This window comes from Eumetopias jubatus, unplaced genomic scaffold (assembly GCF_037043125.1).
Source record: "Eumetopias jubatus isolate StellerSeaLion01/CBP00866 unplaced genomic scaffold, mEumJub1_p1.0 scaffold_17, whole genome shotgun sequence".
Taxonomy (NCBI): Eukaryota; Metazoa; Chordata; class Mammalia; order Carnivora; family Otariidae; genus Eumetopias; species Eumetopias jubatus.
In genome coordinates this window covers 79,981,285-80,097,220 of record NW_028274823.1, presented here as the reverse complement: position 1 = coordinate 80,097,220, position 115,936 = coordinate 79,981,285, and the positions used below count along the sequence as shown (strand labels likewise).

The 115,936-nt window shown below is 38.8% G+C and overlaps 3 protein-coding genes and 2 pseudogenes across 6 annotated transcripts; 3 read left to right on the top strand and 2 right to left on the bottom strand.

Moving 5' to 3' along the window:
- Positions 1 to 11,392: 11,392 nt before the first annotated feature.
- On the bottom strand, positions 11,393 to 28,338 carry ZNF25 (zinc finger protein 25). Of its 4 annotated transcripts, none has more exons than XM_088019912.1 (6): positions 28,225 to 28,338; positions 26,130 to 26,462; positions 17,456 to 17,582; positions 17,087 to 17,182; positions 15,107 to 15,170; positions 11,393 to 14,657 (listed from the first exon to the last, which is right to left on the bottom strand). In XM_088019912.1, the coding sequence occupies exons 2-6, from the start codon at positions 26,142 to 26,144 to the stop codon at positions 13,607 to 13,609; spliced, it is 1,353 nt and encodes a 450-aa protein (XP_087876038.1). In that variant the 5' UTR covers positions 26,145 to 26,462; positions 28,225 to 28,338; the 3' UTR covers positions 11,393 to 13,606. The 4 variants fall into 4 exon arrangements, with proteins under 4 accessions (XP_087876038.1, XP_087876040.1, XP_087876039.1 ...); XM_088019914.1 differs by having other exon boundaries at positions 26,130 to 26,238; XM_088019913.1 differs by lacking the exon at positions 28,225 to 28,338 and having other exon boundaries at positions 26,130 to 26,238; positions 26,343 to 27,958.
- Positions 28,339 to 31,437: 3,099 nt separating this feature from the next.
- LOC114210283 (uncharacterized) lies at positions 31,438 to 60,845 on the top strand. Its single transcript, XM_028104539.2, has 7 exons — positions 31,438 to 31,571; positions 35,221 to 35,351; positions 39,416 to 39,475; positions 49,562 to 49,621; positions 51,855 to 51,981; positions 52,253 to 52,348; positions 55,779 to 60,845. Exons 3-7 carry the CDS (start codon positions 39,461 to 39,463, stop codon positions 58,007 to 58,009), a joined length of 2,529 nt encoding a protein of 842 aa, XP_027960340.1. The 5' UTR covers positions 31,438 to 31,571; positions 35,221 to 35,351; positions 39,416 to 39,460; the 3' UTR covers positions 58,010 to 60,845.
- Positions 60,846 to 70,990: 10,145 nt separating this feature from the next.
- LOC114210258 (uncharacterized) lies at positions 70,991 to 115,633 on the top strand. Its single transcript, XM_028104496.2, has 6 exons — positions 70,991 to 71,075; positions 71,999 to 72,170; positions 72,255 to 72,311; positions 84,816 to 84,951; positions 85,221 to 85,316; positions 113,456 to 115,633. Exons 3-6 carry the CDS (start codon positions 72,297 to 72,299, stop codon positions 115,534 to 115,536), a joined length of 2,328 nt encoding a protein of 775 aa, XP_027960297.2. The 5' UTR covers positions 70,991 to 71,075; positions 71,999 to 72,170; positions 72,255 to 72,296; the 3' UTR covers positions 115,537 to 115,633.
- LOC114210234 (PRELI domain containing protein 3B pseudogene) lies at positions 77,324 to 77,916 on the bottom strand (annotated as a pseudogene).
- On the top strand, positions 96,299 to 96,859 carry LOC148162228 (leukocyte surface antigen CD47 pseudogene; annotated as a pseudogene).
- Positions 115,634 to 115,936: the final 303 nt, after the last annotated feature.

Here is a 115,936-nt window from a genome sequence, read left to right as displayed (position 1 = left end):
GTCTGCTTCTCCCTCTTCCTCTGCCCCCCCTGCTTTGTGCTTCATCGCTCTCTCGCTCTCTCTCTCTCTCTCTCTCAAATAAATAAAATCTTTAAAAAATTCTGATGGGGCACCTGGGTGGCTCAGTTGGTTAAGCGTCTGCCTTCGGTTCAGGTCATGATTCCAGGGTCCTGGGATCAAGCCCCAGATCGGGCTCCCTGCTCAATGGGGAGTCTGCTTCTCTGTCTCCCTTTGCCTCTCCACCTGCTTCTTATGTGTTCTCTCTCTCCCCCAGCCCCCATCTCAAATAAATAAATAAAATCTTTAAAAAAAATTCTGATAGGTATGTAGTGATAGCTTGCTGTCATTTTATTTTTAATTTATTTTTCTTTTAAGATTTTATTTATTTGTCAGAGAGAGGGCACAAGCAGGAGGAGTGGCAGGCAGAGGGAGAAGCAGGCTCCCCGTTGAGCAAGGAGCCCAATGCGGGACTCGGTATCAGGACCCTGGGATCATGACCTCAGCTGAAGGCAGATGTTTAACCAACTGAGCCGCTCAGGTGTCCCCCTTGCTGTAATTTTAATTTGCATTTCCCTAATGGTGTTTAAAATGTTTTCAAATATATATTTGCTGTCTTTTGCTCTTTGTTGAAGTGGTTCTTTTTGTCTTTTGCCCATTTTCTAACTGGGTTGTGGTTTTGCTGATGAGTTTTGAGAGTACTTTCTATATTCTGGATTATAGTTCTTTGTCAGATACAGGCAAACCTCAGAGATACTGCAGGTTCAGTTCCAGATCATGACAATAAAGCAAATGTTACAATAAAGCGAGTCAGATGAATTTTTTGGTTTCTCAGTGTTTATGAAAGTTATGTTTACACCTTACTGTAGTCTGTTATGTGTGCACTAGCACTGTATCTAAAGAAAAAAAGAGTAAATACCTTAATTTAAAAATACCTTATTGCTAAAATATGCTAATCATTGTCTGAGCTTTCAGGGAGCTGTAATCTTTTTGCTGGTGGAAGGTCCTGCCTCAGTGTTGTTGGCCGTGAACTGATCAGGGTGGTGGTTGCTGAAGGTTGGGCGGCCGGAGCAATCTCTTGTGGCAACAATGCAAAGTTTGCCACATCGGTCAATGCTTCCTTTCACGAACAATTTCTCTGTAGCATGGGCTGCTCTTTGACAGCCTTTTACTCACAGAACTTCCTTCAAAATTGGAGTCAGTCCTATCAAACCCTGCTGTTGCTTAATCAGCAAGTTTATGTGACAGTCTGGGTCCTTTCTTGTCCTTTCAACAATCTTCACAGCATCTTGAGAAGCAGATTCCATTTCAAGAAACCACTTTCTTTGTTCATCCATAAGAAGCAACTTCTCATCTGTTCAGGTTTTATCATGAGATTATAGCAGTTCAGTCCAATCCTCAGGCTCCACTTCCAGTTCTAGTTCTCATGCTCTTCCCACCACATCTGCAGTGACTTCCTCCCCTGAAGTCTTGAACCCCTCAAAGTCCTCCATGAGGGCTGCAGTCAACTTCCTCCAGACCCCTGTTATGTTGATATTTTGACCTCTTCCCATGAACTACATGGGAATCTGGAATAGGGCATCCTTTTCAGAAGGTTTTCAATTACTTTGCCCAGGTCTATCAGGGAAATTACTATCTATGGCAGGTATAGCCTTCGAAAATGTATTTATTTTTTCCTCTTTTTTGAGAGAGAGGGAGGGAGTGCAAGTGGGGGGAGGGGCATTGGGAGGGGGATAGAGAGAATCTTAAGCAGGCTCCATGCCCAGCGTGGAGCCCGACACAAGGCTTGATCTCATGACCCACAAGATCATGACCTAAGTTGAAATCAAGAGTCAGATGCTTAACTGACTGAGCCAACCAGACACCTCTAAAGTATATTTCTTAAATAGTAAGACTTGAAAATCAAAATTATTCCTTGCTCCTTGGGCTACAGAATGGATATTTTGTTGGCAGACATGAAAACAAGATTAATGTCATTGTCCATCTTCATCAGAGCTCTTGGGTGACCAGGTGTGTTCCTGGTGAATGAGCAGGAATCTTAATCTGGGTGGTACGTGTCAGTAATTGACTTAAATACTATGATGTAAACAGATGTGCTGTTACGCAGGCTTCATTGTTCCATTTATAGAATACAGGCAGAGTAGATTCAGCATAATTATTAGGACCCCAAGATTTTTGGAATGGTACATGAACATTGGCTTCAATTTAAAGTCACCAGCTGCATTAGCCCTTACTGAGAGTCAGCCTGTCTTTAGAAGCTTTGAAGCCAGGCATTGACTTCTCTTTAGTTATGAAAGTCCTAGATGGCATCTTCTGATAGCAGGCTGCTTTGTCTACATTGAAAATCTGTTGTTCAGTGTTGCCACCTTCCTGCATTATCTCAGCTCCATCTTCTGGAGAACTTGCTGCATCTTCTCCATCAGCACCTGCTGCCTCACCTGGCACTTTGATGTTATGGAGACAGCTTCTTTTCTTAAATGTCATGAACCAACGTCTCTGAGGTTCCAGCTTTTCTTTCACAGTTTCCTCGCCTTTCTCCACCTTCACAGAATTGAAGAGAGTTAGGACCTTGCTCTGGAATAGTCTTTGGCTTAAGGGAATGTGGCTGGTTTGACCTATCCAGACCACACAGACGTTCTCCATATCAGCAATAGGGCTGTTTCGCCTTCTTACCATCTGTGTGTCCACTGGAGTAGCACTTTCAGTTTCTTTCCAAAACTTTTCTTTTGCATTCATAACTTGCCTGACACAAGAGGCCTAACTTTTGGCCTGTGTTGGCTTCTGGCGTGCCCTTTTCACTCAGCTGAGTCATTTCTAGCTTTCGATTTAATTTAAGAGACATGACTTTTCACTTAACACTTGACACTGTGGGTATAAACTGGCCCAATTTCAACATTGTCGTGTCTCAAGGAATAAGGAGGCCCGTGGAGAGGAAGAGAGATGGGGGAATGACTGGTCAGTGGAACGGTCAGCACACACACATTTATGACTAAGGTTGTTGTCTTGGATGGGCACAGTTCTCGTGCCCCCAAATAATTAAAATGCTAACATCAAAGATGACCGATTACATCGCCATAACAAAAATAATAACAATGAAAAAGTTTGAAGTATTGTGAGACTACCAAAACGTGATGAAGAGACGCGAAGTGAACAAACGCTTTTGGAAAAATGGTGCCAATAGAGTTGCTGGACCCAGGATCACCACAAAACTTTAATTTGTAACAAATGCAGTATCTCTGAAGTGCAGTAAAGCAAAGCACAATAAAACAAGGTATGCCTGTATTTGAAAGTCTCTCAAATTTGGCAGAAAACAAATATACAGATTGAAGAAGGAAAGTTAACCACAAGAGGATAAATTAATACAAGTCCATGCTGAGACATGTTTTAATCAACCTAAAAACTAGTAACAGAAAAAATCATGAAAGAAGTTCAAGAAAAACTGTGTATTAACTTTTAGGGAACCCAGTACAAATGGTAAGAGATTTCTCACCTGAAACCTTGGCGGCCAAAAGTATATGGCATAAAATTGTTCAAGCCATTAAATAATTGTCTACTATGAAGTCTGTATTAAAAATAGCCTTTGGGAATAAAAGGGAAATATTTTCTCAGATAAAGGAAAACAGTGTGTTGCATGGTGACCTACCTTCAGACAGTGGCTAAAAGAAGTTTTTCAAGAAAATGATAACAGAGAAGGAGTCTTGGAAATTCAGAAAAGAAAGAAGGAATTGGGTAAAAATATGGGGAACTATAAAACTATTTTCGTAAGCTTCTTATAAATTATTTCATATCGGAAGCAAAAAAAAAATACCACCACCTGATGTGGTACTCAATATATATATAGATGAAAATACTAAAGACAATTATATTTCAAAATAGGACCTGTAAAGAACATAGGTAGTAATATTCCATATGTCATTCAGTGATAAAACATCACTACCAGTGGACTATGAGCAAACAGTAAGAAAATGGTACAAAAAAAAAAAAATACCTGAATGTTAATTTTGCCCCAGTCATCCCTCAACAGGGTCTATTCTGAGGCACATCCTTTAGAGTGATTCAGAGTCCATGGTGGTGGTAGACACTGTTCTCTCCAGTGGCACTTTATTAACTTTCCCTCCTTAACTGTCCAACTCTCTCCTTTCCCTCTCTGTTTTCTCGAGGTGACCTCCAAAATAAACTGTGCCTAATTCCATGTCTTATCTTGCTTTTGTGCAAACCCACCGTAGTCCTGTTGGTGCCAGAAGTGGTCCTTGAAATGAGAACTTGAGTTTTCGAATCTAAAACTCGATGACTTATTGGTCACATTTCACTGAAGTCCGCGTTGCTGATAGTATGAGGATAACCCTTGTCATCCTGAAATAGAAGGATTCTCCTGTGTGGTAGATGAGGGTGAGGACGGGTAGATTTGTCCTGTGCAGTAGCTGTAGCACTTTGAACGGATGGGGCAATGATAAGTTTATGAAGTTGTGAGAAATGAGTTGTGGAGTTAGTGACTTTTCTGCCTTAGAAGCCTCGAACATACAGGTTCAAGTTAGCTGTCAACACAGGGCATAGTGAAGGATAGTAGACCTCCATAAGAGCATTCAAAAGATTTTTGTGTCCTGAGGAGTGAGGCTGTGTCCTGTTAGGTCATGCCCAAGGTTTAACTTCAGGATGGCAGGAGATTGCAACGGTGCAGGTGTTAATAGACTTCTTGTGCGAAACAGGAGTGGAAAATTGAGATCTAGAATGCGAAATTTGCAGCTGTTCACCCAAGACTTGAGCGCAGAGATTCTTTTAAACTCTTCAGGCTGGCAGAAGCAGCCATTTCTCTTTAATAGAGAGAATACCCTACCCCTTCCTGGAGACTGCAGATGCCTTTCACAGTCATACTTGGCCTTCTCAAAAACTACCATCCCTCTCCTCATTTCCTCCCTTAATACTTAATGTAGCTATTGATGGATTTAGTTCTATACTTTCACTATTTGTTTGGTCCCTCTTTTTTTGTTTCTGATTTCTTGCCCTTTTTCTGTTGAATTTGAATATTTTTAGAATTCGACTTTAATTGATCTGTTGGCTTTTTAGCAATATCTCTTTGCATTATATGTATGGCAGTTGCTAGAGCAACTACCTCAGTATACATCTTCAACTTTTCACCTTCTAGTTGGAGTTAATAAGGTACCATTTCACATAAAATGTTGAGACGTTGCAACCGTAAAAGTCCATTTCCCTCCTGCCTGGCACTGTTCTTTTTGTTATGGTGGTTATATGTGCATTATAAATCCAAGACGAGGTCAGTTTTGGTTTCTAGTAGCTATGGACTGAATGTTTGTGTCCCGCCAGAATTCATGTGTTAAAACCCAGCCTCCCAATAGGATGGTAGTAGGAGTTGGGGTCCTTGGGAATGAATTAGGATTAGATGTGGTCATGGAGTGGGGCCCTCTACTTGCTTCTACTTTTGACTGTTAGTGTTGCCACCTGGCTTCTGCGGGGCCACAATTCCATCATCTCCTTTGGCCTTTGTGAGAGCAGTTCCATAGCGGCATCTCCTACCGTTAGTCTTGGCCTGCAGCGCACAGTCCTCATCAAGCTCGCTTGTTGTACATGTGCTCCTGTCACTGGTGTGCTCCTTCCCACTTGAGTGACCTCCAAAGTTGGCACGGTCTCTTTCGAGAGGACCAGCCCTGTGACCCAGCAGTCCCATTCGTCTTTGTAACTCCTGGAGCTTTGGTTTTAAAATTGTAGGATGACATCTATTAATAGGCTGTTCTTTCAGTGGATTTGGGCAAAATGTGTTCATATACAAGGCTGAAATAGAATATAAAACAGTGCATTATAAATAGTGAGGGTATCTTTCCAGAAATTTTTTTAGGATACACTTCAGTTGTATTTGTGTATACCATAAATATTTTTTTTCCTTGTCTTTAATGTTTTTACTCTAGATAGCGACGTGGCTTGTCTGATTATATCCTTACACTGTTTCCTCAAGTATAGTGTCATTTGAGGACTTCCTTGACCACCCCCGTCCATCAATTCTCTAGCTTGCTTTATTGGTTTTTTTATCCTCAAACTTACCACAGTCTGCCATAAGAAGTATCTTACTTTTTGACCCCCTACCTATCCTGTCTTCTTCCCCAACTAGAATTAAACCTCTGTGAGCTCTGTGAGCGTATGTTTTCTTTTGTTCACTGCTATAAACCCCATGCCAAGAATAGTGCCTGGTACATAATAAGTGTTTAAACATTGTTGAAGGTATGACCACATTTAAGTTCTTATTGCTTTTGGAGAATACTGCATTGCTTAAAGGGAACTGATGTTAAAAAAAAAAATAGAAAAAAAACTTGTTTAGAGAAACTCCCATAATGTGTCCAAGACTTAGTAAGTGCTCATATCAATAAGTAAAAGGGTAAAATAGAATTGATTAGAAAATAACATCATGGGTAGAAATGATATTGTTTCGTGCAAATGTGTTTCAAGTTGATATGCATACATTCAATAATACATATATAAATATATAATTATATGTACTGCATTTATCATATATTCACATATCACGTATTCCCACATACATCCACAAAGTTCACTTCTTCATTCTTCAGCTATTTGCTGGACTTCTTTTTCTCAGACCTTTTCTGACCCCCTTTTCAGTTGAATTCCCTCTCTGTAATTCGCTATCCTTTTTTCTTTTTTAAAACAACACTGGCCATCTTGTGTACTATATATGTAACTTTTTTATATTTCCTAAACCCTGTTCCTCCCCCAATACCCTGCCCACCACAATACAAGTGTTACTAAGGTAGAGCTGTTTTTATTCACTACCTATTTCCACAGTGCCTAAAATAGTTCCTGATAAATGGTAGGTACTTAATAAAGTTTTGTGAATGAATTAATATGTTTCTGTGGGTGTGTTGGTCATGAAGTATAATAAATTGTTTCTTACAGTGTGGAAGTTTTTTTTTAAATGTTTAAAACACTATAAAGAAATTCTTAACTCAATGGCAAAAGTATGGGCAGTAATTGTATTTATAATAGTGAATTCTCTAATTCTTTCATATAGTGAAATTACATTTCACTAATAATAAAAAATTGGAAACTAAATGTTCAACAACTGAAAAGATTCTTGTAGTTTTATAAAGTATGTAATAGTTTAAATATTCAACTTGAGCTATAAACATAGATCGATATGGATAAATCTCAAAACCATAGAATTGAATAGCAAGTTTCAGAAGAGCTTACATGTTACCACACTGAGAAAACTTGCAAGGCAAATATTAATCTATTATTTCTAGACACAAACTCTAGATATAAAGTAAGAGTATAAGTCAATAAAGAAGATAAACAAATTTAGAAGAGTTCAGAGTGGAAAGTTGTAGTTTGGGCAATGATTTTGCAAAGATACCCATGGCTTTGATTTTTGTAATCTTTTACTTGTTAACAGGGGGATAGGTGTTCATGTTATTCTCCATTCTTTTCTGTTTTATGGGGAAAAAAAAATTTTTTTAAATGACCAGGCTTCCAATACCCTGAAAAGGTTATCTGTAGCACAGAACCTTGCACCTCTCCTGGCCCTAGTGCTTTTCAGGGAATTGGACTGGTGACACCGAGGGCACATGTCATGGAGGTTCCCAGAAATGGCAGTTCTCTAGTTTCATGGTGTGAACATTTTGCCCCTAGAGGAGGCAGGGATGGTCTGAGGTACTGGTATCACCCACCACCTCTGGCTGTTCTCTGTCTCTTCAGGGGGAGATTTTGGTCAATCTTAAGCTCTCCTAAGGAGGATTCTAGGATGAAATAGATTGGCAGGCACTATGTGGAAAGCTGAGGCCAGTCTTGTCACAAACATGTGAGATGGGCTGGTCACAATCTTGCAAGGACTCCCCCCAGGGTGTGATGAGAGTTTGAGGGGAAAGAGAATTTCAAGCCAAGGGAATGATGGGATGAGATGAGATGGTGAGATGTTGCTTATGGTGTTGGAACCTCTGAACGGATGTCTGTAATTACGGAGTCCATATTACGCCAAAAAGCTAGTTAAGAGATATTCTGTACACAAATTTACTCATACCACATAGTTGTGCTAAAATATAGGATTCATTTATGAGGATAAATGGGAAATCATAGATACAATGAGAACAATGAATCTTAACTATTCTGTTTCTTTAGGTAAATTTAGTACTTTGGCAGCTAACAGAAATCGTTCTGGGAAGTCTGCCTTTAAGTAGCCTACCCAGGACATCCAAGAAAATATTAATTTTTATGGATTCTCTGAAAAGAAGTGGGAGTTTAACTGTTAAGTATTACTCACAGGTTGCCTCTTACACAATGTCAATGTTCTTCTCTTAGCAACTCCACATTAATTAGATCTGTAACATTTTCCTCATTAGAGTTTCTCAGTTTCCCTCATTTTGGTCAAAACGGTTTTGACCACGAAGCCCTTAGTGTCTTTAGTGCAGAATCACCATTTATTGTTGGCTGAGCATACTGGCTGTGTAGCAGTGGTTAAGCACCTGGGAACCAGACATATGTAAAGATTCTGTCTTTCTGTTCAATATTCAACATCAATGTTATTTCTTGGTATTACGCCAATGAATGGATTTATTTTAGTCTGTGGGGCCTTTACAACTTAAGCTGTTTTGTCCATTTGTTCCAAAGGCAGAAATAAATGGATCAGATATTCTGGTAATTTTTATCCATGGTTTTATTCTTGTAGCATTTATTATTAAGCATATAAATACAGGAAATGATCCTTTTCAATGTGATTTTAAGACTGACATTAATTGGTGTCTGTTTTAATATATATAATCTCATTACAGAATATGTAGAGGTGTTTCTGGTGACCTTACTTTTGCAAATGCAGTTCTCACCTTTCAGGCATACAGTTTACATGACATTAGATATTTGATAATCTCAATTTATGAGGGAAAATTCAAGCTATTTCTCAGGTCATTTAGTAACAATTTCATGAGAGTTTATAGGGATTTTAAAAGTATAGATCACATTGCCATTTTCATGAGGAATAGTCATAGGACCTTAGGCTAGGGAATATTGAGCTTTTCTGAAAGTATCCTGTATTAATCATGTTTTTTCTGTATTTTATGTTTGGCAACTTTAAAAAGCTTGCTGGACAGGGAGAGTCTTCCTCTTTTAAGAGATGGCAAAGGGCTGATCCTGGAGCTCATCTTTCAAATGTCAACCAACTAGTCCCAGCCCCAACCTCCTCCTCTAACTCTCTCACAGCAACCTAGTACTTGCCCTGCCCTATATCAGCCAGACAACCCGAAACACCTCTTTGGCCCAGAGCTATAATGCTCCGTGAGGGAGGGTCCAAAGCCACATCAGAACTTTATAGATAAAGCAAGATCTGGTCACCTGTTGAATCTCTTAAATAGAATTATTACTGTAGGGGCACCTGGGTGGCTCAGATGGTTGAGCGTCTGCCTTCGGCTCAGGTCATGATCCCAGGGTCCTGGGATCGAGCCCCACATCGGGCTCCTTGCTCAGCAGGGAGCCTGCTTCTCCCTCTGCCTCTCTCCCTGCTCATGCTCTCTCTCTGTCTCTCTCTCTGTATCTCTGTGTCTCAAATGAATAAAAAAAAATGTTTAAAAAAAAAGAATCATTACTGTAAAAAAAATGTCTGGACAATTTCCCCATCATTGGGGTTTAGTCTTTTTAATTTCCAGCATACAGCTGTAATTGGGGTGGCAGCACGAGACACTGTAGTTGAGCTAGGATTGCTTCTCTTTCATGGGGGTAGATTGTTGTATGTGGGCAAAGCCTTTTTTGACATCAGATTAAACAATGGTCATTGTAGTGTTGTTAATGTGGCAAAACTTCTAAGGGCTTCGTATGCTGCACAACTTTTTGAGAAGAGACTAATCAATATCTAAAGCTTGATTTATGGCTCACTTTCTGTTTCAGTTATCTATTACTGTGTAACAAAAACACCCAAAACTTAATGGTTTAAAATGATTATTTCTTGTAGAGTGGGTGGTTTCTCTGATGCACTTGGCATTAGCTGAAGTCTTGTTTGGCTAGCTAAATTCAGCCAGTGATGGGGCTGGGCCAGAAGGTCTAAAGAAACTTGGCTCACATGTCTGGAATTATATGGGGCTTTCTCCTCATAGCTTGAGTTTCTTCACAGCTTGGTAATTTCAGACTAGTTGAACTTTCTGCATGATGATTAGCTTCAAGAAGGAAAGTGGAAACTGCCACACTTCCTAAAGTGTTGGCCTGGAACTTCTGCCATATTCTACTAAAGCCAAAGCAAGTCACAAGGCCCTTGCAGATTGAAGAGCAGAAAACAAGAATAGCTTTTTAGAATGGAATTAAGAGAAGGAACTGATACTGTCTTTGACCATCATACTAACCAAAGAAGGGCTATACTTATAAATCAGTCCAGGAAATTAAGAAGTGATACAAGTTTGGGAAATAGATTCAGGGATTGGTGGGCTTTCAAAAACAGGAATGTTGAGGGACTGCCTGGCTGGCTTTCCGTTGTAAAAGTTTGGTCACTGGAATGAGGCTGTAGCTGACTTTCTGACTTTGCAGAACATGGTCATAGTCAATGCTGTTGCTGATTGGCCTTCAGAAATGTGGAGCTGTCAGGCCGGCTGGCCCTCATAAGCATGTGTGCATCTGATGAGACACCCATCAGTTGAGCTGGTGATCAGTTGTCTCTGATCTTTCGATTCTTGTGGTTACTAATTCATGACTTAAAACTCTGGCCAAGAGGCAGTCAGTCTCCCTCCATCCTTCTTGACTTCGAAGGCCAGGAATATTTTATTCTTTTCAGAGTATCTTTAAAGTGTTTTCATTAGTACAGACATTATTCTTAGTGACAGGTTTAACAGAGTTACTGGATTTTCCTCAAAAAGCAATAATTTTTATTTAATTTTTGATTGAGAAGCCAGGGGAAACTAGGAAACATATTTGCTTCCACAGCAGGTTGAAATAACTCCTATGAAGGCATGGCTGTAATCAAGATGGCATGCTTACGTCAGTGTTGGGGAGAGTATTGGTAACAGTACTTACGGTTTGAGGATTTAGAAGTTATATAGGTAGCAAAGCAATTACTAAATATCACAGTAGGTGTTCATTGGTGGTAAACAGCAGACAAATCAAGGCATGTTTAAGAAGTTGAGCATCACGAAAGTCATCATTTGGAAGGGGCGGGCAAGTGGCAGGATTTAGATCGGAGCAGCATTTGACAATCCTGAAGTTTAGGCAATAAAATAATTCTGCTGGTACTGTAGTAATACTAGTAATGTAGATTACTAGTAATGTAGCTGGTGGAGTTGGGCATTGTACGGTTTTTGTTATTAGATTTTGCTAGTTAAGTATGACAAAGATGGTCATGGGATAGTGAGAAAATTATAAAATGATATAGGGAACACTGGCCATTGACTTGGAAGAAAATAAGGGAATATTTTTAGGTAGGGACTAATTAACAATTTGACTTAATTTAGACAGTGTTTATTTTATACATGTACTGCTATATTCCATCAGAAAATGTTTTGATTTTATGACAGTTCAACAAATAAAACATTTATTTGAAAAAATTCTAATGCTTAGGCTTTTAACATATAAATACAATATACAAAATAAATACACTGCACAAAACCACCCACCCACAAATTGCTGTATGCATCATTTCTGAAACACATACTATATATAAAAGTACATCATATATGTTGATTGTGGTGTTTTCAGCTCTAAGTAACAGAAAAACTTAACTTTGTAAAGTGCCAGATAGTAACTATCGCAGGCTCTGTGAGCCATACGGTCTCTGTCAGAACTACTCAACTCTGTTCTTGTAGTGCTAAAGGCAGCCTCAGGCAAAACAGAGACAAATGGTTTTTATTAGTGTTCTAATAAAACTTTATTTATGGACACTGAAATTTGAATATACTTTTCACATGTTGCAAAATATGCTTTATTTTTTTCCACCCACTCAGAAATGCAAAACCATTCTTGGCTTGTAGGCTACAAACACGGGCCTTGGGTCACATCTGAATATCTGAATCCTGTGTGGGAAAATGCACAACCAAGCCAAACCAAGGCACTACAGCAATAAAGTGAGTGGTGAATGTTGGTAGCCAACTTTTTTTCTAGCATAAATCAAGAAATACAAATTATAATGATAATAGTATCTAACATATGCTTTTCTTGTGTCTCAGACACTATTCTAAGTGCTCTAAAAATATTAACTCATTTCTACATCAAAGCAATCCTATCATTACCACTTCTTGTTTATAGAAAAGGAAACAGAGGCACAGAGAGGTTAAGTGGCATGCCCCATGCTGGAATTTGGGCCATGGCAGTAAGAGTCCAGGGTCCACATCTCTTAACCACTACCATGTTGCTTCTGCTATGAAGAAAAAGGCAGCGAAGAACATTCTTAAGACACTCATACAAAATTCTACGGCAGATAGCTCTGCCCCCTGCTAAAACATCAACAGTAAGATGGATACGACTTCTTTATGTAGTGTTATGGTTTAAGTGTTTTCAGCTGTTTTTAAAAATGATTTCAGTCTTTTTTTATGAATAAATGTGTCCCTAATGTAAAACACGGCTGACCTTTCTGAAGGATTGGTTCAGTAACATCTGTATTCATTTAAAAATGCAAGGAAACAGAAAAAGATGCATTAAATTTTAAAAGAATATTACATTTAAAATACACATTAGAGTAACAACAGGAGTCAATGCTGAGACATAATGTGAAATATCTTCACATACGTGAAAACTACTGAACCAAGGCTACATATTTCCCTATGTACAATTATGGAGGGGATCCATGTGCACATAAACATCCACAACCTGTCTTGTAGCGTGCTGACACACATTAGTTCTACATACTAAAGGATTCTTCGCATGTGTATAAGGATATCACCTGGTTTTTTCAATGTGTTTGTGCTTTTTAAAAAGCTTCAAATATCTAGACATTGGTAGGTTTCTTAAAAAACAAAACAAAACCCAAAAAACAAAGGAAACCCCTCAGAATCCAACTGCTGCAACATGACTTTCGGTGTAACTGTTACCCTCACTCAGTACAGATTCTCTTTGAATTTTTGTCAAGGAACTTTCACATATTTGAAATGTCTGCAAAGGTTCTATCCCAGCATCACGGATCTGAAGTTCACTGAAACATCACTTCCCCATAAAGGCTTCTGTATCTGTTGCAGTCTGTGCAGTTACACCTTTGAGTGCTCCAAGTCCACCTGGTGTCAAAGGTTTCTGAATGCTTGGGAAGGATACTGATGGGAGCTTCTCACTCAGGTAAGCTTTTGGATATCTAGTGATGGCTGCCCTGACAGAAAATTCCCTGACATTCGTTTTTACAGGATTTCTCTCATGTGATTTCTGTGTTGTGCGATCTAGTATGACTTCTAAAAGAACCGTCTCCCTCATGTTTTACAGTTTGTGGGTTGTCTGATACTTCATTAAGTCTGACCTATGGTAAAAAGCTCTCCCGCATAGATTTAAAGAATTTCTGTGTATTTCCTTTTCTGTCAAGAAAGACTCTTGACTGAAATTTTCTGAGATAGATGATATTCCTAAGTTTTTTGTCTTGGGTGAATTATCCAGTTATTCTGAAGGATGAATTCCAAAATAAGTTCCCTGTTCATAGTATTTATCAGCTTTTTCCCTCTGTGTGTGTCTTCTGATGTGCAGTAAGTTTTGATTTCTGAATAAAAGTTTTCCTACACTCCTGACATTCATAGGGTTTCTCCCCTGTGTGTTTTCTCTGATGTATGATAAAATGTGACTTCTGAGAGAAGGATTTCCCACATTCCTTACATTCATAGGGTTTCTCCCCTGTGTGTGTCCTTTGATGTAATCTGAGGACTGAATTCACAGAGAAAGATTTACCACATTCATGACATTCATAGGGCTTCTCCCCTGTGTGTTTTCTCTGATGTTTGGTGAGGTCTGATTTATAGTAAAAGTTTTTTCCACATTTATTACATTCAAAGGGTTTCTCCCCTGTGTGAGTTCGCTGATGTACTGTGAGAGCTGACTTCTGGTAGAAGCATTTCCCACATTCCTTACATTCATAGGGTTTCTCTCCTGTGTGAGTTCTCTGATGAGTTTTGAGGTGTGAATTTCTAGAAAAGAATTTCCCACATTCCTTACATTTATAAGGTTTCTCCCCTGTATGTGTTCTCTGATGTACTGTGAGGTGTGATTTCTGGGAAAAGGATTTCCTACATTCCTTACATTCATACGGTTTCTCTCCTGTGTGTGTTTTCTGATGTACCATGAGGTATGCCTTAACATAGAAGAACTTCCCACATTCATTACACTCAAAGGGTTTCTCTCCTGTGTGTGTTTTCTGATGTTCTACGAGGTGTGGCTTCTGGTAGAAGGATTTCTCACACTGATTACATTCGTACGGTTTCTCCCCTGCATGAGTCCTCAAATGTCTACTAAGAGATGACAGGTGATAGAAAGTTTTCTTACATTCTTTACATTCATAGGTTTTCTCTCTCGTGTGAGTTTTCTGTTGTACTGTGCGGTCTCCGTTTCTAGAGCCAGATTCCCCACATTCCCTGGGTTTGTCCTTTGAATGAATATGCTGATGTATTAGGAGGATAGACTTCTGGCAGAAGGACTTTCCACATTCATTGCATTTATGGGTTTTCTCTCTGGCTTGAGTTTGCTGGTGTTTTGTGAGTTCTCCATTCCTAGAAAGGAAATTTCCAAATTCAGTAATGTCTAAGGTACACTAGCTTAGCTGAGAACTAACTTCTAGAGATTTTCCCATACTGATTAGATTCACAGTTTCTCCACTTACGTTCTCTGACACACACTGTGGTTTAACATTTGGTAGAAGGAACCTTCCCTTGCATTGTATGCGCGGTGTCTCTCAAGTGCCTGAGATCTACAAAGCCTCCCTTACCGGGTAACTCAGAAGAATTAAAAGATGAAACTTCAAAGTTTGAATCTCCTGGTCCTGAATAAGATCTCCATTATGGAAGAATGCGTTCCCATTTGGGTTATATGCTTTGGAATTCACTCCAGTTGTTAGTTTTCTCACATTTAGTATGAACTCGTGTTTTCCTACTTCCAGTACTCCCATCAGTCCTTTCTTATTACAAGGCTTCTAATCTTAAAATCGAAATCTTGGACTTGCCTTGAATTTTCAGCTCGGCTTTCCTGGTATTTCGCTCCTAGGTCATGAATTTTCCAGAGGTCTTCTACAAAGGAATCCAAAATTTAATACTGTATAAATCTTAATGTATTATTATGGTTGTAGGGTTGATTCTTAGGCTTCAGGCAATCTCCCCAAATAAAGGAACTCTCAAATGCAAATCTCATCTATCCCACTGGTTTAGAAAAAACAGAAACATTAAAAACTGCAGTAGCAGACCAGGGAAGAAACGTGGTTATAAATCCAAGTACTTCTGACACTTTACAAATATGGCCTTAAAAACTGGCAGGAAAAAGTTAAGGGGGAAGAAAAAATAAAAGAATAGGGAGCAGAGAACAAAAGATATTCAGAGTGCTGCTGAACAAGACTTAGGGACTCAGAATGCTGTAAGCCCATGACAGACAGGAACAGTAAGTAGAGTGACAAGAAAAATTAGAAGACAGCTGTGTTCACTGAAAATTTCAGGGGAAAGATGAAATTGGATGAAAAGCTAACAGGTCTTTGTCAGCTGAAATCTAATTTCCTGTGTTACTTTAGCAGACTATAAACTTCTGCTTGATTTCCTCTATACCCGCACACGACAATCTGTATGCCAACACTAAAGTGACTTTCTGAGAACATCTGTTTCCCCGTGTGTGGAGGAATAGTTCTACACTTTGGGCTCTCACTGTCCATCTAGCTGGCTTAATTTTCACAGGGGCAGAAGACCCAGGAAAACATATATCCTAAAGGAAAGATAATTAAAAAGAGAGTGCAAGCCATCATAAAATGGATGAATTCCCATTTGCAGTAGCAAAGATTTTCAAGCCTGATGGCCAAATACTGCATCTCCAAAGCACTGTTAGCCACAACTCAATCCCAGGCTTATTCTGCTTTCATAGTTTAGTTCCCACCTCTCTGCTTCAATTTATTACATGATCTATAAAGAGTAATTACTCAACATCATTCTGGAACCTTTACCGACCTTCACAGTTACTCATCTTTAAATGCTTGACAGAAAGTGAAAGATTATGAGCAGAGGCTTGGGGTTGGAATTTCACGGCACTTGTGGAGAAGACGTAAGACGTTACCTGATGGGGACCTGGGCAGGGCTAACTGGGACACACAGGAAACAAGATCGTGTGTGTCTTTGGTCTTAGGAAAGGAGGAGCCCTTGCAGGAGTTACTGTGAAGGGCACAGAGGAGAAGACAGTGCCTGCCTCTTGTTAATTCACATTCAACCTTTCAAGAATATCTAGTGAACAACTACTAAACACCAGGCATTGTTCCTGGTCCTGGCAACATGTAAGTACACAAGTCAGGAATATGAGAAAAGCATTTAAGGAAGCAGAGTGAGATCATCTTAGTAGTTTTTTCTGGCTTGTTTTTAGTTTTTTAAATCTTAGTGTTACAACACTCCAAGTAAGGTGAAGTAGATTTTAGAAGGGATAATGAGTACTTTGTGTGAAAGACAAACCACATCTAAAAGGAAGTATCAACTCTGAAATAATGTAATTGATGAAAGACACAAAGATTTGTAATCTGATTTCAGAGTTTAAAGAGAGAAAAGGAAGTTAATAAAACCGGTGCTGAAAAATAACTGAGGCATCTCATTGTTAGTAAAAGGAGGGAAATGGCATTTGGAGAAAAATTTATCATCAGATTTAAGATTACAGTGTTCTAGAATTTCAGTAACGGGGAATTCTAGAAAGAAGACAAAAATTTAAGCCAAGGTTAGGCAGCAGTTAGATTTTGTATATAGGAAAGAAAAGTAAATCTATTTTTAAAAGTCTGGCAAAGGAGGAATTATGTGGAAAAATGAAAACCGGAGGTGTGATTTATGTTGCTTGCATATGCAGATCAGGTGTCCTTGGTCTTTTCCAAAAGTATAGGGCATTTAAAAAAGAGATTCCTAAAAATATTTCAGAAGGCCAAAGGCACCAACCACCTCACTAGCAACAGGGGCCACAGGTCGTCACTCACCTGGGTAATTCCGATGTGGAAATTCTACTTCCAATATCCACGGTTCTTTTCCTTGTTTCAGCTTGAAGACTGCATTCGGCTTTTTCACACGGTAACCTATTAGTGGAAAAGTATGTAATACAGATTACTTGGAATTTAGGGACTTAAAGAATGAGGAAATGCGGTTTTAGGAGAACAATGAAGGTCCTACTTAGGCTTGGCAGATTTAGATTCTTTCAGTGGGGAGGGAGGGGACACAAATATTTTTTCTCGTACCCAAAATGGATTCATCACCTTTTACCCCTGAAACAAAGCTAATATTATGCAGTCCAGCAACTGGGAAAGGAAATGCAAACTCTCGGTAGTTACATATGGGGAAGTTTTTCTCACCCACTGAGATTAGGAGACCATAGTTCTCTTGCATCACTTCCCTGTATAGGGTCCTCTGAGCAGCGCTCAGTAACTGCCACTCTTCCCGGCTGAATTCCACAATAACATCCTTGAATGTTACTGGTCCCTGTAACAACAGATTTCAGTTCAAACTGAAGTAATCAGAGTAGGGCACCACAAAAAGACACGCGTAAACTAGCTGTTAACCTGGCAACTATAAAGTTTACTCTAGAAAGTTAAGATATTTTGCTCCTCTGTACATAGATGAAATGTTCCATATGTATTTACTGAAAATACCACCCATGCCTGGAACTCTGCTGGAGACACGATGAATGAAAGCAACTATTCCTGTTGTCAAGGAGCTTACACTCTGACAAGGAGGCAAAGATGTAAATACTTGATTGCAGTATTCATAGCAGGTGCTCTGACAGAAACATGTACCAGACATACGATGGTCACAAATGGGGATAGATATTTGCATTGTATATTCTCAAATCAGATTTTACTAGGTAGTCAAGCTACCATAAACTGGGAAGAAAGAAAATGGAGTCGGCAAAGGCCTTGACGCATGAAAAGTGGCAAGTTTAGGAAAGTTACAAATAAGACGGCATGATATGAGAATAGGAAAGATTAGTTAGAAGGTGATACAGTCCAGGGGCGCCTGGGTGGCTCAGTCGGTTAAGCGACTGCCTTCGGCTCAGGTCATGATCCTGGGGTCCCGGGATCGAGTCCCACATCGGGCTCCCTGCTCAGCAGGAAGTCTGCTTCTCCCTCTGACCCTCTTCCCTCTCGTGCTCTCTATCTCTCATTCTCTCTCTCTCTGAAATAAATAAATAAAATCTTTAAAAAAAAAAAAAAAAAAAAAGAAGGTGATACAGTCCAGTCAGGTGACAGAACATGGAAAAATTCTGAGTGTGTCTCTGGGCCATTAAAATATATTTTGCATACCCACTTAATTGGTGCCTGTTTATAAATACAAATTTGTAAGTCTTTATTAAAAATTGATGTTTTGTTTTTCTATTTATAAGAAAGAGAAATATGAATAGATATTCTGCTATTGCACACTATTTTTCCACTTTGTGGGCTGGCCTACACATCTTTGGGATGTTCACCCATTCACTTACAGATAACGGAGCCACTGAAGAGGCAGATGTGAAGTGCTAGAGTTACAGGAGTAGCCTGGTAGTTTAGAAGAAAACACTGAAGTAGAAGAGGCAAATACCACAGCAGAATTATGGAGTGTTAGGAAATTAAGGGCATATGTGAACGATAAACATTTAAAATAGCAGCAGTGGGGGGAAGAAACATACCTTCATTGGAAATGAATAATTACTGAGAGCAGGGAAGGATAACTCCTACAGTATCTATAGCGTTTGATAATAGCTAGAACTGTAATGCTAATTATTTTCATTCTCTCACTTTTATTGGTAGGACTATGTAAGGCTATGAAATTTCCTCCAATCATTGCTTTGCTTATATTCCACAGAATCTGACATGTAATGTGAAAACTTGAAGAACTTCTTTGCTGAATATAAGTTCTTCCTTCTACTTTTCTTGAAAACACTGTTCCGCTATTCTTGTTTTATATATATGCTGCTAATGAGAATTATGTCAATTTTATTTTCTTTCCTTGGCAAGGGACGTAGACTTTTTTCCTTGGGACGTAGAGGACTCTTTTTTTCTCTACCTTTAAGTAAGTCTAGTAGTTTTATTAGACTCTCTCTTGGGGTTTACCACTCTGGGTCAGTTCTCTCTGGCACACACAGCCTTTTCAGTATGTAATTCAGTTTTTCTTTTCTTTATGGAAAGTTTCCCTGGATTAAATATTAGCTCTCTTCCACTATTTAGGTTTTGTTATTCACGGATTCTACCTTATTTCCTATTTGTTATTCTCTCTTCCTCTTCCTTGTCCATTCTTAACGGCACCCCTACCCTCTCCCCGACTCCACAGTCTCTTCCAGTTCCTCTGCCACATGTCAGTCATCCGACTTGCATTTCTCTTCTTCCAGAGCTGCACTGTCATTTAATCTTCTAACCTGACAGGATTTTCTGTTCTACTATTTCTTCCCTGAGTTACTTTGCTTATATTTTATACCTACTTGCTTTTCAGTTTCTGAGTCTTTAGTCTCTGGGTTTTAAAGTTATTTCCTATCTGAAACTCCTTAATACTGGAAAGCTGTACTCTCCTCTACTTTGCGTTTGTTTGAGGGAGGAGTACTGACGTCAACAAAGTGTTAATTCACGCATTCTACTTTTTTCTTTTAGTACTGTCTGCATGTTGAGTAACATTTTTTGTTCATGATCAAATGAACATAAATGGTGGGGAGGGGTGGAAGTGTTACCCTCGTCTTCAGTTCCCCAAAAAACTCTCTCTGTTGCCAGAGTATATTCACATTCTTGAAGGAAACAGCAGTACTGGGGGTGGGGTCTTCAGATTCTGTGCTAATGTACTTTTCTTTAGGACACCTGATTCCAGCTGCTTGTTTTCTGGCTGCCTTCGCTACTAAGGACACAGGGATTCCACCTCTTTTCCTCTGTGCTGCTGACCGCTTGAAGCTGCCGTCGGTGTTCCCGCACACATTCTAAAGCCCCTCCTTTCTCCTCCCCGTGCCAGTCCTCGGCTCCCACGGTCTCACTCTCCAGCATCTCCCCAGTCAGGGTGAGCGTCTCTGTGCCCATTTGATCTTATGCTGCTCTACAACTATGACCTCGACATCTTTCCTCTTCCATCAGTGCCCTCCTGACTTCCTGCTCTGGGGTGAGCTCCAAACTGCTTTTGCTCGTAATAGTGATCTCCCAACTTATACAGAGACAGAAGTTTCCTGTCTCCTAGCTATACAGTAGGAATAGGTTGGGGCGTGTGGAGACATTTGTATTTTGCCAACTAACATTATTCTGTAGCAACCAGGAAATCCATAAAAGAAACTGGAAAACAAGAAAAAGAATCCGTTGGGCAAGAGGAGACAGAGTTGAATTTTGTTCACGCTGTGAAGTGACTGTGGAACATATAGCTGGAACTGTCTATTCTGATGGATATCCATGTAAGTAAATTTCCACAAAGAATATTGTCATATTTAAAAAACGGGGTTCCAGAAGAGTCAAAAAAGAAGTCTGAAAGCAACAACATTCAAGATAATGGTAGGAGAAACTAGGCCAAGACCAGAGTCTGACAGAACTCTAAGTATATGGGCAGGTCAGGAGGAGAGTGCTTAGGAAGCCAAGGAAAGAGATTCACAGCTAATGGGCAGTTCTAGTTCAAAATCCAAATATAAAAGTCCAAGGTAGTGTAACTTGGTAAGTGCACTCCAAAAGAAGATATATGGGTAGCAAATAAGCACATTAAAACATTTTCAATATATTAGTCATTGGATAAATGCAAATTAAAACCATAATGAGATACCACTACACACCTACCAGCAGGATTTGAAAAAAAATCACAACTGACAATACCAAATCCTGACAAGAATGCGAAACAGGTAGAACTCTGTACATCGTGGTAGGAACACAAAATAGTACAGCTACTCTGGTAAACAGTTTGGCAGTTTCTTATAAAGTTAATCACAATACTAAATTTGAGGCAGGTAAGCACATGCCTAGGTATTTACCCAAGATAAATGAAAATCTCTGTACACACAGAAATCTATATGCAATTGTTTGTAACACCTCCTTTTATAATTGCCACGAAACAGAAACCCAAATGGTTTTCAGCTGGTGAATGCGTTAATAAATTGGGTACATACATACAGCTCAGTACTATTTAGCAATAAAAAAGAATGAACTGTGGGTACAATCAACATGATTACATCTCCAATGCATTATGCTAAATGAACGTTGGTAGCCTCACAAAACTACATACTGTTTGACTTAACTTATATGGTATTCAGGAAAAGGCAAAATTACAGGGATAAAGAATAAATTGGTGATTGCTAGGAATTAGTGGTGGGGGGAACCAAAAGAATTTTGAGGCAAGGAAACTGCTCTAATTCCTCACTGTGGTGATGACTGTGTGCCTTTATGCATGTGTCCAAACTCACTGAAATGTATATCCAAAAAGAGTGAATTCTGCTGTAAGTTAAAGAATAAAGTTAAAGAATAAAGAAGATAAAACAGAGCACAAAACAAAAATGACTTCACACCCATTAGGATGACGACTCTCAACAACAACAACATAAAAACCCAGGAAAATATCAAGTATTGGCAAGGATACAGAGAAACTGGAAACCTTGTGGATTGCTGGTGGAAATGTAAAATGGTGCATCTCCTACAGAGACTCTAGTACGTTGGTTCCTCAAAAACTTAAAGTATTACCATATGATTCAACAATTCCACTCCTACTTATATATCCAAAACAACTCAAAGCAGGGACTCAAGCACGTATTTGTATACCAGTGTTCACAGCAGCATTATTCAGAATAGCCACAAGGTGCAAAAAACCCAAGTGTCCATCAAGAGATGAATGCATCAAGGAGAGGTTGGGAAGATGGTGGAGGAGGAGGAGGACCTAGCACAATCCTCCCATGAATATAACTAGGTAACACGTCAGCATAAATAACCCATGAAAGCAACCCCAAGACTGGCCGAACAAACTCCACAACTAAAAGTAGAGAAGAGGCTGCATCAAAGAAGGTAGGTGTGAGTATTAAGAGAAGTTGAACTAGATGCAAAAGGAAAGATGGAACACAGTAAAAAGTATAAAATCTTGATTTTTAATAAAACATGCCAAAAAAAAAAGAATGCATAAACAAAATGTGGTATATAGAAACAATGGAGTATCATTTAGCCTTTAATAGGAAGGAGGAAATCCTGTCACAATGCTACATTGATGAATATTAAGGACATTATACTGAGTGAAATATGCCAGTTAAAAGCGGCAAATGCTGTGTGATTCTACTTATATGAGAGACCTGGTATAGTCAGGTTATAGATAGAAAGTAGACTGGTGGTTCCCAGGGGAAGGGGGAATAAGGAGTTACTGTTTAATGGCTAGATTTTTTAGTTGTGCGAGATGAAAAAAGTTCTGGAGTTGGATGGTCGTGATGATTGTACCATGATGTGAATGTACTTAAAGCCACTGAACTGTACAGTGAAAAATGGTTAAAATGGTAAGTTTTCTGTATATTTTGCCCCAATTAAAAAATAAAAGTAAGAACCAAACCCCAGAAAACACTAAGAATGGCAGTACGAAAGCATCAAATATTACCATATGCACCAAAATTGTGGGGGGATCAAGAGCCTAGAAAAAAAGAAATTGAGTCCTATACCTTGAATTTGAATTTTGGGGGCATTTTCAAATTTCAGGGCAGAGCAGAAAGTAGCTTAGAGCTAGCATCCTGACCATAAGGATAAAAAGCTAGTTCTGAATAGAATGTAGAAAGGCAAAAGAGAAGTGGATCTCACCCTAACAATAAGAACAAGCCCCTAACATAGAAAATTACAAGTTTTCCAAAAACCTATCAGAGAACTGAGAATCAGAGAACTGAGATGAACAAAGGAAAAATTCACAAGAGATGAATGCTCCAGAAAAGAAAACCACAATGACTTTCACTTTTAGGGGCAAGTAGGGGAGAGGGAACCAATCCAGCTCAACAAAATTTTAATGTTTGCTTATGGATTTCTGCGATGTCTTAGAACTCCAGTCAAAGCATGTGAACACCAATCTGCCATTTGATACTAGCTGGTGACTGGAGGAGGTTTCACATCCAAAAGGTCCCTAAATGGAAGCCTAGGATCTGCAGGACTTTTTTTTTTTTTTACTTCCCATCAAATGTCTCAGAGTGATCGTTTTATTGTAAGTTGGGGAAACAATTTCTGGAACCAAATAGGAAGCTCCATAACCAATATGAATGGTCTGAAGTACAGACAGCCGAGTACATGGCAAGAGCCCTCCACAGGCTGGGAGCAGAGCACCAGGGCAGGAAGAGACGTCTCCCAAAGGAAGTACAACGAGTCTCATTAGGATAAAGAAAAATCCACACATACACACAGTAGAGTTCAGGTATCTTAAAAGTAGCTAGCCCGGAATGCAAATTTACTTTAGAGGTCTGACAAAAGGTGAATTTTCAGTAGTATCAGTAGAAGACAATGAATGCTTTTCAATGTTTTAAACTGTAAGAACTGTCAGCCAAGAGTTCTATACACAGTGAAAAAGCCTTTTATATTTCAGATAAACCAAACTCAGAATTTTCCACCAGCAGATCCTCACTAAAACAAGCAAGCGAACAGAATAAAAACAACGTAAAGGATGTTTTCAAACAGAAGAAATTTATGCCAATACAACCTGAAAGATTCAAGAAGAAATAAAAAAAGATCACATCATTGGGCCAAAATGGCAATGAACAAACCAAAAATTACAGTATCTGCATAAAATAAACTTCTCCAAGAGTTGGTAGTGATGACTGCACTCAAAATTACTTCAAAAAACTAAAAGGCTCACTAGTCAGTTGTGCTGGCCAAACTGGCCAGTCAGAGATTAGTTACAGAGCACAAAGTGGGGAACATGTGGCACCCCTGAATGAATTCTGGATAAGGAGAATATCCTGTAAAAGATACATGTTCAAGACTAAAGCAGAACTGTTGAATAGGCTAATTTTTTTGGAGCTTCCTCCTATATTATTTCTCCCTCTTTCCATAGTCTCTTTCTCCCTACCATCATGCCCAAAGACTGTGATTTTTAGTTAATAACATAATGTCCACACTGAAAGTTTATGATATGGTAGTGAACGATTTCAGAAGCTGGGCTATAAGAATTTTTCTTTCTTTCTTTCTTTCTTTTTTTTTTAAAGATTTACCTTTTTATTTGACAGAGAGCACAAGTAGGCAGAGCGGCAGGCAGAGGGAGAGGGAGAAGCAGGCCTCCCGCTGAGCAGGGAGCCCGATGCGGGGCTCGATCCCAGGACCCTGGGATCATGACCCGAGCCGAAGGCAGACGCTCAATGACTGAGCCACCCAGGCGCCCCTGGGCTATAAGAATTTCAAACACTATGTCAAGTGCTTATAAAAGGGCTGGGAAATTCAGTGCCAAATACACTCTTTTGTTTTTAAACATTAAATTTATAAAATCAAAGAAATGGTTACCACAAAAGTCAGGATTCATTTTTCTCTGGGTCATGAATGGTGAGGAGGGGCACACGGGGCTTCAAAGATAGTAGTAATTTTCATTTCTTAAGCCAGATAGGGGATACACCTGTGTTTCATCAATATTCCCTTAATTTTACATATACATTAAATACATTCCTTTGATTGCATAAGTATGATTTTTAAATAAAACTTAAATTCAATGTTTTCTTCAGCCTACAAGGTCCTACATATTGCAGCCCCTTCTACGTCTTTGATCTTCCCTCTTAGCTCATTCTCCCCTATGTCCGCTCTGTAGCTTCAATGTCTTGAATACTGTTTCTGGAACATGCCTCAGGGTGTTTGTATTTGCTTTTCTTCATACCTAGAATGCTTTTCCCCCAGAATCCTACTTGGTTCCCTCTCTCATTTAACCAGGACTCTCCTCAAATACTACCTTTTTAGAGTGGCATTCCCTAACCACGTTATTCTGTTCCTCACTTCTCTGTGTCACGCTGTCCTCCTAAACTGCCTCTGAGCACATATATCAAAAGTATTACTCAAGGGGCGCCTGGGTGGTTCAGTCGCTTAAGCATCTGCCTTCCACTCAGGTCATGATCTCAAGAGTCCTGGGATCAATCCCCATGTCAGGCTCCCTGCTCAGTGGGGAGTCTGCTTCTCCCTCTTCCTCTGCTTGTGCACGGACGTGTGCTCTCTCTCTCAAATGAATAAATAATCTTTAAAAGAGAGAAATATTACTCAAATGCAGACACATATAAAAAATATATTACATTTGTTAGTATCTTCACCAATCTCCTCAGAAAAGTCTTTTTTAACTATTAGAACGTGTCAGCTTCACAGTGGAGGATACAAGTTTTCCAAAAATCTGTTTCACTGGAAAGCTCAACTTTTAACACTAGCAACAAATACTGAGAGTTCTTTTTCTTGAAGTGGCAGGCTCACTTCTGCCATTTTTGAGAAAATGTTTGGTAAATACCCGTCCAAATAACCACAGTTTGTCTGCCAGTTGCTCTTTCAAGTAAAAATAGTATTCCATGAAAAGGTGGCTAGGTGAGCTCACGAATCAGTCGCACAAGTGCCTTTTCTCTAGACAACCATCATTCCTCAGTATGTAGCAAAAGTACTGTAAGTCAACTTCCCATTTCCTCAGACTCAGTATTACAAAGATACGTATTCAAGGGTCAAGATTTAATAAATTAATTTTTACTGTTTCATCAAAGATACCCTTAAGTAAAGGTGGCAGTTTTTTATTGTGAGTACACTGCAGAGAAAGTCATTGGTATCACTGTCTTGATTCAGGCCAAACAGGCAGCAACCTAGTCACCATTGCTCTTACACCATCAGTGTGCAAGGCAGTTCGCATCTCAGTATTACGTTCTGACCTCACAGGCCCCTTATTAAGGTCTTGGGGATCCCAGGAATCTGCAGAGTACACTCTGGAACTGCTGTGCTATTCAAACAGCATTTTCCCTTAAGGTGATTTTTAAGTATTTCCACTTTTCATGTTTAATGTATGGGCTTTCATAAAACTCACTGAAAATAGACACACACACACACACACACACACACACACACACAGAAGGCCAAGGAAATGACTCACCTGATACTTGTTCATTTTTTGCTGCTCTTGGGAAAGGACAGAAACTATGAAGCCAGATAGGTGGAAAACAGAAGTCTTAAAAGACCTTATCTTGCAGCTCAGGAATCACCTGTGAGAAATTTCCATATATTTTAGTAAAACATAAACCCCTAGCAAAATACCCCTTTGAGCCATGAAGAGGAATAGGAGGACCATGATAAAGGAGTTACCCACCTGTCCATTGGTGACTCTGATATAATCATGATGAATCTGGGAAAATTTTGAGTGAATCTAAACATTTCTTTCCTACTGGCCATTCAGTCCATTTAGTCAATGGACAAAAGAATTGAAAACCTTAAACATCCAAAGATAGGTTAGGCAAGGTATATAATATATATCCAAGGTGTTTAATATATATCCAAAGTATGGCCCCCGGTGCTGGCATTACAAATGATGTTAAAAAGAAATACTCATATGGAAGTGTTTAAGTTACATAACAGTTTTTCCTATTAATATTATAAACCCCACAAAGTTAGAAAGTCTTCAAAGCCCTCAAAAATGAACGTTTCCTCTCCCTAAATTGCAGTTTCTCCAGAATCACTTCTCCAAGAAACTTGTTTTGACTTAAACATGGTACTGTGGACGACCTGGAGACTTGTTCTATGCTAGTCTCTGCTATTAACAAACTTAGTGACTTAGTTTCAATGCTATTATTTAACATGAGAAGGAATTAGATCATTTTGAACATCCTTTCCTGTACCATTTTGATTCTGTAAGTCTTCACTCATTGCCACAAATCCAGACAGTACCCTGGAATTCACTGTCCCCTCCAATCTTGGGCTGGGCCTTAAGGTAAAAATTAATTAGGCCTTGAAGAATTTTGACATGGCCATCTCATCTTCTGACAGCCACACAAATCTAAACCTTAAAATAACAATTTGACACCATAAATCCCAAAACACTTTATCTAGGTAGCAAAAGGTAACTAAATGCCTCTTCCAGCTGGCATGATGCTTACAAAACTTAAGTCCAGACACACCTGCCGAACAGAGACATAACACTTTCTAAGAAACATGGAGCCCCGATGAAATGCCAGTTTTCGTCTGTTAACAAAGTCTGTCCCATTTCCCCTCTCTAGAAACTAGAGGGTTCCCAGCTTCTCCAATAAGACTTAAAATTCAGGGCTCAACTTAACGGTTTCAGTTTACATGTTAGCAGCCCTCTGAGAATAGGAACAGGCCGGAGAATGCAAGAAGGGCCTTAATTAACCTTTTGACACAAGAGTTCTGAGAAAGCCTCAAGAATTTTTGGAAATAGAACTCTACGTGGTAAGGTTAGGTCTACCACACTCACAGTTTTGCTCAGGGACAATTACGGTACTAAATACAACCGAAGACTGGATTTTATCGTGGGAAACAGCATGAACCGGAGTAAAACAATGAGAATTTACCCACCTTCCTCCGCTAGTCCTGAGTACACCCATTTATCGCTAAACCTCTAGTACTCGTATTAAAATGGAGCTGATTAATAACGATTCAAAGGATGGTTATGATGATAGGATTAAATGAGCCAATAACGAAAAGAACAGCATACCTTGTAATAATAAAAGAAGCTCACCTTTATTGAGTCCTTATCATACTTTATATATACAGTCCTATTTAATACAGCAAACAACCCCAGTGGAATTATTTTTGGAATTATTACTGGAATTATTTTACAGATGAGTGCCCGGGTCGTACCGAGGTCGCCCTGCTCGGTTCCTGGCGGGAGCGGGACGCACGCAGGTCCCCCGGGCTTGACAGCGCTGCGACGCCAGCAGCCACGCCAGCGCGGACGTGGCGGGCCCGGGGTCCACGTCACAGAAGCCGTCCCCCCCGCGTCCCTCCCCGCTCCCCCCGCGCCCCCGGCCAACTCGGGCCGCCCGGCTCCGCAGGTCGAGAGCCAGGAAGGTGGACAACGGGCAATCCCCCGCAAAGCCCCCTGCCTGACCCCCCTCCCCAGTCCTCCTCGGAGGCCAGCTGGGCGCTCGGAGGGGGGCGGCGGCGGCGGCTTCCAGGTTCTCCGACGCGGCGCAGCCGCAGAGACCCGGCTTCCCCCAGCCCTCCCGGCCACACACCTGCAGGGCAAGGCCACCGCTCCCGGCCCGCGCAGGTTCCAGGCCCCGCCCTCTGTCGCACCGCGCAGACCTGGAGACTCCAAAGTGCTCTCCCGCCCCGGGGCGTGAGACAAGATGGCGACTATCAAAAGGAGGTGGGGTTGCGCATGCGCAAAAGGCCCCCGCGCCTCACTCTGAAAATACACTTCCCAGGAGCCTCCGCAGCATCTTCGCTTTGGACAACGTATGATATTCGACCTCTTCCAGCCGCCTGAGTACTGCTGGGATTTTCTGGAGGCTATCACTCAGAGAGAGCGCTAATTTGACCTGGCAGCCCGCAATGTGGGGGCTTGAAAACAAAACCAGCACTGGATAAAGAAAGTACTTGCTCCCGGCCGCTCCCCCGCTTGTGTGCGCTCTCTGACAAATAATCTTTAAAAAAAGAAAGTACTTGTAACTAAGTACAATAGTACGTTCAAAGAATAATATCCTGTAACGTCTGAATTAAAGCTTTCAAAATTATGCAAATGATACATGAAACTTGTAATAAAGAGAAAATATGTATAGGCTAAAACAGAAGACTAGTGACACACATACCACTGTCCAAAAAAAAAAGAGTTTAATGTGAGTGCACAGTCTGAGATTTTTACTCATTTTATGTTAATGGTATAAAATATTTTAATTCCTTTCACTAGGGAATATATATTAAATATGTAGTGATTTCCTGGTCAGTAACGTCGTGACAGTAATTTACTCTTTCTTGTGCCAACAGAAACGAGTTTCCATTCAAGGTAATGACAAAAATATTAATTTTTTTTGGTAAGATTAATTTTAAAACATAAAATCCATATAGAGAAAATATACGTACATACCCACGTAGCTGGCGTTCAGGGATGCAGGAACACCTGCCTGTGGGAGTCCCAAATAGAGCAAGTCTGGCCACTCAGCGCTGACAAAAATGCAAAGGCAGAGAAAGGAACCATGGTGAAACAGGAAAGGAATTTATTTCGGTGAGGCCAATACAAGGAAGACGGTGGACTAGCATCTCAAAGACTGTCTCCAAAGTGCTAAAAAATATTTCCAGGTTTATGTAAGAAAGAAAAATGTGGGGCAAAAGACAGTAGGTACTACAGGTCAGCAGTGAGGGTCCAATGGAATCCTTGTCTCGGAGTCAAACATGGGTGCGGGCCTGAGGGCTCAGGCTAGTCCTTATTCCCTAAGTGGGTAGCGTCTGTTAGGGGTGGGATTCTTTACTCTCTTGGTCTTCCACCTGAGCCAAGAGAAGCTGGAAAGAAGAAACCAACCAGAAAGTTTGAGGTCAAAATGGAGGCAACTGAAGTCCTCTTTTATATACACATACCAATTTTCTAGATGGACGGTTGGAGAAATAATTAAAAATAAAAGGTCTTCTTAGAATTCTGCCCCAACAAGTGATTTCAGATTTTGGCCTGGGGAACCATGGATGTAGTTACTATTTATTGATGAAGGATAGTTCACACATAGATATACAAGTATTTTTAGATAATAAATGTATCATTTTTATTTACTGTTATATTTGTTTAGTACCTGCCTTATTCTCAAGAGAGTTTGTGGTGGTGACTCCCACAACTGATGGACACACAAAAATATACAAATCATACAGCAATAACCTCTTTCACAAAAATGCATACACACAGACTCACTGACACAATAAATACATTTACGTAACCTGACGGGAAATAATGTCTATTTGAGCGCTTACCTTGTGACAGACACTGTCATATCTTCATGAATACATACGTTTTATAGATAGCTCTGCTTTGTTACTGGCATATTTTTTTAAATTTCAGAATATATTTTGAATATCCCTTGTATCATTTAATATATTTCTATCACATTTTTTTTTTTTAAGATTTTAGTTATTTATTCATGAGAGACAGAGGAGGAGAGAGAGAGAGAAGCAGAGGGAGAAGCAGGCTCCCAAGGAGCAGGGAGCCCGATGCGGGACTTGATCCCAGGACCCTGGGATCATGACCTGAGCCGAAGGCAGACGCTTAACCATCTGAGCCACCCAGGCGCCCTATTTCTATCACATTTAAAGGCTGCTGCTTGGGGCGCCTGGGTGGCTCAGTTGTTAAGCGTCTGCCTTCGGTTCAGGTCATGGTCCCAGGGTCTTGGGATCGAGCCCCGCATCGGGCTCCCTGCTCCACGGGGAGGCTGCTTCTCCCTCTCCCACTGCCTCCGCTTGTGTTCTCTCTCTGGCTGTCTCTCTCTGTCAGATAAATAAATAAAATCTTAAAAAAATAAAAAAGGCTGCTGCTTGTTATTGTACTTTGTGGATGAGCATATTTTACCCATAAATCTTTGAATATTCTTACTGACTCAACTAAACTGTGAAGGGAATTCTTTATATAATCTTTTAATTACAGCATATAACCCAATAAGTGGAATTACTTGAGTGAAGTACTTATTTAAAATCTTTTAAGTATGCATATATTTTCTGGTTTAGTTAAAAAAATATTGCTTACTTAATTTTGAAAAATTCCTTTTCTTCAATTTTGAGACAAACTCTGCTTGGTAGAGAGATGTTATCTTCTTAATGTATTACTGTATTCCATTTTTTTAACATTTTAATTAAATTCCCTATTCACAAGAACTGATAACTGACAAACATCTTCCTTTTTATTAGTTTTGTGTCTAAAAGATACACCCAGTTCTTTTTACTTTTTTCTTCTTTTACTGAAGTTTCTATTTTCAATCTTAGAATAATAAAGAAAAATGATCACCCATTTACCATTTTCTATACTGGACAAATTTCACATTTTGCCATATTTATCTTGTGTTTGCGAAAACATTTTAAAATAAATTAGATATATTTCACTCTTTAATACTTCAGTATGTATTTCCAAAACTACATTCTTTAATAGCGTACCTATAATCAAACTCCCATGATGTCCGCAAAAGTCTTTCAAAGAGTTGTTTTTTGTTTTGCCAAACCAGGATGCTCTAAAGGACCACAAATTATGTTTAGTAGTTCTTACACGTGAGGCCTAACCTCCGGGAGTGGAGTAGGGGGCGGCCTCTGAAAACGCCAGAGAGAGCTACAGACCTTCCACAGCAACCACCGCCCTACTCTTTGAATAAGACAGGTTTATTTACATAGTTATTTAAACAAGTGGACGCGAAGGATTATGGTAGACGTAGTCTTGAGACTAGTTTGCTTACCCAGCCGAACTTGCGCCCCGCTGCGGACAGTGCTGCGCACGCGCAGCTTCGCCATCTTCCTGGTCCCCCTCCTGCGCCAACAGGTTTAGCGAAGCCCGAAATCCCGTTTCCAGATTTCCCAGTAACTTTCAAGGTCCTGGTTGCCCACCTTCCCAAGAGCAGAGGTTAGAGCGTGGGCCGGGAGGGAAACGGCGGTGATCCTCGGTGGGGAGGAGCCCCGGGACCCCGCAGCGGGAACCCCCACGGCGGGTGGGGGGGCTTCTGGGTGCGGACCAGCGGCTTGAGTTCCAGTGGGTCCCCACTTCTGAGCGAGTGGTCCTGTTCGTGCGCCCCGCGCGTGCGCATGCGTGAGGGTGCGCTCTGGCTGCGTGGGGTGCCCCGTGACTTGGAGGCCGACTTGGCTTTCAGCTGGGTAACAAGTGCCCTGGATGTGGTGTCCTTTGTCTTTGTCCTCACTGGCACTAGTTTCTAGGGGATAGTAAGATTTGAGGTGCTGGGTGAGGGTTCCAATATGAATTTGCCCTCTAATCTTTTTTTTTAAGATTTTATTTATTAGAGGGGCACCTGGGTGGCTCAGTTGGTTAAGCATCTGCCTTTGGCTCAGGTCATGATCCCAGAGTCAGGGTATCGAGCCCCGCGTTGGGCTCCCTGCTTCGTGGGGAGCCTCCTTCTCTCTCTGCCTGCTGCTCCCCTTGTTTGTACTCTCTCTGTGTCAAATAAAATCTTTTAAAAAAATAAGATTTTATTTATTAGAGATAGGAGGAGCTGGGAGAGGGGCAGAGGGAGAAGCTGACGCCCCACAGTGGGGAGCCTGACTAGGGGCTGGATCCCAGGATCCTGAGATCATGACCTGAGCTGAAGTCAGACGCTTAACCAGCTGAGCCACCCGGGCGCCCCTGTCCTCTAATCTTATATCCTAATTTCCAAGGAACCTATGGCCTCCTGTGAGATTATAAAGAGCTGCAATTTCAGAAACAGAAATCTCATCCTGAAGAGAACCCTAGGGACTTTTGATCCCTCTCCAGAGTTTCAGAATGGAGATAGTCCCAGAAAGGGATAGATCCTAGAACTGCAGAGCATAGGATGGCAATTCTTTGTTTTCCTGTTGAGGTGCCACTGTAACCGAACTAACCTGAGTTAGCTCCTTGGCGAGTCACAGACACAAACTATACCAGATCCAGTCGTCATGCAAAGGAAAATTTGCAGCAGATAAGGAAATCATGAGGAATAACTTACAAAGCCGTGAGTCCCTGAGATGGTGGATGTGTTCCTTTTATTTAGGGAGGGGATGAATATTTAGAAAGGGGATCTTGGTCATTTGTGTGTAGAGGAGGCATAAGGTTGTTTCTTAAGGAAACCTGCCGGTACATACATACATTCTATGTTATGTTAGTGGTGCTTGTGTGCTCTTTGAGCGGAGATTTTAGTATTGTAATGAGGTAAAAGTTGTAGTCATTCTAGAGGTCACTTCATGGTCGTACCTGCGCAGGTGAGAGTCGGGTTAAGCGCAAACTGGTCTGGGTGGTCTGGCCCTTGTCCAGGCAGTCGCTGTTGCTTGAGGGGTGATTTTGGTTTCCATTTGCTTGAGTTAAGAGAGAAGCTGGAAAGAAGAGGTTAAGGAAAAATGTCGGACAGAGGTCAGTGAGTACAAGCAGGTGGGCAGTAAAAGGTCCAGTCTTGGGGTCCAGCAGGTGACAAATCCCTCTTCTAGTTTTATTCTGCTGCTCATTCTTGAGGGGCACAGGGCAAAGGTCCTCCTTCTGTAGTTCCTGCCAGACACGGATGTAGTCATTGAGATTGTTAGCAGAGCAGAATTTTTCCTCACCCAGTTTTAGATATGTCTGTGGGTCACTAGGTTTAACTCTAAGCTGCTCCTATCTTTATGTTACTACCATCTGTAATTTTTGGCCTCTAGGCATTTGTATAGAATTGTATTAGTCAGTTAATGATGCAAAGTCTAAACAAGCAATCTAAGAGCAGTAGGAATATTAGTGGCCTCAGGATGGGGAAAAATCATGTAGTATTGGTTAACGCTGTTTTAAGAGCCTGCAGACCTCATCAGGGGATCTTCCTTTTTGGTTGAAAGTATCTAGCCAGGCTGCGTGGTTGAAGATTTTTTAAATATCTATTTCCACTTCACTTGAAGTATTAATACAGGTACAGGATGAGCTGTTTGTTACTGCACATGCTCCTCCTCCTTCTGGTAATAAGTAGTCTAGGGCTAATCATCGTCTAGCACTACGTTGGCTAAAGAGTTTAGGGAAATTTCTAAGTTTTTGAGGGCATTTCCTGTGTTTTTAGCTAAGGTTTCTATGACATCAGTTAGTTTCCTTGCAGTGACTTTATAACCTATAAAACCTCCCCAAGAGGCATCTACTCCGACAGCCAATCCAACACCAACCAGAATTAGTTTTGAGGCTCTTTTTACCCAGTGGGAAGACTCAATATGGGTTTTTGGTGGAGCTAGCTCCATATTACCATTTTTCTCTCTTGAGGGAGGCTTCACTGTCCTCTTGAAATAATAAAGCCCAGGGCACCTGGGTGGCTCAATCACTTAAGCGGTGGACTCTTGACTTCAGCTCAGGTCATGATCTCATGGTCATGGGAGCAAGCCTCCTGTCGTGCTCGTGCTCAGCGAGGAGTCCACTTGAGATTCTCTCCCTTTCCCTCTGCCCCTCCTCCTGCTCACTCGCACGTTCTCTCTCCCTCTAAAATTAAATGGATAAAATCTTCCCACTCAAAAGCAAATAGTACTTGGAATTTAGGATCTAGTGGGATGCAGGAAAAGGTATCCTTTCAGTCTTACACCATGTAATATTTACTGTTACTCGGTAGTTGGTCATAGAGTATAGGGATTGGGTATTACAGGTCGTATGTCTCAAGCAGCTTCATTAACAGCTCCCGGGCCTTGAACAAATCTGTATTCCTCACTTCCCAGCTTTTTAATAGGTAAAATTGGGGTGTTACATGGGGATCTACATGACCTAATCAACCTGTTAATCACATTTAAGAGCTTGTTAATTACTGGGTGGATCCCTTGTATAGCATCTGGGGCCGGCAATCTATCTGTTTCAATTTTACTTTTACAAATGTGTTGTTAATGGCATGCCCCCACCTGCCCTCACACCCAGACTTTTGGGTTGACTTGCCTTAAGATTTTTTTGGGGGAATTTCCTGTTTTAAATACTAGGATATGTTGTAATAATGACATAAATTCAGTTCCTTGGAATTTAGGGACTTGAATTGCTAATTTGTTGTGTTCTGAACTTACTGTGGGCCTCAATTTGTCTAAAATATCTCATCTTAAAAGAATATGGGACATTCTGGCATATACCAAAAAGAGTGTTTTAATATGTTTGATCCTATTTCACAAGTCAGAGGATCCGGAAACCTTTTGATGTCTCCTTTTCCTGAGAGTCCTTTCATATTACAATTTTTGTTAGAAAGACTACCTTTCTGGGTGTTGAGTACAGAGAAATTAACTCCAGTATCAAGTAAAATTTCTGGCTTCGCTCCTACTGCTGAGAGGTTACTCAGGGCTTCTTTTGGGAGATGAGGATCTAATGGTCCAAGACCAATTGGGGAGCCCTGTGGCCCTATCATATCTCATTTTCAGTTAGGGACAACAGCTGAAATGAGTCCGCTTTGCCCTTCTTCCTTCTGTTCCGGGAGTGGTTCAGGCAGTTCTGTTTCCAGTGCCTTTCCTGCTTACAACGTGCACATTGATTGGACCCCAGCTTTGTTGCTGGTCTTTTGGTCCCACGGAGGGGGCTCAGGGCACTCACCCATAGATGTCTTCTTTTCCTCTTCCAGGTTACTTCATGTAGGCTGGAGAGCTACCACCAAAAGAGCAGCTTGCCTTCTCATCTTCTGGTCTTCTCTTAGGTCCTCCATCACATCCGGTTATGGAACACCTTGAAAGCTAGTTCTGGAAGCTGAGCAGGGTTAGTATTGGGACTTATAGCCCATTCTGGAGTTTCCTTTGGATGTCTGGAGCAGTTTGAGATATGAAATAGATTATTAAGGGCCATTCAACTACCCTGAGCCTCAGGGTCCCAGTTTATATTTCGTCTTAGGGAGTTTTGTAGCCTTTCCGAAAAGGCTGATGGATTTTCATCTGTCCTTTGTTCAATCTCCCTTAATTTGGACCAGGAGATCTGCGTATCTCCTTCATAGCTTTTAAAAGAAGCCGTCAGTAATGCCCTAAACTTGTTATTTCATTGTGGGAGTTGGGATCCCCCTCAGAGTCAGCTCTTAGCGCTGCCTCCTCGTTTAGTCACCAAAAACTTGATCTGGCTGATACTCTTTATCAGCTTCCTGTCTGGCTCCTGCTAACACAGCAAACTTTTCTTCTACCGTTAAGAGAGTGGTTAGCAAAGCTTGCATATCTGCTCAGACGGGTTGTGGGTAGAAAAGATATCCTGCATTAAACGTATAAATTAATCAGGTCAGCCCATAGTCCTTTAGTGTGTGCCTTCCAGTTATACAGGTCCGAGGTCAAAAATGGGACGTGCACATTAATGAGACACCCATCTCCATCAGGTACTCGTCTCAATGGCAACATTTCCATCCCTGGCTTAAAATACGTCCCTAATCTGGTAGTGCTATCTGACAAGGGAGGCTAAAGGGATACAAGAGACACTGGGGAAGGCTTTGGGGGTGTTCGTAAAGGATTAGAGATTGGTGCTCATGAAGGTGGGGGAGCTGAGGCCTGAGTACCAGAGGAATAAGGCAGAGGCTTATTAACAATTTAATGACTTGGAGGAGGAGTTGGAGATGGGGACAAAGATTCCCTGACTCACCAGAGGGTACAGGATGCATTTTTAGGGTTTTCAATTCTACCTTTTTACAAATCTTAGACTTCCTTTGCAGCGCCTCGTTTTGATATAATGCCATAAAGCACTGACCATATGGAATCTCTTCCCATTTTCTCTCTTTTACAAAATAAGCTCAATTGTAGTGTTGTATTAAAATTTAAGGTCCCATTTTCTGGCCACTTCTCTTCATCCTCTAGAGTCTATTATTGTGGCCAGGCTGTGTTACAGAAGAAAGTCGTCTGTTTTTGGGTTAAAGGAAGGTAGTCTAGCGTTTTCCATTTCTGGAGGCTACAGCCCAACGGAGGCTCTCCTTCAGGGTGGAATTGTCGCTCCCATGATCTGGGATTCTTTCTTAGGCTCTCTTACCCTTCCTCAAGGTAACTTACAGTGTTCATGGATACACACAACCTTACCCACAACATGTATGAGACTCGGTTGACTTAAAACCAAGCCCACAAGGAGAGTGGGTTAATGCTAAGGTGTCCAAGTGGGTCTGGGTAGTTGTGCCTTGAGGAGCAGTGGCCTGGTGCATGGGCTGCCTCTTCTGGCCCCTCAACGTCCAGGCAGTCCCAAAGGATTTACTTGGGGAATGGCTCAGGGAGAACCTGGTTTAGATTCAGTAACTCAAGGCACACTTCCCTTTTTAAGAGGAAAAACAAACCTGGAACAGTGTCAGATGTCCCCAACAAACATTAACAGGTCAAACATAAGATGGAGATATCCTTCACCCTTGCTGATTCTATACTAGTCTCATTTGGCCACTTCCCAACCGCCACGCTAAAGCATTCAGCCTCTGAATGGCCAGGTGTTATCCTTTGCCACCCAGGGATGTCTGACTTGACTATAATGAGCGTTCAGTCCCCCTGTGTTGAGTGGAGAGGCCCTGTTCTTAAGTGACTGCCAACCTGCCAGGCTTTGTGAGACAACTCAAAGAAAATACTCTTACAGTCGTGCCATAGGCTTGGCACCACTTACCCTTGTGGAGAGATTCTCAGCAAGAGGCTTGGAGTGGCCACAGTGTCTTTAAGGGGGCAGCAATACCAGTCCAGCAGCACAGACCCCAAGAAAGGAGAGCCCCTTCCAGGGATTCCACCCCCAGTCCTGGTTAATTGAATGGGTTAGCCCAGAAGGGCTGCCGCTGCTCCCTGCTCCATCCTTTGGAAACCAGGTAACCAGAGGGCAGAACCTCAGAGGGACAACAGTCATATCTGGGTTGCCAAATTTGTGACCAAACTAACATGAGATTGCTCCGTGGTGTGTCCTAGAACTACATCAGGTGGGATTGTTGCATGAAGCAAAATTTATTTGCAACAAGTAAGGAGATCATGGGGAACCACTTCCAAAGCCCTGACTCTCTGAGCAAGGGTGGATGGTTCCTTTGTTTAGGGTTAGGGAAGCCTTGTCATTGTATGTAGAGGCGAGCATAAGGTCAGGCATATGTCTTAAGGAAACGTGCTTATACATACGTTGTATGTTAGTAAATGAGACTTGTGCTCATTTTTGGGTGGAGATTTTAGTTTTACAATGAGGTAGAAGTAGTTGTTGGTCATTCCAGAGATTGCTCCGTGGTGCACCTGTTGAGGTGCGAGTCTGGAGGTTAAGCTCCAGCTGGTCTGGGTGGTCCGGGCTGGCTGGAGGTTTTGTCAGGGCACTTGCCTGAGGGGTGGTTTCAGTTTCCATTTGTCTGATTTAAGAGATAAGCTGGAAAGAAGAGCTAAAGGACAAATGGGGGACAGAGGTGGGTACAACCAGGTAGGCTGTAAAAGTCAGGTTTTGTGGTCTAGCTGGGTCCCCACCACATCAGACACCTTACTGCTATGTTTAACCCTTTCACATTTGATGTTACTGTTGACTTGGTTAGATTTATGTCCACCATTTTGCTATGCTTTCCTTATATATCTCATGTCTTTTTTGTTCTTTTGTTTCTCCTTTACTGCCGCCGTTTGTATTAAGTGGATATTCTTTACGTTTTCCTTTGATGAATTTTTAAGTAAATTATTTTAGACTTAAAGAATTATGGTCAATATAATGCAGAGATTCTGTCAAAAACAATTATCCAGGTTCTGTCCTGGTGGCCATCAACAAGGAAGTCACAGGCAGCGGTGGGGAAAGTCAGAGGCCTGAGCTGGCATCACTCTAAAACAGAGTCACAAGAAAGCTGGATCCAACCAGATAGGCCCACGAAGGTGGGTGCCACGACAGGAAACTCCAAATAAGGAAGGAAAAAAACCCTTGCTTCCAAGAAATCCCCACCCCACATAATGAATATTCTACCACCTAGTTAACAACTGTACATAAAAGAGAAACACAGACTCCCAACACCCACGGTTCTTGAGCACGCTTGCTTGCTCTCTCTCGTTCTCAAATCTTGAGAGTGTAGTTTCACTTTACTAATAAACTTCCCCACTGTGTTGTGTCTGTCCTTGAATTCTTCCTCGTGATGAGACCAGGAACCTTTGGGGACATTTTTGGGATGGGCCTGGTTGAGGATCCAGGGCCCAGGGTCTCCCCAGTTCATCCAGTGACAACTCTGTAGACCCTACATTAATTTTCTCTATTTTTAACATCTTATATTAGTATGGTATGTTTGTCCCAATTAATGGACCAGTAAAGTGCATATGTTTTCATATTTCCGCAGTTTTTCTGTAATGTTCTTTTTTCTCTTCTGAGTTCCTTTCTAGGATCCTGCACTACATTTAGTAGCTGTCTGCTTAAGCTCCTCATGGCTGCGATCATATTCAAAACTCATGACTTCTAAGTAATTTCCTTCTTTTCACTCATTTCTGTGTTCTTGAGACTATCAGTATGGTAAAAATCCTATATAATGGTATGTTATTGCACATTTCTTCCCAGCTCTGTTCAGTGACATCAGTTGGTAGTCTGTAATTGGCCATGGCAGGGGTATTTATGCGTCTGAAATGGGCAACTAAAAGGGTTTTTTTTTTTTTTTTTTTTGCGGGGGGGTTGTTTGGGTTTGTTTGGGTTTGTTTGAGAGGCTGTTATTAAGTATTTGAGTCTATTGGCACTACTTCTATGTGGCCATTCCCTCTCTTTTTAGGAACCAACAGGACGTTGGCCCATAGAAAGGCATTTTACCCACCAGTATGCAGCGTATTTGTAGGCAGGTAAATCAAGGAGCTGGAAGGGAGGGAAGATCATTTATGACTCCTCTCTCTTCTATTATTTCTCAGTTGTATCTTCACACGTCTCCATGCCTTTTTAAAGAACAGCAGAAAATGAACAAACGCCAGGTGAGTTGTTTTTTTTTTTAATTCCTATTTTGTTTTACATTAGTTCTTATGCATGAGGTATAACCTTTAAAATGTAAATGTAGAAATAGATAAATGTCAACTTTGGGGGAAATACGGAGTAGCAGATTAGTAGCAGGGCTAAGGGGCTATGATGATGACCTTAAGGTACTTAATGTTGAAGTTGACCTTCAAGTACTTAATGCTGAAGTTGTCAGTGCTGAGCTATACCTCTGTTGCTGATAGCAATAGCAAACATTATTATAGGAAGTGCAGTGAAAAGGAGAATAACCCATCGTGATTCTTAATGGTACACAAAGACTTCCCTAAAATTGTGGGGTGGCATGTTCTACAAATGCATCATTTAGGTTTAGTTCACGGATGGTGTTGTTTAGGACTTCTGTATTCTTTCCAGTTATCTTTTTCTATTAATTCCTGAGAGAAATATTGAAGTGTCCAACTATATTACTTTTTGTCTGTTTTTCAAACTTTCAGTCCTATCATTTTTTATCTCCTATATTTTGAAGCTCCTTTGTTAGGTACATGTACATTTAGTTTTGTCTTGGAAAATTGACCATTTATCATTAATGTAATGTGCCTATTTATCTTCAATAATATCTCCTATTATATATTCTGTTTTGTCTGATATTAACATAGCTACTTCAGCTTTCTTTGGATTATTGTTTGTGTTGTATTTCTTTATCTTTTTACTTTTAAGTTATGTATTTTTGTAATTAAGGTCAGTCTCTTGTAGTTAGTGTATAATTGGTCCTGTTTTTTAACCCAATCTGATATTAGAACATTTATATTTAAAAATTGGTTGTCAGTGTAGTGGATTAAAATCTTCCATTTTGCTAGCTACTTATCTGTTTGTTCTGTTCTTTATTTCTTTTTATCTTTTTCTTCTTTTGAATTTGTTTTCTATTATTCCATTTTATCATTGCTGCTGTGTTATATTTTTAAGATTTTATTTATTTGACAATGCCTGCGCACAAGCAGGGGGAGCGGCAGGCAGAGGGAGAGGTCGAAGCAGGCTCCTTGATGAGCTGAGCTCAACGTGGGGCTTGATCCCAGGACCCTGAGATCATGACCTGAGTCAAAGGCAGACGCTTAACCACCTGAGCCACCTAGGCACTCCTTGACTTACTACTTATCTCTTTTTTTTTTACTTTTAAAATAGTTAGCCATTTTTAATTGATCAAAGCCTCCCTTCAAATATTAAACCACATGATGTTATAGTATAATGATCTTACAGCAGTATATTCCCAATTATTCTTTCCTATTCTCTGTGCTATTACACCATACATTTTACTCTAACATATGTTATGTAAACATGATACAATACTACTATTTATGCTTTGGGCAGTCAGTTGTCCTTTAGAATAAGGATTGGCAGCCTGCAGCCCATGGGTGAAATTCAGCTCCCTATCTGCTTTCACAAATTAAGTTTCCTGGGAAGACACCCTCATGCTTTCTTCTATGTATTGTTTGGGGCTACCTTCACAATACAGTGTTTATTATCTAGTTCATTGCAGAAAAAAATTTCCAACCTTTGCTTTAGAACACTTAAAAATTGGGGAGGGAGGAATTAACTTAAATTTTCCTTTTTTATTCCATTTCTATCTTCATTTTTATGTGTAGATTCAAGTTTCACTGGTGCCATATTCCTTTACTATTTCTTTCTTTTTTTTTTAAGATTTTATTTATTTATTTGGCAGAGAGAATGAGAGAGAGAGAGGCAGGCAGAGGGAGAAGCAGGCTCCCCACTGAGCAAGGAGCCTGATACGGGACTTGAGGCGAAGGCAGATGACGCTTAACTGACTGAGCCACCCAGGCATCCCTCCTTTAATATTTCTTGCAGAGTAGTTTGGCTGGTAAAGAATTCCTTAAATTTTTGTTTTTCTGGGAAAGTATTATTTCTTCATTTAAAAAAAAAATTTATGGATTTGAGGGAGTGAGAGCACAAGCAGGGGGAAGGGCAAAGGGAGGGGGAGAAGCAGGCTCCCCACTGAGCAGGGAGCCAGACATGGAGCTTGATCCAGGAACCCAAGATCATGACCTGAGCCAAAAGCAGATGCTTAACTGACTGAGGCACCAAGGCGCCCCTATTCCTTCATTTTTGAAGATGTTTTCAATAAGTAATTCTTGGTTGAAGTTCTCTTGTGTGTCGGGGGGGGTTGTTTTATTGTTTTTGTTTTTTAGTTTTGAAGTTTTTTTTAACTTAATTAAAGTATTGTTGACAAAATATTAAATTAGTTTTAGATGTAAAAGATAGTGACTTAACTATTATATAACATGAAGTGCTTATCACTGTAAGTTACAGTATTTTTGACTATATTTGTTTTTCTTTAAAGATTTTATTTATTCATTTGACAGAGAGAGACACAGCAAGAGAGGGAACACAAGCAGGGGGAGTGGGAGAGGGAGAAGCAGGCTTCCCACAGAGCAGGGAGCCCGATGCGGTGCTTGATCCCAGGACCCTGGGACCATGACCTGAGCCGAAGGCAGACGCTTAATGACTGAGCCACCCAGGCGCCCCTTGACTATATTTCTTAGGCTGTACTTTTTCACCCTTGTGACTTATTTATGTTATAATTGAGAAGTTTGTACGTCTTAATCTCCTTCACTAATCTCTCCCCCTCCCCCCTCCCCTGTACTCTTTGCAACCACCAGTTTGTTGTCTGTGTTTATGGGTCTGTTACTCTCTTTTTTGTTGTTATGAGTCTGTTTCTCTTTTGCTGTTGTTTGTGCATTTGTTTTATTTTTTAGATTCCAAATGTAAGTGGAATACAAATGAAATCATATGGTGTCTTTGGTTTCACTTAACATAATACCCTCTAGGTTCATCCATGTCACAAATGGCAAGCTCTAGTTTTTCATGGCTGAATAATATTCCATTGTGTATGTATACTACATCTTTATCCATTAATCTTTCAGTGGACACTATTGCTGCTTCCATATCTGGGCTGTTGTAAATAAAAACAGGGGTGCATATATCTTTTTGAATTCTTACTTTTGTTTTCTTTGTGTGAATACCCAGTAGAAGAATTACTGGGTCATATAGTTCTATTTTTAATTTTTTGAGGAACCTCCATACTGTTTTTCATAGTGGGGGCAACACTTACTTTCCCACCATTCTGCCCACTTTTTTAATTGGATTATTTGGGGGCTTTTTGATGTTTGTGTGAATGCTTTATATATTTTGGATATTAACCCCTTCTCAAACGGGTCATTTGCAGATAGTTTCTCCTATTCATTAGGTTTCCTTTTCATCTTGTTGATGGTTTCCTTCATTGTGCAAAAGCTTTTCGGTTTGATGTATTCCTGTTTATTTTTGCTTTTGTTTCCCTTGCATGAAGAGACTGATCCAGAAAAGTATTGCAAAGGTTGATATCCAAGAGATTACTACCTGTATTTTCTTTTCAGAATTTTATGGTTTCAAGTTTTACATTTAGGTGTTTAATCTATTTTGAGATTATTTTTGTCTATAGTGTAAGAAAGTGGCCCAGTTTCATTCTTAATGCATATAGCTGTCCAGTTTTCCCAGCACCATTTATTGGAGAGAGTGTCTTTTCTCAATTGTATATTCTTGCCTCCATTGTCATAGATTAATTGGTGTTCTCTCTTCCTCTCTTCATGTGTGCATAAAGACTCACAATTCTGTTCCATTGACCTATATGTGTATTTTTGCAACAGTACCATACTGTTTTGATTATTGTAACTTTGTAGTATTTCTGGAAATTTAGTATTGTGATACCTCAAGCTTTGTTCTTCTTTCTCAGTATTGCTTTGGCTATTTGAGGCTTTTCGTGGTTCCATACAAATTTTAGGATTTTTTTGTTCTAGTTTGTGAAAAACACTATTGGTATTTTGATAGGGATTGCAGATCTATAGGCTGCAATTTATAGATTGCTTTGTGTAGTATGGACATTTTAATTTTAACAATATTGCTTCTTCCAATTTATGAGGATAATATATCTTTCAATTTATTTGTGTTGCCTTCAGTTTCGTTCATTAATATCTTAAGTTTTTAGAATACAGGTCTTTCACCTCTTAAGTTTATTCCTAGGTATTTTATGCTCTGTGATACAGTTGTTAATGGTATTTTAAAAATTTCTTTTTCTGCTATTTTGTTATTAGCGTATAGAAACAGAACAGATTTCTGTACATTAATTTTGTATCCTACAACTTTACTGAGTTCATTTATTAGACCTAATAGTTTTTTGGTGGGGTCTTTAGGTTTTTCTATGTATAGTATGATGTTACTTGCAAACACAGTTTTGCTTGCACCTTATCAATTCAGATGCCTTTTATTTCTTTTTCTTGTCTGATTGCTATGGCTAAGAATGCCCGTACTATGTTGAATAAAAGTGGTTAAGAGTGTCATGTTCCTGATCTTAGGTAACAGGTTTCAGCTTTTCACCATTGAATATGACATTGATTGATTTGTGTATATTGAACCATCCTTCCATTCCTAGAATAAATCCCACTTGATCCCAGTGAGTGATTTTTTTAATGTATTGTTGGATTTGGTTTGCTAATATTTTGTTGAGAATTTTTCTGTCTTCCTGAGGGATATTGGTGTATAATTTTCTTTTATAGTGTCTTTGGCTTTCCTATCAGAGTAATGCTGACTTCATAGAATAAATTAGGAAGCATTCCTTCCTCTTCTGTGTTCTGGAATAGTTTGAGAATGATAGGTATTAACTCTTTAAATCTTTGGTAGAATTCACCTGCGAAGCCGTCTGGTCCTGGACTTTTGTTTGTGGGGAGTTTTTTGATTACCAGTTCAATTTTATTTCTAGTAATTGTCTTTTTTCCCCAGATTGTTCTGTTTCTTCATGATTCAGTCTCAGAAGAGACTATATGTTCTAGAAATTTATCCATTTTTTCTAGATTGTCAATTTTTTTCTAGGTTTTACCAATGTAATTTTTTATAGTAATCTTTTATAGTCCTTTGTACTTCTGTGGTGTCAATTTTAACTAATCCTCTCTCATTATGTTTGAGTCCTCTTGTCGACCTCTGAGAGTCAGGGACCTGGGGCGGCGAAGGAACTGAGAAAAAGAGACGACAGTATAGCGAGGCACAGGGGACCCCGAGCTAACAGTCCGAGGTGCCGAGGTTTATTTTCCATACTCTTATATACCTTCTACAGCAGGGGCATAGTAAGGCACATTCCTCCACGTATACAGGATTAGTTAAGTATGTAAGAATCTTTAAAACAATTTACAGGACAAGGGAACAAAGAGGGGAGTGCACAGTGTGCTGTTTACAGCTGGCTTCCTATCTACAAAACATCTTCTGCTGCGTACTTTAGAACTGACCACACACGTTCCAAGGGCATTTCACTCTGGTCCTTTCGGGTTATTTTTAACCCTGCGATCTCGAGTTTTCTCAGAGATCTCGGAGTCTGAGCGAACATGCACCAGTGGTCGTTGTGGCATTCTGTTTCCTACATCCTCTCACTTTTTTTCTTGATTAGTCTGGCTAATTCGTCTTTTCAGAGGGCCAGCTCTTAGCCTCATTGATCTGTTCTTTTTTCTTTTTTCTCGTCTCTATTTCATTTATTTCTGCTCTGATCTCTATTATTTTCTTCTCTCTCTCTCTTTCTTTTTTTAGATTTATTTATTTTAGAGAGACAGAGACAGCTCAGGGGGAGAGAGCTACAGAGGGACATGGAGAGAGAGAATCTCAAGTATAGACTCCTTGCTGAGTGCAGAGCCCAACACAGGGCACACTACTCTGAGATCATGACCTGAGTGCAATCAAGACTCAGATGTTTAACCACCTGAGCCACCCAGGCACCCCTCTGTTATGTCCTTCTTTGTGCTAACTTTGGGTTTTGTTTTTTCTTTTTCTAGTTCCCTTCATTGTAAGGTTAGATCATTTATTCGAGTTATTTCTTGTTTTTGATGTAGGTCTTGATGACTATAAATTTCCTTTAGTACTGCTTTTGTTGCAGCTCCAAGATTTAAGACTGTTGTGTTTTCATTTTCATTTCTCTCCAGATATTTCTTGATTTTCTCTTTGATTTCTTCATTGACCCATTTGTTGTTGAGTAACATGCTATTTAGGTTTAGATTTATTTATTTATTTATTTATTTATTTATTTATTTATTTATTTAAAATATTTTATTTATTTGACAGAGACACAGCGAGAGAGGGAACACAAGCAGGGGGAATGGGAGAGGGAGAAGCAGGCTTCCCACTGAGCAAGGAGCCCGATGCGGGGCTCGATCCCAGGACCCTGGGACCATGACCTGAGCCGAAGGCAGACGCCCAACGACTGAGCCACCCAGGTGCCCCTAGGTTTAGATTTAGATTCTCATATTTGTATTTCTTCTAGTTTTTTTCTTGTAACCGATTTCTAGTTTTCTCCTGTTGTAGTTGGAAGAGGTGTTTGATATGATTTCAGTCATCTTTAATTCATTGAGACTTGCTTTGTGGTCTAGCATGTGATCTCTCCTGGAGAATGTTCCATACGCCCTTGAATGTGTGTTCTGCACTTTGTGGGTAGAGTGTTCTATAGATATCTGTTATGTCCATCTGAACTAATGGGTCATTCAAAGCCACTGTTTCTGTATTGATTTCTTGTTTGGATGATCCATGCATTGATGTAAGCAAGTTGTTAATGTTTCCTACCATTATTGTATTAGTGTCAATTTCTCTTTTCATATGGTAATAACTGCCTCCTGAATTTGAATTCTGTTTATGTTGGGTGGGTATATATTTTCAATTGTTATATCCTCTTGTTGGATTGATCCTGCTTTTTTGGTTTTTGTTACCATCTTCGTTTTAAAGCCTATTCTGTTTGATTTTGATATCCCCTGATTTGATATCCCCGTGATTTTGATATTTGGGTTTTGTTTCATTCTGTTTTTTTTTTTTTAATGATTATTCCATTTGTTTGGAATATTTTTTTCCATTCCTTTACTTTGAGTCTGTCTGTGTCTTTAGATAGCATATAGATGGATCTTGGTTTTTTTATCCATTACATCACCCTGTGTTTTTTGATTGGAACATTTAGTTCATTTACACTTAAAGTAATTATTGATAGGTATGTACTTACTGCTGTTTTAATAATTGTTTTCTTGTTGTTTTCTGTTCCATTCTTCTTTTACTCTCTTCCATTGTAGTTTGATGGTTTTTTTAGTCTTATGTTTGGATTCCTTTCTCTTTATATTTTGTGCATGTGTTACAGATTTTCAGTTTGTGGTTACCATGGGATTCATATACAATATCCTGTGTGTATGGTAATCTATATAAAGTTGAAGGTTGCTTAAGTTTGAACGCATTATAAAAGCACTAAATTTTTACTCCCTCTTCCACATTTTACGTATATGATGTCACATTCTATATCCTTTTATTTTGTGTAATCCCTTGAGTAATTTTTGTGGATATAATTGATTTTACTACTTTTAACTTCCATACTGGCTCTATAAGTGACTGATCTGCTACCTTTACTATACATTGGCTATTACCAGTGAAATTTTTTTCCTTCTTAATTTTCTTCTCATTGTGGCCTTTTCTTTCCACTTAAAGGAGTCGCTTTAATATTTCTTTTAAAGCTTGTTTGATGAACTCCTTTAATTTTCGTTTGTTTGGGATATTCTATCTGTTCTTCAGTTCTGAATAATGGCCTTTCTGGGTAGAATATTCTTTGTTGTAGGTTTTGTTTTTGTTTTTTTTTTTTTCCTTATAGCTCCTTGACTATATCATACCGTTCTCTTCTGGCCTGTAAAGTTTCTGCTGAAAAATCAGCTGATAGCCTTATGGGGTTTCCCTTGTGTGTAACTGCTTTTAAGATTCTGTCCTTATCTTTAATCTTATTTGTTTTAATTATGTGTGTTGGTTTTGACCTCCTTGAATTCACCTTGTTTGGGGCCCTCTGTGCATTGTGGACCTAGATGTCTGTTTCCTTCTCCAGGTTAGGGAGGTTTTCAATTGTTATTTCTTCAAATAATTTTTCTGCTTCCTTGTGTCTCTTTTCTTTTGATACCCCTATAATCCAAATGATACTTGGCTTGATGAGGTCACAGAGGTCTTTTAACCAATCCTCATTTTTTAGTGTAGCTTTTTCTTTTTGCTGTTTAGCTTGGCTGCTTTCCGCTATGTCTTCAAGCGTGCCGGCCCATTCTTCTGCACCCCGTCGGTGGGAGGAGTATCCTGGTGTATGTTCCATTGCATTGTGTCCTTCAGTTCCCGCCGGTTCTTCTCTGTCTTTCATATCCCTCTGTTGAAGATCCCAGTCACTTAATCCACTTTTCTGTCGAGTTTAGTAAGTATCTTTATGGCCATTACTTTGAACTCTATCTGGCATATTGCTTATGTTTATTTTGATTAGCTCTTTTTTCAGTTTTGTCTTGTTCTTTTCATTTGGAACATGTTCCTCTGTCTCCTCATTTTGTCTACCTCTGTTTCTGTGTATTAAGTAGGTCAGCTATGTATACTGGTCTTGAAAGGACTCACCTTGTGTAGAAGGGACCCTGTTCCCTGTAATGCAGTGCCCCTGGTCACCAGAACCAGGTGCTTCAGGAGTATTGCATTGTTGCTGAGCCACGATTGCTGTGGGCGTGCTGGTAGTTGTATCTCACCCTCAGCTTGGCTACCTGTAATGACCTCCTTTGCCTGCTGCATGCACACTGGTGAGCAAGCCTTGCTCTCAGCCTGGTTGTCTGCACTTAGCCACTGGGACAGCTTGGGCGCACTGATGGGCAGCACTTGCTCCGTGCTGAGCCAGCTGAGAGTCTTGGCGCATTGGTGTGTGGGATTAGCTCCCCTCCTGCTCAGGCCTTGAGTCACATTGGAGAGGCACCTTCCTTGCTGGGGCTGCCCACCAGCTATGGTGGGGTGGAAACCACTTTGGAGGAGCACCAGACCCAGGGTGGGTTAGGTGGGGCAGCACTGGAGTGGGGCACATTGTGCTAGAAAGGTAGATGGAGAGTGTTTGCACTGGCTCTGTAAGCATCTGGCTGGGCTTTGGGAGGGCAAGGAAAATAGTGCCCTCCAGCTCCGTTGTTTCTGGAGAAAGCTTTTGTAGATCCCAGCCCTTCCTGCACACATTTTCAAATTAGTTAGTAAATCTTGAAATATACCCAGGTGCTTTTCAAACTGTTCCTTTTGTGCTGTGATTATAACATGTTTGTTTTAACATTTTACGTATGTCATTTTATTGTGTTCTAGTTTATATGGTTCCTGGTAAAAAGTCTGCTTTAATTGTATCTTTATTCCTTTTTTATAATATTTTCTTGTTCACTGGCTGCTTTTAGGATTCTCATTCTCAGTCTCTCACTCTCTAGCAGTTTTAATATGTTGTGTGTCTTTATGCTTTTGGGAGGCATTAATGCAGCTTGGTATTGTTGAACTTCTTGGATTTTTGGTTTGCTTTCTGTCATTAATTGCAACATTTTTTTTTAAGATTTATCTATTTATCTTTGGGGCGGGGGGGGCTCCGAGGGACAAGAGAGAATATCTCAAACAGACTCTCCATACCTTGGGGACCCCGACGTGGGGCTCAGTCCCACAACCCTGAGATCACGATCTGAGCTGAAATTAAAAGTTGGATGCTTAACGGACTGAGCCACTCAGGCAGCCCAGTTGCAAGTAATTTTAAGACACTATTTCTGAAAGTGTTTCCTCTGTCCCATTCTTCCCCCCGCCCACGTCCAAATTATGTATATGTTGGAACATTTTATTGTATTTCACAGATTTCACAACTTTTTCTTTTTTTTAAGATTTTATTCATTTATTAGAGCACGTGCACAAGAGAGAGCATGAGAGGGGTGAGGGGCAGAGGGAGAATCAGGTTCTCCATTGGGCAAGGAGCCCAATGCAGGGCTCAATCCCAGGACTCCAGGATCATGACCTGAGCTGAAGGCAGCTGCTTAACTGGCTGAGCCACCGTGGCACCCCTATTTCACAGCTTTTTAATGTTCTGTTCTATTTTTCACTTTTTTTCTCCTTAAGTTTCAGTTTGGGTAATTTCTCTTGACCCATCTTCAGGTTCATTGATTCTTTCCTTAACTGTGCTGATTCATGATCAGCCTGTTGAAGATGTTTTTCATCTGTTACTGTGTTCTCATTTCCAGATTTCCATTTGGTTCTCTGCTGAAATTATCCATTTGATTTTGCATGTCATACAAGTGAAGGTAAATAAGCTAAGATATTCTGAGGGAAGGGTCCAGCTCGTGGCTCCCAGCCTTGGCATCTGTGGATGAAGGGCTTTTTGAATGAAGTGCCGCTGGGCATTTTCAGGAAAAAAACCCTGATAAACAGATTGGGAATGGATGTTTACTCCTCCTGATCCTCTTCTGCACAGCGACTTAGTGTCAGTGATATTCCCAACTGTGAATGTATATAGTTTGGGAGGTAAATCCCTTTTGTGTGAGGTGGGGACTGAAGGGGCCCCACGAGGACTCGGGGTCCAGGGTGGGCACCATGAAACAGCTTTGGATTTTCAGTGGAATGAATAAAACAGTCTTACCAAAAAAAAAAAAAAAAAAAAAAATTTTTTTAAGTCTTAACATACCTTAGAGTCTTTAACATAATTAGTTATAATTCAAATTCTGTTGGATAGTTTCGACATCTATGGAATATCTGTTTCTGGTGGTTACTCTGTATCTTGGTAGTATTTTGTTAGTTTCTTTCCTTTTCATATGGTTTGTAACTTTTTGTTGAAATGTATATATCTTGTGTCATATTCTGAACTGGGGTAACTATGTTTTATTGCCGGAAATGGGTAATTTCCTGCTAGGCTTTTAGTCCAGGGGTTTAACTAGTTAGGAGTTTGGTAGAATTTGAGAGTTATTTTTCTGTTATTACTCTCAGTGCGGCATAGACTTTGACCTTCTGTAGAGATACCTTGTGTTTTAGGATACAGGTTCATTTACTAGAGTTATTTCTGTTCATTTCTGAGTTTTAAGGGTTCTCTTTGCTCTGTGTCTCAGAGAGGGTCTCTACATGCTTTTATTTATCTCCTGTCTTTCTGTCAGCCATATTCTATTGGTACTTGTAATTCTAGGCTTGTTAGCTTGGTGGTGAGAAGTTGTGGGCAGAATGTGTTGTCTTACTCCAATATAGCTTCAGTGTTAGGTCTGCCCTTCCCCCCCACCCTTTTTTTTTTAAGATTTTATTTATTTATTTGACAGAGACAGACAGCGAGAGAGGGAACACAAGCAGGGGGCGTGGGAGAGGGAGAAGCAGGCTTCCCACTGAGCAGGGTGCCCGATGCAGGGCTCGATCCCAGGATCCCGGGACCATGACCTGAGCGGAAGGCAGATGCTTAACAACTGAGCCACTTAGGCACCCTGCTCTGTGTCCTTATGTCTGTCCTGTGTCCTTCTTGGTTCTCTTGCCCCCCCCCTCCCTGCACCCAGCTATAGTTGTAGACTCAGTGCTTAATCCTGCCCTCCCTCAAGGAATAGAGTAAATGCCCAGTGGGGTTCACAGAGAAAAAGCCTGTAAAAGGGGCGCCTGGGTGGCACGGTCAGTTGAGCATCCTGCTCTTGGTTTTGGCTCAGGTCATAATCTCAGAGTCATGAGATCAAGCCCTGTGGGGAGCTCTGTGCTCAGTGCAGAATCTGCTTGAGACTCACTCTCCCCCTGCCCCTCCTCTCCTCTCTAAAATAAATAAGTAAATTAAAAAAAAAGGGGGGGAGGGAGGAAAAGAAAAGACGCCTGTGAGAAGGTGCAAGTCTCCTCCATGTCTGTGGTCTGAAGGAGTTTCACACTCACACTTCAGCCCTACAGCTTTAACTCTTCAATTAAGCACAAGTTGTGATACGAAATAGTTAATCTTTCTTTTCTTTTCTGACTCCAGTATACATTTTACATTTTCTTTACTTTTTTCATATTCTTTTTTTTTTTTTAAATCTTATTTATTTATTTGACAGAGACAGCGAGAGAGGGAACACAAGCAGCAGGAGTGGGAGAGGGAGAAGCAAGCTCCCCGCAGAGCAGGGAGCCCAATGCGGGCCTTGATCCCAGGATCCTGAGATTATGACCTGAGCCTAAGGCAGCCGCTTAACGACTGAGCCACTCAGGCGCCCCTACTTTTTACATATTCTAATATGTTCTAGTAATATCTTATTTTCAATTTTGGACTGTGTTGTGTCTGTGTAGTATTTAATTTTCTAGAGAACAAGACAGTGTTTTATTCTCCTTAGTATTCACAACATCCAAGGTGTAGAGCATTAATAAATTAAAATAAGCAGAATGTTCTTTTAGTTTTCTTCTGTAAAACCTAATACAAGACAGTGTACACAGTAGGCATATTGTAACATCAATTCTCAACAGTGAACCTGGGAAGAATTTGTTTCCATATTTCTTTCTGTGTGCCCCAATTGTGACCACTTCAGACTGAGCAGAAATGTGCTGTTCCAGGGGTCACTGTCATTTGGAGATGTGGCTGTGGACTTCTCCCAGGAGGAGTGGCAGCACCTAGACCCTGCTCAGAGGACCCTGTACAAGGATGTGATGCTGGAGAACTACCACAACTTTGTCTCAGTGGGTAAGCAGTTTTCACATCAGATTTTGTATAGCATGCATTTTATTTCTTAGATACCAAAACTTTTGGTCTTTCAGAGTTAATATTGTTAAACTTTGCTTCAGGAGTCTGAGGTTGTTAATCTCTTTTGATCACAAGGAACAATTTTTGTATTCTCACATCCTGTGAAGGTTTAAATGAGCATCATCAAGGTGTAGCTCTGGAAATTCTATCTCCTCTCTCCTTTAGAATTGCTGTAGCCCATGTCCAAACTGTGTCGTTTTTCCTTTTACAGGGTATCTCATTAAAAAGCCATCAGTGATCTTAAAGTTGGAAGAAGGAAAGGAGCCATGGATATTGGAGGAAGAATCTCTATACCAGAACTACCCAGGTGAGTTAGTATCAGAAAGGTTAGTGAGGAGCCCAGGGGGAATTATAATCTAGGTGGTCAGTCTAGGAGTTGGACATTACTTAAAATGTTTTCTAAGAATCTCTTCCTAGTGGGACCTACTTTAGAAGTAGAGGATAGATAAATATGTATGATAAAATTAGGAGAGAAAAGGGTAATGCTTGAGAAGGAATGTAAACTGCTTTTCTGATTGTTCAAATTTAGGGGTCCAGGGTTATCATTTATGCAGACAAGCAAGTAATACTGGCTTTTTTGTGTTTAATAGCACAAAAATAAAACTAAGAAAGGTAATAAAGTCTACTAAAATTTGGTTCTTGAGGAGAAGGGAGGAAACAATGTTTTCAGTGTTAGCGTGTTATATAGTAGTACTTGATACTATTTAAACAAATTACCTATGGATTAATAGGATTACAAGTTCATATTTATCAGATAAATGTAACAAAAGTACAGTCTCCTTAATTTTACAATTATCCTTCTGTTGGTACCTAAAAAAAAATAAATAGGAAAAAGACCTATTTTAGTGCCTAAAAAACATTTGCAAACAAGTGGAAGTGTATTTGATGCTAAAAGGAAACCCTTGGTAAATCCTACGGAGTAGGAAATAAGACATTCCCTAGTTATAGTCTGATAAAACCAGAAATTGGTAACAAAATTATTAAGCACACGTGACAAACTATTTCTTTTTCTTTTGTATTCTTGAGTATTTTTTTCTTTGTAAACTTCTAATATTTTTCATGTTCTTGCTTTACGTCAGTATGAGTAAGAACTATATTCCCTCATGCTCTTATTTTTTCCCCATTCCTAATTGTAGTTGTGAGAATTTTTTTGTTCTTGATGGTGGTAATTTTGTGTTTTTGTTTGCCTAGAATATGTCTTTTTTTCAGTAGCCTGAGAAGATAAATCTGTGCTCCCCCTATTATTTATTTCATGAAATTTAAATTAACTTGCCTTTTATTGGCTACTGCATTCTGCCTTATTTGGCTGGTCTAATTTTATTTTTATGTTGTTTACACTCAGGCTAAACATCATTAGATCCACTTGCATCAAATGTCAGGCATACTGTATGCTTTCCCATGTCACACCTTTCTTGCTTTCCCTGACTAGATACTAAATGAGTTAATAAGTGAAAATTACTCAGAACATTTTTTAGTATGTAGGTAAAACACTGTTTTTACTGTTATTATATTGAACGTCCTTATGGTACAAGTTAAGTGTATCTGTTTCCAAGAAAGAGCCTTTGAATGTTTGAGCCAGTGTAATCTCTTCTTTCTCTCAGTGTTCAGTACGCAGTGCGTCTTTCAGAAGAAACAAAATTAAATGATCTGTTACCTGATAATATCTACCGTTTTTCACACTTGGGGTATGATCTAACAAAGAAAATGGCGATCGTGTTATTCTTTCTTACTTTGGTATATAACCCGAAATAGACATTTGATAAACACATGTTGATTGGAATCAAGGAGAGGAAAAACTTCATATTCTGAAAACATTGTGAAGGATCTCTGTCTGATTACTTAAATGAACCTGTAATTCTTGATTGAGGAATAAAATGGCATAAGGTCTAAACATTTGTGTTTGAAAAAGCTCTCCAGGTAATGCTCATACACCCAGCGTGCTGAAGTCTACTGATTTAAATTACTCAGGTTCACAGAAAATCAGACTTAACAACACCCTGTTATGAGCAGTGGTTATAAAGTGTGGTCTGCAGACCTACCACATGTTTTTGTAAATAAAATGTTTTTGCAACACAACCATACTCCTTTGTTAACATATGGGCTTTGGCCAATTTCATGCTCTAATAGCAGAGTTTAATATTGTGACAGACAGGTATGGCCTGCAAAACCTAGAATGTGTACTATTTTGCCTTTTAAGGAAAAGTTTGCCATCATCTGGATTGAAGAATGAGAATAAAATTGCATTACCACTTTAAATGCAGCATTTAATTAAGAAAATTGTCATTCTCTCAAATCTAAGAAGCCATAGATTGTAACTAAACCATTATGTGATGAACCAGTAAGGAAAAAATATTCTGCTCATTATATTGTGACTTGTTTATCGCAGATCTTTTATCAATTATAAGATGCGTTCTGATTTTAGAATGTTTAATATGTGTATATTACATTAGATGAAGTGCAGTATATATTACAAAGCAGTGCTATTTATGGTTGTGTTAAAACAGCTCATCTACTTTCAGATTTAGAGTGAATATAAGTTTGAAAGTCTTGAAAGTAGGAAGATTTGAAAAGGCATTCTTGAAGATTTGGAATAATGGTGGTGTTATGTCATTTTTCTAGATACTGAATAGCCTACATCCTAGCCTGGGCTCTGAGTGAGAGAATGCACTTTGACTTTGTAGTCAAGAATGGGTAATTTAATGAGACAAAGAAGTGACTAAACTAGTGCAGAGGATATTGACTGGGGAGTTGTAGAATGCCAACTTGAAATCTGATGTGCATTTAGTTGGCGTAAATTTTGTTCGCTGTGGGTTTTTTAGCTTGGGATAGACTTCGTTGCACTGGGTAGCAAATGTGGACAATATTTTTTAAATGGTAAATCAACATAAATGTTACTCATTTCCTGGGATTTGGTTGGAAATATATGATCCTTAAATTTTGATAAAAACAGAAACCTGAAATGTGGAAATGTGAAATGTGAAAGATAAATCAAAATTAAGTATTAGTATTTTGGCACTGGTAATGCTATTTTATGGAAAAGTAAGTGAACACAAATGTGATTATCATGGTAGGTTCACCTGTTTAGTGGCTATAGTAGAGCAATATGAAAGTATCAAAGCCAAAATAGGGTGATACATCAGATCTATGTTGGCACAGGATTACTTATTTTGTCATTATCTTATACTTTATTTAGGGACATTGGCATTCCTGTTGGGAGGGGAATTAGAGTACAGTCTGATGACTCTTTCCTTGAACATAAAGCCATTGGTGCATTCAGAAATTTATCTTTCTATTGTGTAGGAGGGAAATTCAACTGGAAGCATGAAAACTTGTTTGGGTGTTACTAAAACAACATAGATTTGAGAGTATTAGACCTAGTCTGTCTCCTTAATGTCTCTTTTTTCTCCATGAACACCTTTGTCTACTCATTTTTCTTGTGATTCCAATTACTTTTCATTAGCTCAGTTGGACCGATCTTATTTTCTGTGATTTTTCTCACACCTGGATCTGTCACTCCTATAGACTCTTCCATCCTCTCTTCATTGCTTCTTGAATTTATATCTTCATTTTCTTCCTTTTTCCACATATGTTTTCTTGAACTGGGTGGGAAAAAGGCACTTTGATCCTGAGGTACTACTGAAACCAAAAGTCAAATATATAATAGAACATTTGTATGTTAATCCAGTTCCATTGGAACTGTAAAATTCTTACGGTTTGTTCAATGTTTTCATTTCTAGAAGACAGCAAAGCTTACCTAACAGAGAGAATCCAGAAAAACCAAGACAAATATTTGCCACAAGTTTTATTAAACAACAAAACAGTGACTTCAGAGAAAGTTTATGCTTTAAGAAAATCATCTAATATGAGTACAGAGTTTATTCCTTCAAGAAAAATGCCCTGTAAACATGACTTACATGGAATGAATTTGAAAAATATTTTAATATCAATTGGTAGTAAGAGAAATTCTTCAAGAAAAAAGCCTCCCATGTTAAATGTATATGAGAAACTACTTGATGTTAAGCAGGATAAACCTCATACTCAAGAGATTTCTCATGAAAATAATCAATATGAGAAAGCCCTTGGTCATAAGAATGGTGTTACTGAGCACGTAAATAGTCAGTCTTCAGAGAAGACTGTAAAATATGATGGTGGAACGTCCTTAGGAAAAAAGATCACAGTAATTCCACACAGGCATATTGACACAGGAGAGAAAATCTGTGAATATAATGGACGTGGAGAAACCTGTGAGAGGGCATCTCTCTTGAAATGTCATGGGGTCTCCTTTGAAATAAAACAATGCAAAGGCAATCAGATTGAAAATAATTTCAGCAGGATGTCACATTTCACTAAAGTTCAGAAAAAACAGAGACGTGAGTGTCTATTCAAATGTAGTGAATGTGGGAAAACATTCAACTACAAGTCAAACTTCACAGTGCATCAGAGAACACACACAGGAGAAAAACCCCATGAATTTAATTCATGTGGGAAAACAAGTCACAAATCACCCCTCACAGACCATCAGATAACACATACAGGGGAGAAACTTTATAAATATAGTGAATGTGGGAAGTCCTTTTGTAAGAAGTCATCTCTCACTCGACATGAGGGAACATATACAGGGGGGAAACCTCATGAATGTAATGAATGTGGAAAAACTTTCTGCAAGCAGTCAGCCTTCACTCAACATCAGACAACTCATACAATAGAGAAACACTTCCAATGTAATGAACTCAGGAAGACTTTCCGTCGCCAGTCAGACATTAAGGTACATCAGAGAATTCACAAAGGAGAGAAGCGCTTCCAATGTAATGAATGCGGCAAAACTTTCCATTGGCAATCAGACATTAAGCTACATCAGAGAATTCACACAGGAGAGAAACCCTTTCAGTGTAGTAAATGTGATAAAACTTTCTATCGGCGGGCAGATGTTAATGCACATCAGAGAATCCACACAGGAGAGAAACGCTTTCAATGTAATGAATGCGGTAAAACTTTCTATTGGCAGTCAGATGTTCATGCACATCAAAGAACTCACACAGGAGAGAAACCCTTTCAATGTAATGAATGTGGTAAATCTTTCCATCGGCAGTCAGATGTTAATGTGCATCAGAGAACTCACACAGGAGAGAAACGCTTTCAATGTAATGAATGTGGTAAAACTTTCTATCGGCAGTCAGACGTTAATGCACATCAGAGGATTCACACAGGACAGAAACCCTTTCAATGTAATGAATGTGGGAAAACTTTCTATCGGCAGGCAGACGTTAACGTGCATCAGAGAACTCACACAGGAGAGAAACGCTTTCAGTGTAACGAATGTGGTAAAACTTTCTATCGGCAGTCAGAAGTTAATGTTCATCAGAGAACTCACACAGGAGAGAAGCCCTTTCAGTGTAATGAGTGTGGGAAAACTTTCTATCGGCAGTCAGATGTTAATGCACATCAGAGAATTCACACAGGAGAGAAACCTTATAAATGTAATGAATGTGGGAAATCCTTTTATGAGAAGTCATCCCTCACTCGACATGAGAGAACTCACACGGGGGAAAAGCCCTATGAATGTAATGAATGTAGGAGAACCTTCTGCCAGAAGTCAGCCCTCACTCAACATCAGAGAACTCACACAGGAGATAGACCCTTTCAATGTAATGTATGTGGTAAAACTTACCGTCATCTGTCAGCCATTAATGTACATCAGAGAACTCACACAGGAGAGAAACCCTTTCAGTGTCATGAATGTCAGAAAGCTTTTCTTACGAAGTCGACTCTTATTAATCATCAGAGAACTCACACAGGGGAAAAACCCTTTGAATGTAACGAATGTGGGAAGAGTTTTCGTCATAAATCTACCCTCACTACCCATCTGAGAATTCACTCAGGAGAGAAACCTTATAAATGTTGTGAATGTGGAAAAACTTTTGGCCGGAAATCAGCGCTTACTCATCATCAAGGAATTCACATAGGGTAGAAACTCTGTGGCAGAAACTTGCTGTTTTTCCTAATACACATTTCTCTTTGTGCTTACACAACTAGTCAAGATTTTCTAGCTTTCCTTCCATTCACATGAAGCCATATGACCTCTGAAACAAATTCCAAGCCTGTAAAGGACCTCATTTGGAATTTTTCCTACTCCCATTTTTCTTTCCTTATCAAAGGGTAATGGAGATCATCCTCAGGATAACTTGGGAGCTAGTCATTAGAGATTACAGAGTCACAGGTTAGAAGAAACCAGGGTCCTGTGCAGAGTTCTGCCTTCTCTAACATCACTTGTAAGTTTTGTCATGAACCAGAAATTAATTTTGGACTTGTTCAGCCATTACACATTTAGGGCTTTTTGTTGTCATGGTATATCTTAGCGATCCCTCATCTCATATACATCGTGAATCTAATGAAGGCATGAGAAACACTGTATGTCAGAGAATTCAATAGGCAGGGAAACTGCTGTCAGTATTCTGCATTTTAATAAACTTTCATCAACAAGTCAAGCATTTTGTAAATCAGAAATTTGTGAATTGAAACACCCCAAAATGAAATGGAAATAGGGAAATTTTCACAAAGAATCTACATCTGATTGACCATCAGATAATTGAGAGTAGAATAAAAGCTAATAACTTGAAAAACATTCAAGATTTATTTATCAGAGAATACCTAACAAAAGAAAACTGTCAGTTTAGGAAGTGAGGAAAACATCCTCATCTAGAAATAATCTTCTGGAAGTAATATTTTGGATGCAATACTAAATATCTTATTAAATAACCTGACACGGGATATTTATTTGACCGTCATGGTCAACAAGGAGTATGTAGCTTTGAGAAGGCACAAGTGAGTTGAGTCATCAAAGCAACAGTACTAAGTGTATATGTGAATAACATGTAAACTCAAAGCAACAGTACTAAGTGTATATGTGAATAATATATGTAAACTCAAAGTAACAGCACTAAATGTATATGTGAATAAAGTAACAGCACTTTGTAAACATCGAAGTAACAGCACTAAGTGTATATGTGAATAATATATGTAAACTCAACGTAACAGCACTAAGTGTCTGTGTGAATAAAGTAACAGCACTGCTTGTTCACGTGAATAATAATAATAAGCCTCTGAGCTCTGTTAGGCTTATACATAGGAGTGTGCTTTTTAATGGCTACTTTCTATATGCTTGATTTTGTTTTAGCCTCCAAAATAGTTATAGTAGGAACAATGCACCCTTACCTAAATAATTTTTGTAACATACACTACGATTTCTGACATTAAATGCTTTTGTTGTCCCATCATATTCTTACACCACAATGTATATTTTTTTAAAAGAAACGTTGAATGCATGACATACCGTGCATCATGTGTGTTTTCTACTTTTTGGTGGCAGGTGTAAATCAGTACAGACATTGTTAACAAACTGTTCTTTTAGGAAATGACCAAATAACAACTGATAAAATCAAGATTTACTTGAAGTATGCAATGATTCAGTACACAGTTATTTATAATACACATCTGAATCAATTTTCAAACTTGTCCTTGAACATTAGTACTTATTATTTCTGTACAGATTGAAAGCAGGGCCTGTTGAAGAAATTTTCCCCATTTTATATTTGTGTTATATCCAAAGGATATGCTTATATAAGTTTTAAGTGTGAAGTTCAGATTTTATGTGAGCAAAAAATTATCTGCATTTGTATTTAGTGTGGTAGAATGCCACATTTTCCCTCCTACAATTATACATGTTTTTTTCAGACAGGCTGTTCTATGTCTGTCACTTATTATTTGAGTGACCTATGTAGTGATTTAATTTCTGCCTCAATTTCCTCATCTGCAAAATGGAGATAATATTACCTACCTCACAGATACTGAACAGTTTGGGTCAGAGTTTTCTGTTATTAGAGCTAAAGGCCTTTATGTTTAGAACTCGAACATTAGAAATAAAATGGTCTGTCATTCCATGGTATGAAATGTATTTCTGCTTCTGGAGTTGATACAAGAAAATTCTTATTAAAACTTTGTATTTTGTCAGGTTTGTCTTTAAAACATATGAAACAAATGTGTTTAAAGTAAATAGAATCATCTAGTGACCTTTTCCTGTTATTGATTAAATATGGTATAAACTAAAAATCCAACTTTGTTTTTTTCCAAATGAATAGCCAGTTGATCTTTCACCTTTTGATTCATTCACCCCTATTTCGCTGATTTGAAACCACATTTTTGTTGTGTCGAGATTTATCCTTTGGTGGGGCTGTTACATCTCTAGGCCCTGTATCTCTGCCCCCCTTATTCTGGTGGTGCACAATCCAGACGGGCCAACCAAAGGGTACCACCCTACTGCCCCACGCTGATGATTTCACTGCTCTTCACTCTCCGCTTTTTGCTGCTCTGTATAAACTCATTGTGAATTTCAGCGGTTCTGGTAACATTTTGTCACATCCCGCTTTGTGCCTTATCCTGAACACTCTTCCTTTATTCAAACCAGCATGACGGTTTTGAGTTACGTCCATGTTTATATATGTAGCTCTTGTAATTTTCTAGTGTCTTATACTCTGTTCTATTAAAATAACTTAATTCTGTTGAAAGGCATCTTGTTTCTAATTTTTCATGATGATGAACAATACGATTTTGGACATTGTGTATTTTATCCAGAGTAGAGCTGAATCCTCAGCCCACAGTGAGAAAAAGTTTTAGTGACTATAAATACAAACATTTGTTGATGCGATCAGTATTTATTAGTCACTTACTAAAGAGGAGGCATTGTACAACAGTGAATAAAATGTAAGTTCTAGGGGCGCCTGGGTGGCTCAGTCGTTGAGCGTCTGCCTTCAGCTTGGGTCATGGTCCCAGGGTCCTGGGATCGAGCCCCGCGTCGGGCTCCCTGCTCTGCGGCAGGCCTGCTTCTCCCTCTCCCACTCCCCCTGCTTGTGTTCCCTCTCTCGCTGTGTCTCTCTCTGTCAGATAAATAAAATCTTAAAAAAAAAAAAAAAAGTTAAATTCTACTCTTCCTGAGATTAAATTGCAGTGAGACATACCAGCGTTGTCAGAAGACAGAAACCATAGCAGTGATTTGAACAGAAACAATACGACCTAAAGCACTGTTAACTTGGTGTACAGTTGTTAACTGGGGATCTGAAAGGGTAAAAAGGGAACACAGATATCGTGAAGATAGCAGGAATCGAAAAGGGAAAAATGAAACTCAAATGTATCACTAAGATAGCAACTGCAGGCTGCAGCTACCAGCTCTAGGCTGGTCAAATGAAGGGACCGGGGTAGGGGGGCCCTCCCTCAGAGCTGAAATGCAGGCCTCCGAAAAGAACCTGTCCCACCGATGTGGTTATTGGAGCCCAGAGGAGGGGCCTCTCTGGACTGGGGCCCATGCTGGCTGAGGAGAGAGTGCTGGTTGCCTGGCACTGGTTTCTCTGATGGGACATGATGACGCTGGTATGCGAGTGTTAGAAAAACTGCAAACTGAATTTAGCTGCTTCTCTCAGAAGACTCCATGCCTGACTGGGGTGTGAAGCAGCATTGCTAAGGTGCTGACAGCACAGTATGCGGAGGGAAAGCCCACAGGAAACGAACGGGAAGAAGCATGTCCCTTTGCCCTCCTCACCCTTGCAGTCCTGAAGCATATACTGTTGGCCAGGCATGACGGCTGGTAAAACGTAAGTATGGTCATAGTGGAAAAAGTCGGCTGACCCAACCCAGTCAAGCAACAGAAGTTAACATAAATAATACTGACATTTGGTATCATTCAACAGTATTGAATTTGTGTGCCATCTAATAGGATTAATACATCGGGATTAGTTTGCCACGTGATTTTTTTGGAGGGACTAAGTGATATGGGACATAAACATTCCGTCTATAGTGTTATTTCTTCATTTTTATTATTTTTATTTTACAAATAATACTGGAATATATTCTTTTTTCAAATTACAGCTATTCCTTTTTTTTTTTCCCTTCCCTTCCCAGCACAAGGACAGCAGTCCCATTGCAGGTCAGTGAGGTGAAGAGAGGAGCTCACACAGAGAACAGAGTAGTACCACTGTTCCTATCATAGAGACATGGGACATTGGGGAGTTGGTGGCTAAGGAGATTATAGAGGAAATTGTTGGCGTGGTTGGAGATGGATTACATTGAGGGGAAGAGAGTGTATTGTAAATGGGAGCCACGTTTCTCCTTGTTGAGGGTATTTATAAATATAGAAAGGTGGAAGACAGAACCCCGAGGTGTTGAATCAGAATTGGAGGTATTGGTAGGAATTGATCATTTTTTAAATATATATACATTGATAATAGATACATTTATAGGTGTGTGTGTACATACATGGGTAGACGTGCACATGTATATGCAAATACGTGTGTATACAAACAGACATGCGTGTGTTTGTGTGTGTCTGTGTGTGTATGAATGTCCTCCGTACACATACTTCCTAGCTCTTTATGCTAAGATTGCTTAGAAGCAACTCCATCCAAGGAGCAATGAGCACTAGCTTCTAGAGTTTGGTTTCTAGATACTATCTTCCACTTAAAGGAAGCAGAACTCCTTGGTAAATGCCTGATTCCAGACCTGGGCCTGGAAAAGCAGATGAGCCTAAAACATCTTCCTGTGAGAGAAGGCAAGGAATGGCTCAACGAATAATAGGGGCATAGCTTGAAGATGTTCCTATTGGCCAAATCTGGAACAATTTGAGCATAAAAATGAATAGTAACAATGGAGTATAACCTATGGTATAAAACAAAAAGCCATGAATCCATATTGAGGTAGAAATAAGTGGGGAGAAGGGAAATCTCTTCCTTACTAGTAAATGTATGAGGAACAATGGAAATAGAAAACCAGTATTTGGTAACCATCATAGTAGTGATTATTAGTGAGATGATTAATAGATACTAAGATTGGTGAGTGGTTGAGGAACAGAATATTGGCATAACCTCAGAATATATCTCCACAAATACCAATTTCAAAGGGGATAATGGTGATGTTACGGTGGGGAAACCTGGCAGACACCAAAATGACAAGATGATCCAGGCTAATACCACCATCGTCTGCGTTTTGTGGCCCCTGACATATACACTGATCCACCTTTTCTGTGGTTGCTACCAAGAAAGTCTGGTAATGAAGAAACACAGGACAAACCCCAGACTGACTGGATCCAGGACCAGAAAGGAAAGACTTTGTTGGGACAGTTGTTGAGATTGGAATGGGGTTTGTGGATTTGACAGTAGTGTTCTGTCAAGGTTGATTTTCTGACTTGTGTATTTGGTTGGTGGTTCTGTAAGAAAGTGTCCTTGTTTTAGGAGAAGGCCTGGCGGAGTACTTAGGAATTGTGATGTATGACATCCGTAGCTCTGTCTCATATACTCAGGAAAAGAATAATGATAATAGGAGGATAGTTGATCAGAGATATGAAGCAAATGCAGTGAAATGTTAACAGTTGGGGAATCTAGCTGTGGGGGATATGGGAATTCTTTGCACTGTTCTTACAACTTACCTAAAGTTTGAAATTATTTCAAAGTAAATCTTCCAATAATTAGTTTTTTTTTTTTGAACCCACCACTTGTACATTGGTAGTCTTCCTTGCTGTAACCATTGCTATTAGTTCAGGGTTTAACCTATAACATCTTCCTTTCCCATATATTTAAAACTCATATATATGTATATAAAAGACTATATAAAAGGAGTACCATCTCACTTTAAGATTGTTTTTGATATCCAAATTTTAAATGACATCATATAAGCATTCATGAAGTCTGGTATTTATTATTGTAAATGTTGAAATAATACAATTTCTGAATTATTATTGTCTAGAATCAGAAAATGTTAAAACAGACTTCACAAATGAAATACGAATTGTGCCTCTGGTTGCCATGTGGTAATGATATTTTAACTAGGAAGCCTAAATGAATTTTATAATTGTTGGTATCCTGTGAATGGACCCCACTCTTACACAAGTGCCCAGGAGGTCTTATGGGTGATTTGATGATTGGGGCTTCTTTTAAATTACGAATTAAAATTGAAAATATTTCTTAAAATCTTTAAAAGTCATCTAAATGAAGGAAGTAAGAAAACCATCATTAGGCAAACCACACATCAATGATTACTGCAGACACTATCCATTAACAGATGCTAGTATTAAGATATTAATTAATTAAAATGAGAAAAATAGTAACTTTACAGCAGAGGACCCTGCCAGACATAACTTTTAACAGAATGGTTAACGTGTCTCGTAATAAGACATAGAAACATGATGAACTCCCTGATACGATGCTCTGAGAAGCACACATCTCTTCAGTGGTATTTTTGTCCCACACATATATCATCCTAATCATGAAAAAACATCAGACAAACACATAGTGGGGGCCATTCTACAAAATAACCAACCAGTTTTCATCAAAATGTCAAGGTTGTGAAAGATCAGGAAATACTGGGAAGCCGTCCCCTCAATCAAGTGACACTTCCCGCACAGAGTGCTGGTGTCACCCTCATGCAGCTCCACCTTGTCTTCCCTTCTGAACCTGGGATCAGAGTCTTTGATGGCTTCTGAGAATGGCGACATCCTGCAGGTTTTGCCCACTTCTTGGGAGATGAATAACAATCTGATCACAGAAATACAAGGTAAGCTCTTTTGGGGGGTTCTGTCTCTGCAATTTAGCTCTACAGAGAGAGAGAGCTCAGGTAAGAGAGTTTTATCTTCCAGGTGGGATTCCTGTTCATTGTGCTGGGACCTGAGTGCATGAGAAAAATTCACTTGGCATGGAAACTTTATCCAGGGTGCCTTCAAGGTCCATTCATGTTGCAAGTGGACAAGATTTCCTTCTTTCTCATGGCTGAGTAATACTCTGGTGTGTGTGTGTGTGTGTGTGTGTGTGTGTGTGTGTGTGTGTGTGTGTGTGTGTGTGTGTGTGTGTGTGTGTGTGTGTGTGTGTGTGTGTGTGTACACATATATATACCACACCTGCTTTATCCATTCATGTGTTGATGGACACTTAGGTTGTTTCCATATCTTGGGTATTGTGAATAATAATGCAGTAAGCATGGGAGTGCATATATCTCTTCAGTGTCCTGTTTTCATTTTCTTTGGGTATATATCCACTAGTGGAATTGCTGGATCATATGAGAATTGTATTTCTGATTTTATGAAGACCGTCCATACTGTTATCTATAGTAGATGTACTGACATATATTCCTACCACCAGTGTGCAAGAGTTCCCTTTTCTCCACATCCTTGCCAGCACATATTATTTCTTGTGTTTTTGATAATAACCATCCTAACAGGTATGAGGTGATCTCTCATTGTGGATTTGATTTGCATATCACTAATGATGAATGATGCTGAGCATCTTTTCATGTACTTGGCCGTGTAGATACCTACTTTGGAAAAATGCCTATTCCTCTGCCCATTTTTTTTTTTGGAAAGATTTATTTATTTATTAGAGAGAGAGTGGGGTGGAGGGGCAAAAGGAGAGAGAGAATCTCAAGTAGACTCCTTGCTTAGCATGGAGCCTGATGCAGGGCTTGATCTCATGACCCTGAGATCATGACCCTGAAATCATGACCTGAACCAAAATCAAGAATTGGATGCTTAACTGACTGAGCCACCCAGGTACCTCTCCTCTGCCCATTTTTAAATCAGATTTTTGTTGCTTTTGAGTTATAGGAGTTCTTTATATATTTATTTGATATATGGTTTGCAAATATTTTCTCCTATAGGTTGCCTTTCCATTTTTTTTATTGTTTCTTTTGCTGTGTAGCAGCTTTTTAGTTTAATGTAGTCCCACTTGCTGATTTTTTTTCTTTGTTGCTGTACTTTTGGTGTATGTCCAAACAATCATTACCAAGAAAATCATTGTGGAGGAGCTTCTTCCCTATTTTTTCTTCTAAGAGTTTTATGGTATCAGGTCTTAGTGTTTAAGTCTTCAACCTATTTTGAGTTAATTTTGTGAATGGTGTAAGATAGAGGTCCAATTTCATGTTTCTCCATGTGGTTATCTCATTCTCCTAGTACCATTTATTGAAAAGACTGTCTTTCTGCATTGAGGATTTTTTGATCCCTTGTGAAATATTAGTTCCCTGTATATGCATGAGTCTATTTCTGGACTCTTCATTCTGTGCCATTAGTCTACCCAGCTATTTTTATGCCAATACTCTACTGGTTTAATTACTACAGCTCTGTGGTATAGTGTGAAATCAGGAAGTGTGATGCCTCCAGCTTGGTTCTTACTCATGATTGGTTTGACTATTCATGGTCTTTATGGCTCCGTACAAATTTTAATATTGTTTTTTCTATTTTGTGAAAAATGCCATTAAAATTTTGATAGGATTGCATTGAATATATAATAGGCTTTGGGTAGTTTTTCTTTTTTTTTTTTTAAAGATTTTATTTCTTTATTCGACAGAGAGAGAGACACAGAAAGAGAGGGAACACAAGCAGGGGGAGTGGGAGAGGGAGAAGCAGGCTTCCTGCTGAGCGGAGAGCCCGATGTGGGGCTCGATCCCAGGACCCTGGGATCATGACCTGAGGCGAAGGCAGCCGATTAACGACTGAGCCACCCAGGCGCCCCTGGATAGTTTTTCAAATTAAGATATAATTGGCATATAACATTGGGTAAGTATTTGGTTGACAACATGATGATTTGGTGCATATATATATATAGTGAAATGATTGCCATAATAAATATAGTTAATATCCATTATCACAAATTGTTACAGGTTTTTTTCTTGTGATGAGAAATTTAAGATCTACTTTCTTAACACCTTTCAAAATACAGTGCAGTATTGTTAACTATACTTACCATGCCAAACATTATATCCCCCAGCCTTATTTATCTTGTAACTGGCAATTTGTGCCTTTTCACCCCCTCTGCCCATGACACCCACTCCCCCACACCCTGCCTCTGGCAGCCCCCCATCTATATTATGATTTTGGTTGTTTTTGTTTTTTTAAAGATTCCACATATAAGTGAGATCATACAACATTTGTCTTTCACTGTCTGACTTACCTCATTTGGCATAATGCCCTCAAGGTGTATCTGTATTGCAAATGGCAAGATTTCCCTTTTTGTGGCTGAATAATTCCTGTGTGTGTGTGTGTGTGTGTGTGTGCACGTATGTGTGTGTATTTTCTTTACCATTCATCTGTCCTAGATGAGCACTCTCCAGTTTGTTGTGTGTGTGTGTGTGTGTGTGCACGTATGTGTGTGTATTTTCTTTACCATTCATCTGTCCTAGATGAGCACTCTCCAGTTTGTTGTGTGTGTGTGTGTGTGTGTGTGTGTGTGCACGTATGTGTGTGCATTTTCTTTACCATTCATCTGTCCTAGATGAGCACTCTCCAGTTTGTTTTCCCACCCAGGGCAAAAGGCACTGGGCAGGTTTGCTGGCTCTGCTGGTTCTGCAGTTCTTAGCAAGGACTGCGTGCCTGTTAATAGGTACACAGGTAGAGGAGACTCATTCTGGGTCTCTTGGCATATAGTGTTGGGTTCCACAACTCCCACCAACGCATTTTTGTTCATGGATGGATGTCAAATTAGTTTTTTAAAAAGGGAGAGAAAAAGGAGGAACCAATGTCTTATGCTTCCATCATGCTGATGTCACTCTCTGGTACTTTTGTTTTAAGTAATCTTTAAACCCAGTGTGGGGCTCGGACTCATGTCCCTGATATCAAGAGTTGCATGCTCTACTGACCGAGCCAGCCAGGTACCCCTCTCTAGTACATTTTTTTAACATGATCTTGTCTTAAATATTCTTACATAAACCAAATTCTTAATTTCAAAGTATTTTGTAACCAATCCCCTATGTAAGTTAGTATACCTCTACAGTACCAGTTTTTTTCTTTTTTTCGCCCAACATGGGGCTTGAACTCACGACCCTGGAATCAAAACTTGAGCTGAAATCAAGTGTTGGGTACTTAACCAACTGAGCCACCCAGGTGACCCTCTACATTACCGCTTTTAATGGTTACATAGTGTTCCACTATATGGCCTTAATTTATTTTGCTTACACAAACTTCAAGGACATTTTGTTTCTAGTATTTGCTTTTATAAATTAAATTGTGAGGAATCCTGTTAGTTTTAGCTATTGCCTCTTTACGCTAAGCCTAGCATTCTCTACTGTGCATTGCGACATTGGTGCTTGGGACTGTGTAAACCACATTTTACACTTGTCCCCTGCTTTGCCCTAGGAGACCCTACAGGAAGTTTGGAGGACACGGTTATGGGAGGAGCAGCTTCCTTCTTCCTGTTTTCAGAATGCTTTCCTTAACATCACCCTAGCAATGGCCCTTCACCTTGGCCACCAGTGGTACACTACAGCTTCTTTTTTTGAAATATTTAAAAATTGAGATATAATTCACATATCATTAAATTCACTCCCTGAAGAGCAGAAAATTCAGTGGTTTCCGGTATATTCACAAAGTTCTGCAACCATCACTAGGAGCTAATCCCAGCAGGTTCGCTCACTCTCCAGCTTCTTTTAGCTCTCCCACATGTAGCCATATTGATTCCTCTCTGACAGGCCGCACCAGCTGAGCAGGACACCCCTCAGAGGCATTATCCCACCATGCCCTTCTGACAGTCCTGCAGTAACTGGACAGCACCCCTCTGAAGGTCTGAATTCCAGTTCTGCGAGGCTCTTCTCTCAGCACCTATGATATATCAGCATGACCCAGGCACCTCCCCTGGTTCAGGTGTGGAATCCCAGTTTTTCAAGCGTGGAATCCTCTTCTGAGTGGCTACGTTTGAATTTGACTTCTTTCATCATGTTACCCTGGGGTGGTAGCTGCTGTCTGCAGTTGTTATCCCCGTTACCTTGGTGTTCACTTTTGACTTTAAAATACCTGTTTTAACCTGTTCTATTAAATTCCCTCTCATCATATTTGAGAGGTTTCTCTTCCCACCTGGACTCTGACTGATGTAAACGTTCTTGTACGTACGTCAATGAAAATTAATTCTATTATTATAAAGTCATGTGTTGTTGTCTAAGTGGAATTTCCCAGTTAAAATTCCTTTAGAATTTGATAAAAATGAGCCTCCAGAGAGTTTACATGAATTAAACTCCCAATAAAAGTGAGTAGGAATAAGCATTTTCTCAAGCACACACCCTAACTCTGTATTACTCTTTTTAAAAATATGTTTGAGTCTTATACTTCAAAATGGTATTTTACTTATTCATAATTGCCCCAAATTGGAAATTAAAGTTACTTGGAAAGAGATAAGTGAAGTGTGGTAAATTCATACCATGGAGTAGGACTTGGGAAATAAAAGCCAACAAGTGTATTGATACTCGAAACAACACTGATGAATCTTAAGTGTATTGTACTAAGTAAAAGATAACAGATTCATAAGATTCCATATGGTAAGAGTGTATATATGTGACTTTCCAGAAAAGGCAAACTATAGGCATGAAGAAGAGAGAGTAGCTGCCAAAGGATAAGAAAGTTTGACCTCAAAAGGGTAGCATGAAGAATTTTGGGGGCTGTGATGAAACAGTTCTGTATTTTGACTGTGGTGGTGGTTACACAGATCTATGCATTTGTCAAAATCCATAAAACTACAGCAGAGTGAACTTTTGTACAGAAATTAAAAAAAATAAATCTCAATATCTTACATGTTTTTACTTAAACATTGCATTTTTTCAATTCTCATGATGGACTTTTATATATATTTATCATTCATTTTCATTTTATATACCTTTGTCATTCATTATCATATTAGTGCTTAGTTCTGTAGCCCATTTTGTTTTACTTTCTCTTGATTTAAAGATCTCTTTTTTAATTAATATATCTTTTCTTTCAAATAATAAAAATATAATTTTCTTGTTTATTTGCTTTTAACTTCTTAAAAAAATTGAGCTGAGTTGTTTGTTTTTTATAATGTATCAGGTACTGAATTTATGGTTTCTATTTTTGGTGTCACAACTTGTCACCTCTATTTTTATTAACTTAGTGTTTTATTTTAAATCTTGAATCCATGTGAATTGTACAATGTGTGATCTATGTACATAACTTTACTCCAAATTGTTGGGAAGGAATTGCTTTTGGAATATTCTATTCTATCCTCAGTGCTTTGAAATGCTACATTTGTTATACTGCATTCAAAAAATACACTTAGTCATGGCTTTGTTTCCATGAAGCAGATGCCAAACTATTTTTATTCGAGCAATATTGTGCATATTGATACTTCTCAGGAATTTTTCTTTTTGAAATGTTTTTTGTCTGCTAATTTAGATTATTTATTCCAGATGAAGTTGAGAATGCTTTTGTAAAGTACACATTAAGATACACAAAAATCAAAGAGAAAAAAATATATGCAAGACTGAGATTCTTAGTGGAATGTTTTCAAAGAATATCGCTTCTTTCTGGGAAAGGGTAGATCTTCATTTATTCAAGTAATCTTAATGTCTCCACAGGGGAAAGAGTATGTTCGTGTAAATGAATATATATTTTTGGAATGTGTTTTATGATTTATCTACAATTTTCATTTATTGTTTTCATGATTTTTGATGAACTAGTTTCTTGATCCCGCCTTCTCCCCCGGCTTTTCATTTTCTGAGAGAATCGCTGATGGTGTCCGATACTATTTTTTTTTTTTAGGCATTCTTTTATTTTATTGATGGAATCTATTTCCTAGTATTTGAAAAAGTGAACGTGACATGCGGGTTCTCTTTTCCTGACGGCTGTGTCTGAATTGCACACTTGCTGCACATAGAACTCAGCTGTAATCCGTAAACTGTGGGGAGTCCCTGACGGGCTCTGACTGCCTGGGGAACTATCTCAAGCGCCCCAAACTTTCACGTGCTGGGTAAAGACTGCACTCTCAGCCAATCTCGCACCGCCGGTAGTCAGCAGGGAAAGGCAGTTCTGACTTGCAGCGCTGATTGCCCGGACTGCCCGGTTCTGCGCAGGCCTGTTTCTGCGCATGCCTGGTTCCGCCTCCTGCCTCCGTGCACTTCCGTCTTCCCCCGCCCCGCCCCCCCCCACGGTTTTCTTCAGTTCTCGCGTGCGAGGCCGCTTATGCTCTGCGCTTTTGTGGGGCCAGTTCCTCACGACGAGGGGGGGACAGGTAAGCCCGGGACAGTTGGACGAGGGCCGAGGGGTGCGCCGTGCTGCCCGGGGATCGCGGGTCGGGGGTAGGCGGTCGGTGCCCGATAGTGTGGAGGAGTTCGGCGGAACCCCCGAAGGCAGGATGGGGACGTCTGCATCAAGACTAGGGGTCGGGACCCCACGTGATCGGCCCCTGCGCGGCGCGTGCGGTGCCGTCCGTGAGGCCCCGTTCCGGAGGCCGCGGGAGGAGGGCATGTGCGCATGCACGGTGGGTGTCGGAACCGGTGGGAAGGGGACAGCGCTGCGGGGAGGGCATTTGCGCGTGCGCGGCGGGTGGTTGCGTGCGGTGGTCGGGGGAACGGGGCCCACCTGCTGGGGCTGTGCGGTTACCCCCCCGCCTCACGGAGATCCCGTTCCCTCGGTGCTCCCTTTATCCTTCCCGGAGTCTGCGTTGCTCACCGGCCGTGCCCATCACTGCATCCTGATGTGCGCTGTTGCTCCGTCCTGACTTGCCCTGGCATTCGGGAAGGATCCTCAAGAATTGTTTTTGTCTCATTTAATAGAAAAAAAACTTCCCCTCTTGAAGGTTACTGACTTGTTCAGAATTAGTGGCGAAGACTAAAAGTGGTGTCTCCTGACTCATGAGAGAGAACTGCCTGCTTTCCACGCAGGGAAAAGCAAATTACATTAAAAAGATCCTTTGAGAAACGGCAACAAAGACAGAAATTGAAACCTTAGACCTTTCCTTAAAGCACTGCTTTTTATAGCTTTCTGTGGAATCACTAACCAAAGGTTTAGTAACAGTAGGGAAATTGATAAAACAGATTAGTCGGGAGTATTTTTGTCACAGTTTCAGTGAAGAGTTAATGTTACTTCACTGGGTGTATTGTTTAAACCATTTTTTGTATTTAAAGCAATTTTTTTTTTTTTTTTTTTTGTGAGCATCAAGAGAAGTTTAAACTGTTAAATCCTCAGGGAGCAAATATTTACATTTACCCAGCGGAAAATGTTATGCCCAGGAGCTGCTGCGCGATTATGTCGGAGTCAGGTCCGATAGGTGGTGTGTGAACATCTGAAGGTCGGAGGTCCTGACGCTCTTCTTCCTGTCTGTTGGGTATGTGTGGTTCTGTAGGGCGGGTGGATTCAGGAGCCCCGGGCAGCCCACATCTTCAATGACCCCATCCCTCTTGTAACCCAGCACGTCTTCAGAGTTGTCCGCATTTTTCCAAGACAGCAGAAAATGAACAAATCCCAGGTAAGTTATTTATTCATTCCCCACTTTATTTTACAGTGGACTCTGTGAGATTTGTAGGACTCCGTATGTTAAGATGGGGGAAGTTAGTGATAGATAAACATCTAACTTTACAGAAAATATACAGTAATAGATCAGAGGCAGGGCCAAGTTGGCTTGTAGATAGATACTGATCATTATATATTTTAGAGTTTCTAAGTTGATCCACAAATAAGTCTCTGATGTTCCTGATAACCACGGAAAAAGGAAGATACTATTTTGGGTACAGACAGAATTTTCTTTTTTTAAACACAAGGACTTCTTGGAAGATACCTCTTTTGGTCTTAATATAGGGACATGTAGTGGCTAACCTTCCAGTGACAGCCCTGAAATGAGTGTTTAAAACCATCCCCCACTGAGAGTAACAGGGTCCAGGAGATTGTTCAAGTAGTTAATTTTACTTGTCTTGTTATTTTAGTAGTTAACGTTACAAGTCTTGCTTGACCCTGCTGTGAAAGCTGGTATGTTTAGAGGAATGAATGGCCTGCAGGCCTGTTACAAAAACTCTCCGTAGTGACTTTGGCCAGGTTGGGTGTATAAGTTGCACAGCGGATGGTTCAGAGTTACATTCTCCGACAAATGTGTCTGAGCTTCCCATTCAGACTCCTCCCTTGGAATTCTGTCATTCTGTCCTGGTCTTTCCTCTCTGCTTTTTGGGATCGATCCAGGTAAAGGTGGCCAATGATTTAATTGTCATTGCTTTCCTTGAAGAACTGCTGCATTATTCTCCTGGCAACTGATGGTGCACGTCTTCTTTGTCCTCTTCCGGTACCAGTCGTCTGATGGCTCTTTCTTGGAGTCTTCCTCATCGTTCCCTATTGTTCAGTTCCAATTTTTCATCCTTTGTCTTTTTTTTTTTTAACATGAACACTGAAAAAAATAGAGTTGAACAATACTGTTCATTGTTTTGAGTACTTCTAAAAATGTATAAATTATCTTCATGTATACATGATGGACATTTTTCCCCTCAGTTCACCAGTAATTTGAGATCGATCCATATGTAGTTTATCCCTTGTAATGCTCTGTTTTTCCCACTGTATAGGTGCACTGTATTCTAAATACGATATTTTGTTGGTAGGCATTTAGGTAATTTCCACTTTTCATTAATATAAATACTGCTATGAATATCCGTGTTCTCTCTGCATAGATGCAAGTCTGTCTCCACACTCTGGAGCAGTGCTTCTCAAAGTTAGGTTCTTTGGCCAGAAATGGCAGCATCACCTCGAAACTCGTCTGAAATGCAGATTTTTATGTACCCTCCCAAACCTATTGGAACAGAAACTTGGGGGGCAAGGCCCAGCAATCCATATTTTTAACGGGGTGCCCGTATGATGCTGATACACATCAGATTTAAGAATTATTGCCCTAAAGTCCAGTGATTAGTATTTTTGAGTTACAGGATACGAGGATTTCTAATTTTTCTAGGTAAACTTATTCATTAGAAGACAACTTCCTCCCTCCTCTCCAGACATAAAAATTATTCTTATATTAAAGAGTGTAAAACGTCACTGTTTAATTTCTACTTTTCTGATTATTGAGTTTGTGCAACTTTCATAAACCTATGCTTTTTAAGTTGTTTCAGCCTACTGAGTTTAAGAATTCCCTATGTATTTTAAATGCTAATCTTTTGTTATAATTACTAATTATCTTCTCTTCATATGCTTTGTCTTTTAACATAATAGTATCCTTTCTGAAAGTTTTACATTGTGATACAACCCTTTTATGTCTTGTTTTTTTATTCTTGTTTTTCTGACTCCATGGGCCTAATGAAATTCTTCTATATTCTTTTTTCTAATAAGACTTTTCTTTAATATTTAGTACCTTAATCCAGAATTTTTTTAGTATAATGTGATGAAAGGATCTGATTTTGTACTTGTCCATCTTTAAAAAAATAAGCAGCACAATGAAAGAAAGGACTAACACAATACGTGTGAGTGGGAATGCTATGTGTGCTGCTGGTTTTCGACTGAGGTAGATTTTGTCATGTTCACAAAGTATCCTTTGAGTCTTATGTTATTGAAAATTAGAGTTTAATTTTTCCAAATGCTTTCTTAACATTTTATGGGAATGATGATACAGTTTTTCTTTTTAGATCTATTGAATTACATTTCCACATTTCTTAATAACTAATCTTTGTGTTCTAAAACAAGTCCCAGTTGGTCAAAAAGGGTTACTCTTTTGGTGATCACTGTAATTCTGTTTGGCAGTATTTTTTTCCATAAACTTGTCTATAGTATTCTTAATCATTTTAAAAATACTTAATTTTTTTCACGCATGTGGAATTTAAGAAACAAAACAGATGAACGTATTGGGGGGGGAAGAGAGGGAAACAAGCCATAAGAGACTTTTAAAGACAGAACAAACTGGGGCGCCTGGGTGGCTCAGTCGTTGAGCGTCTGCCTTCAGCTCAGGTCATGATCTCGGGGTCCTGGGATTGAGCCCCGCATCGGGCTCCCTGCTCCACGGGAAGCCTGCTTCTCCCTCTCCCCCTCCCCCTGCTGGTGTTCCCTCTCTTGCTGTGTCTCACTCTGTCAAATAAATAAAATCTTTAAAAAAAAATTAAAAAAAAAAGGACAGAACAGACTGAGGGTTGATGGAGGGAGGTGGGTGGGGATGGACTGTATGAGTGATGGTGTTAAAGAGGGCACTTGTGATGAGCACTGGGTCTTGTATGCAGGTGATGAATCACTAAATTCTCTTCCTGAAACAAATATTGCACTGTATGTTAACTAACTGGAATTTAAATAAAAATTTGGGAAAAAAATAAAAATGTTTAATTTGTTCCTTTTTATTCCTAAAGGTTTTTCTGATTTTTTTGGACTAATGTTTATCACAGATAATACTTTATTCTTCATGGAACCAGCTTTTGGTTTTATTGATTTTTCACTGTGTTTTTTAAAAAAGATTTATTTATTTGAGAGAGAGCATGTGCGTGCGTGAGCGCAGGGAGGGGGACAGAGGGAGAGGGAGAGAACGTCTCAAGCAGATTCCACGCTGAGTGTGGAGCCCGATGTGGGGATCGATCTCACAACTCTGAGATCATGACCTGAGCCGAAATCGAGAGTCAGATACTTAACCGACTGTAGCACCCAGGCACCCCTTCACTGTTGTTTTTATTAACTTCTGCTTTTACCTTTATTCCTTCCTTCAGCTATCTTTGGTTATAGGCTGTTTTTTGTAACTTTTTGTTGAAGATGAGTTTATTGTAAAGCTTTTTATTATGCCCATGTAAGAATATAATTTCTCTCTACTACTACTTTAGCTACAAAATCCAAGTATCAATATGTGGAGCTTTTTTTCTACACAGGTTTCAGTTTCCTTTCTGATGCCTTCTTTGATCACTAACCTAAAATGTGTTTTATTTTTTTAATAAATCTTATTTTTATATGTATAGCAGATGTATTAAAAAATCCACACATTTTAAGTCTATAGTTCAATGAATTACTACAAATCTAATGCCCACATAACTAATACATAGGTCAGAACAAACACTGGCAGGACTTCTAAAGCCTCCCTTGTGCTCCTCTCACAAATCCCTCCCTACTACCTGTTACCTACCTATTCATTTGTGTATGATCTGTGGCTTCAGGGGTGGAGTTGAGAGTGAAATGATGGAGACCATCTGGCCCTCAAGACCTAAAATATTTGTTTTCTGGCTCTTTACACGGAAAACTTTGCAGATCCTTGGATTAATTTATTAAATTTGTTAATATTGCTGTCATTTGTGTCCTCTTTAAAATTAATTTTCCTACTCTAAGTCCACATAGATAATCTCCTCTGTTATTTTTAAATGTGTATTGTTTTGGTTTTCACATTTATGTCTACTTTAATGGACTTGCTGTTTACTTTTGTTTGTTTAGAAATCTTTTTACCATTAGGGCATTGCACCTTTTTCAGAACAAGTATAATTTACAGAAATTATAGAATGGAACTTTTTATCAAATATCAATGTTTAACAATGTTTTCTTTAGCTGAAATATTATTTCAATTGTAAAAACCATCTTCCGTTGCAAAAAGTAATCAAAAACCTTATTGGAGGGTGCCTAGGTGGTACAGCCGGTTAGGTGTCTACTCTTGGTTCAGCTCAAGTTATGGACTTGGGGTGGTGAGATCAAGCCTCACATTGGGCTCTGTGCTTAGCACAGTCCGCTTGAGATTTTCTCTCCCTCTCCCTATGCCCCTCCTGCTTGTGCGCTCTATCTCTCTCTCTAAAATAAATAAATCTAAAAAAAAAACAAAACATGGATTTAACTTGATTTTACCAATGTCCTAAGAAGTCTTAAGCTAAACAATATTTTAAGTAGAAAAACACTAATTTTTAAATAGTTTGGTATACTTTTTCTGTGGTTATGTGCCTATATTAACTGGTTTGTTTTACAAGAAACCTTATGAGTTTATCACATTAAGCATTACAGAATCCAGGCATGAGCTAATTACCTTCTAACTAAAATACTCTGTATGTAACAATTGCAAGTATCAAAGCCCAACTGCCTGAGTCACCCAGGCGCCCTAGATTTTACTTGAGAGAAAGCGAGTACGAGCGAGTGTTCACAGAAGCAGGGGGGGAAGGGCAGAGGCAGAGGGAGAAGCAGACTCCTTGCTGAGGAGGGAACCTTACATGGGGTTTGATCCCAGGACCCTGAGGTCATGACCGGAGCCAAAGGCAGACGTCTTCCCAGCTGAGCCACCCAGGTGCCCCTATAATTTCTTCTTTTAAAAAGCATTCCTTAATGCAAGCTCTTGAGGTTTACTGTATCGGGGTAATTATATGTATTTAGGTGGCTCAGCTTTGTTCTGGGATTAGTCCAAAGCCAGGTAGAGTTCTAATGCATGAAAAGCTTTACAGTTTTACCTTAAAGGAGATTTAATATGCCAATATGATTTTCCAAGTACCTTTCAGAAATTGTTTTTGTTTTGTTTTGTTTTTTAAATAACAAGTATATTGCCAGCTTGCAGAGATATGGGGAGTGGGTGCATCATATACCAGCTTTTATCCTCATTTCTCTTACAAACCCTGCTGCCGCCGTCGGTGTCTTTGTGTTCCCTCTCACTGAAGCTGCCAAGTCTTCAATCTCAGCATTTAATTGATGTGTTACCCATTCCATTGTTTCTCGACCTTTGTTGGCATTTGAAGATACCATACTTGCCGTTGGTCCTTCAAGGTAACTGCTGAGACTGACTCCATTCCCAGGGATTATGGCTTCTTGAGTCAAAACAGATTTTTCTAGGTCCAGAGGGTGTGGTTTGTATAAACTATTGAAGCCATATTTGTAAGTGAAATATTAGTGGATTTAAGTTCCATCATTTTCTCTGCAGGATCAACTACAGAATGTTCTTGCACAAATGTTTTAGTTCTTGCTGCAATATGAGATTTCACAATGGAAGGCAGTCCCCACTCTGTGCTGAGAAGTCTTTGGCTCTGCAGCCCTCCAGAGCAATCTGTGTGACTGTCCAGTACATCACCTCCAAACACACTTGGGTCCATAGAGTTTGGGTATTTCTGCATTACAGCTGTTGTAACAGTTTCCAATGGGTGGTCAAAGATGCGCTCTGAAGTCCAGATCTTCATGGTGCTGGCCGCTTGCACAATGTCTCTGGTGTTCACTTTTTTCTTTTTTTAAAGATTTATTTTATTTATCTGAGAGACAGAGAGAGAGAAAACACGAGTAGGAGGGGCAGAAGGAGGGAGAGAATCTCAAGCAGACCCAGCGAGCACAGAGCCCATCATGGACCTAATCCCACCATGCCGAGATCATGATCTGAGCTGAAACCGGAAGTCGGATTTTGTTTTATTTTGTTGCTACTTCTTAGGTATTCATTCATATGTGAGGCCATCTGTGCCTGGAGTTTCCTTCATGGGAAGATTTCTTTCTTTCTCTCTTTCTGTCTCTTTCTCGTTACGGAAGCTCTGCGCCCAACATGGGGCTCGAACTCACAACCTTGAGATTGATACCTGATCTGTAACATGTCTTTGTGCATGTATTAGCTGTAACTTGCTCTTTTGCTTTAAAAAAAAATGTAGATACTTACTGATTTTTTTAAACTCTTTTCTAATATATACTATTAAGGATTTGTTTTTTTCTAAGCGTAACTTCTTAGCTGTGTCTCACAGGTTTTGGCATGTCATATTTTTGATAATTCACTTAAAAAAATTCTCTAATCTAGGGGTATGGGGGTGGCTCAGTCGGTTAAGCGTCCAGCTCTTGCTCTCAGCTCAGGTCATGGTCTCAGTGGGAATGAACTGCGTGTTGGGCTCCATGCTCAGCGGGGAGTCAGCTTGAGATTCTCTGTCTCCCTCTGCCCTTCCCCACCCCCACTCGCAGGCATGTGGGCACACTCTCTCAAATAATAAATAAATTAAAAAAAATCCTCTAATCTCTATATAGAAATATATCTCTTAAATAAATATAACAAGAAATATATCTTTTAATCTGTAAACATTGTGAAATTTTCTAGTTAATCTTTTTCTTACTGATTGTTATGTTAAACACCGCAAAAAGAATGTTCTCCTTATGATATCAAATCTTTGAAGTTGTTGAAATCTGCTTTGTGTCCCAGACTGTGGTCAATTTAAGAACAGAAGGTCTGTGTGAATCTGAAAAATATATATATATTGTAGTTTGGGAGTGCATTTTCTCCTTTGAAGGTAGTGTTTCATTTCTCTCTGGCTGCTTTTAAGGTTTGCCATTTATATTCAGTTTTTCTCTTAATTTTTAGTTCTCTTGTTGAAACTCTCAATCTGGCCATCTTTTTCCCTTTATCATTTTTTTTTTAAATTATAGTTGACACACAATGTTACATTAGTTTCAGGTGTACAACATGGTGTTTCAACAAGTCTTTTTCTGTATCATTTTAACCATAGTTGTTAAATCTGCCAGTTAATTCCAATGTTTGGAGCTCCCTGTGTCTTAAGCTTGAATTTTTGGAAAAAATATACTAGGCCATTCATTTGGCAAATATTTTTTGAACACCTTTCGTTGACTGTTTTAAGTGTTTGGAGTATATACTGTAAACAAAATAATTTTTTCTGAACCTCTTTGGAACCTGGAGTATTCTGGATGGACATGCTGAATTGCTTTCTTTTTCTCTTTCTGAATTTTTTTTTTATCTTTTTAAGATTTTATTTATTTGACAGAGAGAGACAGTGAGAGAGGGAACACAGGCAGGGGGAGCAGGAGAGGGAGAAGCAGGCTCCCCGCTGAGCAGGGAGCCCGATGCAGGGGCACAATCCCAGGACCCTGGGATCATGACCTGAGCCAAAGGCAGACGCTTAACAACTGAGCCACCCAGGCGCCCCCCCCTTTCTGAATTACTCTTAATAGACTGTTGTGAATTGAGTTTGCCAGTGTTTTATTTAGAATATTTGTATCAAAATTAAATAGGAACTATTTTTGAACAATATTTTGTTACTAAGTTTGTAACAGTTCACAAATTATTTTTTATGGTATGGGATGTTTAAATTACATGGGTTGTTGGGGCACCTCAGTGGCTCAATTGGTTAAATGTATGCTTTCAGCTCAGGTCACGATCTCTGGGTCCTGGGATTGAGTCCCACATCAGGCTCCCTTCTCAGTGGGGAGTCTGCTTCTCCCTCTGCCCCTCCCCCCATGTGTGTGGGCTTGCTCACTCTCTCAAATAAATAAAATCTTTTAATAAAAAAATAAATAAATTACATGGGTTGTTACTTAATGTTGGCTAGACTTTTAATCCTGAAAATATCTGAAATGGATTTTTTCCATGGTAGATCTTCAAGATCTTCAATCGATTTTTAAATATTTTTAAATACTATTTCTGGTTATTGGTCTTTGCACTGATTTTCTACCTTTTTCTAAGTCTATTTTGGTAGTTCCTTAATGCTTTGACCCAAAGCATTTGTTTCTTTTGGCATTTCATACAATATTCTCTTTAGGAAAACAAAATACATTTCGTGGAGATGTGAGTGTATCTCCTATGTTTTCATAGGTACACGTGACTGTGTCTTAAAGTATCCTTGTATTTATAGATGTATTTTCTTTAAGTGATTGGCTTTTCTGGTATTTGGTGCCAGAAAAGATAAATGGATTATTTCTCTTCTTGAAGAATCATCTTTGCTCATTTCATTCTTGTAGCTGTCAGTGTTACCTTATCTGCTGTGAGTTAAGCCAAACCACCTTTTATTTTGCTTATATATTTTTTAAAAGATTTTTTATTTATTCATTTGAGAGAGAGAGAGCCTGGGCAGGGGGAGAGGCAGAGGGAGGGAGAGAAGCAGACTCCCCGCTGAGCAGGGAGCCCTCCATGGGGCTGGATTCCAGGACCCTGAGATCATGACCTGAGCCCAAGGTAGACGCTTAAGTGACTGAGCCACCCAGGTGTCCCTATTTTGCACATATATTTTTTACAGTGTATTTGATATTTGCCCATTATTTTGTTTTCAAATTTTCTTGATCTTGCAAATAACCTGTGACAGGTTTTGTTTTCAAATCAGTTATGTCGGTCATTAGTAAGAAATTCAGCATATTCATATGCCATCTTATAGTTTAGGATTTTTGTTTTACAGTTTTGTTTACTGTGTATCCTAGTATAACATCATTAATATTTTGTGTGTTCTACTTTACTATAGTTTTTGTCATACATTTGTTTCTTTACTTTTTGCACTGCTGGTCAAATTTATTTTCTTTTTTATCTAATTTGATAGATTGCTGCTTTCTAGTTTTGATTATGAAGACATTACTGTTATAATAGAGTCTGTATTTCTCTGTTAACATATCTTTGTTGACTAATGTTTTATCATCAGGATCTTTTGATTGTCCATTTCTTTTTCACCCAAGCTAGAAAAGAAGTCAGAATGATCAGAATGATAAACTTCCAAACAAATGCCTTGATTTATGCTCTGGTATTTCAGAATCTTTTGTTTTAGTCTGTTAATTTTATGAACAGCATATCATCAATTTTATGCCAAAAAGTTAGCATGTATTATAAGCTCCAAAAAGTATTTTTTTTGTCAGTTCATTGAGGTAAGCTGCATATAACTTAAGTGTCAAGCTAGATGAATTTTTATTTGTGTGTGTATATCCGTGCACACATGCTCACACACACACAGGCACCCCGCCCCCTTGTAATGACCACCCAGTATCCCAAAAGGTTCTCTGGTACTTCAAGTTCATCTTACTCTGAATCTATTATCATTGATTAGCTTTGCTTGTATGTCTGGCTTCCACTCAGTATAGTATATGTGAGATTCATCTATTTTGCTGAGTGTATCAGTTTTTCTTTTCTTTTTTTTTATTTAAGATTTTATTTATTTATTTGACAGAGAGAGAGACAGCAAGAGACAGAACACAAGCAGGGAGGAGTAGGACAGGGAGAAGCAAGCTCCCCGCTGAGCAGGGAGCCCGATGCGGGGCTCGATCCCAGGACCCCGGGATCATGACCTGAGCCGAAGGCAGACACTTAACGACTGAGCCACCCAGGCGCCCCAGTTTTTCTTTTTATTGCTATTATGTATTCCATTATGTAACTGTACTACAGTTTTATTTTTCCATTCTGTTGATGGGCTTTTGGACTGTCTCCAGGTTTTGGCTAATAAAACTGCTATGAACATTTCCTATAGGGCCTTTGGTTGACAAACACTCGTTCATGTTGGATATATAACTAGGAGAGGAATTAATACATACAGCTTTAGTAGAAATTCCCTATTATTATTATTTCTTTTTTAAGATTTTATTTATTTGAGAGAGAGAGACTGAGCATGAGCAAGAGCAGAGGGGAGAAGACAGAGGGAGAAGCAGACTCCCCACTGAACAGGGAGCCCGATGCAGGACTCAGTCCCAGGACCCTGAGATCATGACCTGAGCTGAAGGCAGACACTTAACCGACTGAGCCACCCAGGTGCCCTAGAAATTCCCTCTTATTTTCCCAAAGTATATATACTTACTTACACTCCCACTGGCAAGGTATGAATGTTCCAGTTGCTTCATATTTTGGCCACTATCTTTATTTGGTATTTTCTGACTTTTTCATTTTAGATATTCCGAGTGTGTATGTCTTTGTGGTTATCATGTGAGTTAGGATGGGGGGGGCGGTGGTAGATACTAGGTAGTGGCATGAAGGAGCTTCTCAATTTCAGGTAATGTTTTATTTCTTGATCTGAATGCTGGTTTTATGGGTGTGTTCACTGTGAAAATACATTGAGCCATTTCTTTGCCAAAGTATACTTGTGTGTTGTTTTTGTATATATTTATACTTCAACAAAAATTACAAAAATCACAGAGTTGACAATGACAAATTGTTTATCTGAAGAAGTCTCAAGGATATCATTAAGCTAAACCCAGGAGTCAAAATAAGATTAATTTTTTTTCATACATGAAGGTCAGAATTCTTCTCCATGTTTCCTTCCTTCATTTTTTTTTTTTTTTTTTTTTTTTAGAGAGAGAGTGCTCATGTGCAAGCAGGGGAGGGGCAGAGGGAAAGGGAGAAAGAGAATTTCCAGCCGACTCCCGTTTCAGTGTGGAGCCTGATGCGGGGCTCGATCCCATGACCCTGAGATCATGACATGAGTCAAAATCAAGAGTCAGACACTTAACCAGCTGAGCCACCCAGGTGCCCCTAAGTCGAACACATTCTGTGTTTCACCAATAAGTGTAATATTTGCCATAGGTATATGTTAAAATCCATTATCACACCGAGGAAATTCCTTTCTAGTTTGCCAAGAGTTTTTTGTTTGTTTGTTTTATCATGCTTTTGTGTATATACTCAGGTGATCGTATCATCATCTCTCAGTTTTTAAAACTATTTATTATTATTTTTATTTCCACCTTCAGGCAATTCCTTCATAGCCTGTTCTTTCTCTGTTATTCAGTTAAAACATGGTATTTCCTCACCTTGCGTTCTTGATTATTTTCAGTCTCTTACTTCTCTGAGAGCCTTCTGATTCATTGTTGGTGACGTCAGACACTACCAAATTATTAATGTTTCTCAAATCCTTATTTTCATTCTAGACCTACAGTATTATGTTTCACGTTTAAGATATATCTTATTAAAATACAGTATCTAATTTATTTTTTCCTTGCTTATTTTGTGATACTTGTGTTTATACAGATGTTTGTACATATACCCTGAGGAAACTTTCTGCCAATAATTGGTGACTGTGTTCTATCACTCTCTTTCCTTTTATCAATTTCCTCTTTGCTTTACAGTTTTTCCTATAGTAGTTTATGTAAATCGTGGTTTTTGTCCATTAGCTTTCCCTTTACTTTTTTGACAGAGTTGCTTCTATAAATAAAAACCTGGTCACATAATTTTAATATACACTCAGATCTCTTTGGCTCCCCTTTCTTTGAAACAGTGAGCCCTAAAGTAGAGGCAAGCACTCTAGATGATATCCCAAATAATCCCTTTGGTGTCTTCTATATGTTCTACAGGCGTTTCAAGTGTAACAGTTCCAAAATCTTCCCTTCTCATTTTCTACACGTTCTAGTTGTCTCTAAATTGAAGACTTAGAACCTAGAATATGTATTCCAGTGAAATAAAATATTAAGCTGTCTCTTTACTTTTTAAAATTGAGGAAAAAAAATTAAAATTTGTCACAAAATATATTGATAGTTTATTTCTATAATTCATAAATATAAACTTCATTAGTACTCAGAAATATTCTTTAAGGTTGAAAGTGATCACATACTTTGGAGATTTGGTCTAAAATTACTCTCTAATCCATGACTTTCTTTCTTCATGGCCCTTTTTGTCATCACAGCTCCAGGCTGTATTCTCAGTGTTTTCTGTACTGTTTGCCCTCTGTTCATTTCCCAGATGGTGTTGGAGGTGCCCTGCTTTTGCTTGTACCATGGCACCGTGTTCATGAAGAGCACAGTATTACTGTTTCTCAATCAGCTGTTCTTCAGTGAAGCTCAAAATAGAAATAATTTTGTTCCTCATTTATTTTAGTCTGTCTGCTGTGTACTTTCACCTTAGCAATTATAACATACTACCTCATATTTTTTTACCAAATTGTGTGCTACTTGACTACAAGAATAATTTTATTAATCTTAGCATTTCTAAGAACTAGAATGGTTCCAGATACATTGTGGGATTTGATAATTTTTTACATGAATAAACCTTAAGGCAATGGCATAATATTTCTTTTTTTTTTTTTTTTAGGATTTTATTTATTTGACAGGGAGAGAGACAGCGAGAGAGAGACCACAAGCAGGGGGAGTGGGAGAGGGAGAAGCAGGCTTCCCGCTGAGCAGGGAGCCCGATGTGGGGCTCGATCCCAGGACCCTGGGATCATGACCTGAGCTGAAGCCAGACGCTTAATGACTGAGCCACCCAGGTGCCCCTGGCATAATATTTCTGTTAGGATTTCTCATCTTCCCTCAAAGTGTAAAACCAAACAAATGTTTTGCAAACTATTTTGGTAATCATGGTAAGGATTGGTTCCCATACAGCTTTTTCCATGTCACCCAATTCTGAACATTGCACATTGAACAGGAATTCCAGGGATCAGTATCATTTAAGGATGTGACTGTGGGCTTCACCCAGGAAGAGTGGCAGCGCCTGGACCCAGCCCAGAGGTCCTTGTATAGAGATGTGATGCTGGAGAACTACAGTAACCTTGTCTCACTGGGTAAGGTCTGTTTTTTTGTAATTCTAAACAGCATGTTTTAATTCTTTTAGTTATGAAGCATGTATACACTGTAGAGTTTAATGATTTTTTATATTGGAACCAGGAATCAGTGTTGATCTCTTTTGGGCACCAGGAAGATATTTGTGTTTACCTCTCCAATGAAATGTTCAATAGCTCTTCATCAAATAGCTCTGGAAGCTTGCTTCTCTTTCAGAGACCCTGCAGGCTAGGCCTTCTGGTTTGAATCCTAAATTGTTTTGCTTTGACAGGGTATTGTGTTACCAAACCAGAGGTGATCTTCAGGCTAGAGCAAGGAGAGGAGCCATGGATATTGGAGGAAGAATTCCCAAGCCAGAGCTTCCCAGGTGAGTTAATGGATACTGCACAGATGAACGTCAGGGGATTTATTATTTTCCCATGATTAATCCAGAGGTTGACAACTTTAAGATGTTTTTTTCAAGAATATCTCTTTAGAAGTCTTAATCCTTGGAAGTGACTGGGAATACTGGTTTTTGAACCAAATCTCCAGATACCACTCTTACAAGAAATGTTCTTTTTGATTCACTTTGTATTTACCATTCTTAATCTGTCAACAGACCAGTCTTTGCCTGCCTCATCTTTACTGTTGTTTTTCTTCATTCCTTTGTTTCTCAAAGCAGTTTTCAGTTGCCTACCTTACCTCCATTGCTCTGCATTCTTGCCATCATCAGGCATTCTTTCATATGCTCATTTTTTTAACTCAAATAATTTTTGAGTAGTTGCTATTATCTAAATGCTATAGTAGTGAAAGAAATAAGTGTCGATGAGTTTATACAAGTAGCAGTAGTGACCAACAGATATATGAAAACATGGTCAACATTACTAAACATCAGGGAAATGCAAATCAAAACCATACATCACACCATTTAGAATGGCTAGCACCAAGAAGGCAAGAGATAACAAGTGTTGGCAAGGATGTGGAGAAAAAGGAGCCCTTGTGCACTGTTGGCAGTGATGTAAATTGGTTCACCTACTATGGAAAACAGTATAGAGATTCCTCAAAAAGTAAAATATAGAATTACCCTATGATCCAGCAGTTCCACTTGGGGAGACACCCAAAGGAAATGAAAACAGGTTATCAAAGAGAGAATATGCACGCTGATGTTTATCACAGCATGATTCACAATAACCAGATATGGAAACAACCTAACTGCCCGTCAGTGGATAAATAATTAAAATAGATATGTGTAAATAATAGACTATTATTCAGCCATGAGAGAGGAGGACATTCTGCCACTTGCGAAATGGATGAACCTTGAGTGCATTATGCTAAGTGAAATAAGTCTGACAGAGAAAGGCAAATACCATGTGGTGTCACTTGTATCTGGAATCTAGAAAAGCCAAACTTGTTATAAACACGAGTAATGTGGTCACCAGGGGGTGGGGGATGTGGGAAAAGAGAGATGTTTAAGGGTAAAAAGTGTAATGAGTAGTACATAAGCCCTAGAGATCTAATATAGCATATAGTGAATATAGACAGTATTGTATTAGAATAATCAAGCTTGCTGAGGCACTAGAACTTGATGATTCCAATCACTAATAAGAAATGGTAACTATGTAACATAATAGCGGTGCTAATTATTGGTACAATGGCAATTACATGGCATATAAATGTATCAAATTAACAGGTTGTACACTGTAAATTTATACGGTTATATGTCAAATATAAATTAAAAAGGTAGCACTAAAATCAGATACTTATGTGTATTAAAGCTCTGTAGTGGTAAAAATTATCCTAGAAATGAGAGCAGAGTTAAATGGTGCTACAAGAAGAATAGTTGGGAAACCTTAAAGAGATCACCATTAGAGCAGAATTTGAATGAAATGATTGTGTGAGCTGTGAGGATCCTGCCTCTTCTCAGCAGGGGTAATAGCAACTGCTAAGCCAATGAGTAGGAATGTGCTTGGTGCTTCTTGGGAAATAGCAAAAAAAAGTCACAGTGGCCAAAGGGGAATGATTGATGGGAAGTGGGGGCAGGAAATGATGTCAGGCAGCTATGGTCCAAAAGATGAATATCATAAATCTTACTAAAGATTTTATTTTAATTCTTAGTAGTGTAATTTGGTAAACAAGCAACGTCTGATTTATGTTTATAAGATCTTTCTCACCTCTATAGAGAAAATACTGGAAAGAACATAAGTACTTAGAGAGTTCGCTAGTAGTTTTCCTGAAGGGCAATTATGGTCATTTAGTCAAAATTGGGGAGACATGGAGGTAATGAGAAGAGGCTGGATTCTCTCTGTATTTGGAATAACTAAAGAACTAACATCTGTATTGGGGCTCCTGGGTGGCTTAGTTGGTTAAGCGTCTGCCTTTGGCTCAAGTCATGATCCCAGGGTCCTGGGATTGAGCCCTGCATTGGGCTTCCTGCTCAATGGGGAGTCTGCTTCTCGCCCTTCCTCTCCCTCTGCCCCTCTCCCCCTGCTCATGTTCTCTCTGTTTCTGTCTCAAATAAATAAATAAAATCTTTAAAAAAAAATAAAACTAATCATCAGTATCATCAGGGTAACAAAAAGGGAAGAGATGATGGCACTTGAAGTATTTAAAGGAATAATGATTGAAAACTTCCCAAATTTGTCAAAAGACATAAGAATACTCATTGAAGAATCTGAGTGAACTCTAAGTGAGATGAATCCAAAGAGATCCATACTAATGGCATATCGTGATTAAATTTCTGAAAACGAGAAAAAATTTTGAAAGTAGAAACAACTCATTTCCTTTGGAAATGATAGTGTATTTGTCATCTGAAACCATGGAGGCTAGAAAGAAATAATACATTTTTTTCCAAGTACTGAAAGAAAAGAACTTTCAAACAAAACTTGTTTAGCTTGTGAAAATATATTCATGAAAGAAGGACAACTGAAGATATCATACAAAGGAAAACAAAGAAAATGTTGTTAGCAAACTTATCTTTTAAAAACGCCTAGAGGAGTTTCTTTAAATAGAAACTAAATAACATAAGAAAGCTTGGAACTTCAAAAAGAAAGAACATTGGAAGTAGCAAAAAATAAGGGTAAATATAATAATGGAGTTTCCTTCTCAGGAGTTTCTGAAATCATATTTGATTATTGAAGCAAAATTTAGAATATCATATGATTTGATGCTCTACATGTGGAGGAAATGATATATTTACAAGCTAGAATATAGGGATTTAATTGAAATTAAAGTGTTACATTTCCATTGAAGTCAGTGGTAAAATGTTGATCTAGGAAGATTGTAATAAATTATATATGTGCATTTTACCTAGAAATGGACTCGAATACCTAGAAGAACCACTAAAAAACTATACAAGGTGGTACACTTAGGAAATACTGTAAGTAAATGAAGGTGGAATCTTTAAAAAGATGTTCAAGTAATCAGTAAGAAAATAAATTAGGAACAGATGAATGAGAAACTGAGAAAACAACAGAAAAATAAAACAGCAGACTTAAACCTTGACATAGTAATATCTACTGTAAATGTAAATGATCTAAACACACCAATTCAGGTATAGACTGGCAGCCTGGATAAAACAAAAAACATGAGGCAGAAATATGTTATCTACAAAGAAATTCACTTCAAATACAACATAGTGAGGTTGATGGGTGACAGAAAAAGATACACTATGCAAACATTAATGAAAACAAAAACAAGACTGACTCCATTAATATCAGATAAAGTAGTCTTGAGAGCAAAGGAAATTATTAGAGAAAAAGCGGTATTCCAACGAAAAAGACTGATCCAAAATGTGACCCCCACCAAACAACAGAAAGAACCTCATAGTACACAAATCAAAACTGATTGAGCTGAAAGGAGAAATAAACAAATTTTCAGTTATATTTGGGGAATTCAGCACCTTACTCTCAGCAATTGGTAGAACTTCTAGATAGCAGATATAAATTAACAGATATAGAAGAAATGAACAGCACCATCAACCAGCAGAATTGAACGAACATTTGTAGAATACTACCTAAAAACAAGGTATGCATTCTTCTCAAGTGCCTATGGAACATTCAGTAAGATACAACATGTCATGGGCCATAAACAAACCTTAGTAAATTTAACAGAACTGAAACCGTGCTATGTTCTCTGAGCACAAGGAAATCAAACTGTGAATCAGTAATAGAAAGTCGGTAGAAAAATATCCAAACCGTTTGGAATTAAGACACATGTAAGTAAAGCGTGAATCAAAGAAGGCTGAAAGGAAATTTCAAAAATACATAGAATTGAATGAAACAGTATACCAATGTATGTGGGAAGCAGCCAAAGCAGTGGTGTTAGGATAAGATGAAAGGTCTCAAATCCATAATTAATTTTCTACCTTTAGAGACTGCAAAAGGGCAAAGTAAATCCACAGCAAATAGGAGGAAGAAAATAAAGCAGGTATCAATGAGTTGAAAATAGGAAAACAATAGAGAAACCTACTGAAACACACAGCCAGTTCTTAGGGAAAAAAATCAGTAAAATTTATTAACCTAGCAATCTTCAATACACACACACACAACAAACCACCAATATCAGGAAAGAAATGGGGGATATCACTTTGGCATTCATTAACAGGAGGATAATTTAAATGTTATGCTCTTAATTTGATGGTTGAGAAGAGATGGATCAACTCTTTAGAAATTCCAAGCTACCAAAACTCAAGATGAGATGGATAATTTGAAGGTTCTGTGGATTTTCATAGATGACATAGATAATTTGAATTAAATTTAATTTAAAATAAAGAGATAAAATCTCTTACGGATGTTTTCACTATAGAAGACTACCAAACGTGTAAACATTTAAGGAGGAATTAATAATGATCTTACACAATGTCCTCCAGAAAAATAGAAAGCATGGAACACTTCCTAACAGGTTTTTTTGTTATCCTGATACCAAAACCATACAATGACAGTACAGGAAACAATAGTAAATCTATAGACCTATATCTCCCATAAATTTACTAGCAAAATTCCTTAACAAAATATTAGCAAATAGAAACCAGCCATGTATAAAAAGAACCATGACCAAGTGGGATACATACCAGGTATGCGAGAGTGGTTCAACATTAAAAAACCAATCAGTGTAATCCACTATAGGCTAACAAAGATTCTATTATACATAGAATTGCTTTATTTTCTTTCAGATTGTTTATTGTAGGTATGTAGAAACACACCTGATTTTGGGGTGGTTGTATTATAGCCTGCAACTTAACTGAATTCATACATTACCTATAGTAGCTTTCTTGTAGATTCCTTAGGATGATTAGTAGTTAGAGGGAACCTTCCTTACTCTTTTTTTAATCTCAAAGGTAGATGGTGACTTTATAAGAAAGAAAAACTACAGACAGATGTTTCTTATGAATATAGATGCAAAAATCCAAATAAAATCCAACCATATATAAAAGGCATTACATACCATGGCCAAGTAGGATTGATTCCAAACATGCAAGGCTCATTTACCACTCAAATCAATTAATATAATCCATCCCATCAGGCTGCAGAAAGAAAAATTATATGATCCTATCAATTGATGCAGAAAAAGCATTTGACAGACTCCAACACCCATTCATGATTAAAACTCAGCAAACTAGGAATAGAGAATTTCCTCAACTTGATAAAAAACAATAACAAAAAATCTGTTAGCCTCGTACATAAGAAAGAAGAACTGGATACTTTCTCCCTAAGGTCAGGCGCAAGAATGTCCAGTTTTGCCACTCTTATTTGACATCTGACTAGAAATCCCACGACATGCAATAAAACAGGAATATAAAAGGTACACAGATGACAAAGGAAGAAATAAAACTTTTTTTTTAAGAGATTTGATTGTCTAAGAATCCTAGAAGAGTGGCACACTCCTACTACAAAGAAGTCATTTATAGCAAGACAAGCTTAATATTCAAAAGTCCTTTGCCTTGTCAATATTGTAGTTATAGTTGTCTTTTTATTGTTGCGTTTTAAGAGTTATTTACATATTCTGTATACCAGTCCTAATTAGGTATATAGTTTGCAAATATTTTCTCCCATTTCTGGGTTGTCATTTTACTATTTTGGTTGTGTGCTCTGCAGCAAGAGTTTTTTGTTACATGAAGTACAGTTCTATTTTTGTCACTTGTGGTTTTGGTATTGTATCTAAAAGGGTTGCGTCTGTCCTAAGGACACAAAGATTCACTCCTGTATTTAGTACATAGCTGTTGCATTTAGGTCTGATACCCATTTTTGTGTATGGTGTGAGAAAAGGGTTTATTTTAAGTGTTTTGCATGTAGTATCCAATTGCCTCAGCATCAGTTGTTGAAAAGGATTTTTTTTTTTACCATTGAATCATCTTTGCATCTTTATTGAAAATGAACATAAATATTCAGATTTATTTCTGTATTCCCAGTTTAATTGCATAGATCTGTAGGATTGTCCTTATGCCAGTACCACATTGCCAGTCTTGAGTACTATAGCTTTGTGGGTTTTTTTTAAGATTTTTATTTATTTATTTGAAAAAGGGAGAACATGAGCAGGGGGGAGAAGCAGAGGGAGAGGGAGAAGCCGACTCCTTGCTGAGCAGAGAGCTTGATGTGGGGCTTGAGCCTGGGACCCGGAAATCATGACCTGAGCTGAAACTGAGTTGGATGCCCACCTGATTGAGCCACCCAGGCACCCATACAATTAATTTTTGTATGTTGATCTTGTACCCTGTAACCTTACTGAATTCATTTGTTAGTTTTAATAGTATTTTACTGGATTCTATGTACAAGATTGTGTGAACTGCAACTACAAGTAGTTTTTGTTTTTTGTTTTTAATTCAGTTAGCGAACATACAGTACATCATTAGTTTCAGATTTAGTGTTCAATACAGCTGGTTTTATTTCTTTTTTTCCAACCTGTATTTTTTTTTTTTTTTTGTCCTGGCTAGAGCTATCTGTATGAGTGGTGAGAGTAGATTCTTGTCTTGTTCTTGATTTTAGAGGGTGGGGCGCCTGGGTGGCTCAGTCGTTGGGCATCTGCCTTCGGCTCAGGTCATGATCCCGGGATCCTGGGATCGAGCCCCGCATCGGGCTCCCCTGCTCTGTGGGGAGCCTGCTTCTCCTTCTCCCTCACTTGTGCTCTCTAGCTCTCTCTCTGAATCACTCCAATAAATAAATAAAATCTTTAAAAAAAAAAAAAAGAAAGAAAAAAAAGCATTCCATTTTGCACCATTTATCATGTTATCTGTGGACTTTTCATAGATGTCTTTTAAAAGATTGAGAGAGTTTACTTTGTTTCTCGTCTGTTGATTTTATTAAGAAAGGGTCTTAGAGGGGCGCCTGGGTGGCTCAGTCGTTAAGCGTCTGCCTTCGGCTCAGGTCATGATCCCAGGGTCCTGGGATCGAGCCCCGCATCGGGCTCCCTGCTCCGCGGGAAGCCTGCTTCTCCCTCTCCCACTCCCCCTGCTTGTGTTCCCTCTCTCGCTGTGTCTCTCTCTGTCAAATAAATAAATAAAATCTTAAAAAAAAGAAAGGGTCTTAGATTTTGACAAACACTTTTTCTGTGTGTATTGAGATGATCAGGCAGTTATTGTCCTGTTTTTTCCTACTTACATAGGCTAATTGATTTTCTTGTTGGGGGGAGGGGGTTGTTGAAACCATCATACACATGCTAAAATATGAGACTCAGATTTGTTAGTTGAGTTCTAGGTTGTTGAGTTCTTTAGAGCAGGGAATTTATCTCCGTCACCTTTATAAACCTCAGAGCCAGTCATATACCAAGTATGCAGCAAACATACTTGAACTAAGTGCAGTTTAAAGCTATTTTGTGTCTGCTTAATTGCTGTGATTCATTAAAACCAAATTCTGTTACTAGACAGCTTCTTGGAGAACGTGTAATTAAAGAGTGTAGTAGAGCTTTCATACGAATAGAATGTGTATCTGACCAGCTGTGGTCTGTACGCTCTCTTACACTGCCATGAGTCTGTACTCTGTATGTAATTTTCGGTGGAGCCCTTCACGCTTTGAGGCGGGAAAAAAGAATATGGAGTTGGCATTGGAGGAGTTGTCTTTATGTGATCTTTGACAATTACATGCGGAATATCCAAGAAGAAAGTTTATAATTGATAAATATTGGGAACATTTTGTGACTCCACCAATTTTAATAGTGTTGCTGGAGTACAAATGGTACCATGCTGTAGAAGTGGCTGTAATTACCATGTGACCTACTAATTTAAACAAAACAAAATGTTCCTTTATAAGTCTTCCTAAAGACTTTTTTTTTAAGTTAGGCATATAGTTTTATTGTATTGTTTTCTTTTCACTGGAGACACTTATTTGTATCTATTTTCTTTTTCTTTTTTTTTTTTTTTTTTAATGGAGGTGTCCTTGACTTTAACTAGTTTCAGGTATGTAACATATTGATTAAATATTTGCATATATTGTAAAATGATCATACCAATAAATCTGGCTAACATCTGTCACCATACATAGTTACAGATTTTTTTGTATGTGATGAGAGCTTTTGAGATCCACTTCTTAGCAACCTTTAAATATGCAGTGTAGTAGTATTAACTGTAGTCACCATGTTGTACATTACATCCCATGATTTATTTTTTTATGACTGGAAGTTTGCACCATTTGACTCCCTTTACCTATTTTGCCCAGCCCCAAACCCACACCTCTGGCAGCCACCAGTGTGTTCCCTGTATCTATCAGATCATTGTGTTGTGTTTGCATTTTTCAGTTTCTATATATAAGTGAGATCATTATTGAGATCATTATGATGTTTTTCTTCCTCGTCTGACTTAATATCACTTTGCATAATGCCTTCAAGGTCCATCTGTTTGTCCCCAAATGGCAAGATTTCATTAATTTTTATGGCTGAGGGGCGCTTGGGTGGTTCAGTCGTTAAGTGTCTGCCTTCAGCTCGGGTCATGATCCCAGGGTCATGGGAATGAGCCCCGCATCGGGCTCCCTGCTCCGCGGGAAGCCTGCTTCTCCCTCTCCCGCTCCCCCTGCTTGTGTTCCTTCTCTCGCTTTCTCTCTGTCAGATAAATATAATGTTTAAAAAAAATTTTTTTATGGCTGAATAATATTCCACACACATACACCATATATATATGTATATATAATATATAATATATATACACATATATGTAAAATACATATAGTATACACATATATAAAATACATATAGTATACATAATATATGTAGGTTAATATATAATATATATTGTAAATATATATGTAAATACTTATGTATTTATATATATTTACATTTATATATTTGCATTTATATATAGTATATACAGTAAGTTATATATACTTAATATATATATATTTTTTCTTTCTTTCCTTATTTATATAATGTTGGCAGTGAACAAAGGTGCTTGTATCTTTTCAGGTTAGTGTTTTCATTTTCTTCAGATAAATACCTAGAAGTGGAATTGCTGGATCATATGATAGTTTTATTTTTAATATTTTGAGGAACTTCCATATTGTGTTCTGTAATGGCTGCACGATTTACATTCCCATGAACAGTGCACAAGGGTTTCCTTTTCTTCACATCTTTGTAAACTTGTTATGTCTTGTCTTTTTGATAATAGTCATAGTAATAGGTGTGAAGTGCTGTCTCATGGTTTTGATTTGCATCTCCCTGGTGATGAGTGATGTAGCGTGCCTTTTCATGTACCTGTTGGCCATCTGTATGTCTTCTTTGGAAAAATGTCTTGTTCATGTCCTCCTCCCATTTTAAATGAGATTTGTATTTTTCCGACTGATAATATTATTTCTGTCTTGGATATTAACGACTTGTCAGACAAATGGTTGCAATATTTTCTCCCATTCAGTGGGTTGTCATTTGGTTTTGTTGCTGGTCTTCCTTGCAGTGCAGAAGTTTTTTTTCGTTTGATGTAGTCCCATGTGTTTATTTTTACCTTTGTTGCCTTTGTTTATGGGGTCAAATCCAAAACATCACTGATGTCAGGGAGCTTACTGCTTATGTGTTTTTCTAGGACTTTTATAGTTTTAGGTTTTGTGTTCAAGTCTTCAATCCATTTTGAATTAGATTTTGTGTATGGTGTAAGATAGTGGTTCAGTTTCATTCTTTGGCACGTGGCCGTCCAATTTTCTTAACACCATTTATTGACGTGGTGACCGTCCTTTCTCCATTGTATATGCTTGGCTCCTTTGTTGTAGATTAGTTGGCATATAAGTGGGTTTATTGCTAGACTGTCTGTTCTGTTCCACTGATCTCTGTGGTTTTATGCCACTATCATACTGTTTTGATTACAATAGCTTGGTAGTATAGTTTGAAATCAGCAAGCATGATACCTTCAGCTTCGTTGTCCTTCTCAAGATTGCTTCGGCTATTCAGGATCTTTTGTGGTGTTCTACACAGATTTTAGTATTATTTCTTTTAGTGTGAAAATTGCTATTGGTATTTTCATAGGAATTGCATTGAATCTGTACATTGCTTTGGGTAGTGAGGACATTTTAATGATGATAATTCTTCCAATCCATGAGTATAGTATACGTTCCCAGTTGTTCCTGTTGTCTTCCATTTCTTTCATCGGTGTTTCATTATTTGGAATACAGATCTTTTATCTTCTTGGTTAAGTTTTTTCCTAGGCATTTTATTCTTTTTGGTGCAATTGTAAATTGTAAGTGTTTTCTTAATTGTTTCTCTATTACTTCCTTGTTATTGTATAGAAATGCAGGGCGCCTGGGTGGCTCAGTCCTTAAGCGTCCCCGCATCGGGCTCCCTGCTCTGCGGGAAGCCTGCTTCTCCCTCTCCCACTTCCTCTGCTTGTGTTCCCTCTCTCTGTCTAATAAATAAATAAAATCTTTAAAAAAAAAAAGAAATGCAACAGGTGTCTGTATATTGGAGCAGAGGTGGGGGCAAGAATGCAGCAGGGTCAATGAGCAGGTTGACCTGGGACCCCGGACGGCAGAGAGATTAGTGGCTCCTGTGGGCTAAGGCGCCCCCATCACAGGCGCGGCGCTGCTGAAGCGTGAATGTGGGAGACGACCGGGGCCCAGGTTGATGTGAGAGGCAGGGGAGAACCTCGGAGGGAGGGAGGTCCCAGGTGAGCGGAAGACTACGTGGTGGGCCTGTGGAACGTGATCCCCAAGTCCAGCGCGTGCCGCTGTGTGGGAGCCGGGTCCAGGCCTCCTTGGAGCGGACTGGGGTGGGGACTTGAGCCCACGAAGCAGGAGGGAAGCGGGAGGGAGGGCCTCGCGTCAACAGCCCTGGGGGCTGGGGCGGGCGGGGGCGAGTACCTTTGCGCACCTGGAGAGGCGGGAGGAGTGGAAGCAGGCGCGGGGTGGCAGGAGCGCGCGAGTGCACGAGTGCGCGGCCAGGCAGCCTGGGCGGCGGACCCTGCCTGTGATGGACCGCAGTGGTGAACCTGCGGCAGCCACGGCCGTGTGGCCTCTGGTGGTGCTGCTGCTGGGGTCGGTGTGCTGCGGTTTGGCTCAGCTAATAGTTGACATTACCAGATCTGTAGAACACACGGCTTGCAATGAAACTGTTGTCATCCTATGTTTGCTAATAATGTGGGTGCATCAAACATTAATGAAATGTATGTAAAGTGGAAATTTAGAGAAAAAAGACATTTTGATGGTGCTGTATAAAGGACCACTCAACGGGGATAAGTTTAAGAGGACCAAAATCTCAGAAGGATTGTTTAATGACTTTGCCTCTTTGAGGATGGTTGAGAAAGAGGCTGTCATAGGAAACTACACTTGTGAGGTAACAGAATTAAGCAGAGAAGGGGAAATCATAGAACTAAAATATTGTATTGTTTCATGGTTTTCTCCAAATGAAAACATCCTCGTTGTTTTCCCAGTTTTGGCTGTCCTTCTGTCTTGGGGACAGTTTGGTATTGTGACACTAAAATATAAATCCAGTCTTAAAAGGAGAAGACTGTTCTTTTATTTGTTGGACTAGTGTTCACCAGAGTTGTCACTTTGTCCCAAGTGTATATTTAACAAGGAATGCTATGGACTTGGTTTAATTGTAATTCCTACAGTGATACTGATCCTTCAGGTAGTGGGCTGTGTGCTCTCTATGGTTGGACTAAGCCTCTGTGTTTCAGAGTGCACCCCAGTGCATGGCCATCTTCCTTCTAATTTCAGCTTTGGGTATTATAGCTCTAGCAGAATTACTTGGATTAATTTATATGAAACTTGTTGCTTGCAATCAGAAGACTATACAATCTCCTGGGAAAGCTGTAGAGGAAACCCTTAATGAGTAACTGACATGAAATGATGGACTCTAATTTGGAAAGTAGTAAGATGTGAAAGGAATACAACTGTGTTTAAGCACCATGGCCTTGATTCAGTGTTCAGGTGAACAAAACAAGAAAAATAACTGGTTCTCATCTGTGGGAGAAAGTAGATCATTGACCCTTAAATGGTTGTTAGTTCTAAGTTTTTATTCAAAGCATCTGTAATTTAATTAATAAAAATTATCTGTGTTGTGTGCCCCCCCAAAAAGATTTCTGTATGTTGATTTTTTTTTTATCCTGCAATTTGACCTAATATATTTATCAGTTCTAACACTTTTTTGGTGGAGTCTTGATGATTTTGTATATATAGTATGTCTTCTCCAACTAGTGACAATTTTACTTCTTTACCAATTTGGATACCTTTTATTTATTTATTTTTTGTTGTTGTCTGATTGCTGTGGCTAGGACTTCCATTACTCTGTTGAATAAAAGTAGTAAGAATGGACATCCTTGTCTCGCTCCTGTTCTTAGAGGAAAAGTTTTTCACTATTGAGTATGATGTTAGCTGTGGGTTTTTCATATATGGCCTTTATTATGTTGAGGTATGTTGCCTTTAACCCTACTTTCTTGAAAGATGACCTTATGATTTTTATCTTTTATTTTCTTAATGTTGTATATCACATTGATTTATTTGTGGATGTTGAACCATCTTTGTGTCCCGTAATAAATCCCACATCATTATGGTGTATGATCCTTTTCATGTATTGTTGAATTCAGTTTGCTAATATTTTGTTTAGGTTTTTTGCATCTATGTTCAGCAGGAATATTGTCCTGTAATTTTTTGTTCTTGTAACATCATTGTCAGCTTTGGTATGAGGATAATGCTGGCCTTATAATATGAGTTTGGAAATGTTCCCTCCTCTTCTATTTTTTTGGTAGAGTTTGAGAATGGTATTCTATTTCAGATGATTTGTAGAGGGGCGCCTGGGTGGCTCAGTTGTTGAAGCATCTGCCTTCAGCTCAGGTTATGATCCAGGGGTCCTAGGATCGAGCCCCGCATCGGGCTCCCTGCTCAGCAGGAAGCCTGCTTCTCCCTCTGCCTCTGACCCTCTGCTTGTGTTCTCTCTCTCTCTCTGTCCAATAAATGAATAAAATCCTTCAAATAAATAAATAAATAAATGATTTGTAGAATTCACCAGTGAAGCTGTTTGGTCCTGGACTTTATTTGCGGGGGGGGGCATTATTTTGGGGGAGGCTTTCGTTTGCTGATTGAGTTTCCTTACTATTTATTGGTCTGTTACAGATTTTTTATTTCATCATGATTCAGTCTTGGTAGGCTCTGTTTTTTTAAGAGATGTATGCACTTGTTCTAGATTGTCAAATTTGTTACAGTTCACAGTGCTCTCATAAAATCCTTTGTATTTCTTTGGTATTAATTTTAACATCTTTTTCATTTCTAATTTAACTTATTTGAGTCCTCTTTTTCTTGGTGAGCCTAATAAAAGTTTAATTAATTCTGTTTATCTTTTCAAAGAACAAGCTCTTAATTTTATTGATCTTTTCTGTTGGCTTTTTAGATAATATTTCATTTATTTCTGCTCTGATCATTATTATTTCCTTCCTTCTACTAATTTGGGCTTTATTTCTTCATCTTTTTCTAGTTCCTTGAGGTGTAAGGTTAGGTTTTTTTTTCTGGTTTCTTAATGTATTTATCACTCTGAACTTCCTTTTTAGAACTGCTTTTTGCTGTATCCTGTAAGTTTTGGTATATTGTATTTCCATTTAAGGTATGTTTTGATTTCTCTGTTGACTCATTGTTTGTTCGGGAGCATGTTTAATCTGCACATATCTGTGAATTTTCTAGTTTTCTTCTGGTAATTAATTTCTAGTTTCATACCATTGTTGTCAGAGAAGATACTTGATTGGGTTTGAATCTACTTAAATTTGGTAGGATTTGTTTTTTGTCCTAATGTATGATCAGTCCTTGAAAATTTTTCATGTGTATTGAGCATTTTTCTTTGTTTCTGGATGAAATGTTCTGTAAGTGTCTGTAAAGTCCATCTGGTCTAATGGGACATTTAAAGCCAATGCCAAATGTAAGTTGACAACATAAGATTGGACACATTCTAAAGCTCTGTGGTTTTACTCTCCCCTCCTTATTTTATGGTTTTGATGTTAAATCTTGTATCTTTTGATCTTATGTATCCCTTAACTAATAATTGTAGTTATGGCAATTTTTTTGTACATAAAAGTTTCATACTACAGGGGCGCCTGGGTGTCTCAGTCGTTAGGTCTCTGCCTTCGGCTCGGGTCATGATCTCAGGGTCCTGGGATCCAGCCGCACATCGGGCTCCCTGCTCCACGGGGAGTCTGCTCCCTCTGCCTCTGCCTCTTTTCCCTGCTTGTGCTCTCTCTCTGTGAAATAAAATCTTAAAAAAAAAAAAGGTTCATACTGTTTTTATAAGTGATCAACCCACTATCTTCACAATATTAGAATATTCTGAATTTTACTATATATTTATTTTTACCACTGTGATTTATACTTTTATATGTTTTCCTGTTACTAATTTGTGTTCTTTTGTTTCAGCTTAAAAATGTCCTTTTAACATTTCTTGTGAAGCTGTTCTAGTGTTGGTGGTTTCTAGCCTTTTTTTTTTTTTGGTCTGGAAAACTTTTTACTTGTCCTTCAATTCTGAATGACAGCTTTGCTGTATAGAGTATTCTTGGTTAGTAATTTTTTTTTTCTTTTCCAGCTCTTTGAATTTTTGAATATACCATGGCACTTGTCTTCTGGCCAGAAACATTTCTTCTGAAGAATTGGAATAACTAGTTGTGGGTTTTTTGGTTTTGTTTTTGTTTTGCTGCTTTTAAGATTCTCTCCTTGTCTTTAATCTTTGGCACTTTAATTATAATGTGTTTTGGTGTGGGTCTTTTGGATTTATTTTATATAGAAATCTCTGGACTTCCTGAATAGGGATTTCATTTTTTCCCCCAATTTGGGGAAGTTTTCAGCCATTATTTCTTTAAATAAGTTTTATGCCCCTTTCTTTTTCTTCTCTTTTTGTGACTTCTATAATGTGAGTGTTGGTCTGCTTTGTATGGTCTGATACATCCCCTTAAGCTATATCCCCCCTGCCCCCGCTCTAATGGAGTAAGTTCCACTGTCCTGTATTGCAGATCACTGATTTCTTATGCCTCATCTATTCTGCTGTTGAATCCCTCTGATGTATTTTTCAGTTCACCTATTGTATTTTCTGTTTGGTATTTTATTATATTATCTCTTTGTTAAAGTTCTCACTGTGTTCATCTATTCTTCTCCGGAGTTTGATGAGTATCTTTATGACCATTATTTTGAACTCCTTATCAGGTAAATCACTTACCTCCATTTCATTAAAGACTTATTCTGAGGTTTTATCCTGTTCTTTCATTTAGAACACATTTCTTTGTTTCTTTATTTTTCTTGATTCTCTGTGTGGGTTTCTGTGCATTAGATCAAACAGCCAACTCTCCTAGTATTGGAGGAATGGCCTCATGTAGGTGAAAACCTTATTGTTCAGCTCTGACTTAGCTCTTGGTTGTCTGTCAAATTTTGTGATTGTCTAACCAGTCTATTTTACTAGTAGTGGCTTTCAGTAGTTGAGGGTGTTTCAAGACCTGTCAGTGTCCCAGTGGGGGGATCTTGGTCAGCATCTAGATTCAGGCTGAAGAGAAGGGAGATCCTCAGGCAGTACCTCTTAAAGTACATAAATGTATACTGTTGTGTGAGACTGAAAGCAGGTCACCCTAGACACCAGAGCCTGGAAATCCAGAAAGTCGAAAAAGTGTGGTAGCAGTTGAGTATACAGACTCCTTTTCAGGAGATACTGGAGAGCGGGAGTGAGGCAGAGGGAGAAGGCAGAGAAGACGCCCTCCAGCTCTAGTAAGTTAGAGGAGGGAGAGTGCACTGTCGGTGCTCACTTGACGTTTTCAGACGGGATTGGGCGCGTTCCGCGTGGTATGGCCGTAGTCACTTACCATTTTCAAATGATAAACTAGCCTTGCATTAGTAGGATAAATCCCACAGGGCCTTTGTGTATAATCCTTTTTATATGTTACTATATAACATTTGCTTGCATTTTGGGGAGTATCTGTGGGTCTGTATTCAAAAGATGTTGATCTTAGTTTTTTATTGTCTTTTCTTATGTCTGATTTTAGTGCCAGTGTGGTATTAGTCTCATATAATGAGTTAGGAGGTCTTTTCTATTTTCTGGAGGAGTATTTGAATAATTAATGTTAATTATTATTTAAATGATTTTTAAAAATTCACTAGTGAAACCATCTGGATCTGGGCTTTTTTTTTTTTTAAGATTTTATTTATTTATTTGGCAGAGAGAGACACAGTGAGAGAGGGAACACAAGCAGGGGGAGTGGGAGAGGGAGAAGCAGGCTTCCTGCTGAGCAGGGAGCCCGATGCCGGGCTCAATCCCAGGACCCTGATCTTATTTTCATGTCAGCCTAAATACAGATTTGTCAGGTTTCTTGATCTTTTCAAAGAATCATTTTTTGCCTTTCTTTGCTGTTTTATTAATTTTTACTCATCTCATTTTCTATCCTTGCTTGCTTTGGATTGGTATTGCTTTTTTTTTCCATTGTTCTCAGGTGTGCAAGGCAGGTTATTGATTTGGAATCATTCTTTCTTTTTAAGATTTTATTTGAGAGAGAGAGAGCATGCATTTATATTTATTTGAGAGAGAAGGAGAGCCCATGCACCCGTGTGAGCTTGGTGGGTAGGGGCAGAGGGAGCGGGAGAGAGAGAATTCCAAGCAGACTCTGCACTGAGTGGGGCTCGACGTCATGACCCTGAGATCATGACCTGAGCCGAAATCAAGAGTCAAATGCTTGACTGACTGAGCCACCTAGGTGCCCTGGGATCCTTTTTTTTAGTATGGTTATTGTGGGTATAAATTATCTTCTTCTTCTTTTTTTTAATATTTTACTTATTTATTTGAGAGAGAGAGACCCACAGGGAGAGAGGGAACACAAGCGGGGGCAGTGGGAGAGGGAGAAGCAGGCTTCCTGCGGAGCAGGGAGCCCGATGTGGGGCTCGATCCCAGGACCCTGGGATCCTGACCTGAGCCAAAGGCAGACGCTTAACGACTGAGCCACCCAGGTGCCCCTATAAATTATCTTCTAAGTACTGTTTTGTGTGTATCTCATAAGTTTTGGTATGTTAAATCTACATTTTTACTTCAAGTATTTTCTAAGTTTCCTTGTTATTTTTTCCCTCTGTTTTATTCAGGAATGTGTTATTTAATCTTATATTTATGAATTCAAAATCCCTTTGTATCACTGATTTATAATTTTCTTCCATTGTGATAGGAGAACCTTTTAAAATCTATCCTGGAAAGGGGCGCCTGGGTGGCTCAGTCATTAAGCATCTGCCTTCGGCTCAGGTCATGGTCCCGGGGTCCTGGGATTGAGCCCCACATTGGACTCCCTGCTCCGCGGGAAGCCTGCTTCTCCCTCTCCCACTCCCCTTGCTTGTGTTCCCTCTCTTGTTGTCTCTCTCTCTGCCAAATAAATAAATAAAATCTTTTAAAAATAAAATCTATCCTAGGGAATGTTCCATCTTTTGAAGAATATGTATTCTGCTCTTTTCAAGTGGATTGTCTTAAATATGTATCTGTTAGGTCTAGCTTACTTTATGGTGTATTTTAACTTCCTTTTATTTATTTATTTATTTATTTGCTTTTTTGTATTCTCCCAGTTGTTTTGTCTATTACTTAAAGTGGGATATTAAAGTCTGTAATTATTGTTGACGTGTGTTTTTCCTTTGAATTCTGTCAGAATTTCCTTCATACACTTGAGACTTTTGTTTTTAGCAGCATATAATTGCTTGGATTAATGTCTCCTTTACTTATTGACCAGTTTCATTGCATGATATCCACTTTATCTCCAATAACACTTTTTTGTGTAAAAATAGATTTTTGCCTGATACTAATATAGCTCCTATAGCCTTTTTATAAATGTTGTGTACTTGATATATTTTTCTCTGTTTTTAAAATTTTCTACCTATTTGTGCTTTGAATCTTGTAGATAGCATGTGCTTGCATATACATGTTTCATACACCCTGACATTTGCTGATTTTTGATTGGATTTCTAGGTCCATTCCCGGTTTTCTGGTGTTGGTATGGTTGGATTTACTCTAGCTGTTTTACTTTTTGGTGTTTATCTGCCTTATGCCTTTTTGATCCTATCATTCTTTTATTACTGCCTTCTTTTTCATTAAGTATGTTTTAGCATAATATTTTAATTTCTTCAATGACGATTTCACTTAAAAATGATTTTCCTGGGGCGCCTGGGTGGCTCAGTTGGTTAAGCAACTGCCTTCGGCTCAGGTCATGATCCTGGAGTCTCTGGATCGAGTCCCCCATCGGGTTCCCTGCTCAGCGAGGAGCCTGCTTCTCCCTCTAACCCTCCCCCCTCTCATGTGCTCTCTCTCTCTCTCTCATTCTTGCTCTCTCAAATAAATAAATCTTAAAAAAAATGATTTTCCTAATGGTTCTAAGATTTTCCTAATAAATTTACATTTTCAGAATCTACTTCAGATATATACTCCCTTATCTACACTGAAATATAGAGATGCCATTCATATATAATTCTATTTATTCTACTCTATTTTTGTGATACTACTTTTGTGCATAGTAGATCTGTATATGTTTAAATTCCAACAATGCATTGTTGGATTTACAACTTTATATAATTTGATGTCTTTTAAAGAAACTGAGACAAGAAAGGATAGCAAGTATTTATTTATGGAGTTTGCTATATTAACGTTCTTATTCACCATTTCTGCTTCATTTCATTTGTTACTGTGAATTCAGGTTACCATCCAGGTTCATTTCCTCACTCTGGTATAACTTTGTTTTTCTGCCTGTGTTTGCTATTGTCAAACGTATTTAATTTCTATAGGTTACAGACCTAACAATATACTTGTATACATATTGGTTGTTGCATGGCCTGGGGCAGTGGTTAGGAGAAGAAATATGTCTTTATGCTGTCTTTTAAAATTACAGAGTTACTTTACCTGCAATCTTTGTGGATTTGAACTAATGACTGGAAATGTATGAGTTTATGTATTTCGCTTTCAGTTTTGAAAACAGTTCTATTTTGTTTTGTTTTTTTTTTCCTAGCTCACAGTATGTCACCCTACCTTCTGCTCTCTGTTGACTCTGTTGAAAAGTCAGGTGTTAATCTAACTGGAGTTCCCTTGTATGTGATGAGTTGTATTTCTCTTGATACTTAAGTTTTCTTTTTGTCTTTCTTTTTAAATAGTTTTACTATGATGCATCTTGGCATGGATCTCTGTTTATCTCATGTGGAGTTTATTTATCTTCTGGAATTTGCATATTATTTTTCTCTTAAGTTTGCAGGATTTCACCGTTCTGTTGAATAGTTTTTCTCCCCTTACTCTTCCTTCTTTTCTTTTGATATTCCCATTATGAATATGTTGGTGCAGATAACACTGTCTTTCATTTATTTGAGGCTTTGTTCAGTTGTCTTCATTCTTCTTTTGTTTAAGTTATATCTATTGATCTATCTTCAAGTTTACTAATTCTTCTTCTGTAAGCTTCAATTGTTGAGCCCATCTAATGAATTTACAGTGCAGGTAGTATAATTTTCAAATTTAGAATTTTTGTTTCATTCTTTTCTGTTTATTAATACTCTCTGTGTGATGAGGTGTCATCAGTACCTTCCTTCACTTCCTTAAACATGGTTGCCTTTTGGACATGTTTGTAATAGCTGCTTTGTGATCTGCTAAGTCCAATATCTGGACTCTTTCAAGGGCAGTTGGTTGCCTGCTGTTTCTCCCATATATGTGAAATTTACTGTTCGTCTTGTGAAACTTTTTTTTTGACAAAAGGTATCTTAGATATTTTGTTCCTAGTCTGATACTGATTCCTTCTTTCTCTAGGGTCCGTTATTATTTTTGCTTGCTTATTTGTTTAATGACTTGATTGGATTATTTGGCTGAAGTCCTTTGCTCCCACCGTGTACCATCTCTGATGTCTGTTGTCAGAGGGCGCTGCCTTGGGCACGCACACGGTTATTAGAATGACGATAGTGTTATGGGGGGGGTGCTCTGTGAGTGTCTTTTTGATGATTCATTCTGTGTGTCAACCTCAGTGGCCTAACTGATGCCCAGATAGCTGGTAAAACATTATTTCTGGGTGTGTCTTGGGGGATGTTTCTGGAAACAGCATTTGATTCAGTAGACTGAATAAAGAGATCCACCCTCACCTTTATGGTCAGATAGCATTTAATTATTTGAGGGCCTGAATGGAATAAAAAGGCAAAGAAGGGCAAATTTTCTTTCTCTTCTTGTGCTGGGATATCTAAGACAAAAATCAATGTTCCTGGTTCTCTGGCCTTTGGGCTCTGGGACTTCCACCACTGGCCCTCTAGTTTGCAGGCCTTCAATCTTTACTAAAAGTTAAACCATCACCTCCTGTAGTTGTCAGGCTTTTTGACTCAGACTGAATTATACCATTGGCTTTCCTGGTTCTCCAACTTTCAAACAGCAGATTGGGGGACTTCTTGGCCTCCATCACTGCATAAGTCAATTCCTTTAATAAACTTCTTCATCTCTCTGTCTCTCTCTCTCTCTCTCTCTCACACACACACACACACACACACGCATGTGTGTATATGTATGGTTACTGGCTCTGTTTCTCTGGCAAACCCTGATTAACACAGTTTCTTTCACTGGTCTCTGTGTTAACTTCTCTGCCTCTATTGGTGTCACATCCTGCTTTTAGCCTCTACTAATTATTGGCCCATTGGTCTGTTGTTTCCAACATTGTCCTGGGGTCATATATTGCTCTATGGATTGGTCCAATTTTGAGCCCTTTCAGACCATCTTTATATTGCCCTTCATGGCGAAATCATCTCCTAGAAAATTTATTTTTTTCTCAAAAAATAATTGAGAAAATTATTTCCGTAGAAAATCTTCTATTGTAAGTGTATTTGTGTGAATGTTTCTGGTAGATAGGATCAAATCTATAGCCTGGGTTGTTCTCCTTAATTGTCTCTTTCCCTTGTTCTTCTGGTATAATTTTAGTTGGTCTGTGATTTACCTTGTTGCCTTAATGGAGGCACCAGTCTCTTCTTAGTTGCTGAACACTGAAATTTCATTGTTTTTGAAGGTGGCGTTATTTTCATAAGAAGAACTTGATAGTTCTGTGTTCTGCCTGTGTCTCTGAATATAAGTACTACAATGTTGCTCTGGAGTTAGGAGCCAGAACAGTGCCCCGCTTCTCTCAGAGTGATGCTGTGGTTTACGATTAGTAGATGTGTGTATTTCTGTCTGAGTGTTTCTTAAAACTTGATATAAGCATAAGACACATAATATTCTTCTATAAGAAGTTTAAAATGGTATTGAAAAACTTAAAGAAGTTTTCTATATATGAATAGATTATGTTGTTGATTATTGGAAGGGCCAGCATCATAAAGATGTATTCCTCCCTAATTCACATGCAGATTCAATTAATTCTAATTAGAAATCCTATGAGGTTTGATGGTGTGTTTTTGTTTTCAAGAAGTCAAGTTACCCCTTTAATACTTAGAACCCACAAAATGATTGAGATATACAATGAGCCTGTGGTAATGTAAACCTGAGAAAGCAGAGATTTTTGCCTGTTTTCTTCACTACTTTACCCCCATTTAAAAGGCAGAGATTGCCAAGTGAGATAAATTAAAAGGGTAAGATTCAAACAGGTTGAACATAAAAAGGATGGAAAAAGATACACAGTGGTAAAATTATTCAAAAGGTTATATTCCTGTGTCAGTATTAGATGAAGTGGATTTCAAAGCCAAGAATATTGCCAGAGAAAGAGAAGGATTTTTTTTTCATATTGATAGAGATAAATTTATCAAGAAAACTTAATCCTTTCCTTTTATGGTACAGATAAGTTTTTCAAAGTATATGAAGGAAAACCTGATGGAACTTGAAGGAGAAATAGATGCACAGTTATAGTCTGATATTTCAACATCCCTCTCCCGATAATTAGTAGAAGAAGGAGATGGAAAATAAGCAAAGCTGTAGTAGACTTGAAGAACACCGAATAACCAAATGACCTAATTGACATTTATAAAATACCACCCCCCACACACAGGTAAACCAGTGGAATACACATTCTTTTCAGGAGCACATGAACATAAACCGAGGTAGATCCATATTCTAAGACCTAAAACAAATCTCAATTTAAAAGGAGTCAAGTCATATAAAATGTTTTCTCTTACCAGAGTGGAGATAAATCTAGCTAAATTAAAAATCAGTAACAGAAAGAGCTGTAAAATTCCTAAATAGTTAGAAACTTAATAGCACACTTTTACCTAACTTGATGGTTCAGAGAAGAATTCAGAGGGGAAATTAGAAACTATTTTGAACTGAATGTTCATGAAAACAGAATTTGTAGGAAATTTACATATAGGAAATTTTAATATAGGAAACAAAGTATGTATAATATTTCATTGATTTCATTGTTTTCCATTTGATCTTTATTCCTTCTCTTTTGGGTTTAATTTTCTCTTTTCTAGTGTTTTTTTTTCTTGTTTTTTAAGGTGAAAACAGCTGAGATAATTGAGACCTTTCTTATGCAACACAAGTAAATTTTTTGTGTGTGAATGTATCTAATGCACAAATGCATACATAAAATTCTTTTTATATGGAATATATATTATAAATAATATGTATTTATCATATGTGTAAATTTCATACATGTTGGATTTTGTGTTTGTATACACACATGTATATCTAACACGTGTGTGAAATTCATGCTGGATAAGAAGGAAGGTCACAATTTAATGGCTGCTTCCACCTTACAAATCTAGGGGGACAGGAGCAAATTAAATCCATAGTAAGGAGAAGAAACGAAGTAGTAAATAATAAAGTGTTTAAATAATGTAATTGAAAACAGAAAAATAGTTGAGAAAATTAGTGAAACCAAAAGCTGGTTCTTTAAGATCAGTAAAATTGACAGGCTTCTAGATGAGACAAATTATTGATATCAAGAATAGCAGTGGTGGTGCGCCTGGGTGGCTCAGTAGTTAAGCGTCTGCCTTCGGCTCAGGTCATGATCCCAGGGTCCTGGGATAGAGCCCCACATCGGGCTCCCTGCGGCATGGGAAGCCTGCTTCTCCCTCTCCCACTCCCTCTTTTGCTGTCTCTCTCTGTCAAAAAATAAATAAAATATTACAAAAAAAAAAAAGTATAGCAGTGGCAATATCACCAAAGATTCTACAGATATTACAAGAAAAATAAGGAAATGTTTTGCCTCTAGCTTTATAAATTCAGCCATTTAGATAAAATGGACAATTTCCTTCAACAGCTATCCCAGCTCACTTCAGGAGAAATAGATAACCATTCCATGAAGAAAACCCAAGTACAGGGACTTCATTAGTGAGTTCTACCACACATGGAATAATACCAGTTTTACCAAACTCTTCCAGAAAATCCAGAAGGTTATACTAATTCAGTCTCTGAGGCTAGCATTTTGCTAATACCAAAACTAGACAAAGATATTACAGGCATACCTCAGAGATACATTAACAAATTTCAGAACCTATGTGGAAAATCTTTAAAGACAATTTTGATTAAACCCATTTTCATGATACCTATACTCCTTGATGGTGGAGGACTTTGCAGTGAAGGAAGGGGATTTGTATAGTTGAAAAGCACATAGATATTTTCAAAGATACTGTTCTTCTTGAGTGGACTGTATGATGGATGATGTAGTATCAACGTACAGTGTTCTTGAGGGTGATCATGCCTTTAATTCATAGGAGATACATGCTGATACATTTGAAATAACAGGTCATGATGTTTGCATTTAACCCACAGAGTTAATGGTCAGGAAGACTTTATATAGAGAAAGATAAGGCAAGTATGGGAAAAATTTAACAATTTGTAAATGTAGGTGAAAAGCACAGAAATGCTTTATTTTATGGCTCACGCAAACTTGATACTTTGTTTCTTATGTGGAAATTATTCTGTTTACATTTTCTGTCTCTACCAAGTTTAATTTCGATAAGGTGTATTTTCTTAGGAAATTATTTGCTACTTTTCTTTCAAACATACCTGTATCATGTTGAGCAAAAATAGCCTTTTTGATTTTTTTCATACCTTGTTCCAGTGATTGTTTCCTCCTTACTGTTTCTCAGTTTGGGTAGTTGAGCTTTCTTTCCCTTGTTTTTGATTAGTGTAGTCAATGATTTGCTTCCTTTGTTAATCTTTTCAAAGAACCCGCTTTTTTGTTTCTTAAAGATTTTATGTATTTTTTAAGTAATCTCTACACCAAACGTGGGGATTGAACTCAAAACCCCAAGATCAAGAGTTGCATGCTCCACTAACTGAGCCAGCCAGGGGTTCCAAAGAACCAGCTTTTTTGACTTAACTCTTGTTCTACTGTTTTTCTGTTTCTGTTCCATTAACTTCTAATCTAAGTAAACTATCCAGAAGTGAAAGAAGACCTGATGCACATATTCAGAGACCACCAGGAACCTGGGAAAACTGATGTGGAATGGTTCACTAAAGACCGCCTTTAATAAAACTAGTAGACCTTAAAGATGAAGAGAAAGGTTTTTTGTTTTGTTTTAAGATTTTATTTATTTGACAGAGAGAGGCACAGTGAGAGAGGGAACACAAGCAGGGGGAGTGGGAGAGGGAGAAGCAGGCTTCCCCTGGAGCAGGGAGCCCGATGCGGGGCTCGATCCCAGGACCCTGGGATCATGACCTGAGCCGAAGGCAGATGCTTAACAACTGAGCCACCCAGGCGCCCTGAAGAGAAAGTTTTTGTCTGTATTATTTTAAATTTATTTTTGTGTTTATCTGTTTTTATCTTTATTATTTCCCTCTTTGTGCTTTCTACTCCATTCTTTTACATTACTATTGTTTTCTTCTATTTTTTTTTTATTTTTTGAGTCAAGGGTTTACTTATTTTTCATTCTTTGTCACTGATACAAAACATTTGATGCTATGAAATCTCTGATCAGTGTGTGTATCCCATATATACTCCTAAGTAATATTTTCACTATTTTGGTTTAGAACTTCACCTTTGGTTTGTTTCCTTTTTCATCAAAGAGCAGTTTTTATTAGAGAGTTGTTTGTTTTTGAAGTCCCAATGGAAGCTTATTCTTCCCTAATAATTTCTAGTTTTACTGTAGCATTACCTGAGCATTTTACCTGTATCATTTTTTTTTTTTAATGTTTCAGGCACCCTTGAGATGGAAGTGTCTTTTCTATTACAAGTTTTGACATTATAAAGATATATGTCTTCTTGGTTGTTGTCATTAAGTCTTCTACACCCCCAACTTTTTCCTTTTTGATCTTTATTGAAATACTCTTTTGAATAGTGTATTTCATTTTTTCCTTGCTTTTCTGAGTTCTGCTTCAAGGGTTTTTGGACTCTAGATATTCATAACTGTGATTTTCACATTGAAAGTTGAGGATTTTAGCCTTGTAAAGTGGGGTTTTTGGTTTTTTTTTTATCCTTACTGATAACAAGATTGCATCTCTGCTTCCTTATTGTTTCCCTTTGTCTGGAATAATATGGCCCATCCCTTTGGTTTTAGCTTTTTTGAGTCAGTTTTTATCATTATGTTTCCCCTTTATAGCATCAATTTGGATTTTGTTTGTGACACAGTTTGAAGTCATTTGTTAATTGATGAATTAAACCCATTCATATTTATTAATATGATTCATGTTTCGTCTCATTTCTGTCATTTTGTTACATTTAATGAGTGTATCACATTTACTGAATTATTCTGTTTGGTCTTTTTTTCTTTTTGGAGGGAGTCAGTTAAATTTTTATGGTTTTGTTCTTGTAGTTACTTTTACACTAATAATTTTTTATACTGGCCTTAGTTGCCCATTTCCTTATTTAACTCTATTTGATTTTTTAGCTTTTAGTGACATTCTTTAGGCTATTATTTATGTGGCTATCTCTGAGCTTATTCTTATTTCTTCTTTTCATTCCTGTTTCCTATAGGTTTTCTAATTGCATTATTTCTGCTTCACTAGAATATATAACATTTATGTATATATGTGTGTGTGTGTGTGTGTGTGTATACACACACACACATACACACACCCATATGTATGTATGTATTTAAAGATTTTATTTATTTGAGAGCAAGAACGTGAGAGGAAAGAGAGCACAAGTAGGGGGTGGTGCAGAGGGAGAGGGAGAAGCAGACTCCCTGCTGAGCAGGGAGCCCGATGTGGGACTCGATCCCAGGACCCCGAGATCATGACCTGAGCCGAAGGTAGACCCTTAGCCAACTGAGCCACCCAAGGGCCTCTAACATTTATATATTATTCTTCTATTCTTGTTCTCAACTTTCTTTTGGTCTTGGGCCTACAATTAAATTATCCACTGCTCAGTTTTTCTGCCAGTGTTCCCTATGAAATCCTTGATTCCCACTTTTTTTTTTAACTTGAAAATGTTCCTCCACTGAGCCTTGCTTTGTTTATTGGTGACAGAATCTATTGCCAAATCTACATTTTTATTTGTTTATTGAGATTTAGTCTTTTTGCCCCAAGGATGTTTCTTCATTTTTAAGGTCTAGTAGTTTTACTAGAGTGTGCCTTAGAGAAGACTGTTCCAGGTCAGCTTTGCCCAGGTTCGTGGTGGTTCTTTAGCCTGTGTGGATGAGGTCTCCTTTTCAGCAGTTTTCTTAGATTATGGCTTCTTTTTGTTTGTTTTGTTTTTAAAGATTTTATTTATTTGAGAAAGAGCGCGAGAGAGGAAACACAGGCAGGGAGAGTGTGAGAGGGAGAAGCAGACTTCTCGCTGAGCAGGGAGCCCGATGCGGGGCTCGATCCCAGAAGCCTGAGATAATTATCTGAGCCAAAGGCAGACGCTTAATGACTGAGCCACCCAGGCGCCCAATATTATGGCTTTTAATATTCATTGTTTTTTTTCCTCTGTAGAGAGTATAATCCTACATATATGCATACAATTTTATTTTTAAATTTTTATTTATTTTGCAGACTACCTTCTTTATCCTGGATATTCTTTGTGAACCAGTTCTTCTTTCTTTGGTTTTATTGTCATTCTTTCTGCTCTGTTGTCATGCCTTTTTTCAGGGCTATTTATTAAAATTTCAGTGAAATCTCTTTTCTTTTTGGACTCTCTGTTAGTCTGCCTGGACTGCTATAACAAAACACCACAGACTGGGTGACCTAAATAACCGAAATTTGTTTTCTCACACTTCTGGAGTTTATAAGGCCAAGGGGAAGGTGCCAGCAGGGTTGGTTTCTGGTGAGCCCTGTCTCTTCAGCTTGTAGACAGCACCTTCTTGCTGTAGCCTCGCATGGCTTTTTTTCTGTGCACACAGTGGGAAGAAGCAAGTTGGTGTCTCTTGTGCTTCTAATAAGGATGCTGTTCCTATCAGATTAGTGCTACACACTGATGACCTAATTCAACCTTAATTGCCTCTGTCTCCAGATATAGTCACATTGGGGATTAGGGCTTCACCATATGAATTTGGGAGAGGGACAGTTCAGTTCATAACTGGCTCCTTGTAATTTAAGTCTATTCTAAGATCACTTTGTCCTTCTTACGTTTTATTCCTCACCTGGATCAGTGCTTGCATCCTCAGTTCCCATTAACTACAAGTCCCTTCTGTTGGAGTTCCCAGTGGTCTGAGCTATCACGTATCAGAACTGAGATGTCATCTCAGTGTTTTCCCACTCGTAGTGGGGCTTCCCCTTTCTGGGAATGATTTCATTTGTATTTAATCATCTCTGAGTTCCCTGTCTCTTCTTTATGTATGGTTGCCACAGTCTCTAGCTGACTCTCAGTGGATCATTATCAGTTATTTTCTGTGTTTAAATGTTTCTTTCCTTAGTGGCAATTTGAAGTTAGTAGTATTTTGTATGTCCTGGTTATGCTGAAGTCATGGGTTGTTGTAGGTAATTTTATTTGCTCTCCTTATATTGATCCATACAGTTTTTTGGAGGCTAGATGGACACATTCAGATTTTAACGGGTGCTGTTATTCATCAGACACCAGAATGCAGATGTATGTGTTGTAATAGCCAGTTTCCGTTCCCTTTTCCCACTATGCCAGGCTTTTTGTTTCTAGTTTTCATTTTTTGTTTTTCATGTCAAAACTCAAGAATAAAAAGAATATGTACCTACAGTTATTTTCTTCTCTGGACTAGACAAGAAATCCAAATCAGCTCTAACTAACATAGGGCATTTGTATATACATTGCATTCCATAAAAAATGTGTTACTATTCATATGTAAGGTTAATTTTTCTTATTTTTAGAAATCTGGAAAACTGATCACAAGAAAGAAAGGAGCCACGAAAACCAGCCGAAACATGTGTGGGAAGTTGCATTCATCAATAATAAAATGCTAACTGAAGAACGAGGTAACATAGTAGGAAAACCACATAACTTGGACACAAATTCTTTTCCTTCCAGAAAAACCCTCTGTCAGTGTGACTCATGTGGAGTGAGTTTCAACTGTATTTCAGAATTGTTTATCAATAAGAAAAACTATTTAGGAAAAAAGACTGATGAATTTAATGCCTGTGGAAAATTGCTACTCAGTATTAAACACGAAAAAACTCATACTAGAGAGAAAAGTGAATTTTTTAAAAATGGGAAAACTTTCAGTCATGATGAGGACCCTATTCATCATGAGAAGATTCAAACTTTAGAGCAAAATTTTGATCATAACATTTATCAAGAAACCTTCCTTGAAAAGGCAATATTCAGTACATACAAGAAAGAGATTGCAGAAGGGAATGACTGTGAATGTAATGAATATGAGAGAAACTTCTTTGATAAATCCTTCTTATTCCATCAGATAAATTCCTCAAAGGAAAATCACTATGAATTTAGTGGTTGTGGAAAATCCTTACGTGTGAAGTCTACCCTTTTGAAACATCATGGGGCACATATGAAACACTATGACTGTAATGAAAGTGGGAATAATTTTAGGAGGAATTTATGCCTTTCACAACTTAAAACTCATAAAGGAGAAAAACACTTTGAATGTAATGAATGTGGGAGAGCGTTTTGGGAGAAATCCCACCTCACTCGACATCAGAGGATACACACAGGAGAGAAACGCTTTCAGTGTAATGAATGTGGAAAAACTTTCTGGGAGAAGTCAAACCTCACTAAACATCAGAGGTCACACACAGGGGAGAAACCCTATGTGTGCAGTGAATGTGGGAAAGCCTTCAGCCACAAGTCAGCCCTCACGTTACACCAGAGAACACATACAGGGGAGAAACCCTATCAGTGTAATGCATGTGGGAAAACGTTTTACCAGAAGTCAGACCTCACTAAACACCAGAGAACACACACAGGGCTGAAACCCTATGAATGCTATGAATGTGGGAAATCCTTCTGTATGAATTCACACCTTACAGTGCATCAGAGAACTCATACAGGTGAGAAACCCTTTGAATGTCCTGACTGTGGGAAATCTTTCTGTCAGAAGTCACACCTTACACAACATCAGAGAACTCACATAGGGGATAAACCCTACGAATGTAATGCATGTGGGAAAACTTTCTACCACAAGTCAGTACTCACCAGGCATCAGATCATTCATACAGGGTTGAAACCTTATGAATGTTATGAATGTGGGAAAACCTTCTGCTTGAAGTCTGACCTCACAGTACATCAGAGAACTCACACAGGGGAGAAGCCCTTTGCATGTCCTGAATGTGGGAAATTCTTCAGCCATAAGTCTACCCTCTCTCAACATTATAGGACTCATACAGGGGAGAAGCCCTTTGAATGTCACGAATGTGGGAAAATCTTCTATAATAAATCATACCTAACTAAACATAATAGAACACACACAGGGGAGAAACCCTATGAGTGTAACGAATGTGGGAAAACCTTCTGCCAGAAGTCTCAGCTCACTCAGCACCAGAGAATTCACATAGGTGAGAAACCCTATGAGTGTAATGAATGTGGAAAGGCTTTCTGTCATAAGTCAGCCTTAATTGTCCACCAGAGAACTCATACAGAAGAAAAGCCCTATAAATGTAATGAATGTGGAAAATCTTTCTGTGTGAAGTCAGGACTTATTTTACATCAGAGAAAACACACAGGGGAGAAACCCTATGAATGTAATGAATGTGGAAAATCCTTCAGTCACAAATCATCCCTCACAGTGCATCACAGGGCTCACACAGGAGAGAAATCTTGTCAATGTAATGAATGTGGGAAAATTTTTTACCGTAAATCGGACCTTGCTAAACATCAGAGATCACACACGGGGGAGAAGCCCTATGAATGTAACACATGTGGAAAAACCTTCTCTCAGAAGTCAAACCTCATTGTACATCAGAGAACACACGCAGGAGAAAAACCTTACGATTGAAGTGGATGTTAGGAATGTCGAGCTGCAGTTCAGCACCCATTATACAAGAATTCACACTGGCGGAAGCTCTGTTGACAGGATATCCTGAATGTTCGGGAACCTTCTTCCACACAAACTGGCCTTATTTTACTCCAAAGTAGACTGCAACAAATGCAGGACAGTCTTGTTAAGTAACATTCCATTGAATGTCACCAAGCAAATACTGGTATAAAATACTGCAGATTTTTTTATTTACAACAATTTTTTTTTTTTTAGCAAAAATACCAGGTTACGTCAGAATTTATATTAAAGAGAAAGCTTTCAATTTGAGGTATATAACTTAAAGATTATTTTTAGAAGTAATATAACATTAGAAGTCGTGTTTTGGGTTTTGATGCCATATTTATCTTTAGGAAACAAA

Coding starts and splice junctions, on each gene's coding strand:
- ZNF25 (XM_088019912.1), bottom strand. Junction 17,183..17,455: donor TGGTCTCCTAATCTCAGTGG/GTGAGAAAAACT, acceptor TTCCACTAATAG/GTTACCGTGTGAAAAAGCCG. Junction 14,658..15,106: donor AGCCGAGCTGAAAATTCAAG/GCAAGTCCAAGA, acceptor TTTCCTTTCTAG/GAATGGAGAACTCACAAAAC.
- LOC114210283 (XM_028104539.2), top strand. Junction 49,622..51,854: donor TGCATGTCATACAAGTGAAG/GTAAATAAGCTA, acceptor GTGCTGTTCCAG/GGGTCACTGTCATTTGGAGA. Junction 51,982..52,252: donor CCACAACTTTGTCTCAGTGG/GTAAGCAGTTTT, acceptor TTCCTTTTACAG/GGTATCTCATTAAAAAGCCA.
- LOC114210258 (XM_028104496.2), top strand. Junction 84,952..85,220: donor CAGTAACCTTGTCTCACTGG/GTAAGGTCTGTT, acceptor TTGCTTTGACAG/GGTATTGTGTTACCAAACCA. Junction 85,317..113,455: donor CCCAAGCCAGAGCTTCCCAG/GTGAGTTAATGG, acceptor TCTTATTTTTAG/AAATCTGGAAAACTGATCAC.